Source organism: Eubalaena glacialis, chromosome 19 (genome assembly GCF_028564815.1).
Source record: "Eubalaena glacialis isolate mEubGla1 chromosome 19, mEubGla1.1.hap2.+ XY, whole genome shotgun sequence".
Lineage (NCBI taxonomy): Eukaryota > Metazoa > Chordata > Mammalia > Artiodactyla > Balaenidae > Eubalaena > Eubalaena glacialis.
The window spans coordinates 53,904,909-54,024,776 of record NC_083734.1 but is presented as its reverse complement, the minus strand read 5'-3'; the positions used below and the strand labels follow the sequence as shown (position 1 = coordinate 54,024,776).

General features: G+C 52.1%; 4 protein-coding genes across 6 annotated transcripts; 1 reads left to right on the top strand and 3 right to left on the bottom strand.

The window, feature by feature from the left end:
* Positions 1–1,315: 1,315 nt before the first annotated feature.
* USP36 (ubiquitin specific peptidase 36) lies at positions 1,316–36,842 on the bottom strand. 3 transcript variants are annotated; one of them, XM_061174780.1, is made up of 22 exons: positions 36,692–36,842; positions 34,266–34,428; positions 31,980–32,241; positions 31,267–31,488; positions 23,660–23,770; positions 22,898–23,000; positions 19,668–19,735; positions 19,133–19,203; positions 18,416–18,498; positions 17,136–17,247; positions 15,045–15,185; positions 14,350–14,450; positions 13,257–13,395; positions 10,708–11,094; positions 10,429–10,557; positions 9,702–9,832; positions 7,554–8,138; positions 6,951–7,144; positions 5,091–5,192; positions 4,257–4,372; positions 3,740–3,891; positions 1,316–3,505 (listed from the first exon to the last, which is right to left on the bottom strand). In XM_061174780.1, the coding sequence occupies exons 3-21, from the start codon at positions 32,230–32,232 to the stop codon at positions 3,760–3,762; spliced, it is 3,180 nt and encodes a 1,059-aa protein (XP_061030763.1). In that variant the 5' UTR covers positions 32,233–32,241; positions 34,266–34,428; positions 36,692–36,842; the 3' UTR covers positions 1,316–3,505; positions 3,740–3,759. The 3 variants fall into 3 exon arrangements, with proteins under 3 accessions (XP_061030763.1, XP_061030762.1, XP_061030764.1); XM_061174779.1 differs by having other exon boundaries at positions 10,429–11,094; XM_061174781.1 differs by lacking the exons at positions 22,898–23,000; positions 23,660–23,770; positions 31,267–31,488; ... (1 more) ...; positions 34,266–34,428; positions 36,692–36,842 and adding an exon at positions 21,414–21,472 and having other exon boundaries at positions 10,429–11,094.
* On the top strand, positions 36,262–36,970 carry LOC133080871 (uncharacterized). The gene is made up of 2 exons (XM_061176952.1): positions 36,262–36,830; positions 36,922–36,970. The coding sequence occupies exons 1-2, from the start codon at positions 36,262–36,264 to the stop codon at positions 36,968–36,970; spliced, it is 618 nt and encodes a 205-aa protein (XP_061032935.1).
* A 9,098-nt stretch (positions 36,971–46,068) lies between these two features.
* TIMP2 (TIMP metallopeptidase inhibitor 2) lies at positions 46,069–95,951 on the bottom strand. Its single transcript, XM_061174770.1, has 5 exons — positions 95,512–95,951; positions 60,138–60,238; positions 57,921–58,029; positions 50,358–50,482; positions 46,069–49,026 (listed from the first exon to the last, which is right to left on the bottom strand). The coding sequence occupies exons 1-5, from the start codon at positions 95,639–95,641 to the stop codon at positions 48,829–48,831; spliced, it is 663 nt and encodes a 220-aa protein (XP_061030753.1). The 5' UTR covers positions 95,642–95,951; the 3' UTR covers positions 46,069–48,828.
* Positions 73,386–75,117, bottom strand: CEP295NL (CEP295 N-terminal like; the record flags this gene model as incomplete). The annotated part of the gene is given in 4 exon segments (XM_061176276.1): positions 73,386–74,018; positions 74,020–74,520; positions 74,522–74,821; positions 74,824–75,117. Coding segments are annotated over 4 exon segments (1,728 nt in total), but the record flags the coding sequence as incomplete, so codon positions are not given.
* Positions 95,952–119,868: the final 23,917 nt, after the last annotated feature.

The window sequence follows — 119,868 nt, the reverse complement described above, 5'->3', positions numbered from 1 at the left end:
CTTCTACGCACCCAGAACCATGTTGCTACTGTTGGGAAACAGTAACAACACGGAAAAGCTATGGTCTTGCTTGTATGACCCTTGTGCCCAGATTTGTAGTGGATCAACTCCAGCTGCCTCCCAGCCTGTGATGCAGAACCTTTGGACACAAGTTCGGCTGGTGAGACAGACCCATGAACTGCATCAGTCACCCCAAACTCTCTCCCACCTGCCGAGCACCCCCTCTGGTTTGGGTCCAGCAGATGTCTCACCTCACCTGTTCTTACTCTGCTGTCCTCATTTTGAGCTGTCTGGCCAATCCCCCCCCCCCCCGCCCCCGCCGCAGTGACTGGAATAGAGAGTCCCCGTGTCTGAGAGGCATGTTTGGGTGGGGCACTGTGGGGTGTCACTGAAGGGAAGGAAGGGGTAAGGAGCCGCGGGGCTCGGGCACCAGAACCCACTCAACGGAAACCTGCCTTTGCCTGGGACTACACTAGCTCCTGTCACCCACTCACAGGCACTGCTCCTGCCACCTGTAACCTCCCGATCACGGAGCGCTCTGCAGGGACCTGTGCCCCCTCCTGGCCTTACCCTGCTTCCAGGACAGGTGGTATCAGCCAGACCCTGCCCCTCCTGCTCCTGTCAAGCCTGACAAGAGCAACAATGTCCACGTGAGTCCGAATTACATTCTGTATCAACACTGAATTCCAGTCCGCACAGGAAACGAGTTTTCCTCACCACGGCCTCCAGCATGTGGCTGAAGCAGCAGCTGGGCGTGCCCACTCGGGTCAGGGGAGACTGAACGGGCACTGACCACGTCGCCGTGCCCTACCCACCGCTGCGCACAAGCCAGGCTCAGGAGGGGGTCCCCAAACCGGAAGCCTGGGTCGTCCCTGCCAACCGTGAGGAAAACTCAGTTTAGCAAAACCTATGATTTCTCCCTCATCTTTCCCTGCAGAAATCCAACCATTTGGTTCAAAAAATTTTCAAACAAACCTCAGTGGAATGATACTGTTTCCAAGTTTCAATCTGGTGCTCATTGAAAATCACCCTCAAAGCTCAGGGAGTCACTTCAAAGGATTTCTCCCTTCTTAAATTCAAATAAATGTATGTATTAAGACATTCAAATAAACCTCTTTATTTCCCCTTTATTCTTAACAAAGACCTGTTCCAAGCTTTGCTGCACAGACTGCTAAAGGCACCTGACTCCCACTCACAGACAGGTGACCAGAAAGTGCCTGAGGCCAACCTCACATGCGAACTGGGACAGCAGACTGGGGTCAGGGTGAACCCTTTAAAAGTCAAAGGGAAAAAAAACCAAAGACACAGGCAGGACTCACAAAAACTCGTTTTATTGCACCAAGATCTTGGCAACATCTGGGGCCCCTCAGCCCCTGGAGTGGAGGTGCAGGTCACGTGCCGTGGGCTCGACGCGCACACGGGGCCGAGGTGTGAGCAGGGCCCCAGCCAAGGGTCAGGGAGTGAGAGGACCGAGGACCACTGGGAGGGGTGACCCCCCAAACACGAAGTTAAATTAGACCCATGTTCTAAGTCAACAAAGTCTAAGACCGCCACTATAGAAGCTTTAGTTCTTTATACACGTACACCTAGGATCTGGACTCGTTTTCTGGGCCTATCCTTTCCCTCCCAGTTTGGCCGATGATTCTCCGTGGGATGGGAGGACTTGTCTACTTAACAGCGATACTTAAATGCTGCAGGGTCAGGCCAGTGCTCATCCCTGCCCAGGAGAAAACGGGTACGTTTTCCTCAGGAAAAGGCTTTATAATTATATAGTGGAGAAAGGAAGAGACTTGTTTGGAGAAGAGGGAGAGAGAGAAGGGAGATCAATTCTCTGCTAGCAAACAACTGAATTTTTCTTTTTTCAGCTACAGAACATGATAAAAATATGGTCGGAGAAATAGTTCACGCAGGAATGGATGTCAACATCTCAAGAGAGAAAAAAACCCTGCCCACGGAGGCACCTGCCTTCCCTCCTGAGATGACAAATGACAGAGCCACAGGGCACTGGGGTGGGCCCCTCAGCTTTGAGCAAGGTGTGGCTGACATGCAGGAATCGGTCCTCTGAAAAAGACAAAAAGGGTCCCGGGCCAGTCCAGGCAGAGCCCGGTTCCCATCTGCTGGGACCAGAGCAGCCTCAGCGCAGGCCACTGGTATTATTCTCCCCAACTTTTTAAAGAGAAATACAAAAACAGGAAGAAAAAAACATAAAGAATGACCCACATGAAAAAATTAACATAGCTCCCCGTATAAAAAATGTAACGCTTTTTCGATACCACCAGGATCCCCCAGGCCCCAGAACAAACAGCAGAGCAAAGGGCAAGGCTCCGTGAGGAACAAAGTGGGGGCCAGACAAGTGCATCGGGCCTCAGGCCGAGGAGACCACTCGAAGGACAGGACCAGGCATTGGTCCACTCCCACACGAAGTGATACCAAGAGGAGAGGAAGCGTGGACATGCGCTGAGGGATAATCTTCAGATTTACTTCCATACCTACCACTGGGACATGCGTCCTTTTTCTGGACAGTATCACCTCACTGAGGATTTCCCACATTTATTAAATTATAAGTTCGCAGGCACAGCTTGAACAAGATAAAAAAGTGATTGTGATCTTCTCGAGTAATACAATCATCTAAATTCAAAAAGCACTCACAAAATTGAGCAAACGAAGCCAGTATTTGCATATTAGGGAGAGGAAACGTATTGCTGATGGAAGCCACAGGCCTGGTGAAAAATAAATGTTTTATATCAAGTAGTAAAATAAACGGAGAATCTACCCCAAGACCACCACCTCAGTAAGGACTCCCGGGTTACTGCAGCTGCAAGGGAGGGTCCAGCAAAGCCACCTCGGAACACGTAGCAGCCTGAGAAGCAGATGTGTCGGCACACCTTTTCGGCCCCCAACCTGCCCCACTACAGCCACCTGCTCTCCAGAGAGGGTCTAGAGTTTCTTGCAAGAGAGAGATGCACTGGCAGGGCTGCCCGCCCCGCAATTCCACAAAAGGGAGAGGCAGCGGCGTGGGGCCGGCCCGGGGCGCCGCCGACTCTCTGAGGCTGGACAGGTAAGGCATACAGAGCCCCCACCTGAGGAAGCGGGAGGCGCAGGATGAGTTGGCAGCGCCAGCCGCCAGGAGTGTGGGACGGAGGGCCCGTGGAGAAGGGCAACTGGCTGCACGCCGTCATCTCTGGAGCTCGAGGTCACGCTGGGAAGGCGCAGCCGCCGTCCTCCCCGCCGTCCCCCGCAGCCCCAGGCCAGACGCCGCCGGCCAGCAGCACAGGGCGCTCAGGCCCATCCTGGGCCCCAGCTGCTGTGCCGCCCCCTGCTCTAAGAGTCCCCGTGTCCGTCACAGTGCGTGTTGTGTCACCAGAGGTCCTGATCCACAGAAGCCCGGGGCCTCTGCGGGCCGTCCCCCGTGGCAGGCCTGGAGCCGACAGAGCCAGCAAGTCCTCGGCAAGTGGCTTTTCAGTCCAGATAGACGGTCCCCGGGAAGGGACCGCGTCTCTGGAGGCTGTGAGGCAAAGAACATCATTCTTGAGGGAGAGAAATGAGACCCTAGGAGTCCCACCACCAGCCCTGGAGAGCGCGTCCCACACAGGCAACGACACTGACACGAGATGGAGCCTGGAAACAGCCTGGTCCTCAATCTGCGAGTGACCGGTGTGTGCACACCACACTCCACGCCGTACACACCACAGCCCATGAACGACTGCACACACACACACACACACACGCACAAACTGACCCATCTTGACAGCTGCAAATTCAGCGGCGATAGCTGAGACTGGAAGCCTTAGCTGGATGAGTCACAGACCAAAAGTTCCGTCTACTCTGAAGTTTCTGGAAGGCGTTTAAGTTTCTTTTCTTCTCTCTCTTGAAATTTTTCAATTTCTTTTCCTATGTCAAGAATCACAGTGTCACAATTCCCAAACAGGGCTCCCCCGGGTCCCGGTGGCTCCTTTCCAAGTGCTTACTACGTGCCAGCACGAGTCTCAACGTGCGACCTAAACGAACAGATTTACTCTCCACGTGACCCACAGAAGGTGTCCCCATGACCCCCACTTCACTGATGGAGGAGCAGGGGCAACTGGAGCACAGAGGCTTCCTGAACCCGGGCAGCGTGGCTCCAGTCTCGCCCTTGGCCACTCTGCAAGGCTGCTGCCCCTTCAAACAGCCCTGAAAATCCAAGTCCTCCCCAGCGCCCCCCGAGCTGAGCTACTCCGCGGTGCTCCGCCCCCACCAGGCGCCACCACGTGTCATACCTTCCCTCGGTCGAACTCTTCGTCCCAGTCGTCAATGACTGTGGCCATGCGGGCCAGCCTGCTGTCCTGAATGGCGTCCTGACTGACAGCTGACACCTCGCCGTCCCACGTCAAAACTGCAAGACAGACACTGGCATTGCGACCTGCGTGGGTCCCCAGCTGCCCTGTGGATTTACTTCAAGGGTGAAGTTTACAAACTAGGCTGGTCTACTCCTAATTATTCAAAAAGTTTTGAGTGCCACCTTTTGGTGAAAATGGATACACAGAGAAGGAAAAGGGGAGGAACAGAGTGGTCTCCGGTGTGTAGGCCAGTCAGTGATCCCGTCACTTAAAAGCAAACACTGTTAACCCCGAATATTTAGTTCTTTTTAAGCCCATGCCCTCATCTGAGAAACAAAGATCTTGCGTTCTTTCTCAGAGTCCGAATTAGAAAAATAACGTTCTAAATAAAAACTTACAGCATGAGTGCTGGATGAGTTTTTCGGTCTGTTGCCTACCCCGACTCTGGGATTCTAACGCTCTCCCTGGCTGGCCTGCCCTGCCCTGCCGTGCCCTGACCAAACGCGCCCACTCTGCCCTCTCCCCGGCTCCCAGAGCCCAGGGGGAAGCTGCTCTGGATCCCCACCGCAGACAAAACCCGCCTGCAGGGTTCTTGATCTGCATGCAGTGGCAGCAGGGTCAGAGAGGGTACAACAGACATGTACATTCCTCTTCCCGTCTTCGGAGCCAAGCAATTCCTATGCACAAGGCTCAACACAGGAGGTCTGTTTCAGGCCTCTCTACCTCCTCATAAGCCAACTGCAGAAGACAGAAGTCAAGTCTCAAAACCAGTACCTCTTCTCCCGTAAGCTTTATCAGATGAATATTTGAGCAATTCCTGGACCACATCGGATTCTCTCTCTCTGTCCCAGGATACAAGAGGAGCCTGTCCCAGCCCTGCAATCAGAATAACATTTACATACATTAAAAATAAACCACCGAGGAAACGCTCGTACACCTTTTACTTACAACAGAATTGCAGAACTTACTAATGACAAATTCTTTAAAGAATGTGTAAAAGCAAGCTCTTCCTGCCTGCCTGCCTGTGACAAGGGAGTTAACGATTATTCTTTCTCAAGAGAAGAGGTTATTGGTCCAAATCAACTCTGCAAAAGATGAAAACCTGAACACCGAAAACAAAGCAAAAAACCTACAGGCAGCAGTGAGCCCTCGGTCTGAAGGAGCAAGGGAGAGGAGCTCCCAATGGAGGCTCCTCGCCTGCAGGGAAGGGGCAGAAACCCGGAGCAGCGCGAACTGGAGAGACAAGGTGCCACCGCCGCCACCACCACCACCGCAGCTTCGCAGGGCAGCTCCCACCTCCCTGCCCCCAGAGAGCCTGGCCAGCAAGGACATCTGCACAGACAGCACTGACCGCCCCTCATCAGGGCTCTAGAAATGACGTCTGAGCTGCTCCTGGCCTCTGCCCAGTCCCCCTAACCACCCACAACTGTCAGAACAGACTCACCTCCCTAAACACAAGCCTGACCTCATCTCTCTGGTCCGCCAATTTGGCAATGACCTGGTGCCCTTCAGGCTCAGTGCTCTGAGCAGGACAGCGTCCACTGTCTGCCCCCAGCCTGTGCCCCCCACGCCCTCTCCAGCCGCTCCTCAGCACAGCTCGGGCCCGGTGGTCACACGGAGCCACCTGCAACCCGGGCTCTGGCCTCTTCAGGGTCACAAATGCCTGCCCCCATTTTGGGATCATGAGCAAACACACGGGGCGCTGGGCGTCCCTGCAGCCCCAGCACCTGCCCACCGTGCACTTCCTGCTCTGCACTGGGCAGAGAGCCTTGGGGCCCGGCAGCACCTCCCGCTTGGCTGACGTGCTCACAAAGTGACCCCGTCTGACGACAGCCGGTCTCTGCAGCCTTTTCTCCAATGACACACGGGCTGCCTGAAGTGGCCATTCCTCACTGCCTAGCAGTTAGTGCTTTTGCCGTGTAATGAATGGAATTCCGTGTTTATTCATGAATTCGTTTCTCCGGAGTTTGATAAACTACAAACCCATCCCCGGGAACCAGTGTGCCCCCAAAGCACAAAGAGCAGACCCCAGATGATCCGCCACCTGGGGGCCCCTTCCTGAGGTGCTGAGGACCTTCTCTCCCCTCATTTAACAGACACATTCCACCAGGAGAGCCTGGTGAAACGAGCCGGCCCACTACGGAAAAAGAGAAAACGAAACATGAACGAGGCGCTTGGTGGAGGCCTCAGCCTGGGCACGGCCAAAGCACACAGAACCCCAACAGCAAAAGGCCACACGATCTTCAGGAAGGCCGGCTACAAAGAGAGGCAGAGGGAGGTGAGCTTCTGAACCCAATGCTGCAAGTTCAACTGGCAAAGAAAAACGCCAGGCTGGGCGGCCCAGGAGTAATTCCAGTGGGAAGGTTTAGACGGGAACAGCCCTGAACCAGAAGAAACCCTGCGCTCACAGAACGTGTAAAGTTTACATGTACCCCATCCTTTCCTACGGGGTAGTTCGGGCTGAACGATCTGCCAGGTGAGGAGGCCCAAGTGGGCAGACAGCTGGCACGAGGGCAGAGGTAAGAGGTCTTCCAGCGGGCCCCTCCCAATGTACCGCACCTGCCTCTAGACGCACAGGGCAGGCTGGCTCCCACCCCCTGCTCCCCTGGCGTCCCCTCCCGGCCCAGTGCACACCTGTGGGGCCTCCGGGAGCCTGGCCATTCACAGCTGTCCCTGGCCTGCTCCCAGGGACTACAGAGCCTCTCTGGCCCTCAGGCTCATTCTCTTCTACTTCCTGTTGTGACTCCTGCTTCCTTTTTTTCTTTTTCTTTTTCCTTGGTGATGCTGCAATGGTCTCTGGCTGGACGACATCTGAAGAAGAGCAGCTCCTAGGAAGTCAGAGTTGACAGTCAGCTCCTAGCAAACTGAGGCCCAGATACCCCGTGAACTTTGGTGCATGTGCCTCAGCCCCGCAGAAGAGCCCCAGGAGACTCCACCTGAACCTGACCAGGACCTGCCCACGGCCACAGTCCAGAAAAGCACACAAGTGCGTTTTTAATCCGAGGCAAGTCCTACAAAGTGGACGACAGGACCCCAGCGCAGCCCGGCCCGGGTCATGTGACCTCCCAGCAACTACGGGGCTGGCCAGGTCCAGAATGCTGTTTCCACTCACCACCCGCCTGGGACACCTGACGATACAGTCACATCCCAGAGGGCCGGGCAGCGCCTGTATTTCCAGACAGCACCCACTGGGAGTGGACTGTGTGTGAGCGGCGGTGCAGGGCTCCTTGCTCTCACCCATGCCGAGGTGGGTCCCGGCGGAGGCAGTCTTCTCCGCCAAGGCCCTCAGCTCCCTTCCTCCTCCTCTTCCTGCGTCTCACGCGGTGGCCGTCGCTCCCGCATCCCACGGGCCAGCCGTTCCCTGGCTGCTGTCCACCCTCTTCCTCCGGTCTGCCCGCCGGCGGCTCCGCCCGACCCTCCTTCCTGTGCGCAGGGCTCCAGGGCGGCCCCGGCGTGCGCCCCGCCTGCAGAGGGGAGGTGTCCGTGTCCCCCGTGTGCTTCCTCTTCCTCCTCCTCCTCTTCCTAGGAGGCCCTGGAGGGGCCGCCACAGCCGTGCAGGTCTCTGAGCCCTGGCCCTGGGTCTCTCCCACGCGGGTCTTCTTCCTCTTCTTACAGAGACCCTGGGGGGGCTCGCTGGCCTCTGGCAGCTGGTGTGAGGGGGCCCGGAAGCCCCCGTTGACCTGAGGCAGGGGCGCAGAGGCGGGCGAGTGGCTCTGTGGGTCTGATGTCCCGAGAGGTGGGGGGCTACTGGACAGTGACGGGGCGTGGGGGCCAAGGGGGGGCTTCAGATGGCTGGATGGTCTGGGAGCAGGTGACACAGCCCTGTAGGGACAGTCAGGTAGTGAGGACAGGCTGAGCTCTCCCTGCCTGCCCTCCCTCGGCCCCTTCCCTCTCAGGTCAGGAATTTATAAGACTTTCGCCTGTAAACCTCAGATATATGTACATTTCAGCGAACGTTAGAAAATACACGCTAACAAATTCAAATCTTAAGATCAAAGTTAATAAAAATCGTTACATATCTCTTAGTTTCTTGTCACCAAGCAGTTCAAAGTACTTTTGCAAACCCTAATGTTTCAGATTCTCAATACAAAGGTGTTGGGAGGAAACCTCCACTAAGCAATAAATGTCCAGCCTCCGCAAGTATCAGGTGTCTGAGCACAGGCGGTAAGTCTTATAAGAAAGGCGGCTATAAGCCTACGCGTCTTCCACTATTACCCTTCGAGGATTTTCCTCTGAAACTTGGGGTTCAGGAAAATCAGGGAAACGACTTTCCAGTCAGATGATACAGCACGACAAGTAAAGGACAGGATCTAGAGCAAATCAAGTGAGACTCTGGGATCTCCTCCTGCCAGCTACGTGACCTTGGAAAGGTCAACTTTCCACTCTGGGCCACAATTTTCTCATCTGTGAATGAGTGACAATAATACCCGTCTCCAAGGGTTGTTAATTAAACAGGACTGTCTCAACATCGTCTAAACTAGAACAAACTCTGGTGGCAACATACAAACTGCACTACTACTCTGCGTTTTCTGGAATTAAAAAAAAAGTTATATGTCAAAGAAACAAAGAAAAAATACCCAGTAAATGTCTTGGACATTTAAGGACCTAGCACGTGCAAAATCCCCGTGCCAGGACTGAGAGCGGGAGGGGGGCTGGACGAAGGGAACAGCGGGGGCCCCGAACGAGGAGGGCAGGGAGGGCACGTCGGCGCCGCGGCAACGCCAAGCCCGCCCAAAACACCCCATGGCCTCGCCCCATCTTCCTTCCTTCCTTCCTCCCTCCCCAGCTGCCAAAGGCCTTGATAGATAGCCCCTCAGCCCTCAAACAAGCCGTTTATCGGTAATTCTGGGCCTTTGGCCCTGGACTCACAAAGGAACACGAGCACCCCTGTACGGAGCGGGCCAGGAGGCGACAGCCCAAATCTCCGGAGGGGCATCTCCGCAGGAGCCTGAAAAGCTCCCAAAGAACCTCGCCTCCTGCAGCAGCCTCCGCAGCGCACGGGGGGCACCTGAGCCCACTCGGGAGGCCCTCAGGGCCAGGGTGACAGACCCCACCCCACCCGAGATAAGCCAGGGAGCGCGGCTGGGAGACACAACCAGCGCACAGGACCCTGAGCTCACGCAGGGTCTGTTCAAACGCCACCCCCCCTCTTCCACTTTAGGGTCCTGTCATGGGGCTGGGGGGCCATAGGCAGATCAGCTCACAGCACACCCATCACCAAGAGCACGTGGCAGACGACGGAAGATGAAGACAGAGTAAAAAAGCCAGGGCCTGAGAGACCAAGCCGCCTCTGCCCTGCCGAAGCCCCTTCGGCAGGAGGACAGAGGAGACACCGGGCAGACCTGTGTGCTGTCCCCACGGGGGAGGAGCGGCCGCCCCGCTTACCGGATTGTACTGACAGGCCAGGTGGAGGCGACGACGGGGTGAGTGGGTTTCCGGGGGGAGGTGAGGTCGGAGGATGGAGAGAGGGGAGGTGGACGGAGGTCATTGCCGGTTGCCCTCCGCAGGGTGCTGGCCTGCAGTTATTGACATAAATAAAAACTTGGTGCTCTAAAAAAGGTTGCCGTGAGTGAAGAGAAAGAGTAAAAATAAAATAAAAATAAAATAAAAAATAAAAGAGCCCAGAAAGAAGGATGAGAGGACAGAAGAACAAAAAAGGGGGCGTGAGGGGTGAGAGAATGGTAGAAGAAGAATCAGAAGTGTTTTTGGTTAGAAACAAAAAGGAAAAAACGAAGGAAGTTTAAACAAAAATCTCAGTACGACAATTACATCACGGAGCTTCGAGGTGCACACAGAGGTGCCAGCCAGCCCGTGTCCCGTGCGTCCCCGTGCTCAGAGCTCCCTGCCGGGGCCCATTCCCCAAGGCTCCCTTAGGACATCTGTCCACAGATGGAGACAGAGGATGGCTGTGTGGCCCTGACCCTCCATTGGCCACCGGCCTCATCCAATGACAGAGATGCCACAACCTGCCCAAGCCTGGACAGCCCTCCGCCACCTAGGGAAGCCCAACGTCTCGGCTCCTCGGGCGGCCAAATGCCCCCGTGCTGCCGTCCCACCCCCCAAACTAAAATCGAACCCGCTCCTCAAGCCCGACACCCTCCCACACACCCACCTTCCTGGCAGAAAGGGCCAACTTTTTGGCCGGCGGAGGAGACATGGCGTTGGCAGGCTCGGGGGTGGCGCTGCTCAGGTCGGGGCACTTGGCCTTCACCAGCTCAGCGTCCTCTCGGGCCAGCAGCACCTTGGCGGGGCCGGCAGAGTGGGTTCCCTGAGAATCGCTAAGAGGGGCGGCTCCACTCTGGGGGGCCTGGGGGGGCCTGGTGGGGCCACCGCCAGCAGGGTGCTCAGGGCTGGAGCCCCTCCTCTCGGCGGCGGGGCCCTCATCACCCACCTTGGGCCCGAGCCCGTTGGTGGTCCTGGCGGCCGGGGGCCGAGGTGAGGTAGAGAGGGTGGCCCTGCCGTCCCAGGAGCCGGGCCTGCGGCCCTCACACCTGCTGCCGCCTGGCTCGCCAGTGCCGGGGGTCCCCGGGGAGGTTTTGAGTGGTGGGGAGAAGTGCTGCAGGGGAGCTGGTTTCTTGACTTTCTTTCCAGGCTCATCCAGAACGGTTGGTGCGTGGGTAGGCGTTTTGCAGAGTTTGGGGGAAGGGGACCCCAGGGGTGGCTTGGGAGGAGCGTATCCATTCTGAGACTTCAGTCCCGACACAGAGCCATTCCTGGCAACGGGCACCCCGAGCTCTTCAGGGGTCTGAGGCTTCTTCATTGTCACAGGGTCTGGTCTCTAAAGGGGAGCAAAGCAGAGGAGGCGGTCAAAGCCGGAGGGAGCATAGCCAGCTGGCCGGGCCCCCACAGGGAGGCAGCAGGCAGGGGCTCTGAGGAGCAACTCTAGACAAATTATTTATACGGACACACGATACAGATACTGCTATTCTTTTCAGCATCTTTTGAGTTGTGCACATATGGGTGTGCCTCTTTATAATTAACTTTACTATGAAAGCAATACATTTTCATCAAGATTTGAGAAATACAAAAAAGTATAAAGGGAAAACATTTACCAAGTTCCATCACCTAAACATAACCCTCCATTAATAGGCTGGTGTCTTCTCCCTTTGGTCTTTTCTTCTGACACAGGTGCACAGGAGCATCTCAGTTTCACCACATGCCATTATCACCTTCATACTCTGGCCCATCAACAAAGGTCTTTAATGTTTGACTAGCGACCATCTCATTGCATGAAGAGTTTATCAACTAGACTGGCTCCAGGTCTCCTTGACATAACCACTAAGGTGCTAAGTGCCCCATCCTTCTCCATAGCACCATTACAACTGGGTCTACGCCACTCACTCACCGAAATGCTCCCCGAGGCCTGCGTCGGTGCTGTTTACCATGACACGCCACCTCCACCCCCAACCAGGTCAGGGTCTTAGAGACTATGTGCTGAAGGAATGGTCAAAAGACTGAATCTTCTTCTGTACTTAGTACTCCACGCTAATTTTTTAGAAATGGAATTACTAGGCTGTTAATATTTTCATAAATTAGGATGCATACTGCCACACTGCATTTACTGTACTCTTGCCGGCAACAATTTTTTCCCAAAATACTTGCTAATTTGATACTATTTTGAATCACTTAAACATCCATATCCTCTGCACAGGCAACAGAGTGATTTTAAGTCACTTAGGTCATTATTTCTTTATTAGCATTCTTCCTAAAAGGAATACATCTTCCCACTGCGCTGCAAAACCTGTTCACTTGTTGAGCATTTAAGTACATGGAACTTATACAATGTTACTTAAGAGTAAAATAACTTTTGTGCAGCTGCAGTGTATTTGCAAAGTTATTTTCATGATGAAAACACGCAGGGTCAGTGAAGAGGCCTTGCGGTGGCCTGACCAGGGGGTGGGGGTGGGGGGGCCGTGCTCGCCCTCAGGCACCCCCATGCCTGTCGCTGTTCCTCTGAGCAGCACCCGAGGCTTCCGGCTTTCCTGCTCTGGCCACAGTGACCATCACCTTTGCAACCAGGTCATGGCTTGTCATTGCTATGTCAACTCCAATGCTTCTATTTCAGCTTCTATTTTCTTGAATGTTGGAAAGGAAACAGATTTGCGTAAATGACTAAAACCCCTGTAGACATGTGAAGGCCCCGGCAGCCTGCGTTTGGATTTGATCTTCAGACTGAAGGGAAACGATCACAGAAGTAGTCAAAAGAGAGGGCCGTTCTATTTTTGAATTATGAATTATGTTATAAGGAAACTGCTATTATCTTGTTAATAAAACTGAGTTCTTTACTTTTTTTAGTACAAAATTTCAAATACATACAAAAATAACTTCAAGGGTATTCCTTAATTGTTAACACTTTACCACATTAGCTTTCTTGCTCTCTCTCCTTCTGTATATATATGTGTGTATGTACGTACATATATATTTTCCTAACTACAGGAGTTAAATTTTAGACACGACGTCCTTTTACCTCCATATACACCCACGAGTATTCCTAAAAACAAAGGACGTTCTCTTAGCATAACCAGAGTATAATTATCAAAATCAGAAAATTAACACTGGTACAAACTACTCACATTTTTTAGTATTAAAATGTGGGGATAAAATATTTTTTTCCCAGATGCTTAAGGCCAGAGGTTTGCTCGGGGAACCTGTCACTGCACTTCTACGTAGCAGCTGCTCTAAGGCGGGGACACACTGGGAGCTCTAAGTCTTGATTTGCTGAGTCAGGTTTTCTCATCACTTGTCCCCTCTTCCTCCTCACCATTGTTGGCTCCGTGACCCACTTCAGAAAGAACATGGAATACAGCAGGACTGCTGTCTGCACTCTCGTTCCATCAGGCTGAGCTCCCCAGCATGAAGAGGTCTGGGGGCTCCACGATCCCCTGAGAGGCACAGGCACGAAGAACGGCAATGATTACATCGATCCTCTTAAACAAGTACCTTTCCAGTCACTGATGGGGATGTGGTCCCATTGCTGATATTCTTCCTGGTGTGGTCTGGAACCACCCTGGGGTGGCCGGGAAGGGAGGACGTTGTCCTGCAGATGGAGCCCTCAGGACTCTTCTTAGAGCCTGGAATCCTGTCAAAGGAATAGAACAAAGTCAGGGAGTGTCTTACTAAAGCTGCAGAGGCTTTACTGAAACTGAGTGTGAGACGGAATCAGAATACAGAAGTCAAGGTTACAATTCCATTCCAAAAAAAAAAGGGCAGGCAGGGAGTTCCCTGGTGACCTAGTGGTTAGGATTCCAGGCTTTCACTGCAGTGGCCCGGGTTCAATCCCTGGTCTGGGGACTGATATCCCGCAAGCCACGCTGCACGGATCAATAAAAAAAGGCAGCAAAGGCAGAAAAACAGCCAGAGGGAACCATGACTGTCCCAACGTGCTTCTCTGAAGCTGACTTTGCCCTTAAACCATGAGAACTTACTACGCAGCCTCAGATTCTGCTCAATGTAAGCAGAGAGCAAATTACTCAGTTCTTCCGAGATGAGATTCTCAGTTTATCAGAAAGCCATCCTGGAGCAGCAAAACACCTCCCTTCTCCACAATCTCATCCTCCAGGTCGGTGACAATCAGTCCCAAGAAAAGGCACCTTCCAAAGGCCTACACCCTCTGGCAACTAAGCCTCTACCCTCTGACAACCTACCTCACTGCCCACCGTGATCACTTTCCCCACAGAGGAAGGTCTGTACGCCAGCCGATAGCCAGATGGAACGTATCTAATTTGGGGCAGTAATGTAACAGACAACCTTCCAATTTACATTCAAAGCCACCTCACTGTGGGGCAGATGGACTCCTGCTCTGACCTTCCCACAGGCTCTGGCTTTGACTCAACAGCCAAGTGGACGTGATCTAAGTGTCCTTCCCAGCGGCCGCTCTCCACTACACCTGACTGGCAGGAAGAGAGCTGCTCCAAGAGCTTCCCTCCTGCAGAATTCCAGTCACTTTCACGCAGAGAAAGGCCAGGGAGGCCGGTCGGGGCGAGAGCAGAGTGAAGGCGAGCGCTCTGGGGGGTGGGGGTGGGGAGCCGGTTACCGCAGGTAGAAGAGGACGTAGGCCTGCTGGTTCAGAACCACCTTGATGTTGCTGGAGTGGACAAAGGAGTCGTTCATCTGGTACCACTGTCCATTGCTTGCCTGAGCAGCGCAGGGTGTGGACGAAACAAAACACAACGATCAACACTTCCGCGATCCTTACTTTTAACAAGGGAAGGAAAAAACCTTTTAGCTGCCACATGTATCCCAGTGCTGATGAACTAACTAGCAATGATTTCATAAAATGTCAAGTATCTCTCTAACTCTGAATGTGCCCCCGAGTGTGCTGGAGTCTCCCTTCCTTCCTGACACCCCAAAAGATGCGAGCTTTCCTTGTGGAAGGCTATTTTGGCAGGTCTGCTCAGCACAGCCTCTCCCACCAATATCTGGCCTTCCGAGGCTTCTCCAGGGGTCTAAGGGCAGGGCACTGGCAGCAGCCCCCCTCCAGTGTCTCATCGCAAGGCCAAGAGTGGGACAGATCCTAGTGGGACAGGTTTAAAACACGTCTTTGCACTCCACGAAGAAACAACAACAGGACCTGGACACAACCACAAAACACGGCCACTTTCCACAGAATAAACATTCTGCAGAGGTCACATCTGGACTTGTGCAAACAGGCACCACAAACCTGCCCCCCGGAGGTAGCACGCGTACCACCACCTAAGACAGCCTGACGTGAACACGGGAGCCACTGACCTTCACGTAGCAGTAATAGTGCCCGGCGTGGCAGCTATAGCCCGAATGGACCAGGACAGCATACAGCCCGTACATGACAGGCTCACCATTACTCTGGGACATATACGGACGGATGTTCAGGAATTCCGGATATCCCACATCCTGTTTGAAACGCCAAGGAAAAGACAATTACAATTCATCATTGGGAGTAAGGGTCACCTTGCCCTCTCCATCAGCTGGTCTTTAACAATGTGGGGCAACGGGCACACAGCAAGGCTGAGGCGGGGGCCTCCCTTAGTCAGTGATTAAAAAAGCAGAAAAGTGCAGTCTTTCTATGGGAGTTTCTATGAGAAACTCTTTATTGTCCTGACAAGTGGTTTATGGTCCCCTGTCTTGGCTATGCATCCAAATTAGTTCTCTCACTACCTGGGTCCCACGTGTGAAAGGAGAAGAGTTGTTCATTCTCCTCCCTGCCACCATGCAGGAACACTGCAGGGGGAGTCAGGGATTCAGGAGAACAGGTGCTGACTCCACACGGCCAACTGAAACAGCAGGTTAAAATTTTAATGGAGTGGCTCAGGATGAAGGTCATGCCATAATTTATTTTAGAAATCAACAATTTTTCATAAGAAAATATTATCAAACATGCTCTTTGAATGATACAGAGATAACATACTTGCATTTCTGCCTGTGCACATACAGACTTTTAAAAAAATGAAGTACAGCGACTTCCCTGGCAGTCAAGTGGATAACACTCTGCACTTCCACTGCAGGGGGCATGGGTTCAATCCCTGGTCTGGGAACTAAGATCCCCCATGCCGCACAGTGTGGCCAAAAAAAAAAAAAAAAAAAAAAGAAGTACGGTTTATACAGAGTGAAAATAGGAGTACAGTTTGGTGAGTTCTGACCAGTGTACACTGATGGTAACCTACACTCCATTCAAGAGACAGACACAGACCCAGAAAACCCCCTTCTGTCCAGTAAGTGCCCCCATGTCAAGCACCCACTGTTCCGAGTCCCACGGCCAGTGGTTACTTCTGCCTGTTCTTCGGCTTCATACAGTTGCTACCTGTTTGTCTGGATCAACAGACTGTCATGATATTCACCGACATATCTTTTCCTGTCGATTGACAATTTCAAAATCTCAAAAGCCAACACACCCAATAGGCTCAGGAGCCCCAGTCCAATCATGCTAGACATGGGGCCGAAATCAAACAGACCAATGTTTCTCAAACTGTGTCCTAATGGAAAACTAGTTCCAGGAGATTTTATGGCAGAACGTGAGCTCCTCAGGGCAGAAGCAACACGACCTCATTCAGCACTGATTATCTCCCACTGATTTCCCAGTGCCTCGCATGGCATGGTGCAATGTAAGCCCAAGTGTTAGAACGGAGGAATGAGTGACTCCCTCAGTAACTGAGTTTAGAAAATTCCTCATAGTAAATTCCCCTTGGAGATTCAAAATACGACACAGCTTAATAAAGGCTCTGAGAAGGTCTGTAATTAAAAAGAACTATTTTAACTTCGGCTTGGCGTTTCCCAAACTTAGCTGAACACAGAACACGGAACACTTTTTTTCAGGATACCATACTACCGTTCTGCAGAACACCAGTTTGGGAAATGCTGACCTAACCACTGCCACTGCCAGGGAGGAGACTGAAAGCTCAGACAAGTGCCTTGCCCCAAACCACACAGCTAGGCTCTACCAACCGAGAACACATCTCCAGGCCCTTATGAGACAAGGCATCTTCTATTAAAACACCACTGTGCAAAAAAGTAAATTATTACACTCCACAAAAAGGCACAGCATGCAGCTGCACCTGCTTTAGAGACAAACAGGACATGGAAGATGAGAGCTGCAGGGCGCAGTGTTCACCACACTGATTCTTGGGCCACCCAGACCTTCTACAGCAGGAACACCCCAAGCACAGGAAGATGCTAGGAAAAAAAAATGTTCTTGAACTTGACTGCATAATGATCATTTAGGGATTGTGCAAAAATGTGGACTCCTGGGCCCTGTCTTCCAGGGATTTGATTCCACTCAACCCGGAGTAGAGCCTGGAATCTTTCCAAAAGCGCTGACCAAGCAGCCTGGGCACTGTGAGTGCTCACCTTGGTGATCTTCCCCCCACTGAAGTTGGCAAAGCGCTTGAGTGAGAGTGTCAGGACGTTGGACGTCCTGTGGATGGTGAACCGCTTGCTGGCTGGAACCTTCTTCTTGCATCTGCGAGGAAGGGGAGAGGAAGAGCTATCAGCTCGTGCTCTGAGGACTGCTGTCCTCACACTAGGTTAGTATCAGAATATCAGGAACTGCACTTTAAATAAGGGGTCTTCTTAAATGAGACTGTGCCCTCTGCACCCCTAAAAACCAATCAACACCACTTAAGGAAAGGAAAGCTACGGCAGGGCAACCAGGACTAGAGAAAAGGTGGAGATTCTAAAGCAAAAACGAAATACTTTCCCAACGAGGAGACTAAAGAAGATGCGTGGAAAAGCAACTTTGGGCTAACACAGGAAAAGCAAATTCGAGCAGATGTGGCCAGGAGATAAACAGGCAGGCAGGAAATCACCGAAAGCAAAGCCAGAAGACAAGGAAATGAAGGGGGAGAAGACAGAGGCAAAAGTGAACAGCTTCTAGAGCTAAAGGAGGTGAATTGAGAGAGATAAAAAGCAGGGTTTAGGCACAGAATCATCCACCTGAAAACCATAGTGAGAAAAACTTTCATTAGTGATTACAGCTTTTAAATGACCTGGATATAAAGTAACACACCCACACACTGAGACTGCGCAACCCTAAGGAGGACGAGGTCAGTCACAACTGCTGAAATGGAACAATGCCGAGGACAACTCAAGTCAAGAACGGAAGCCACAGAACACGGCTTTTCGAGGAGGCAGGACGGCCTCCGGAGCAGACGGCCATGTCCAGTCACTCCACTTCTGTGCCTCAGTTTTCTCCTCCTGTGAAATGGGGGTAATAACGGTCCCTGCCTCACGAGTGAGTGCACACGAGGCCCTCAGAACAGGGACCAGCACGGAACAAGTGCCACATAATAAACAGCAGCTATGACAACCACGGCTATCCCTCCACCTGTGTTGTTTAGAGGTTTTCAGTTTTAAGACACATCTGCGCCACTCAAGAATGTGGACAGCGGTTGGGAGTTCCCTGGTCCAGTGTTAGGACTTGGCACTTTCACTGCCGTGGCCTGGGTTCAATCCCTGGTCGAGTAACTAAGATCCCGCAAGCCGTGGGGCTCGGCCAAAAAAAAGAAATGTGGACAGTGGTCACCTCTGAGGGCGAGAGGGAGGGAGGAGACGGCAGCTGTGTCAGGTTAGGTGACATATTTTCTTTCTGGCCGGCTTGATCTTTTTGCCACGAGCAAAACGAAACTTACTTCGCACACATATAGGCGTTCTCTCCACTCAGGACATCTGGTTTCACAAAAAGTTCCAGGGCACGCACGATATTTGCAGCTTGCTGAGAAGGACAAAAACAGGGAATAGAACAAAGAGCGGAAGAAAAAAGCTGACTCTCCAGAAATGCCAAATGTAAGGTCTTTTTTCAGGCTGACACAGCAAATCACAACATCTCACTTGCATAAGAATTGGCCTGCTAGCTGCCACCTTCTGGGAGTCAGAACACGGCAAAGGAACAGGGAGCCAGGCTGTCACCCCTCCTCTGTTGACGAGGATCACAGCCCCAGGGGTTTATCAAGGCCTCAGAGGGTCCGGTCCAGACCTCAGGCTGAGGTGAGCTCACCTCCTGCAGAGTCAGAGCAGGGAGAAAGGAAGGCCGCGCCGAAATGCGCAGCCTCTGTGTGAAAGCTGCCCGCAGCACACCGGACAGACCTCCCTGCTCAAGCCCTGCACTCAGTGTGGCCGCTACTCATGCCTCGGGGCACAAAACTGCATTATTTTCCCCCTTCTTTTTGAAAAAAATAGAACACGCAGAGGGAAATGGCTAGGAAGAAATACACGAAAATGTAGGACTCCAAGTATTTCTTTCCTGATCTATCTGGATCACATGCTCTCATAGGTTTTTGTTCTTTGGGTTCTTTGCCCTCTGGCCTCCCTGTCCTAATGCAAACGAAACAGCATGACAGGGTCTATACCCGAATCTCCAGCGCCACATCCAAGTAGGGATCGTAGGTGTCTGAGACGCTCTTGCACACGGAGCACTTCACTGCGAGAGAACAAGGGGGGCAGTGGGGTGGGTGCAGGGCCTCCAGGGCACCACCCCCGTTTCCAAGTCTGAGAACTGGAGGCAGACCACCAGCTCACCAGCCCCCTGAAATCTTAGGATGGGAAGTGCTCAGGAGGAGAGGAGGGCAAACCCCGAGGTGCCTTCCCAGCCTGGCCAGCTGCCCCAGGGGTGCTCACTCCCACCCCAAGGGCAGCGGCCACATCTGAGCAGCTATGGAGTCTGAGGAAAAGGAACACCACCCGCATCCACAGGCTCCTGATGCTTTGCTCCAAACCCCCTCCCAGGAACGGGGCCCCCAGCAAAGCAGCCGGCAGGGCTGCGGTGCACAAACCAGGCTGTAGGCCTCCTGGGCCTGGAGGGTCAGCCTGGGTGCCAATACCAAGCATTTCTGGTTAATACTCTAATCCCCAACAAGAAGGGGCAGAGAACGTTTCTCCACTTACCTCGCGATCGGAGATAGCCTCCAAAAATCTGATGGACCAAAGTCGTAGCCTGCGTCTGACGATCCAACCTGCAGAAAGGCCATGACCTTCAGGGGGAGGACAGGGGCCAAGAAGCAGGCCGGCAGCCCCGCCAGCCCCTGTGCCGTTACCCACTCAGTGCGAGGATGGGAAAGGTCCCACCTGGTCAGTGGCAGCTCCGCCCGGAGGCCTCCCCACGCGCTGACCCGCGCGGCCTGCTCCCCACAGCAGCCGCCTCAGCTGCCCTCTCAGCAGGCAGCCTCACCTCCCACGGCACAGGGAGCAAGAGGCCGGATGGACCCGTACGTCACCCCACCCCCAGCCCACCCCTCCCCGCTCCAGCGCAGCCCCGCCGTCCCTCGTGGGCACCGCACACGCTCACCTCTGGGGAAGGGGAGCGCAGAGTGAGCGGGGACAAACTCCCCCTCTGAACCCTCTCAGCAAGACAGCAGTGGGCACGGGCGTGGGCTTTAGGGTCCGGCAGACCTACATTCAAACCCCCAGCCCCAGAGCCGCGAAGCAGAGCTCCAGAGAGCACCTAGCGCAGCGCCTGCACCCACAGCGACTCACGTAACGAAGATTCTGGAAACAATACCCTACATCTAGCCTCTGCTCCTGGTTTGGCTTGCAACCCACCGAATCTGACCCACTCCTCTGCAACTGTCCTGAGTCCCCGAGACCTCCGGGACACAAACGCAGCTGACCTTTTGGTCTTTTTGGCCACAAAAGCACTACGTGGCAAGGCCCACTCCCTGCCGGGAAGAGCTTCCCCGTGTCCACCCAGGCCCCACTCTCCTGCCCACCACCTCCTGCAGATGCTTCTGCCTCCTGGGCGGGGGCGGGGGGCGGCGTGAGTGCTGCTAACCCCGCACCTCCCTCCGCAGGCGGCCACCTCCCACCACCAGCAGAGCGAGCCAGGCGCCCTGGTCTCAGCCTCCTGCTCAGGCCACACGACTATTCATGGCCGCGCTGCCCAGACGCACTGAGGAGTACAGCTCCAAAACACGTGGGGGACAAACACAGGGTCAGCAGATTTTTATTCTGCAAGTTAGGAAAAGAAAATTCAGCTGCCACCATCTATACTGTCACCACCACTCATCAAAGAAGGGACATTTTAGGTCCCAAAACTAGCAAGGACATAACCTCAGAGCAGACTGAAAGCCTCTGGGTATGATGCAGCTGCTGAACTCCAGGTCACCCCCCAGGTCACCGGAAGCCCATCAGGACAGGAGCCCAGAGGACCACATAGGACCCACCCTCGGTTCAGCCGGAAGCAAGGACAGCGCAGACATTCAATCACCCAGAAGTAGGAAAATAAAGCCAGATCAAAAAGCTATCCCAGACGCTCCCACTGAGCGTCCCAGAGGAAGGGAGGGAAAGGAGAAGGGACGAGGGGACCTGAGGCCTGTGCAGCACCTCCTATAAGTTGAGGCTCCCAAGTGTCCTGGCAACAGGATGTGGCGGGAGGAGGCAGGCAGGCTCCTTGGGGAGCAGGGGGTGCAGGGCAGGAGAACAAAGGGGAAAACCAGGGTCCTGAACAAGAAACATAAAAATACTAAGGCCACACGCCCCTTCTGCCCCCAGAGGAAAAGCTGCCCACTCCAGCGTGTGCTTCGCTGTGTGGCCAGAAGGGGGTGCCCGAAGCAAGAGCCAAGCGAATCGCCAAATCCTCGTGATACAGAAGCAAAGGTGGTTCCAGTAGAAAATGGTGGAGACTTGACACCCTACCTGATGAGAATCAGCCCCCCGGAAGCAACATGAAGCAGGAGAAGACAGCGACACAAACTCCAGGCTGAAATGAAGACCCCAAACAAGCATGTGGGGAGACGGAAGACCACCGTGAACAAGCCTTAAAACTAAGATAAAACGACCAGAAGGAGGGAAAGTTCACTGAACTCAGGAAAGAAACAAAGACTGAACTTCGAGGGGCACGTGGAGGAGGGACTCAAAGGAGATGGAGTGAGGGGCACAGGAAGCGGGGGTCGGGGGGTGTGCGGGGCGGCCGCGGGGAGGGGGCGGCTGAGACATGAGAGCACCAACAACCCGGCACCCGAAAGGGCACCATACCATCAAATACATAAAGCAGAACACGAGAAACATTCCCAGGTGTTAAGGGGAAAAAAGGGCCTTTAACACAAGCAAAAGCAATGCCAGCGTGTGTTCCCGAGGGGAGAGTCACTTCCCAACCAGTGTGGGGTCACCAAAGACAGACCACTTTACCGGGCTACGGGTCAGGTTTAATTACATCAGAGTTTCACCCGCTGAAACAGAGGTTTCCCATCCTCGTGGCTACAACTCAACTAACTTTCCCAAAGGATGGTCCAGATATGACTCCTGAGTTGTATTTCCAGAGTCCAGGACTCAGTTCTATTCCAAGCCTAGGCAGCATTTCCTGCCTCCTTTCTTCTCTCTGAACCCAAAAACCCAGGAATGATACAAAAACACAGTTGACAGTAGCTGTTTTACAAAAGGGAAGACTAAGCAACCAACCATCAATCCGTCATGTGCATTTGTCTATGCTCTCAAATTTGGGCAGAGCAAAACCTCAAAAATCATAATCTCCTTACCCTCAAGTTTTCCTGCAGCCTTTCAAGTTCTTCCATAAAGACATTATAATTCCTACCATCCCCATCCTCAGTACCGAAATAATGAGGTGATTTTTAAAAGATGGCAAAAGTCCCTGTCAGTAGCGTAAGATCCTCGAAGAGATCTATTAAAGCATTTCCCAGGACTTCCCTGGTGGCGCAGTGGTTAAGAATCCGCCTGCCAATGCAGGGGACATGGGTTCGAGCCCTGGTCCGGGAAGATCCCACATGCCGCAGAGCAACTAAGCCCGTGAGCCACAACTACTGAGCCCGCGGGCCACAACTACTGAAGCCCGCGCGCCTAGAGCCCGTGCTCCACAACAAAGAGAAGCCACCACAATGAGAAGCCCGCGCACCACAAGGAAGAGTAGCCCCCACTTGACGCAACTAGAGAAAAGCCCGCGCTCAGCAACAAAGACCCAACACAGCCAAAAATAAATAAATAAACATTAAAAAAAAAAAGGCATTTCCCTCCATGAGTTGCTGGGACAGAGATGGCCACCACCTGCCCTGCAGCAGGAGAAGCCCTCTCCCGGGAAGCAGTGCGACCCCTTGCTGGAGCTTCAGCTCAGGGCCACAGGGCTAAGGTCCACAGAGGCAGCCTGGGGCGGGGGGAGGAGTGCGTACTTGGCACAGCCGCTCAAGCAGGCCTTCTGCATGGCGTCAATGGTGTACCGCAGAAACTCGTGTGCGTCCTCTTGGTTCCCGAAGCGGAAATGCCGGGCGATCTCTAAGGAGGAAAGGAAGAAGCATCAGGCCGGAAGGGAAGAGCTCCTGCCTGCTCTCCAAATGTCCCACTCCTGTCGGTCTCATCACCAACTCCTAGCGGACCCAGGACTAAACCCAAGCGAGGAAAAGGAGCCTGCCTGGCTTCCTACATCCCAGGTACCACCCTCATGGCAGTTATCTTCTCAGTGAGACCTAAGGGCTTAAACCCTCTACACTTAACAGAAAGCACGAATGAACACCAAGAATTAAGGATATGAGATCCACTGATGAACTAAAGCTGGTTTTCCAGGAGCCAATACAGACCATGGCAGATTATCACCATGTCATCGCAATACAACTTACACGGGCTTCAAAAACCAATGAGCCCATCTTTTCTGCTAAGGGAGATATCTGACTGTCACAGCACATGGACACTGGTTTCTCTGACGTTGAGAAAAGGCCCCGCAGCCCTTCCTTACCTGCTCCCCACCTCCAGGCCCATGACACACAGCTCCTGGCCTGGCCAAACCCGCCTGATCTTCAGCGTGGGGATCACCACCACCTGGCGTGGACTGCTCCACATCCAGCCCCAGGGCTCGCTTAGTCTGCTACACTCCGTGCGTGCAGCCTCCCAAGCCCTCCCTCCTGCCCCCCCCCACCCCAGAAGGAAGCCGCTCTTACTTCTGAGGTCTCGAATGAAGGACACGGGCTTGATGGCGTTGCCACTGTTGGCGAAGGCCTGGATGATGTGGTTCTGCATGACACACAGCATGCAGAAGCTTCCCTGGTGACCTGCGGGCATGGACAGGCGGTCGTGGTAAGGCGAGAGCTCCCAGGAGACCTGACGACATGGCCTCCCGCCCGGCAGAGACAGCAGGAGCCCGACAGCCCGGCCCAAGCCCCCACGCCGCCTGCAGCACCCGGGACCCAGTCTCTCCACAGTTGCGGGCTCGGCTGCAAACCAGCCCAAGGAGTCTGAGTTTTCAAGCACCGTTTAGAATAATGTTTTCTCTGACTTCCAAGCTGCATCACATGGTCAACAGGCTAGAATATTTTGGGCTTCCCGACACCCCCTTCATGTGCTCTTCAGCGTAGGAACCTCTGCTCTGGTTTCCAGGAGACATAGGGGCTCGGCCAGCTCTGGGGAGACCCCGGGCACGTGCTCCCCCAGCCTAATGGCCCGACTCTGCAGCTCTGGCGCCCCAAGCGGCCCCAGGCGACACCTACACGGTAGGGACGGGTCCATAAAGACCGGCAGTGGGCCACACAGAGCCCCCAGGCTGTGATGGGGCCCCCAGGCTGCGGCCAGTCCCCGTGCTCTGGATAAACTATTTGTCCCCCAGGAATTAGGCGAGATAGCGTTATGCTTCTACCTCTACTTACAATTATGATCTTAAATACAGAGAGAAGAGCAAAGACTACACCCCATTTTAGGTGATTTTTAAGTCAAGTACTGGTGTGATAGTTGAACTCCCTCTCAACCTCTCACAACCCTGTTCCCCACGTGCTTCATCCTTCTCCCCAACCAGGTCACCACTGTTCCCATTCATGCATTCACTGTATTCCACACGTGGCACTCACTTACCAGGGTACTGCAGCTTCATGTTTAAGCTCACTTTCTATCAACTGTAACAAACCGCTCTTTAATCCCTGCTCCAGACCACAGTTCATCCACACGGCCCCCCTGCTCCTGCATGTCAACCTCCCCCCCTTTTCCTGCTATCACAAATGCTGTGGTGAATGGTCCTTGTGCGCATGTCAGTTTCTCTAAGGCATATACCTACAAGATACATTTCTGGGTCCCAGGGCAAGCACATCTTTAGTTCTACAAGATATTGTAGTCGTGTATATAGTGCACGACCTTCCTAAACAGACCCAGCGCCTAACACAAAATTCACACCAATCCATTATTCTCCCCCTGAACACCTCCAATCACCCAGTTACTTAGACCTATCTCAAATTAAAAAAGGAAACAGCATGCAGCCTGTTTACCATATACACACAAAAAATCCTAGTATCTACAAACGAAAAGGGCACATGTTGGTAAAGATGTTGAGAAACTGGAACCCCTGTACACTGTTCGTGGGAATGTCAAATGGTGCAGCCACTGTGGAAAAGAGTATTGTAGTTCCTCAAAAAATTAAAAATAGAATTCCCATATAATCCAGTAATTCCTCTTCCAGGTATTTACCCAAAAGAAGGGAAAGCAGAGTCTCAAAGAGATACTCGTACACCCACATTTATAGTATTATTCACAAGAACCAAAATGTAGAAGCAATCTGAGCGACCACTGACAGACGAATGGATAAAGAATGTGGTCTATAAATAAAGTGGAATATTACTCAGCCTTAAAGAGAAAAGGAATTCTGACACCTGCTACAACAAAGAGAAACCTTGAGGACATTATGCTAAGTGAAGTAAGCCAGTCCTAAAAGGACAAACACTGTGTAATTCCACTTACATGAAGTACCTGGAGCAGTGAGGGTCACCGAGACAAAAAGTAGGATGGGGGCTTCCCTGGTGGCGCAGTGGTTGAGAATCTGCCTGCTAATGCAGGGGACACGGGTTCGAGCCCTGGTCTGGGAGGATCCCACATGCCGCGGAGCAACTAGGCCCGTGAGCCACAACTACTGAGCCTGCGCGTCTGGAGCCCATGCTCCGCAACAAGACTGGCCACGATAGTGAGAGGCCCGCGCACTGCGATGAAGAGTAGCCCCCGCTTGCCGCAACTAGAGGAAGCCCTCGCACAGAAACGAAGACCCAACACAGCCAAAAAATAAATAATTAATTAATTAATTAATTAAAGGTGCTAATAATTAAAAAAAAAAAAGTAGGATGGAGGGTACCAAGGATGGGGGCTTGGGGGGGGGGTTGTTTTTAATTGGGACGGACTTCCAGTTTGAAAAAGTTCTGGAGATGGATGGTGGTGATGGTTGCATGACAGTGTGAATGCACTTAATGCTACTGAACTGTACACTTAAAATGGTAAATTTTGTTATATGCACTTACCATAATGCAAAAAAGTTTTATTTTTTAAAAAATGCTAGTATTTATACAAAAAATTCTTCTTGGAGGGAAATCAAAAAACCATTCATGTGATTAATGCCTTTACATGAAGGAGAGGCTTTTATTTTTCATTTTAGAGTTTTCTCAACTCTAACTGTATCCATTCATTACTTTTATTTTTTAAATGGCAATAATTGTGGAGAAGGCTCAAATTTAGGCAAAAAACCTAATGTTATTTAAGATAACAAACATAACAAATGTTAAGCAAACAAAAAGAGCTCCCATTTACAAAATCTAATTCATGTTAAGATACTCCTATGAAAGTCGTGTGGAAATTAAGCCTCTAATCATTATCTAAAACGCTGAGACTTTTAGACTAATAAATCATCACTCTTAAATAGGGCAACTGGGAACTCCCTGGTGGTCCAGTGGTTAGGACTCGGCACTTTCACCACCAAGGGTTCAATCCCTGGTCTGGGAACTAAGATCCCGCAAGCCGTGTGACTCGGCACAAGGAAAAAAAAAAAAAAAAATAGGGCAAGTAACAATTTCACCCAGAAATACCTGAAACAGGATTTCCCAAATCCCTGGTAATACGCAAGTTTAATTTAAACAGCCCGTGGACACTTTCTTCAGGTAATTTAGGAAAATGTATCATAAAAGTTGTATCCATGATTTTGGGGACACTGCTACTTGAATTTGGGGAAGAATGTACGAAAGAATAGGATTTAATCCTCCTGGATATTTTACACAGTGTTTATTTTGTGGATAGGTTCTGAAGTGGTCGAGGCACGTTGCAGGACTGGGGCTCCGTGTAAGCAGCCCCTTGTCATGTTCAAGCCATACTTCCCTGGACCCTTGAGAATCTTCAAACAGTGAATTCGAGGAAGAGAGGACAGCCCAAGCCCACTTAGGGGTCACTTGGGGATCCAGTCAGGTGCCAGGAAAAAAATACTAAAACTTCTCTTAATACATTTTACTCTAAAAAAGCCAAGAAATTAAGGCTTACTGACATTTCACAGAGTGACATGGAGGGACACTGGCACCCTCCCCAGGGCTGCCTGCGTTGCTCACAGGAGGAGGGGCTGCTCCCAACTCAAGCCCTTGCCCCCATATACTACAGTTTACTTGTGCCAGGTTACACGGACTTACAGATGTTATCTACTTTTAACTGTATTAACCGTTGCAAAGTTGAAAACAGCTCAAAGATTCCTGCAGAGAAACCAACAGCGGAAGCACAGGGAACAAGAAAACGGCAGAGCGACCTACAGGCTCAGGAGAGAGGCTCTCACCGCCAACGTCATGAGATAAAAACAAAGACAACCCAGTCAAACCTTAGTAAAGTCCACCCAAAACAACCTCAGCCATCACCAAGGTAACTACTGGAAACAGAGATGTAGAATCAACTTCATCTTAAAAGTGTGCACTGTGCCTTGATATAGTAGTTAGTGCTGCTGTGAACCATTATAAGACGTTTAAAATACTACAGTCGTTCCCATAGCCTGGCCTTCTTTCATTCTCTTTTAATAATATAACTAATATCCCTGAACACGTCATGCAATCCCAAACTTTTATCATAACGATGTTCCTCCCACGCTCCCATGTCCCTGCCTCTGGTTCTGCCCTGATTTCTAATTATTTACCTACTTTTAAAAATCACTTTTATTTATTTAAGTTTTATCACATATACGTACACCTAAACAACAAATTGTCTGCTTTTCAATTTTATAAATAGGAATTCATGCTGCATGCAGTCTTCTGGGACTTTTTCTTCACTCGACACTATGCTATTCAGACTCATTCATGGAGCGAATCCATTCTTCTGCACTGCCGTATAATATTCTACCACGTGCCTATATAATTCAGGTACCCATTGTGTTGATGGGCACCTGGGTTGCTTACAGTTTTTTGCTGTAGGTTTCCTGGTGCACAGATACCAGAGCTTTTCTGTAGAATTGCTAAGTGTAGATTATATGACAGAGAACACCAGATTGTTTTCCAAAGCAGTTATGCCAACTCAGACCAGGAGTTTACAAAGAATCTCATTGACCTCCATCCCCTGTGACCTTCAGTGCCGTCAGACTTCCGAATCCTCATCGACCACAAAGGTGTAAAGCGTCTCCCAGATTACGAGGTTACTAGCAATCTCCTCCTCTTCTCCGTGACCATGAGTTTCCTCTCCTATAAAATACCTGCTCCTAATGTTTATCTATTTCTTAATATGTTATTCTCTTTTCCTTGTTGATTTGTGGTTCTGTATATATTCTTGGTACCAATCCTTCGTTGTTTATGCATCCCAGATGTCATCTCTTCGTTTGTAGCTCCCTGTTTGTCTTTTAATTTTGTTTTTTCATGAACAAAAGTTCTTAATTTTAATGCAGCCGAATTCATCAATTTTTTTAATGGTTAGTGCTTTCTCCCAACCCAAGGTCAGAAAGATACTTGCTCACGTCTGTTATAAGAGCATTGTTTCTACTTTTGAGAAGTTTTTTTTAAAATAAATTTATTTTATTTATTTTTGGCTGCATTGGGTCTTCGTTGCTGTGCGCGGGCTTTCTCTAGTTGCGCTAAGTGGGGGCTACTCTTCGTGGCAGTGCGCGGGCTTCTCATTGCGGTGGCTTCTCTAGTTGCAGAGTACGGGCTCTAGGCATGTGAGCTGCAGTAGTTGTGGCACGCGGACTCAGTAGTTCTGGCTCCCGGGCTCTAGAGCGCAGGCTCAGTAGTTGTGGCGCACGGGCCTAGTTGCTCCGCGGTATGTGGGATCTTCCCGGACCAGAGCTCGAACCCGTGTCCCCTGCATCGGCAGGAGGATTCTTAACCACTGTGCCACCAGGGAAGCCCTTTTGAGAAGTTTTAAATCCATTTTTTGGTGTGAGTATGCTGTGAAATGGGGATTCTATTTCATTTTTTCCGTATGTAAACCCTAATTATTTTTAAGTTCCATTTATTTAAAACAGGAGACACATGCATATGTGAAAAAATGGTGTGTAATGCCACATGTCCACGCATTCGTGGCTCTGTTTCTGGGCTGTCTCTCCATCGGTCAGTACTTCCCTCCCTGACTCAATTCTATGCCATTTTAACTTCTCTAACTTTACAAGAAGACTTTACAGCTGCTAGAGTATACCTCTTCTCATATTCTTCACAGGTGTCTTGCTGATTTTGGTCCTTTGCTTTTCTTTTCCACATAAATTTTAGAATCAGCTGGAGCTACAATAATCTCTACATTAATTTGGGAGAGAACCAACATTTTTATAATATTGAGGCTTCCCTCTGTGAAGGCAGCGATCTCCATGTGTGTAGGTTATCATATAATGCCCTTAAATTCCCAGGAAAGGTTTTCCACATATATCTTGGTAATTTGGGTCTCGACACTTATCATTTTTGTTGCTGTTATACAATTTTTTATAATAGCAAAGTTTTTTTAAATTAATTAATTTATTTATTTATTTTGGCTGTGTTGGGTCTTCGTTTCTGTGCGAGGGCTTTCTCTAGTTGCGGCGAGCGGGGGCCACTCTTCATCGCGGTGCGCGGGCCTCTCACTGTCGCGGCCTCTCTCGTTGCGGAGCACGGGCTCCAGACGCGCAGGCTCAGTAATTGTGGCTCACGGGCCTAGTTGCTCCGCGGCATGTGGGATCTTCCCAGACCAGGGCTCGAACCCGTGTCCCCTGCATTGGCAGGCAGATTCTCAACCACTGCGCCACCAGGGAAGCCCCAATTTTTTTTTTTTTTTTTGACAATTTCTTGTTTGGTGTAGAGAAATTCAAGTAACTTTTTGTATATTGATGTTGTATCTAGTCATAGTGCCAAATTTCTTTCTTATTCCCCCGAATTTCTAATTTGTCTATGGATTCCTTTGTTTTTTTACGCAGGAATATCATTTTCAACCAACAAGAGTGTCACTGCTCTGGCCAGGACCAGCATATCAAACACAAGTATAGAGAGTGGCCACCCTTGCTTCTCTCCGTATTTTGAAAGGTGTGCTTCTACTATTTTCCTAATTGGAATGCTTTTTTGTAGTTTTTGCTAGATACCTTTTATCAATATTAGTAAAAAAATCCCTTCTGTTGCTACATTGCTAAGAGTTTTCTTTATCATAATTTTTTGGGGCATCTATTTTCAGGTGACCTTTCTCTCTCAATCTGTTAATAACGTGACGGCAACTAAGGTAGCAAGGTTAGCAGTCACGGACGTAGAACTTACTGTGTGCCAAGTACTATTCTAAGCCCTCTACACAATTCATTTAAGCTTTACAAAAACGCTATGAAGGTAATATTATTATTACTTTGCAGATGAGGAACAGGTCAGGTAATTCTCAAGGACTCAGTTGCCGGGTGGCAGAACCACGATGTAAACCCAGCAGGCCAGCCTCCAGAGTGGTGCTTGTAACGGCTGTGCTATACTGGCTCCACAATTACATTTGGAGGTTTTCTGATATTAGAACATCCTTGTGTTACTAGGATGAACACAAGTTGCTCACAGTGTTTAAAAGACTATTGAATTTGCTAGTATTTTATCTAGAATTTTTACATGTATATTCATGAACAAGAGGGAACTGTAGTTTTTCTTTCTCATATTGTGCTTGTTTAATTTTGTTATCCAAGTTAAGAGAACCTCATTGAACGAGCTAGGGAGCTTTCTCTCTTTTTCTTGTCTCTGAAAGAGTTCAGGAAGCATTGAAATGATCTGTTTCTTAAAAGTTTCATAAAACTTACCCATAAATTGTCTCAGCCTGGTGTTTTCTTCATGGGAAAAATTTTAACCACTGATTTAATTTTGTTAATGGTTGAAAGGCTATTCAGACTTTCTGTTTTCTTCAGTTTGGGTAAGTTATATTTTCTTTCATCTTTATTTTACCCACATTCAATTTCCACTTTGGAGGATGTTTTATGATGTACATAAAACACTGCTACAAAAACAGGTGTATAAAACCGAATACACATATTTCGGAGTTATCTTTTGAAAACCCTTTTCTCTCTTTAGGTAATTACTTTCAGACCAGTTTAGAGACCATTACTCTACCTGATTCTCTTTCACGGCCCATCCTGCAGCTGGCACAATTCAAATGTAGGATTTACCAGTTACTATAAAGCGTTACTATTTATCAGTTACTACTTCACTCCTGAATTGGACCCGGGCTGAACTGGCAGCACCTTTGAGCACACGGGTTTGTCCACTTAGGAGACCATCCAGCCCCGAGGACCCAGGGCCACCCCACTGCACGTGCACACTCGCCACCATGCGTGTGCACAGCCCCCCCCCCCGCCCCGGCGCTCACTCACAGCCTCGCGTGTGCTCCTTGGAGAGCAGGTAGTTGGCCAGGGGCGGCGTGTAGGTCAAGCACTGCACGGTGGAGTTGAGGAAGCAGGTGTTGCCGAGGTTGTGCAGCCCCGCGCCCACACGGTAGACGCGCCCCCAGCGCAGCGACAGCCGCTCCACGGGGAAGAGCACCTTCTGGGGCGCGGGGACGCCGTCACCGCAGCTCTCGTACGCATGCTCGCTGCCTGGAGGGGGAGGGACAGGAGAGGGGAGGCCGTCTGACTCCGTGCCCAGGCAGACCACCGAGAGCAAGTGCCGTGGCACACTCGGTGGGCACGGGCTCAGAACGCGGCATCCGGGGGCGACGGGGTTCCCGCTGCAGAAGCCCAGGAGAACACCTGTCACCCCACGGCTCTCCATGACGGCGTGGGTCTAGCGCCCCAGGACCCCTCTGTGGATGAGAGGACGAGGTCCCGAGAACCAGCAGCTGGAAGAACCAGGCGCTGGCACTGAGCCCACCCCCCTTCTCCGTCTGGTGTCCAAGGCCTGCTCTTGAACCTCAAAGGACACAGAAGATCTCTTTCTGACCAACCCTGTACCGTTCCTTCCGTAACTAAAATCTACTGACCCCACGCACGACATTCACAAGTGACCACACTCTGTTTCTGGTCCTACTAATCAGTCAACGTTTCGTCCCTCCACTTGGTCAGCACAGAGCGAGGCCCTCTCACAGTACCCTGTGTCCTGGCCTGTGGCTCATCCCCGCTCCTGTGGCAGCCGGCTCCCTCTGTCCTGGGGTTCAGCAGCACGTATTTGCTCTTCAGTGACTCCAGCTGGTACGAGAAACTCTTGCTGGCCGGCTCAAACTCCAGCTTCTGCAGAAGGACCTTCCTGGCAGAGGAGGCCAGAAGCTTCCCCAGCTCCCCATCGTCAGCCGAGTCCCTGCGGCCAGGCTTGAGGGCTTCCTTCAACTTGTCGACTATGGGCATGGTGCATCACTGCGGGGATAAGGAAGAACACGGAGCGGCGGGTAAGCGGGTCCCAGGAACAGAGCACCCCTTCCCTGACAACTCCCTCCTGGGCCTTATGGATGTGACCCACCATGAAAGCGGCTCTGGATCGGCTGCCAACCTTACAAAGGAAGGGTGACACGAGACGTAGTACTGACCACTTGGACACAGCGATGCCCACGCTTCTCCTCTCAAAAAGACAAAGTGCCTCCGCAAACAGCACTAAACAGACTGACACGGCCCGGAGGAGGCGAGACTACCTTCTCGGCGTCTTCTCTTCAACCAGTACCATCAATTGACTCTGGACGTCATACTTGGTGCAATTTCCCTCAAGAGGCGACCATGTGGTCCTAACGTCTGCTCAAAACCAGGAAAACACTAATTCTCACAAGACACTCTGGTTGCACACACAAATCCATGTAATAAAGGAATTCGCACGGAGAGTGAGGTGGGCACACTCGTCTGCTCAGACCCGTACTCTTCAAAACAAAGGCCACGAGCCTCATGGGGCCACTGAACAGGAGAAGTGAGGCTGGTCCAAACTGGGATGTGCTGTAAGTGTAGAACACACACTGGATTTCGAAGACTCAGTTTGCAAATGTAAAACATCTCAGTAATTTTAAGACTAGTTATATGCTGAAATGATCATATATATATATATATATATATATATATATTTTGGCTGCGTTGGGTCTTTGTTGCTGCACGCGGGCTTTCTCTAGTTGCAGCAAGCACTCGCTTCTCTTGTTGCAGAGCACAGGCTCTAGGCGCACTGGCCTCAGTAGTTGCGGTGCATGGGCTCAGCAGTTGTGGCACACGGGCTCCAGAGCACAGGCTTAGTAGTTGTGGCTCTTGGCCTTAGCTGCTCCACAGCATGTGGGATCTTCCCAGACCAGGGCTCAAACCCGTGTCCTCTGCATTGGCAGGCGGATTCTTAACCACGGCGCCACCAGGGAAGTCCCCGAAATGATCATATTTTACATATACTGGGTTAAATAAGTTATATTGTGACAATTCATTTCATCTGCTTCTTTTTATTTTTTAATGTGGCCACTGTAAAACTCAGTTATACTTGTGGCTTGTGTTACTGGATAGTGCTTGTACAGATTACCTTTTTTTTTTTTTTTAAACATCTTTATTGGAGTATAATTGCTTTACAATGGTGTGTTAGTTTCTGCTTTATAACAAAGCGAATCAGTTCAGATTATCTTTTTAAAAGTGAGGGAGAAGAGAAAAGATAGTAATAGGACTAGAATGGTGTACACAAAACGCCTAAGCTTAAGCGGGGGCGGGGGGCGGGGGGCAGAGCAGGCAGGGGCCGTGGCGGCAACTCAGGCTCCGGAAGGCGGCAGGCCTGGGTTATTCCAGCATGGATTAGCTATAGACTCCAAGGACAATCACTGTGACTGCCGGAGACCGTTCTTTGTAAAATAGGAAAAAAAACAGTGTCAAAGGTGCCTGTGAGCTTAATGGGGAGACACACACTGGGTGAAAGCTGAGCGCTGGCTGCGGAACAGTCCCTAAAGCCGCAATGTAGAAACTGTAACAAACCGGAAATCCCCATCACCTCTAACTGCACACACTACCTGTCAACTCAACCACCCCGGCCAAAGCTCAAGGACTATTTGAGTCACAGTTAGAAAAATAGTTCCTTACACAGCTTACTCCCATCAGAAAAATGATGACTTCCCCCGGGTATGTGGTCGCTGGCCTGAGCCAGGAGACCCAACTAGTCAGGTGGATCCAAAACTCTGCTCGAGTGAAAGGACCCCGTCCAGCACCTCTTGGTAAACCATCCAGATTTATGGTTATAGGGCACCTAATTCTGTATGTGAATCCAATTTCTTTTTCTATAAAAATTTCTGTAAAGAACAGATATGTAAGACCATTATTTTAAAAAAAGCAAGCACAAGTTCTTTGACATGAAAAAAATAAAAGAAGCTTTCCTAAGGGGAATTATCTAAGAGTTCTCACCAACTGAACAATGGCTGCTGGACCACATGTGGGCTTACCTGGGGTGTCTGAACTTGGGCGTGCTATTCCTGCAGCATGGGGTCAGGTGCTCGACCGGACTGGGCAGGTGTGGTGCTGTGCCCTCAAAATCACGTGCTCCCAGGCTTTGGCCTGTTCAATCACCAGAGCCACAAGCGTGTCGTCCAGAATGGGTGTCAGAGTCTGTGGGATGAACACAGCATCACACGAGGCCAGCTCTCTTCCCGCTGTCTCATCAGCCCCACTCCCTGGACGCGGAGCAGCAAGGCCAACCATCTACCGGGAACAGTCAGCATTAAGGCGGAAGGAATATGGATAGTGCGGGACTTAGAAAGAGTGAAAAGCTGAGCTAACTAACTACAAACAATTTCGATGGACATGATATGAAAACACTGTCCTTTGTTCCATACCTTAACCTTCACGCCAGTGACAAGCCCAGTGAACAAAAATCTCCCCACACGCCGGTCAACTCCAGACTCCATCACATTTGCAAAGACTAAGAGATAACAGATAATCATCTCCAACTTTCAGATGACATGAGCCAGTAAGATTTCCCAAAAAATGGCGCAATGAGAGTTGCCAAATTTTCACTTTTTTTTTTTTCTTAATTACCAACCACAATCACTGTGATTACAGAAAATTAAGGTACTTAAAAACTTTTTACTGTGAAAACGTTCATTCACAATGTAGAGAACATCACAGGGAACCGCCATGCTCCCCTCATTCAGCGTCAATAATTATTGTGTAGGACCAGTCGATTCCTCTCCTGAGCCCACATTACTTTACAGCAAGTTTCAGATATACCATGTCTGATGTCCATAAGTAAAAGCACATTAACAGCAAAAAAAAAAAAGAAAGAAAGAAAAACAAAAGAGCATAATAAACATGATCTCAGAATGAAGTCAATCTGTAAAGACTTCTGTTTCATGAAAACTCCCTGCAATGTCCCTCTTCTTGTCAAGATCACACGTTGCTAAGGACTCTTGTCATGGGCGGATATGGGTTTGGGAACCCCTCGAAGCTAGAGGATAAACAGAACTTGGGAGATTCAACCCAGTTTAATTCGAGATAAATAACTTAAAGAACACCCACCCATCCCACATAGCCCACTCCTCAATGTGGAGTCAAGAGATTCTGAACAAATAGAATTTTTCAAGTTTCAACAGGAAGGTCAAACCTCTACATCACCCATTCCACCCGAAACATTAAGCAACAAGCTAAAAATGATTTATTTCTGAGGTGCAGCAACCCAGAGAAAAATGTCCCTGTAATCATCACAAGCCCTCTGATGTACACACTTGCTTCAAAACTCAGGAAGGATGCTCTCTCCAGTGCACGTTCCTCACGGGCCAGGAACAGCTCACGCTTATCTGTGCACGTTTCTACCTCTACTCAAATAAAGCTTCCTTAAATCAACCACCATTCAAGAACATTTTCTCTCCCTCCTCCCTTTAAATGCATTTTTCCAGCATAAAATGCACTGGAGACTCACAGGGTCAACCACGTGCTGGCGGGGAGGAGCCCCAGACAGCACAGGGCTGGGGCCTCCCTGGGGCGCTTTTAGAGGGGGCTCTTCTGCAGAGCAAGCATCGGTCCCCAGCCAGGAAACAGCAAACTGAGCGCCCCTCTCCTTGGAGGCCTGTTTCTCCGCATCCCTTACAGACAGTGGACTGTGTCAGAGCGAGGATGTTTTCCTCTCTCATCCGTCTCTGTTTTAGGACGCTGCTCTAGCTCCTAGAACCCCAGGGGAGACCCAATACTACCCGCCCAAAGAAATAGGTATTTAAAAAACTCACATCTTGTACCCATCCCCTCACCAGGACCATGACCACGACCAAGACCATAAGGAATGTTACCCTCTCCAGGGGTGAGCTTTCCCACATCTCTTACTAAAAGAGAACAAACAAGATATCAACTCTGCTGCCAAACTGAACGCCCTCCCCTTTATTTGGAATTAAGCCATTCCAAAGAAAGTCTGAATTCTGCATAAATGATGCTTCTGTGCGTAACACCGCCATGGGCTGCTGCCTCCTCCCCTGCCTGGGCTCCTGGACGGGGCAGCTCTCCCCTGCACCGCGGGTCGCTCCCGGTGTGTGGAGAAGAGCAGAGAGCAGACCCGAGGCAACCCGGACGGAGGACACATTTCCAGGGCCTCCCCGTGCACCTCCGAGCCCTCGGGGACGGCGCAGCCCTAGTACCTCCCCGTGGACCCCGGTGACCCCCGTGGACGCGCAGCCCGGGGCCTCCCCGTGGACCCCGGAGCCCCTTGCGGACGGTGCAGCCCTGGTGCCTCTCCGTGGACCCCCCAAGCCCCTCGCAAACAAACACCCGTGTCTCCCCGGAGCGTCCGCCGGTGCGCCCCGCGTCGGGAGTCACATTCCCACGCCCCGCCGGGCGGAAGCTCTCCACCCGGCCCTCGCGCCGCCCCAACCCGGCCCCAGCCTACCCGGCCCTCAGCTAGCTCGGCTGCTGGCCCGGCTACAGGCCCGCAGCGCTGGCGTCTGCTCGGCACGGGCCCCGCACACGCACCATCCGGGCCTCCGCCGCCTCACACACGTGTCACGGCGACGCTTAAAGGAGCCGCGGTCCGCAGCCCTCAAGGCGGCACACCGAAAGGCCCCGGCAACTTTAAGAGGCGGTGCTAGCTGCCGCCCTATTCCCTGGACCCGCCCACAGCCACTTTACGCGCCCGATACGTCACCTCCCCATCCCGCGGCCCCGCTAGCCTACGCGATGACGCAAGCACGCAGAGCCTGAGACGCCCCGCCCCCTTGGCCGGCGCCCCACGAGTTCCCGCAGAGCACGTGAGGTGCCTGCTTCCGGGTCTGGCGAGCCGGCGCACCTAGGGCGGCGTCCGGGCGCGCCTCTTTCTCACCTGCAGTAGGGGCGATGGCGCGGGAGGCTTGACCGCACCCTCTAGGGCATTTAGTGACCAAGACACAGGCCCGGCGAGAAGAGGGCAGCGGGCCCAGTGAAGCCCGGAGGGCGGAGCAAAGTGCTCTTGGGATTAAGGGGTCGGGAGCGATGGTATTTGACCTTTGCAGTGTCCCGGGCCCTGTGCAATTCCCCGACCCCACTCCCTTCGTCCAAAAGCGTCATCCCGTGATGACTACGTTAAAGTTTTGGTTGAATGTTTGCAAACGCGCTTTGCTTTTGCAGTATTTTTAAAAATGCCTTTCACTTAATCCGCTTGGTTGCGTCCGCCCCGTTCCGCAGGGCAGGTGGAGAGAGTGCAGTCCCAGGCCTGACCTCCAGATACTCTCACATAAGCAAAGGAATATTGTTACTCCACAGAAAACAACTTTTCCTAAAAGGGAACACTTGGAGTACACAACACAATCTGCTGTGTCCTTGGCAGACAAGTGTGAAGGGCAGGCTGGGCGATCCTGGGTGAAGCAACTAGAAACCTGGAGCTAGTCGTTATGTTCCTTCCCCGCACAGTCCTTCAAGCAGGGACTGGCAATGGAGAGAGGGAATGGGTGTAATTGGAACAAAATTCACCTGTAGTTATCACTTGGGGAGTGCTGGTTTTTGAAAAAGCAAACAAGTATGAACAGACCCGAAGGAGCCTGAGGTTGAGCTCTGCCCTGTCTGTGAGAATCCTCAACTACAGAGACTCAGATTGGGATTTGTCCCGGAGTCCAATCTGAGCCCTAAAGCAATGATTCAGACAAAGACCTTCTCACTCTTCCAGGTCTGATACAATGTATAAATGAGTGATTAAAAGTGTGGGAGCGGGTGGGAGGCGGAGGGCTGGCAACTAGCCCAGGATTGAGGAGACCTCAGTTTTATCCCAGCTCTGCCCTAGTTAGCAAGTTGCTTTGGACACTTCTTTTGCGCCTCCATGTGATCATCTGTGAAATAAAGATGATCTCCAGCAGATCTTTGATTCTAATAACAATACTGATGACATTTGTTCCTGTTGCTGAGTTCATATTATGTGGCAGATACCAAGCTGGCCACTTGCCCTCACTATCTGATTTAATCCTCATGGCAACCCTACAAAAAGATATTGTTTCCATTTTACAGATGATAAAACTGAGTGTGCAAGATCCCAGCAAGCAAGTGTGGTTTAAACCCAGGTTTCTCAGGCTCCAAGTTCACATCTTTAGCTCAGGCCCTCAGAGGTAACCCCGAAATTTTTCTTAGATGACAAAGCTATTGCCTGAAAAGGCCCGCATGCTGCTTGAGAATGTGATCTGAGACCTGGATGTCGAGAGGAGCCTTGGCCACCCACACTCCCACCCTACTCCCCTTTCAAATTCCCTTCTAGAAGGCTTCCAAGTGGAATCTCCTAGAGGTGTGTTCACATGGCCCATAGGAAAGTCTTTTCTAAAATGCTTCATCTTGGGCTTCCCTGGTGGCGCAGCGGTTAAGAATCCCCCGCCAATGCAGGGGACACAGGTTCGAGCCCTGGTCCGGGAAGATCCCGCATGCTGCAGAGCAACTAAGCCCGGGCGCTACAACTACTGAGCCTGCGCTCTAGGGCCTGCAAGCCACAGCTACTGAGCCCATGCACCACAACTACTGAAGCCTGCGTGCCTAGAGCCCGTGCTTCACAACAAGAGAAGCCACCGCAATGAGAAGCCCGTCGACACAACTAGAGAAAGCCCGCGTGCAGCAACGAAGACCCAACGCAGCCAAAAATAAATAAATAAAATAAATAAAATTTTAAAACATGCTCCATCTCAAACGTCACCAGAGAAATGTAAATTAATACCACAATGAGTTAACATTCCACACTCATGGAACTGCTAGAAGCTAAAAGACTACACATTGGAAAGAATGTGGAAGCAAATAGATTGTAAAACTGCAGGGAATGTAAAATGATGCAACCATTTGGGAAAATAATTTGAATGTTTCTTTTATGTAACATACTTACCCTATGAGCACATCCATTGCTGTCACCACTGCAACTAACTACTGCCTGTAGGCTGGTAAATTCCAAATGTGCCAACACAGACCTCTCTCCTCCTCATCTTTGGAAAGGTGGGTCCAGTGCCTCCTGGACACCCCCTCCCCAGAAGGGGGTGTCCTTTCGAGGTGTCCCACAAGCACCTCGAAATTCACCATGCCCAGAAACGCGCCCCCCCCCCCCCCCAAGCTGCCTCTCCTTTCTGCCCTGTTGCCTACTTGGGCTGCTGTGCTGGAGCTCAGACCAAATCCTTGCCCTTTTCAGCTGGTTTCCCAGTGGGTCCGGCCACTTGGGGGCACTGCTGAGACTGGTGGGCAGGGGAAAGGAGAAGCAGGCCTTTTCTTCCCCTCCCTCTCTGCTTTGAGTGGAGTTTCCAGCAGCGGCTTCAACTCCATCCAGAGAGACATACTGTGGTTGCAGCCTCCCACCTGGCCTCTCCCTGGGCTCTTGTAGGGCAGCCTACAAGAGCTGCCCCTCCCTCTGCCCCTCCACCCTCGATGTGCTGACAGCTTCCTGCTGTTCCCTTCTTGGCTTCCCAGGGAGTTTCTTCCATCAGGCTGTCACCAATCCCTACCTTAATCCCTGCTGTTTTAAAGGCTGTGCAGAGTGGTTTTGGTGTTCCTGGTTGGACCTGGACTGATGCAGACAGTAACCCCAACAATCACCTGCCTGGCCACATCCTGGACTCCTCCTCTCTCCCTCACCCCGCGTAAATTCTCAACAAATTTTGCTAATTTTACTTTCCAGATATTCCTCAAGCCATTCCCTCCCCTCAGTCCCATTGCCCAAGTAAAGCCGCTCTCCACGCTCTCCTGCATTACTGGCATAGAGCCAAGTCCGTTGCTCAAACTGCCAAACAGAATAATATATTTAAAAGGCCTACCTGAACCCATTTCACTCCTGTCTGAAACCCTTTCCTGTCCACCCCTCCCCCTGCCTCCTGCTGATGGGAAAGCCAAGCTCCTTCGCATGGTCTCTAATAGCCTCCCAGGGGCTGGCTTTTGCCTGCCTTTCCCCCTCCTCCCCAGCCATTCCCTGCCCTACATCCTTCAGCAGAGCTAAATCCAAGTGCCCCTCAGGCCCCAATCAGGCTGTCTCTACTCCAGGCTCAGGCTGGTCTTTGGCCTAAAATTCCCTTTCCCACTTGTCCTTCAACCACCTCCTCTGGTGCCACCTCCTCCAGGAGGTCTTCCTGGATTCCCTCCATCCCTGCCATTAGGTTGGTGTTGCCTTGGGCTGGCGGCACATTCCACTTATACATTCAACTGGAATGTTCTCTGGACTTCTCCTCCCTCCCCCACCATGTCTCATTTCATTGGTGTGTCCCTGGGCCGGTGTGCTGGAGGTACACTGTGGATAAATGTGAAATGCAACTAAATGGCAAATAAAATGCTAGAGATGAGACAATTGAATAATCTCTAAATCCTGAAAGAGGAAACTGGAGAAACACTGAAGATGAAAGAATAAAGTATTCTCAATTAAAAAAAAAATAAAGCTGTAACCAAAATGAATCAAATTAGAACTTACCTTAAAAAAGGTGCATTAACAAAGTAACAGTATTGTTGCCCAGAAGTCACCTGGGGGCTCCTTACTTTGGAGGTCGAGGTAAAAGGGACTGGACCTCTCCCCCGGTTTCACAGCCTGTAGATGAGCAAAGATTTAAGCTAATTTCTGGAAAGACCTATGTCACATTTCTAACTGTAAAGTAATCATTGTTCTTCTGACTTTTACGTCAGTCATTGTGAGTTTTGGTTCCTATGAGCGGCTCCTGCTGGGCCTACACAACCCTGACAATTTCCAGTTTCTAGAAGCTGCCAAATTAGATCCAAACCCGGGTCTGGTTGAACTCACCAAGGAAAAGCCACGTGGCAGAGCTCCCAGAGTTTTGTTTTAGGCCTTCTTTCCCCTGCATGCAGATGGGCTGCAATGGAATTGGGCCTGTGTTTGGTGGTTTGGCCAAAAAGTAGCCAATGGACCTTAAATCCCTGTGCTGGCCTTAAATCCCTGTGTCGGCTGTGGCCACTCGCCTGCCTCTTCCTTCCCCTCCCAGACAAAGCTTCCTCTCTAAGAAAACTCACCCAGCGTAAATGCCACAGGTGTGTATTTTCCCTGTGTATTTGAGGGCAGCTTTCCCCACCTGCTAATACTGAAATCCTGCTTGAATCCTTACGGAAGCCGTGAGATCCCCCATCCCCACGGCTCTCATGACACCTCTCTGCACACCCGCCTGCCTCCCCCAAACTCCCCCACAAGGCCTCTCACCTGATCTGTCTGGGTGCTGCTCCTGCTGCTGGGCTTGGTTTGATCTGCTCCTTTCCCCTCAGGTGGCTCTGCTTTTTCTTTGTAGCACATCTCTGTTACTGTCCTCAAAGCATTGCTTGCATCTTTTTGGCCTCAGGACTAGATTATACAAACTTTTCAAGAGTGTTCAAGACCCTGCCTTTTAAGTCCTGGCACCATCTTGCTTTTGAGCCCTCCGCCCCCAGCACTGCCCAGGGAACACATAGTAGGCCCACCTAGGCTTCTCCTTGCCATATGTGGGCCCGCCTGGGAAGCAGGTGGGTAGAGGCAGAGGGGCCATGGCCAGAAGCTGCCTGTTGAATGGTGTTGAATGGTTGAACGGCGACTCAGTCTGTCTAGTACCTGGGAGAGGAGGTGGTAGATGTCACCCCCCAAGCCAGAGAGGCTAAGAATCTATGGCGCCTCCTTCCCTCCTCTTTCTGGCTGAAAACCAAGGACTCTGAGGCTCCAGAAGGTGGTGAGGGACACTGAGGGACAGAAGCCAGGTCCTGAATCAGCCATGGAGGGTGCCCACCAAACATCCCCATTGGTCTTGGCAAGAAATAAACTCCTTTGTGTTAGTCCCTGGGATACTGGGCTCATTTGCTACGGTATCCAGAGCTGCCTTAGCTGGTACACCTTCGCTCTCAGATCACAGGAAGGTAGGATAAGGCTTTCGGGCCCCAGGGTTGTGGACGTGCTGCATCTGAGGATGAGCCCTAGCAACTGGGAATACGGCAGAGGGGGTTTGATATACCTTGTGTGGTTGGAAGGTGTCCCATGATGACAGGGTGACACTGCATAGCAGCTTGCCCAGGACAGTGCTGCTTTACACCTCTTGATCCTACGAATTGTTAATAGCACCCGCTTGCTCTCTCAGAAGTGTCCTGGTTTGGAAGAGAAAGCACATAGGGATGAATTTCCCAGATAATTGAATTTTATTCTTCTTTGAAGTTTAGAAATTACAACTTGGAACAAGGTATCTTGGTGTGATCAAGTGTCTTCACTGAGACTAGGATTTTGCTGTTATCATTGTTTCAAAATTCAGAAAAAGGGAGAGAAATTTGCCTTTGTCCTGGGGGGAAAAAACACATAAAAACAAACCACTACAAGGCTCTTCCTGCAAGTGGAAGGAAAGGGTCCCCACCTGCTGCTGGGTGGGTGTCGATCTGCAGAGGATAACCTGCTTCCACCTGAGCCACGTCCTTGTTGGAGGCTCCGTCCATGGTCCTTAGAGAGGCTGGGGAAGTAGGGCAGGTGCATGTCCTACTGAAGAGCCGGGCCCAGGATTCCGACTCTGCCTGGGTTCAAATCCCAGCTCTAGCGCTGAACGGCTGGGTGACCGGTAACTCAAGCTTCCCAGGCCACAACTACTGAAGCCCGGGCGCCTAGATAGGTTTCCCTATCTATCCAATGGGAAGGTGAGAGGACCACCCCTCAGAGTTGGCAGGTGTTAAATGAGGTCATGTATGTGAAACCTTTAGCACAAGTCCTGGCGTGGGATAAACGTTAGCTACGACTGGAATTATTAGGTTTATCAGAATGATTTCCTAAGCAGTTGCCCCTGGGAGTTTAGGAGTGGAGTCTCCTGAACGGGGGACAGGTCATGGAAGAAGATGGGAAGGACTCATATGCGAAAAAGAGTTATCACGGCAGGCCCGAGACCTCTCTCCCCCCGGAAGGCCTGCTTCCGAGGTCTGGGAGCGTGGATTTCTAATAAGAGTGGCTCCCGTGCCCCAACTGTTTGTGGATGTTGAAACCTGCTTCTGCTCTGGGAGTCTGGGGTTTTGCTACACGCTGGACAGAGGGCGCCAACCTGACCAGCACCCAATACAAACGCTGGGGGCTAAGTCTCTAGGGAGCCTCCCTGGTTGGAATCTTGTTCCTGCTGCCCACCCCCCCCCCAGCCCCACCACCCAACTTCACTTCAAAGGACAAAGCAAGGACATGTTGATTGGCCTAAAAATAAAAACGAAACTTTCAGCTTTCTTTCTAGGTCATGTATGCAGCATTACCCCTGCATCCCATCCTGGATCCTGTCCTCAGATCCTCCATAATACTCGCCCTTTCTCTGATTTTGACCCCCACGTGACACCCCACCATTCTGCAGACTCCGACTTGGATTTGGTCCATGCTACTGTTTCATTTAATTAGAAAGAAACATTCCTCCAAGTTGTTACAGAATGAAAACATGCAGAATTATCTCCTGTTTCTGAATGTCTTTTTTTTCTTTTCCCCACAATTTGTTTCTTGGAGGAAAAAAGCTGCTATTACAGCTAAATGATTCCCCAAATCAAAGCACTGCCTTTCACCACGAGATGATTCAAGGCAACTGCCTGTGACAGGGTGAGCTGTGGGTCGGCTTGAAGCTTGAACCCAAGGCCAGAGATAGACCGGTCCGTGAACTTGAAAGTCTTAATGTAAAACCATGGCAACAGCACGTCGCTGTTAGGCTAAAGCTGACCCTACTGAAATATTGCAGCTCCACCATCTTGGTTTGATTTTAAGTTAGATCAGATAAACAGATCCAGGAATAATTAGGAGGGAAAAGATAGTGCCCCTCAAACGTCTGAAGGATTTTCACCAGCTCTGGTGGTCCTTCCACTGCCGCCCTGACCCCCACCCCCCCGATCGTGGTCTCGCGAACTGGATCCTGCAGAGGCTGCTGCTGTGTTTCCACTTTGAACCCACGTGTCTGTTGGGGGTTCCGACCAGAGAGCAGGTTGTTCTCAGTTGCCCACATTGCTTTTCTTTCACAGAATGAGCAAGGCTGAGGGGGAAACAGTGGTGTCTGGTAGAATCCCTAACAATCTGGTTACCCCATATGTGGGTCTTCAGACTGATTTAAAACTGCCTGCAAAGATCAAGAAAACTGGGAAAATTGTTGAAACCGGATCATGAGTGCACGGAGTTCGTTTTGTCATTCTCTGTGTTTCTGTCTCTGTTTGAAAATTTCCACAAGAAGTGTTTTTAAAAAGTCACATTTGACCTAAATACATAAAATGAATGAAACGTTTGTGTTAAGACCCCAAATGTGGTCTGCAGGTTGGGACGGGCACCAATGCCAAGTAAGGTCATTTGTATGACACAGAAAGTGTTTGTATTATTCAATATTATTCTAATATGCCTCTGAACCATTTCCCCCATAGATCTCATCACATGGAAAAAACAATCCAGATATTTCTGCAGTGGATGGCATTTAATGCTTTGTCTCACTAACTCTTTACTGCCTCATGAGGCAGCCATGAGTTTGTTCTTGCTGATTAGGGATCTGCGAAAGAAAATGGCAAACATGAATCTTCCAGCTTGTCCCTGGAATAACAAATTCTACAAGTGGGCCAGAGGGTGGTCACGTGTTCAAACATACCATGAACGGACTTTCATATGGTGACTCGCAGTGATATGAGACTCGGTTAAAGTTTAAATGATGATGGGGGGACTTCCCCGGCGGTGCAGTGGTTAAGAATCCGCCTGCCAATGCAGGGGACACGGGTTCGATCCCTGGTCCGGGAAGATTCCACATGCTGCGGAGCAACTAAGCCCATGCGCCACAACTACTGAAGCCCGGGCGCCTAGAGCCCGTGCTCCACAACACGAGAAGCCACCGCAATGAGAAGCCCGCGCACAGCAACGAAGAGTAGCCCCCACTTGCAGCGACTAGAGAAAGCCCGTGTGCAGCAACGAAGACCCAACGCAGCCAAAAATAAATAAATAAATAAATTAGTTAAAAAAAAGAATGATGATGGGACCATTTTTCCCAGCTTGAGGGGCAGAGAAGGGAGGCAGGGCAGGGGGGCAGGGGAGGGGACTTGAGGGAGCGACTGCAATGTATGGACCTTATTTGGATCCTGATTCAAAACAACAAACTATAAAAAAGCATTTACGAGACCATCAGAGATGTCTGAACACTGACTAAATCTTCCATGACATTCATGGATTCTAATTATGTTTTCAAGGTGTGATAAAAGTATTTCGGAAATGTTTTTAAAATAGTTTTTGTTTTGGGACTTCCCTGGTGGTCTAGTGGCTAAGACTCCATGCTCCCAATGCAGGGGGCCTGGGTTCAATCCCTGGTCAGGGAACTAGATCCCACACGCCACAACTAAAGATCCCATGTGCCGCAACTAAGACCTGGCGCAGCCAAATCAAAAAATAAATATTAAAAAGATAGTTCTTGTTTTTTTAGAGATATGTACTGAAACATTTACAGATAAAACTGTTTGACATCTGGAATCTTCCCTTCCTGATAATCTCGGGCAGGGTGGTTGGGGGAGTGGGTGCAGGCAGAGAAGAAAGACGGTGGGTTCATTGTGGAAGATGCAAGATGGTTGCAGGGCTCTGCTTTCATGTGTGAGTGTGTGTGTGTGTGTGTGTGTGTGTGTGTGTGTGAAGTGCTCCATAACAGAAAGGGAGAAGTATGTGCTGAATGAAGGGGCCCCATCCTGCCTCTTGGCCAGTTTAAGAAACCATATTCACTGTCGTCTGCCCCACTCTCTGCCACATCCCACATAGGCCTCTAAGCACCCAGGCCTGCTTCTCAGGGGATAAACCAACCCGCACCCTCCCCTGTTCCTAATCTAGAAAGCGGCAGCTCGGAACGTCGGACAAGACCACACAGAGAGCCAGCGTTCTCGTTGATAATACTGTTTACTGTCCACGGACCGAGCGGTCACTCGAGAATGACACAAGGCATCGGAGACATGCGCTGTCTGCTTGTCGACTTTCAACAACTCTCACGTGTTCCCAGCACAGGAAGGTCTCAGACTTCATATTCCAGCAAAATCACATTGCCCCAAAAGTAAAAAAAAAAAAAAAAAAACAAACAAAAAAATCCAAACAAAAACGAACAAGATCAACAAAGCTTTAAATTACGGCGGCAAGTCCGATATTTCTTAATACTTATCAAGCAAAGATTTGGAAATAACTACAATGTAAACTTTATTTTAAATATTTTGAGTTGCTTGCAGAAGACAAGAATAGAGGGAGGAAAGAGCAGTGCTTAGAACATAACATATAAATTAAACAATGCTGAATGGAGAGCCTTCTTAAACTATATATATATGGCAATTATTTACTGTTGAGGGTATTTGAGTGGCTTCTCTCGGCCACCACCAGGTACTTCATCTTGACTTTTTTTTTTCTGCTCAGCATGGCTACAAGACTGATGTGCGTAGACTGAATATAAAGGCCATCTTTTAGAACCAACCTACTCAAAGATTCTTTGCTTTGTAATAATTGGAACTGGAGAACAAAAGATGGGAGACGGAAAATCAACGATACTCAAGGAACTGAAGAAAAGGTCTGAAGGAATCACCATCATAGGCTAGCTACCGCGCCATTTCCACTCTGGGTCCAATGCTCCCACGATGCAGAAACCTTTGAAAAAAAAAGGTGCGAGTCTAACCCCTACCAAGGGTAATAAAAAACACAGCACAGGAATGATTACAACTGATGTCAGAAACAAACCAACACATTAAAAAAAATCAGCAGAAACAGGAGTAAATGTTACATATGATAACACCGTACAGGAAGCAGACGGGGGTGGGGTGTTATACTGATTGGAGGGTCTGGTGTTCTCGTATATACTGAAATCACAAGGACTGGTCCATTATGACATCTTACAAACTTTCTATCACTGTACAGCATGAAGACGCCCTTGGAGCGGGCCGGATTCCTGGAGAGTCCCCTAGTCTGCCCTAGAAAGGGAGTCATCAAAATCTGTGCTGACCAGGTCCCGGGTAGGCATGGGGGCTGCATGCCACTGGTGGGGGGGGTCAGGAGTCTTACAGGTGCTTTGGGGTCACCGCAGAATAGAGCAGGCTTAGAGGATGACTTTGGAAGAATTCTGCAGAAGGACCACTCCCAGGCTGACAGACTTCAGTATCACTGTGTGTGTTTGCATAGTGTGCATGATAAACTCAGAACAGTTTATCTTTAGAACACAAGTGGGAAGAAAAAGGAGATTATCTTTACTGTTACTGAGAAATTTCTGCCTCTGCTAACTCCCATTTTACTGGCATCAGGAAACCACCTTTAGGGAACAGATAGGTTCCCTAGTTCCCTATGAACTTTCTTAACTGAGAGATCTTCGTAATACAAGAAATATAAGCAGAGGTGGGTACACCTGTAATTTGGGTTCACATATTCTCTAAAAATTCATCTTTAGAAGAATGTCTTTTAAAGCTGGCCACAGAGTCCTGGAGGCCCACAAAGCAATGAGAATTTTACTGACGCCACCTCCCTCCAAAATCCGTCCTTCCCTGGGGAGGACTTCATTCTACGCTTCGTTAACTTCACTCTCGGGAACCCCCGCATGGCACAGTGACGGTCAGTCTTTGAGGAAGGTCATACTCTAAACCTCTGGCACCTGCTTGGGGGCCTCTGAGGCATGTTGGGGGACAGAGCGGGACCCAGCTTTTGATGTCCTCAGGATGTGCAGACGGCACAGCCAGCTCATGCCACCAGCCACACACAACCCCTCACCAAGCAAATTCGTGCCCCTCCACCTGGTTGCCGGAGGCCAGAAAGAGAAGCAGGGAGCGAGGGGCCTCAGCAGCTCAAGAAGGAACTACAAGGGCAGCCAAGCCCCGCCCCCGCAAATGTCTGCCCCAGGGCAGAACGTGGCAGGTTCCGCCAAGGGCTGGGGTGTGTGCTGGGGGCCAGGGATGGGAATCAAAGGACTTGGCTGGAGCTGAAGCTCGCTGTCCCAGCATCGCTATGGGGCCTGGGAGGGAGGCTCCCGATGGAATTCTGCAGATTAATACGATTAACTGGGGCTCCGTCAAGAGCAAGCCACCGATCCAGGGCTGCTCCCAGACACACAGAAGTCACAGGTACTGGGAGTCCATGGTGGGCATGGGGGAGTCTGCGGGGGTACAGGGCACTTACAAGGGGCAGGGGCTGCCACCCTAGGGCCAGAGGTGGAAGCTGCAGGAACTGAGGGACATGCCCCTCTCAAGAGGAAAGGGACCTGGTAGGCCTGCTACACAGTCTGGCAACGACCCTCAAAAGTTTCTGCAAAATGCACACTTCCAGGCTCTGCCCTGACCAAGCTGGGGGACCCTTAAGTGCTGCCTGCTCAGCGTTTGTGACAGTGCCAAGGCTGGGCCTGGGAGGGAAGCCCGAGCGTCCTGCCCCTGCCCGCGCTCAAGGATGGGAGATCGAGTTGCGCAGTGTCCAGGCTGGCGGGTGGGGTATGGGACCCACCTCTGCCTCCAGACCCACAACGATGTTGAAAAGGAAAACGGGGGTGGGGAGGAGAATCACACTAATTTAGACCCACTTGGATGACTGTTTTATTCATGCTGTTTCCAGGAAGGGATGTCGGAGCTGGACCAGTCTGAACTCTTGGAGGCTTTCAATTGGCCACAGGGGTGCTGGTGGCCTGCTTACGGGTCCTCGATGTCCAGAAACTCCTGCTTGGGGGGTGCCGCTCCACGGTACCATGCACAGGAGCCGTCGCTTCTCTTGATGCAGGCGAAGAACTTGGCCTGGTGCCCGTTGATGTTCTTCTCTGTGACCCAGTCCATCCAGAGGCACTCGTCCGGAGAGGAGATGTAGCACGGGATCATGGGGCAGCGCGTGATCTAGGAAGGGGGACGCAGAGGTGGATTCAGTCAGGGACCAAGGCCACTCATGGGGGCATCTCCAGAACCTGGCAATGCACCTGGCGAAGGTGCTCAAGGGCAGTTTGCAGGATGAATGACCAAGCGAGTGCACCAGGAAGGGAGGGAGCTGGGACTGGAGTCCAACCTGCTCCATCAGTAGCCTTTCCTGAGCCCCATACTCTCCAAATGGTAGTAGGCAGCCTGCCCAAGGCGGGACAGTACACTGTCTCTGCACCCCCAGCTACTGCAAACGCGCCTCCACTTTGGGCCATCTGGTCTACCTTCTCTGAGCATGACAAACTGGCTTCAGCTCAGCCCTGCCCTCCTGGGAGTATAACAATAATAACAATAAAGGGTCTTGAATCTACTGGATAGGTTCAAATCAAATTAAAAGGATGTTGTCTTGCTCCCAAGCACACATGGGTTTAGAGGGGATCGGCAAGTAGCATTTTGGCAAAAGAACCTGAGTTCATAGGAAGGTGAAAACCTTCAGGCCAAGCAAAGAAAAAGGAGAAACTTGTTTCTTAACTTCATGTTAGGCACAGAGGAGTTTGCTGGACTTACGCGTAGCTGTAGGTTGGAATTCACGTTCTGAACGAGCGAAGGACAGGAGGGCCCATATACCAGGATGGGCAGGAGGGCTGCACAAGCAGCGCCAACCGGCATAGGCCAATCCCTGCAGCCTCGCACAGGGCCGTGCTGGGCCAGCATCTTCTGGACCCAGACTCGCATCCTGTGCTGGGGCTGGGGGAGGGGCAGTGCTGATGTGTTAGGAGACAACAGGATGGGAGCCTGCGGGCCGTGGAGGAGATCTCACCTTCTATGGCTGCTTCTAAGCATTAGCGCTGCTGTAACTGTGTTTGGTGCAACCTCTGGGCCGCTTTTAAGAAGAGGGCCTGGGGCTTCAGCACACAGACCCCACATTTACACGGACCCATGCGTGGAAATGGCTGGTATGTTGGCAAAAGCATAGCACCCGGGACACTCTTTCACAAGGCACACAAGTCTCTGCACTTGTACATTTGTAGAAAGATACTCCTAGGACCATGTTCTCCCCACAAAACTCCTCCTCCTAGAAGCCTTCCTTCCTAGAAGCTACAGGCCACGTGGCCAGATTCCCCTTACCTCCCAAATGTCCCTGGCCAGACATCCTCACTTGTGGGTAGGCCACACCTCCCCAGAGCCCTGTCCTAAGTTGGGACCCCATGGATTGAGAGGCCCAGGAAAGCCGGGGATCAAATCCCAGCAGTCCACCCACCTGGAGGAGGTGGTGATGAGGCGAAGCCTGGGAGGAGGTAGTGGTGGCTTACCTTGCACTCACAGCCCATCTGGTACCTGTGGTTCAGGCTCTTCTTCTGGGTGGTGCTCAGGGTGTCCCAGGGCACGATGAAGTCACAGAGGGTGATGTGCATCTTGCCATTCCCCTCGGCCTTTCCTGAGTAGACAGGGATCACCAAGCTCAGGACAAGTTATGGGTTCTCATCCTTCTCCTGCATTTGGATGCGGCTTGGGCATGGGGAGGGTCAGTTCTGACAGTACCGTGTGCTGTGGGCTCAGTTGTGTCCCCTCCAAAATTCAGATGTTGAAGCCCTTACCCCTAGCACGTCAGGATGTGACTGAATTAGGAAAGAAGGTCTTTAAAGAATTGATTAAAATGAGGTCATTAGGGTGAATCCTAATCCAATAGGACTGGTGCCCTTATAAGAGGAAGAGATTAGACACAGACAGACACAGAGGGACGACCATGTGGGGACACAGGGAGAAAGTGGCCGTCCACAAGCCACAGAGAGAGGCCTCAGAAGAAACCAACCCTGCCAACACCTTGATCTTGGACTTCCAGACTCCAGAATTGTGAGAAAATAAATTTCTGTTGTTTAACCAGTCTGTGGTTTTTGTTATAGCAACCCGAGCACACTCATACACCGTGGAATATTTATTCTGAGTATAAAAAGAATGCAAGCTCACTGTAGAAAACTTAGAAAAGGTAGGAAATAATTTTTAAAAACTTCTCTCTTTTCATTACCTAGAGCTAAATTTTGATGCATTTCCTTCCAATGTTCTTTTATGCACACGTATTCACACACAAAAGATAATGTTGTACGTAGATTGTATTGTTTCCTGGTTTTTTTCCACCAAATATTTATTCCTAAGCATTTCCTCCATTTGATGTTGAACTTGTAATTCTGGGTTGTTCCGTTATGAACAGTAAAAACAGAATTTTATAAAATCAGAAATCTGCCCTGAATTCCTTTTATTGGGGATGATGAGACGCTGTTGGTACCTTAGGCTCCTGACTCAGCCCCCTTCCTCCTTTTGTGAAGAGTTCTCATTGGTGACAGCTCGGGCATTAGCTGAGCAGGAGAAAAAGACAAGCCAGTGTATTCTGGTGACTGACAGATCCTAACAAGGGCCAGGGAGGTCGTCTAAAATCTTGTCCCTTCTGCTACAATGGCACCTTGTCAAGAGGCACAGATGCCCAGTGATGACACCAGAGCCTGGCAGAGAGCGACACGCGATTCCCTCAGAGGCAGACAGGAGCCCCGGGCTGCACCCTGAGCACCTCGGCTTGACATAGCTGCAGTGCATCCGACTTAATGATCTCAGGCATAGCCCTGGCCACGAACAATCTGCTAATAGAAACATAACTCAGCGAAGCGCTGATGCAGCTTGTCGTCAACTGTGCCCCGTCGGGAGGAAGTGAAACAGAAATCTATTGCCAGGGGAAAGATGAGATGGGCTGCCTGAGGCTGCGAGCGGCACCAGTGACATCCTTTGCCACCTGCCCATCCTTTGCTGGGCAGGTGGCAGGAAGCAGTCCCCAGGTATGAATTCTCATGCTCTTACTTCTTCTTTAAACACTCCTCTTACCTTCAGGAGCTCTATTTTTCCTTGTTATCTGTTTAGAGTTGTATGACATTCCAGGTAAAGAAAAGGATCAAGGAGCAGAATGACTACTGTAGCATTCATTCTGATCCTAATAACTAAAAAAATATACGTCTGGGTGGCCTTAAACTTCAAAAATAGCTATTTTTTTTTTCTAGGCCTGTAGCTATTTTCTATGAGTTCAGAATAGATGAGGAGCAAAATGGACAGATGGCAAGTAACTCCTTCCCACAGCCTGGTTTCTTCTGGCATTTACTACCTTGCCCAGCCTGGTCATTCATCAGAGGCAGGCTGAGTACTCATTCTAGCCCCTCCCTCCAGACTTCTGTAGCAACTTCCACTGCGTCACGTGACTGGCACCAATATCCCACTTCACATTGTTCTTTGCCTTTCTTATGTATCTTGTTCCTTAACCAGCTCATAAACATGAAGGGTAAGGGTTGTATCTTAATCCTTTTTTATGCATAGTTCCTTGCACATAGTAACGGCTCAATAAATGTTTGCTGACAATGCCGTGGGTATCTGTTCTAACAATGTGCTTCATTATCTTTTTCTTGCTGTCTTCCTCTTTAATCTTTTCACCACCAATTCAAACTTCCACAGAGAACGGACAAAGGCAGGGCGTGGAGATGAAATGGAAATTGTATAGTTTCAGTGGTCCCAGTTACTGGGCTCACATGAGCTTTAACTGTCACGTGTAAATGGTGTAGCATCTCAGAATGTTAAAAGGCGACCCCTTTCAGCAGAGGTAATTAAGACTTGGTTGGGCACGTGAGCATCTGTCTGCCTTGGAAAAAAAGCGAAGTCTTTCTTGGCTACAGAAAAACAGGAATTAATTAAAATTTGTAACTGAGGGTTGTATGTTTATTTTTCCTTCCGGAGGAGAGGACTGTAGAAGAAAATTACAGGGCCGATTCCATAACAGTTCCTGAACACAAGCGTCTCACGGAGCCAACTCAACATGTGAATTTGAGTCATCAGCCCAGGAGGAGGTGGGCTGCCCCAGGCTATGTGGTCGCTCGTGGGGCTGCAGCCAGCGCTGGCTGAGTGGTTTACTGTGCCCCGTGATTCTTGGTTAGCCCATTCCGACTCCAGGAAAACAAGATCTAGAGTCTGTTCTTTAGAAATTAAACACCAGATTTGTTCCCGAGCTGTCTCGCTGAGCCAGGGAAGGAAGTCAGATTAGAGAGGTCCCTCTGTAATGGGGTGAGTCAGCCGTCAGTGGAAGTGCCTTTTATTAATCTTATGTTCCACGGCCAGTTAGGGAACTAAAATGTGTCCCATGTCACTTGCTTGCTTCCAATACTAAATGTGAGGTAGTCAAGATGATAGGCACACAGTTACCACGTGAATTCCTCTTCAAGTGTTTTTAATTTTTATTATAAGTGGAGCTACAATTTGGATGGTTTCATGTGTAGCAAGCTTCTGAAATGTGTGTGGCAATTACTTGTGTAACTGTCTTCTCATTCAGCCTGGGGACAATTGAAAGGGCCTGTGGTAGGAGCAGCACAGGTCACATACATGTTACATGTTAAATAGCACATATGAATGGTTGAGCTTCCACATGGGAAAAATATCAATGTTATCACGAGTGACTTGAAATTATGAGGCTTTCTGCATTTGACTCACAATGCTCCCTTTGGACATGAAGTCTTTCCCTCTCCGAAAAGGGTCTGAGCACAGCTGATTTTCCCTCCACATCCCCCAAAAGAAATAAAAGCAACCACCAGCAAAACAATCACCACGCGGCCACCACGTGGACCTCCACTCTTGTCCTGGACCCACCTGCTAAGCAGCCCTGCGGTTTCCTTGCACTCTTGGGGTAAGCGGAACGGGACAGGACCCAAGCCCCACGCTCCGCGGAGACACTGCTGGGGCTCCTGACTGCTGGACATAAGCCATCTCCCCGTCCTGCCCCAGGATCCGGCCAAAGAGCCCCATGGTCTGGACCACCCATCTCGTGGAATAAAGGGCGGTGCCCCGCTCCTCAGAATCTCAGGGCAAGAGGCAGGTCTGACTGACTGAGAAGGGCCCCAGGAGATGAAATAATGTCCAGAGGCTACTGACCTCGAGGGAGGTGACCAACCATGGCTGCTGGGGCTCAGCTCTCCTGAGTGTGTGCAGACTGGCTATTTGGCACCTCTGGAACAAAAGGTCTGCCTTGACCCAGAGGAGGGCAGGTTCTCAGTCCTGGCTGCACACTGGACTCTCCTAGGGAGCTTTACAAATGCTGATGCCGGGGCCCCACCCCTGGAGATTCTGCTTGAATTGGTCTGGGGTGCCGCCTGGGCATCAGGATTTTTGCAAAATCCCTGTGGAATTCCAATGAGCAGTGCATGTGGAGGACTGCTGGGTTAGGCATTGGGGCAGTGAGACTTCTAAACCTGGACCAATGATGGAAGAAGCAGAGTGTAACAAACCCAGGGGTCAGGCGGACCAGGGTGTAAATTCTGGCTGCACCACTGCACCACTCCCCAGCAGTGTGACGCTGTCAGGGGTGTGCTGAGAAACGCCTGACCAGCAGCTCTCCTGGGAGGAAAAGCTCTGGTGTGTAGCATTTGCCCTAATTCTGTGGTGTAAATACTCCCCCTCTGGCCAATTTCAAGCTACCACCATGACATCAACCAAAGTTTAACGATCGGCTTGAAAGTGAAAGTGGGTTCAGGCACACACCACGGGACCTGGTAACATGGCTCCATCCTCTACTCCTCAGTTTTCCTCATCTGTAAAATGGGGATCATAATAGGGGGTAGTGAGGATTAAATGGAACCCACATGGAAAGCATTTGGAGAACGTCAGCTCCAGGAAAAGGGCACTCCTATTTCTATTAACAGGGAGCTGGTGAAGCCTGATGTAGAGGCCTTTAAGACAGAGCCTCAGCATGGGTAAGGATTCAGCTGGGCATGTCTGGAAGCAGGTCCTAGCCCACACTGAGGTCGCTTTTCCACCAGGAGCCGCCCGCGACAGGATGCAGGCTCTCCCTCCTTGAATAAGGGCTTCGGCAGCTCTGCAGTTTGGCCAGACAGCCCTTAGAGGGCAGTGTGGAGACCCAGCAGGACGGCTGAGGCTCTCATTTTAAAGGGTGTTAGAGACAAGGACAAAAAAAGGACACAGAAAATTAGAAGCCTTTGATTTGCTAGGGCAATAAGGTCCCTGAACCAGGTGTGTCTCCGCCAGTGCCATTTCCTGTGCTACTGTGATGTCACAGTCAGGTTGTCAGCTCTCTGCATTGCGATTTTGTCCTCATCTGCTTCTCTCCATTTGATATCATCTTTCCTATTGTGAAACCAGTAGATACTGCAAATGTGAAATGGTGCAGCTGTTTTGTAAAACAGTCTGTCAGTTCCTCAAATGGTGAAACACAGAGTCACCATAGGTCCGGCAGTTCCACTCCTAAGTATCTACCCAAGAGAAATGAAAACACACGTCCAGGCAAAAACTTGCACACACATGTTCAGAGCAGCATTGCTCATAATAGACAAAAGGCAGAAACAACCCCAATGAAATGCTGAATGGATAGGCGAAATGCTGAATGGATAGGCAAAATGCAGTACATCCATCCAGTGGAATATTATTCGGCCATAAAAAGGAGTGAAGTTCTGATACATGTTACAACATGAACAAAACATTAAAAACATTAAAAACTTTAAAAAACATTATGCTGAAAGAAGCTAGACACAAAGGACCATATGTTACATGATTCCATTCATAAGAAAGTCCAGAGTAAAGAAATCTACAGAGACAGAAAGATTTAGTGGTTGCTACGAGCTGGGGTCAGGGGAGAATGGGGGTTAGGAAGGTAATAGCTAAAAGGTATAGGGTTTCTTTTTGACTGTGCTGATGGTTGCACACCTCTGTAAATACACCCAGACCCTTGAATTATACACTTTAAATGGGTGAATTGTATGCTATGTGAATAATATCTCAAGAAAGATGTTAAAAAATAATAGGTGCTCAAAATAAAACATTTAGGAAGTTCAGAAGGGCCTATAAAGGAAGGAAAAAAATCTCCCATTATCCCCAAGGAGAGGGAAAAAAGTCTTGAGGTATTGACAAAGAAACTCACGGAAGCAGGTGCTGGATGTGAGTATTTTGTAGAAGGGAGGGAGGTACTTGTCCAAGGAGAGATTCCAGAAGCCTCCTTGGCCCCGCTGCACCTCCCTCCCTGCAGCACCGCCCTTGTACGGCCAAGGTCAGCACCTTCTCCCGACGCTACATCTTCTGGGTCCTGGCATCTGCTAGGGTCTCTGCCTCTTTGTACCTTTTAAGCATTCACTCACTATTCACATTTCCCCACATGTGAAACTTATCTTACTTTCTTTTTCTCCTGTCCCCCCCCGGGTGGGAACATGGGCTTCCTGACAGCAGGGTCCCAGGATCTCTCCTCCTGAACCTCCTGCCATGCCGAGCACAGAGCTAGGCACCTAGTGGGCACCTGCTAAACATGTGTTGAAATATGTGAAATAACCTGGATGGAAGAAAATCCCCCAAATCATGGAGATTTGGATTTGGAATTAATTTTATGATTAAATTGGGATTTGGGGAACAAAATAGGATGTCGGTCTCGGGGAGGTGTCCTGTCTCTTCTTTTTTCTTAAGTTTGTGATCTGACTCCTACTTTCCCTAGAAGCGGACAGTGAGTTTCCTTAGCTGACCCAGACAGCACCGGCCAGAATAGGGGCCACCAGCTGCAGATGGCTGTTCACATTTACATTTAAATCAATTGCAATGAAGTAAAATGAAAGCCGCAGCCCCTCAGTTGCACCAGCCACAGCTCAAGTGCTCAGCAACCACGTGTGGTTCATGGCGGCCATACCGGACAGCACGGGCATACAGCATTTACGGCATCACTGGAGGTTCTGTTAGACCGGGGGGGGGGTCTCAACTCGGGGTGATTCTGCCCCCGCCCCGGGAACATTTGGTGATGTCGGAGACCCCACGACGGGGGCGGGGGAGGATGTTACAGCAATTAGTGGGTAGAAGCCAGGGATGTAGCTAAATATCCTACATGCACAGGAAAAGCCCCCCAACAAAGAATGATCTGGTCTCAAATGTCAATAGTGCTGATTGTGAGGACACCTGCTCTGGACTCTGGGGGTGAAGCCTAGGTGGATGGGCAGAGGAGGCAGTAGAAAGAAGTAAAGGGAAATCATTTTATGTAAGAATGAAAGAATATAATTTTTAAAAGAGATGCAATGATAAACAAAATGTGGTCTATCCATACAACGGAGTATTATTCAGCCTTAAAAAAGGAGGAAATTCTGACATTTGCTGCAACATGGCTGACCCTTGAGAACATGATGCTCAGTGAAATCAGCCCATCACAAAAGGGCAAACGCGGTAGGATTCCACTTTTATGAGGTCCCTAGAGGAGTCAGATTCACCGAGACAGAAAGCAGAATGGAGATTGCCAGGGCTGGGGCGAGGGGGAGTTTAACAGGCATGGAGCTTCAGTTTGGGAAGATGAACGTTCTGGAGACGGACGGCGATGGTTGTACAACAATGTGAACATGCTTCATGCCCCTGAACTGTACACCTAAAAATGGCTAAAATGGTAAATTTTATGTTATATATATTTTATCACAATAAAAAAAGAGGGATACGATGAACAAAGCAGCTGGTGAGTAGACAGCATAATAATATCAAGAGATTTAAAATGAGGTTTCAACTCTCCTTCCCCGCCTCCTGTCCAGGCTTGAGCACTTCCAGCATCTCACCTCTTTGCGTCCACCTGACCTCAAATTTCCTATGAATACAGGTTTACTTTGTTCCTTCCCATCAAGTCACATTGGTTCCACTATTCTAACAAGGGGAATGCCGAGGACAGGACAAAATTCACTAATTCTCTGATGGGAATTAGGCAGGGAATCCCCGAGACTTCTGAATAGCACTGTGCGTAACGTCAGGGCTCTATTCCACTTCGAGCCACCCCGCCTCCCCGCCCCTGGACGGTCTCTAAGAATGTTCCATGCCCATATCCACATACACACCTGCAATGAGATACTCCTTCTTTCCTCCAATGTCCAGCGAGACCCCGCACACTGCGGAGGAGGGGGCCGTGTAGATAAACTCTATGTCCTTGTCAGGTCCCTTGAACATCTGGAAAGAGGAGGATGAGGAATGTAAACGAATTGGGTGGCACAGCCACGTTCCCATCCCGAACACGGCGGGGCGCCCCAACCTGCACCCGTGGTACTGCCAACATGGAAAAGGGGATGGAGATGTACCAGTGAGACAGATTAGAAGACGACCATTCCTAATGCACAGGATTCCCTGGAGTCACTCTGATTTACTGCTTAGTGTGGCAGTTGTCACCAGGCTGGGCATGAGACTGTCATCCAGAGGGACCCGCCTCAGATAATACACCTCCTCTCCCTACCACCTGTGAGGCCATCTCAGAACCCCTGGGGAGGGGCTTATGTATCTCCAGGTGATTCTAACCCATCACGGAGGATCACCACTTTTGTGTATTTCCAGGAATTTTAAGCACTGGCTACTTGACGGGGACCAGAGCGGAGAGGCACCTCTCAATTAGGATGTAACTCCCTGGGCAAGTGGAGTTTGACTTTTCAACTTGTGATTTTCTTACAGCCTCTTGGGAACAGACCTGCTGCCCAGGTGAAGGGGTGCGTTGTTCCAGTGCCCGGGCAGGAAGTGAGAAAGCCACAGCCAGGGAGCTCCTGCGGCCCCATCGGGGACAGTGGCAGGCGGGGGCCTGAGTGTGGACTGAGAACTGCCCTCCACCCCAGTTTTGGGGGTGCAGGCTGCTGGAAGCCGGGTGAGCGGGGGTGGGGGTAATGGAAAGGGGAGCACACGCATGCGCCAGGACCACACAACAGAGGAGGCTAAACACAGCTGTAGATCACAGACACGCGGGCTCCACGATTCCACACGAACCGCATCAGAACTCTTGCTGTGGCTAAACCGAGATTAATAGCGTTGTTTGGTTTTGGGGGGAAGAGTTTCAACGAGCAAACTCAAATGGAACCTGGTCATTCCAATGTCACGATGAACCGGCTTTGCAAGAGCTACACCCCAACCCATGCCAAGAAAGGTTATAAATGACGTCTGTCACCAAAGGGCTGAAAGTGCTTCCTTGCTGTCAACACCTGCCTTTTCACGACCCCTCAATGAGTGGTGAGAGCAGAGATAACCGTCCTTCCTGCTTCATAAATAGAGATGTAGGCACTGAGACACTGGGTCGCCTCTTTAAATGACATAGACACAATGATTAAGCATTTCTTTGACCTTCTGGTAACATTTATGTTCTATTTTTTATTTTTGTAACAAAATTAAATATGGATGGCCACAACTACTAACCAGGTCGAAAAGCTGTCCCTCCAGCTGGAGCCTAGAATCTTCTTCCCTCTTATAGACCAAGTTAGTTATTGTCAACAACAATAACCTTCCATCAGCACTGGTCCTGTCTTCCCAACCTCCCCCCCAAGTCCTCCCCTCTCTCCCTCCCTCCCAAATACGGGCTCCTTGCCATATGACCTTGAACACAACCACCATTCTGAAAACCTAACAAATGCCACCGCCCCCTCGGTCTGCAGCCCCCAATGCCTCCCGTCCCTCCCCTCCCCCGGCGAAGCATCTTCTCCGTCACTGGCCAGGCTGCCATGTCCTTTCTTCCTCAACTCCCCTCTCTCAGGAAGCTGTCCCAGCACACCTGTCCACAGGAGTCCTCCTCTCTCCAAATCCCCCCTCCTCTTAGAACATAAAGCTAACCAAGCAAGACTAGAGTCCACCCGCAGTTTGGGGGAATTAGGTCATCTGCTCTCACGTTGGTCGTGGGCTCCCAGAGGCAACAGCCAAGTTCCCGCTGCCTCTGAACCCGCCATGGAGAGGTGAAGAGGCACTCACAGACCGTTCCACAGATGCTGTGAACTTGGTAACTTAAGGCTGAGGCTCTGCCACTGATTTATATTCATCAAAATGAAGACAACACATTTCTGAAATAACCTAGCTGATGGGAACATACCATGCCCACAAGACTTCTCAGCATTTACAGATTAAGGAAAATCAGATCCCCTTGTGGCTTGATGCCCTTGCTCCTAGCTGTCTGCCTCACAGGTGGCTGGACCGAGTTCTAGGGACCCAGTGGTGCACTGAGATGGTGGGACAGCCCCGCCTGGTCCCCGGCCCTGCTCCCAAATCTCCCGCAGCTCTACGCGATGGAGCAACCCAGGGACAGTCACCATTACCTTTATTTGCTTGATCTCATACTGAATCCGCTTGATGGGGTTGCCGTAGATGTCATTCCCAGAGTCCACCTCCTTCTCACTGACGGCTTTGGCCCTGATCACTGCAAAACAAAGACAGAGAGGTGAGCAGAGTCCCCGAAAGACTGTCCTGGCTCTAAGGAGGGGGCAAGGGGCAGCAGGGAGGTGGGAGGTGAGGGGCAAGATGATCCCAGCCCTGGGTACAGCATCGGACTCCATCCCGAGGGGGAAGACCAGGAGTGAAGCTAGAGCCCTCGGTCGACAGGGCCCCAGAGCAGAAGCTCTCGTCCCTCACGACAGGGGGCTGTTGGGGCCGTCACTGATTTGAACAACAGCTTGCTGTTGATGTCATGCTTGAGTGCTCTGGGGCTTTTCTTCCTTCTCCCCCATGTGTATGTGTCTGTGGCTGGGGAAGCAGAAAAGCACACTGACTGGTCTGCAATCCTCATCACGCAGTTAAGGATGGTAGAGTCCCCACCCCCCCATAGCCTACTGGCAATCAGGCTCTCTTGGGCTGAAGGCAGAGGGGGAGTTACCTACCTACGAGGGGCCCCATCATATTTAGGTTGGGGGTCTTCCATCTAAAAGGTCTATCTTGTCAGCCTCCTAATCTGTCCTCAACGTGTCCCTGAGAGATGTCGCAGGGATGATTCTCTGTAATAACACATATTCTATCAGAGGCACGGCAGAGGAAGGTTGAACATTTTAACCGTTGAATGGGGGGAGGAGACATTCAGGAGCATCTCTAGCAGACATGAGGGACAGATGCCGAGGACAAAGGCCGAACAGAAAGAAGGATGATCCTGGAACGTGACACGAGATGAAGGAGAGGGGAAGAGGTCAGGCTGGGAAGGTTCCAGAATGTTCCCTGGGGCCTGAGGCTGCTCGAGGGCCATGCACCCCAGGGTTTCCTACTAGCAATTAAGCCAGGACTCTGCTCCAACCCATAACCTGACGGGGCGCGGGGTCAGCAGTTCACCCTGTCACGTGGGCAGAGCCCTCCCTTTTTTCATTTCGAGGCTTATCCGCTGGTGGCACGGCCTGTTTTAATGGCTTTTAAAGCTTTGCCCTCCAAGATTCGGCTGTTCAGGGTCACGCTGGATGAGGGTCACGTGAGTGTGGCTGTGAGCAAAATAAAGAAACAAGGAGCAGACAGGCTCAGAGGAGCCTCCCACCTCCACTCCCCAGTGGGCGGCTGGAATCTCAGAGCCCCCAGGCAGGGCTGTCTTCTCCCATAGAGCAGGGAGGCCCAGGCACGCGGATCCCCATCTGTGCCCCATCTCCCTGGACCCCTGAAATGCTCTCTGGATCCCAGCCTGGCACCAGAGCCCCACGCCACAGCCCCAGCACCCCACCCAGGCCCAAACCCATCCTTATTTTTTCTTCTGTCGGCGCTGAGTCATGACTGGCCGAGGCCACAGGTTCCTGTTTTCCAGGCTGAGCCAGGCCCCAACCTACAAAGCCACATCTAGGAAATGCCACCCTAGAACAGAGGGCCTTGCCCTTGGTAGCTGGTCAACCTGATCCCAGTGTCTCCTCCCAACCCCCACCCATCCTCCCTCCCCAGCACGTGTTATCTTTTCTCAGTCACATCCCGTTCAGTTCAAACATCTTTTTCGGCCGCCCACTGCCCTCATCTAAAACAGAAGACCCTTTGCAACCTGGTGCCAGCCAGGGACTATTTCGGCTGCCGTGGTGGCCTCCCACTCTTACTGTTCCACCAGTCCATAATACTCCCTGAATCTGAACCTGCCCAGGGGTGTCCATACCTCTAGACAGGCAAGTTTCTTCTGCCTTGAATGCCATCTCCCTCTCTCTCTGCCTGGAGAACTTCCATTCAAGACCCAGCTGAAATAGCCCTTCCCCATCTTCCCTCTGGGAAATCCTGTCCTCCTGTAGCACTTGGTATATTCCACATCTCTCATCCACTCTGCTGTAAACATCTGTACCCGTCTGCTCAGGGCCCTGGGAGCTTCTAACAGACAGAAGCTACGTTCTAACCACAGAACAGTTAGGGCTCACTATTTGCTGAGCTGACCCTGAGATACCTGGATGGCAGCACAGGTTAGGTTTGTCTTGGTCCCTCTTACGACCTGCCTCATCTATACCTTATTGCAATGCTGCACAAAAAAGTGTTTGTGCGAATCAGTAAACATCAGATTAGTCCTGTCATAAGTGTGCTATTCCGCAGCATCATCCTCAGCTCATGATATCAAATGAACCAGGAACATCCAAAGGAGATAACAGTTCTAAAAGGAGCAATGCTGCCAGATTTTACTATGGTACACCTAATTCTGCATGCTTTCTGGAACTTTTTGGCACTGCTTTTCAGAGGTCCAGCACCCTGCACAATGCTTACTGCATTATAGGTGTTCAATAAACACACTGCTGGCCATTAGAAAATAAGCAAAAAGTCAAAACTACAATGAGGTACCACTGCACATCAGTCAGAACGGCCATCATTAAAAAGTCTACAAATAACAAATGCTGGAGAGGGTGTGGAGAAAAGGGAACCCCCTTACACTGTTGGTGGGAATGTAAATTGGTGCAGCCACTATGGAAAACAGTATGGAGGTTCCTCAAAAAACTAAAAATAGAGTTGCCATATGATTGAGCAATCCCACTCCTGGGCATATATCCGGAGAAAACCATAATTCAAAAAGATACAAGCACCCCTGGGCTTCCCTGGTGGCACAGTGGTTAAGAATCCGCCTGTCAATGCAGGGGACACGGGTTCGAGCCCTGGTCCGGGAAGATCCCACATGCCATGGAGCAACTAAACCCATGTGCCGCAACTACTGAGCCTGTGCGCTAGAGCCCGTGAGCCACAACTACTGAGCCTGAGTGCCACAACTACTGAAGCCTGCGTGCCTAGAGCCCGTGCTCTGCAACAAGAGAAGCCACCCAATGAGAAGCCCATGCACCACAACGAAGAGAAGCCCCCACTAGCTGAAACTAGAGAAAAGCCCACGTGCAGCAACAAAGACCCAATGCAGCCAAAAAAAAAAAAAAACGATAAAAGCACCCTTATCTTCATGGTAGCACTATTCACAATAGCCAAGACATGGAAACAATCTCAATGTCCATCGACAGATGAATGGATAAAGAAGATGTGGTACATATATACAATGGAGTACTACTCAGCCATAAAAAAGAATGAAGTAATGCCATTGGCAGCAACATGGATAGACCTAGAGATGATCATACTAAGCGAAGTAAGTCAGAAAGAGAAAGACAAATACCATATGATATCACTTATATGTGGAATCTAAAATACGACACAAATGAACTTATCTATGAAACAGAAACAGACTCACAGACATTGAGAACAGACTTGTGGTTGCCAAGGGGGAGGTGGGGAGGGATTGGGAGGTTGGGATTAGCAGATGCAAACTATTACATACAGGATGGATAAACAACAAGGTCCTACTGTAGAGCACAGGGAAGTATATTCCACATCCTGTGATAAATCATAATGGAAAAGAATATGAAAAAGAATATATATATATATATATGTATAACTGAATCACTTTGCTGTACAGCAGAAATTAACAACATTGTAAATCAACTATACTTCAATAAAATAAAAAAATTAAAAAAAAAGAAAATAAGCAAAAACTACTCCCAAACAGCCAAGAGACTCCATTCCATTCCACACATCAAGGTCCATGCATTTTCCTCTTATAAAAGCTCCTAAGGCTCCCAGGCAGTCTGAGTTCTTAATTGAAAGGGGGCAGCAGAGGGGCTCCATCCTGCTGTAGCCCCTCCCTGCTGTGTAGCCTCAGGGAAGTTCCCTGACCTCCCTGGGACTCAGCTGCTCACATCGGAAACGGAGACACCGCCGCCAGTATCTGCACACCATCAAGGTGTGGGAAGACTACAAGATGGGGGGCACGTGACGCGGTGCCTGACACACGATGCACGTGTAGCTCAGGACAGAACAAAAACAGCACCTCGGAGAAGAATGGTGCGAATTCTTGCATTCGGGGGGTGAGGGGTAAGGAGAGCTGCACCACGTTCAGGCCTGGGGAGCCCACTCTGGGCGGTGAGGATCCTGGGTCTGGGTCTGATGCAGCTTCCTGATGCACCTGCTTTGGGGTTACAGACCACACACTTGCCTTTTAAAATTTGTCAGAAAAGAAGAGATTGGTTGAATCCAGGGTCCAGAGTTAAGACTAGAATGTTCACTGGCCCCTGGGCTGCCTGCAGGGAGGTGGTGGGTGGGGTGGGGAGGATCTCCAACTGGGCTCGTCCACGCAGCACAGGAATTCAGATTCTTCAGGGTCTTTGAATTCTGGGTGGGAATCTCAACGTTTTACAAAATGAAAGAGAATGGGGGGACTTCCCTGGTGGCGCAGTGGTTAAGAATCCACCTGCCAATGCAGGAGACACAGGTTTGATCCCTTGTCTGGGAAGATCCCACATGCTGTGGAGCAACTAAGCCCATGCGCCACAACTACCGAGCCCATGTGCCACAACTGCTGAAGCCCGCGCGCCTAGAGCCCGTGCTCCGCAACAAGAGAAGCCACTGCAGTGGGAAGCCCGTGCACTGCATCGAAGAGCAGGCCCTGCTCACCACAAATAGAGGAAGCCCGCGCGCAGCAACGAAGACCCAATGCAGCTAAAAATAAATGAATAAACAAATAAAAATTAAAAAAAAAAAAAAGAGAAATGGAAGGAAAGAAAGTGAAGCAAGAGAGAAAAGAAAGCCCAGTTCTATGGAAACCTTCCCCGAAGTGTCAACACCCTCCGACCATGAAAGAGAGATGCTGGGCACACACCTGTCCACGTAGGTGCGAGGGAGCCACAGCGCTGAGCTGCTCAGGGCAGCAGGTACCATCTGGGCTCAGCACCACTCTGCATGGGGTGGGGTGGGGGGACACAGGCAAAGCATTGGCAGCTGAATTGATCACAGCCAAAGGCTCCCACAGGCAAGTTACAGATAGGAGACCTGAGGGGCCCCACAAGGGAGGGAGGGCAGGCGGGGCAGCAGCACAGTGGACCCCAGTCAACTCGGCTGCGGACATCCCGACCCTCAGCTTTCTGCCCCCGGCATGAGCCAGAGTGGGGACTGTTTTCCATGCCAAGCTCAGAGTTCCGAGTTGGACTGCCTTTTAAGTATAAATCCGAAAAGCATGGGCCCCCTCCTGTTGCCCGAAGGGCAAAAGGGGTAAGGTGTGGGAAGGTCTTCAGTAACAGTCCCTGCCTTCGAGGAGATCCAACCCGGGCAGGAAGATAGATGATGGATAGGAAAACCAAGAAGCACACTCTTTCCAACTGCCAGTGGCGGACAGAGAAGGAGGCAAGAAGAGCTTTCCAGAAATATGTTTCCTGCACCTAGCGCAATGGACATAACCGTGAGCTCCAGACTGGAGGCCACTCCAAGTGAGGGATGGGCCTCTCTGAGTCCCAGGCCATTTAAAGGACAGGGCTGGGGAGAAGCAAAGAGACCCAAAGAATCTGGGAAGAAGTTAAAATGGAGGCATGGACTCATGTTTACCAAACACCTACTGCATGCTGGGCCTGGTGTTTGGCGCTGGCGTGGGGGATCAGCCTAGGTCCTGTCCCCCCCTCCCGTGAGTGAGCAGCTCTGCTCCCCCATCCTGCCCCTGGGGAACGAGAGGCAGCAGTAGGAGGGAGAGTCTTCATGAAGATTCCTGTTCTAACCGCTTTGGATGCAAAAATGATGGCCTCTCCCTGGGCTGCTCAGATTTTTTCTTCTTTCTCTTCTGCCATTAACACAACATCTGGGTTTGAGATCAAGGGTGATACACTGGCTGATGAATTCACTGCCAGATGTTGGCTACTGGAATGCACAGTCGTGGACTTAATTCAAAGCACAAGCAACCGCAGAGCCCCCGCCCCCACCCCTCGGGCTGTGGACACCACATGACGTCACTTCCCCCCGCTAGGAGCCTGCAAAAACAATCCCTAGTCCGCCCAGCCAGATCTGGGATGGAAAAGAACGGGGTGGGTGGAAAGTCAAGGTTGCGGACGACGATCCAAAGAACACAGGCTATGTTCAGACTCCGAGAGATGACGACAGCCCAGGCAAAACCAACGGAGGCCAGACTGTGCCACTGCCCTGGGGGGAGGGGACGGGGAGGAGGCTGGCAGGAAACCTTGGGTGTCCCCAGCACACCCTGTGGCCAGGGCTGGTCCAGAGGAGCAGCACACTCGACCAGCCCAGGCCGATTCAAGTCTCGCCCACACCCCGCCAACATCTCAGTCCTCATGTGTCTGCAGACCTTATCGGGGAAGCAATGGAGATTAAGAACAAGCCAAGGACATAGTCTACGGGGAGCCGGGCCCTGAAAGAGAACTGCCTGTCAGAAGTTCATTTATTTCACACTGAAATAAACTGAATTATCTTGACTGTCTTACCACAGGCCCAACTTCTCTCCAGAGGAATGCCATATGCTACACGTACGAATGTATCCTGTAGGACCTTTCCCAATGGGGCTACGCTGCTCGGCATGGGCTCCCGACCCCAGAGCACGGTAAAACTGGGGATGTCAGGACTCTGACTTTTAGACATTCACGGCCTTGCACCAACACACTCAACACCCCAGAATCCCCAGATCCCAGAGCCTGCCCAGGCAGAGCTTCTGGCTCAGGGAAAAATCACGGGTCTGCCTGCAACAGGTGCGGGAATCTCCAGGATTCGGAAAAACATCCGTCTAAATACAAGGTCAAAACCCTGAACCATCTGAGCCTTACGTGTATGCGCTGACTCAGGGTGGCGAGGGAGGCTCAGCATCAGCAGAGGCCACCGTCACCTCCCCGCCCGCCTACTGCAGCCTCCAGCTCCGATCTGGAAGGGGCGCCCAGTGAGACAGGCATTAACACGGACCTCACCGCCCTGCTCACGGCCTCATGGAAAATGCCCAGTGGTCCCTCCGGTGAGGGGCACACGGTCTCAAAGCCACCCACTGTGCGGGAGAGGTCAGGGGCTGTCGACTGGCCGGCGCATTTGCCAAAGACCCTACTGGCCCCAATCAAGAGTGGGTGGGGGCCCCTCTGCTGCTGTGCCTGGAATGCGAGCCCTGGTTTGAGAGTAGAGGATCACTTGGTCCATTTCCTTGTCTCTGGGAAAAACTACACGCCAACCATTTCAGAGGAATTCAGAAAGCAACGATTTTGTCCCAGACGAGATCCAGCCCCCACTTACTCCAGGCCAGGCTTCGGACCCCCAGCTCTCCAGGTGTGCTCTGCACTGCTGGGGTACTTGGGGAGGGCTGGAGGGTTCCACACTCTTGTCTACACTCTCCAGAGAAGGGGCGCCGTGAGGGTAGACATCTACACCCTCAAATCACAGAGCTACCAAAGTCCTCGCTTAATGCCTGCAGCTACATCCCGAGGCTGCCTCTTGGGAAGAGGGTCTCTTGTCCCTTTAGGGTGGACACAGTGACACTGTATGGCTGGTTGACCTGGCGGAGGCCCCTTAACCTTTGAATTTTGATGAACTTGCCCCAAGTCCCAGTGGAGGGTGGACTGGACTGAGATGCCTCCATCCCAGCCACCACTAACCCTGAAGGGTAGAGTCAGAAAATGAGGGGTGCCCCGCTTCCTGCATCTACACCCCAGACACACAGTCTGCTGCTCTGCCCCATGAAAGCTGTAATGAAGTGATCATATTTTTCAGAGCCCTGCTCTGGATTACTGAGGGATCCCTAACTGCTTACAAGTAACTAAACCATCTCAGTGGGCTGTGGGGAGCATGGTAAAGACACTGTGAGCCTTTGCAATGGGCTGCATCTGCTTCTTTGGGGTGGGGGGCAGACCGCACCAGCTACAGGGGCAGGGGGCGGGTGGATGATGATTTAGAAAGAGGGTCGTGTTCACATGGACTGCAGACCGCTTGGACTCCCCAGGTTTCGGGGCCACGCCCCTCCCTACAGAACAGGCACGTGGAAACGGGATGTGGCCGAGCAGCCTGGGAGATGTCACAAGGAATGCATGGCGTCAGCGCTGGCCTGGTGCCCAGAAGGCCGTGGGAGCATCCAGCCCCACCTGCCCCTCTGGCCTCAGTGTGCACCCAGTCCTCACCTTTCCAGGTGCCCCATGGCGGACATGGCCCTGGGGGCTCTCCCCAAGCACTCAGCTCTGCCTTCCCTGGCCTCAATGCCAGGCCCTGTTCAGCCAGGGGTGGAGCAGACCTCCTCCAAATTCCCTGCTTTCAGGGAAATGAAGTAATTAAAAACAGCCCTGTGATGCTGCAGGGAACCGAGGGCTTCTTCTATCCCTGTAGCAGCTGTGAGAGACCAGACCCACCCCCAGGTCCCCCAAACCTCCCCAACCCCAGGAGCCAACAGATGTCCATGGCAGGGCTGTGGTGTCCAGTGTGAGGGCAAGACTTGGCCAGCGTGACTCAGGCCAGGGTCAAAAACGCCTGGAATGACAACTGCTCAGAGCAGATGTGTTTTTTCAGGAGTTGAGGGTGGGGCAGGGAGAGTGACGGGTGCAGGACAGACAACAGGAAATAGCAGTACAGCCCCAGCCCTGGTCCACGCTGCCCATGAGCCCGGTACCTGGGGATCTGCCAGGCCTGCCCAGTGCTGTTCAAGATTCTAGCACATACACGTGAGCCGTTGTCCACTGGATGCCCCGTCTCCATGGAGACCAGCTCTCCCATCTCCATTTCCTGTCCCTTTGCTTTGGCTCCCCTTGGGAGCAGGAGGGAAACATCTCTAAAAGCGCCTTGGTGATGCAGAGAGAAGCTGCAGCACTCACTGCCCAGCTTCCAAGCTGGCCTCCCGACCCCCCAGGACCCAGATAGGACCCCTGACTCAAGCTCTGCCACCTTTCCTCCCTTTTCCCTGCGGGCCCAGCAGGATCTCATGCCAGAGGCCTTGGTCACGGTCTCCGAAGCCTTGGGCTCGGGCCCTTCCCATTCACGTGCTGCTGAATCATTTGAAAAAAATGCATCCCGCTCCTGGGAGGATTTGCTGAGAACAGTGCGGCTTTGTGGAGGGAACTGCTGCTCTGCACTTTCTCCGCCAAGACCCCGAGAAGAAGCCAAGCTCAGTCCTGCAAGCCCAAGCCTGGAGCCCGGAGCGGGGGCAGGAGCAGGACCAGGGGGGGCGGGGGGCGGTGGGGGGCAGGGAGAGATGCTGAGAGGATCCCTCCCCACCCACAGGCTGAGGAAGGGGCTGGACGGACAGCTAGGAAGTGAGGGGCAGCAGACAAGGGTCCTGTCCTCACGTTGCTGCTGGTGGGCCGTGACCTCGGGCAGGTCTCCCCTTCCAGGCTGCCTCATTTTGGGGACTGAACACTCGAGTGCTGGGCCTGTGGCTCAGGCCCCCGTCCGCATGGACAGAGCAGCAGCAGTGGCCCTGGCGTGGGACGTTGAGGCATGTGGTCTGTGGGCCGACTCCAATCCACGGCATTTCCCAGGAGCCAGGAGCAGCGATGGAAAGGCTGGAATCCCAGAGCCACCCTCCCAGCTGCCAGTGTGGAGGGAAGCTGGGTGCGCAGGCTGGGTGGTTCATGCCCCCTCTCCTCGGCTAGTCCTCGTTAGCTTAGCAAGTAAGAGCCCAGGTGGCAGCCCAGCTGCCCCTTGGAGCGGGTGGTGTGGGGTGTGCAGTCCACCTAGCCTCCCGTCTCCAGCCAGGACGAGGGTGGGCTGCGCTCCGCCATCAGCTCTCCATCATGTCTCCATCACGTGGAGGCAAGAAGCTGCCCGCATCTCATGGCCTGAAAGAGGGTCCCCTGCCCTCCACCCCAACTTGAAAAACCTATTTTCCCATTATTTTACATTTCTGAGATTCTGGATGTTCTCATACACACTACAACCTCGCACCTGGCTGGGCAGGGGAGGGGACAGGCATAAGGACCCTCAGAGCAGCACACATGGAACGCAGGGTCACATCCAAGCCGAGGGTGCCCACCGGCCCCTCCAGGGCTGGAGCAGTCACATTGTCGAGGGAGAACTTCTGTCCCTGCTTCCGAAGTGTCCTGGTCCTTGTCGGTCACTGCTGGCCCGCACCTGCCTGTGGACAGCGGACCTCGCAGCAGGCACCACCGGCGCCGTCTTCCGCCTGTGGATCCCTTGGGCAAACGGAGGGCCTGTCCACCAGCAGGCCGGCCACGGAGGCCTTCCCTAGTGGCTGCCGTCTGGGGAGGACTCACTGGCTGGGCTGCAAGGAAGTGACCTGACAACACAGAGTGAAACAGGAACACGGTAGCTGCCCCCGAAAGTGGGGGGATGAATCACAAAACCAGGGGAAAGTTCTAGAAGATACAGTTTCAGAGAGGAAGAGCCCATGAGGGAGGGAGGGAGGACGCGTGGGGAAGGCCGCTGGGGGAGGACCCTTTAGGAGGAGCCACCGTGTCGGGGTCCCCAATGGCCCCTGGCAGTACTGGGCGGAACCCTTCCAGGTGGCGCTGTCCCAGGGCCCTGGGCACCAGAGTCCAGTCATGTCAAAGTGACCGACAGGGAGTGAAGGCAGTGTCTTCTGGGATCCCAGCCCATCCCCTGGATACCACTGAGAGATGGAAGTTACTGGTGACATCTCCATCGGGAATCACTGGAGGGTCAGCTCTTTTTGCGGGCGGGCAGGCGGGGGTAGTCCTGGAGGGCTGTTTCATTACCCACGTCACTGACCTGGGGAAGGGGGTACCCTGGCCCGCCCCCCTTCAGCCTTCTGCAGGACAGGTGGGAAAGGGCAGGGTGTCTCATCCAGCTGCCAGGGGACAGTGTGGGAGTGACCGTCCAGGCAGAATTGAGTCACCCTCTGCCAGGTCTCACTGCCCAACCCCCACACCTACTTTTAGCTCAAGTGTGGCCAAGAAGGGACAATTCCTCACCTAGAACACACGGGCCACAAACACGACCTTTGAAAGTAGAAACAAAAATAAGGCACTTAAAGGCAGGCTTGCCCCTTCATTAGACTGCGGCTTCCAGCCCGAGTCACGAGGATCTCATTACTCAGTGTCTGGGTCCCATCGTGGCCACGGCTTTAAACCCAGTGATCCCACGGCAACCCCTCCACCCTCAGACCGAGGTGATCCAATAGCGACAGATGGGAGGTCCAGCTGAGCACCCACTAAAGGCCAGCGCCCCTCCCCGCAGGGAATCCTCATTTGGTCTGGGAGTGACAAAGCTCTCTTGGCCCCAGGACTTTTTTCTTATTCACGTTGGGCTCAGACCAAATTGTTGAGCAGCTCTGCAGCCCTGACCCATGGTATTCCGGAAGCAGGTGAGAGAAACGGGGCTGGGATCAAACATTTTCTCCACCTAAAATGGAAAAGCCACAGACAACGGAGACTCACATGATGGAGATGTGAGATTGTGGAAGGTTCCTCACTCAAGCTATTGATTTTAAAACAAAACTGAAAAACAAACAAACAAACAAAAAACACCTTGTGGGATGCCATTACTGCTCCATACAAATGGTCGCATTCAGGAAAAACAGTATAATATCAGGTCAACATTTTCTAGGGACAAAAAAAAAAAAAGGTGAAAATGGGAGGAAAAGGAGGGATGGGACCTTTCCCACACCTACATCCCAGCTGTGGTGTTCAAACATTCCCAAAGCACTTTTTGATGCCAGGCCTTTTGATCCAAATGCATTAGGGATGCAGTTCACTTTTTGGGAACTGGCACAAAACAGAAGCAGCTATGGAAAGAAGGCTCAGAGGGTCACATGCTATGACGCTGTGGCAAAAATGACACCTGCGTGTGACACGAATGAACTAACTATGCTGGGTCCAAAAACTCTTCCAAAAGACCACACATGATATAATATCCTTTTTATAGGGTTCAAGCAGAAGTAAAACTAAACAATACAGGTTGTGTTCGGGTTGTAGTGAAGTGCAGGGACAACTCCCAAGTTCAGCGCGCGTGTACGATACAGCTAAGGAGGAACAGCGTAGAGAAGAGGGAAGTAGCACAGAGATAAAGCTGGTTTTCAGCAAATATTCCAGATCTTGGGTTTGGGTGGTGGGCTCACAGTTGTTCATTATATTGTCTATATATGGACGGGCTGGGGTCGCGGCAGACCCTGCCTTCACTCTGTTGGTCACTTTGACATGGCTGGGCTATGATGCCAAACATACATAAGATAAAAAGGCCATTGATGGCCCAATGATGCCAACATATCATGAATGAAGAGGATTTATCCCACCCAGTGCATCTGAGGTCCTTGGGAGGGAGGGAGGGAGGGAGGGAACCTCTCCTTCATATGCTAAGTCCAGGGGTCAGTTAGCTCTGGCCCAAGGGCCAAAGCCTGCCTACCACCTATTTTTGTAAATAAAGTCTTACTGGAACTCGGTCACACCCATTCATTTATGTGTTGTCTGTGGCTGCCTTCCAGCTGCAAAAGCAGGCGTAGAGTAGTTGCCAGAGACCGTATAGCCAGTAAAGCCTAAAATGTTTACTATCGGCTCTTTGCAGAAAAGGTTTGTCCACCCCCATTCCAACCCCTAAGTATGCAACAGGCAGATAAAACCCCACCCAGTGTAGGGTCTCCACGACTGCCAAGGCTTTTGGGTCAGAGGTAAAGCTGGAGGGTAGGGAACCTACCAGACACCCTGGTTCCCCCACCACTGCCAGCCCCAGAAGGAGTCTATAGGGCTGAGTTGCTGGGAACCACTTCCCCTTTCTTTCTCTCTTTCCTCTTTCTTCCTCTTGCTTCCACCCCCTTCTTTCCCTCCCTCTCCCCCTCCTTTCTCCCTCCCTCCTAATATTAAAGTTATAAGAATGTTACTGATGTCCTATTAAATGATGTTGGTTTGAAAGACTAAAAGATTTTTGTTAAATCTCTCCATTAACGTCTCAGCCACTGGCTAAGCAACAAATGATGTATCTTTTGAAACTGTGCCCGTCTGACCTTGGATGCCCCTCAAAGTCCACTGTTTATTTCGCCAAAACATCTGAAGCACTTAAATGTACCTGGTGTTTCCACCTGTGCTGTGGCACGTGAAAACAGCCTCAGCTCCGGGACACACCTTCGTGCTACAATGGCCAGACCCCCCTAGCGCGCCCCACACGTTCGTGTTAAGGAGTCTTCCTGAACTGGACTTCGTTTTAAAGGCAAGATTGGCAATAAGTACGATTCCTGCAGAGGAATTCGCCCCAAAGGATGGAAGGATGACTGATGGCCCATTTTAAAGAGGCTACAGGTTTCTGAGCAGATGACGCAAATACAATCGCACAGACTTGGGTGCCAGTTCTGGCAGAACGCTCAGTTATCAGTGATGTATTTACCAGGGGCGGGACTCTCGTTTTTAACATATTTTCTGAAACTCTCACAAGCGTTTCCTGGTTTCTTCAAGAAACTGCTTGTGTAACTTGTTTTGCTCTAGAATTTGCTGTTGAAGGTCACGGATCATCTGACTGTGCCTGTCATCGCCGACGATGCTGGCCGAGGGGGAAGTGGGGCTGTGGTCATACCCTCCTTTCTTCTCCTGGTCTGGAGGGGAGTCAGGCTTCCGACGAGCCAGAGAAGCTGGCCTCTGTGCCCTCCTCCCATCTTCCAGCTCCGTCTGGAGGTCAGCCTCCAAGCTCATCTTGGGGTGTCTGATTTGCTTGAGTGAGTCCAGCTGCTTTGGTCTTCTCTGCTCTACCTGCATTTCCTGCTTCTGCCTTGATGCCGTCAAGCCACCTCTGTCTGCCTGTTCTTGCGGGTGAAGCTGAAGGGAGCCCTGCGCCAGCGCGTCCGGCTGGGGCGGCTCCTGTCTGGATTCAGGGCTGCACGAGAGCAGGTTCTCTTCATCGACAGACGTCCCTGCCTCGGGAGACCACGGTTTACTGTCATTCTTAACCACGCACTTGGCCATCCTATGGGATTTTTGGTTCTTGAGCTTGCTTGGTAACTTTTTCAAGCTGGTTCTGGACGGCGTCAGGTGGGCGTCCACCCCCCGCTGGACTCGCGGGCTCCCCGGTGGGCACCATGTCCATCTCTGCATCTCTTCCATTCCTCTTTCTCTGGCTCTCCCTTCTCCATGCCTGCGTCTCCTCAAAGCCCTGTTCTTCACTGGGGCTCTGATCCATCCCGGGCTTGAGATCCAGGTGCAAGTTCAGGTGTTTTTTCAGCTTCCGGTTGGTATCGAACAACCCTTCAGAGGCAAACTCCAGCTCTCCCTGCCACCTGCTCTTGTCACAGAGCTTTGCCAGCGGTCAGGCCCCCCTTCTGCAGGTCGAGCCGACTGGCCACAGCTGTTCCAGGTCGTCGGCTTTGCCCTCGGGGCTCTGATCCAAACAGTGGTTTTTCGGGCCTTGAAGACAAGCCGTTCGCTTCCCCAGCTGCCTCCTGCTGTCCTGGGCTGTTTCTGTCTCCCATTCCTCCAGGCATTTGATCTCCCCTACAGCAGCCAAGAGCTTTCCCAAGTTCTGTCCCTCTTCTCAGCCCAGGGTCAACGGGACGGTGGCCCCCGCCAGTCTTCGCTGAAGGCGCGTGTTTTCCTTTACTCCTCTCTGCTGGGCTCAGGGGGCGAGGACTCAGGCCCGTGGTTCTGGAGGCTCCCTGCCTCTCCTGGGTCACCGCTATTCTCCGGGACGTGGTGCACCAGGGCTGCCGTCGGACCAGCTCTTCCCTGTGTCCCTTCTCTTGCCGCACGGCCATTGTGTGCTTCCCCTCGGCCCTGGGCGACCCGGCGGCTCCTCGCTGGGTCGAGCCCTCTGAGTCAGGTTCATGGTCCTCGGCCAGTCTGCCCGCCACCGCCTCCCCCCCAACAGATGTGCTAAGTACAGCCTCTCCAGGCCTCGGACTCGCTGGTCTGGGGCCTTCTGCTGCTCTGCCTTCAGCTCCTCGGCCAAGCGCCGGGGCAGCCAGCTCTTCCACTGCCGGAGGTCCTGTCTTCTCCGCAGGGGCAGGTCTCCTCTCTCTCGGACGTGTAGCAATTTGTGCTTCTGCCTCAAAAGCAAGGCTTCGTCGTCGGGACTGGGGCTCCGCCGAGGGGCTCTCTCCACGTTTCCTTTCGTGTCGGGGCCCTTTGCAGACACGGCTTCGGAGAGAAGGCGGTGTGAACCAAGAGTGGAGGTTCAAGGGCACCAGGGCCGAGGAGCCACAGGTGCTACGGCCGTTTCACGGCCAGCCCACAGGGCAGGAAGATGCACAGCGCTGCCCGGAGCGTTCCGAGGACAGTGAGGCCCTGGAGCCAAGGCACATGGGGCTCTGAGTGCAGGACAGGCTGGGGGACGTGTCCCTCCAGATCACTCTCCTGACACCCGCCCACGAGGGCCTGTTCTCCGGCTCCCGATCTCTGTCTCACACGCCTTTAATGAGACTCGGCAGGGCAGCTGTTCTCAGTGGGGTGTGGTTTTGCTTCCCAGGGGGACATGTGGCCATGTCTGGAGACAGTTTTGGTTGTCACAACTGGAAGGAGGAGGGGTGCTGCAAAACGTCCTGAGATGCACAGGACGGCCCCACGACAAACAGGGACCAGGCTCCAAAGGTCAACAGTGCCGGGGTTAAGACCCCACCTTAGGAGACAAGTTGGGGTTCAGGTGGGGGTGATGCAAATGTCTGGCCCTCTGGAGGGAGCTACTTACAAATGAAAGGAGGAAGCGGTGAAGGAGGAGGAGCCTGCCAGGAAAGGGGTGTGTGTGTGTGTGGGGGGGAGGTGTGTGTGGGTGAGTGTGCTGACGTGCAGGTTTGTACTAGAATTCAGTGCAAACCAGAGAGGAGGTTAAGCTAGTGGTATTTCTTTTTTCACATCTCTTTGCCATCAGTCAGGGACACGTGCTCCACCAGGCCTTCCTAAAGAAGGTGCATTCACCCCAAAAAAGAGTATCACTTGCAGCTGATGTCAAAAACGGCCAGATTTGTGGGCTATGGGAGCTGCTTCCTAGGCACTGCAGTCTGTACGGAGCGCCCTCAACTGTGTGGGTATCCCTTCCCTTCTTTTATTTTAGGATGTGCGGAGCCAGGGTGAGCAATTTTAGCCCAAAGTAATGCTGGTCATCAGAAACACCACTGCATCAACGGAACAACTAATGTTAACTGCGTGGGCTGCCCTCCGCTTATCTTTTTTACAGTAACCGTTGAGGTAAGGAGTTATTAGCACCCCTGGTTCACGGGTGGGGAAACTGAGGCAGGGAGCAATTAAGAAACTTGACCCAAATCACACAGCTGGCAGGTGGCAGCTGCCCCTCGGGTAGACCATCTTGTCTTTGACCAATGGTCACATAGCCGCTGGCTCTTGGTAACTATGATGGTGCAGTTATACATGTGGAAATGTGGTTAACATCATATTCTACCAGTCTGCCAACCACCACGATGAGCAAGAGGAGAGAGAAAGAGAAAGCTGGGGCATTAAACACAATGGTTGAGATTTTCAACAAAAGTGCCACAGCAATTCAATGGGGGAAAAGTCATTTTTTTGTTCCTTTTCAACAAATGTTCCTGGGACAGTTGGATATCCACATGCAAAAAAGATGAATTTACACCCTTATCTCATCATATACAAAATTATATACCATATACAGAAATTAAAGTGATCATAGACCTTAAGGTAAGGTCTAAAACTATAGACGCTTGGAAGGAAACAGAACTGTATCTTCATGACTTCAGGTTAGGCAAAGATTCTTAGATACAACACCAAAAGCACAAGCAATACAAGAAATTGATAAGTGTGGCATCATCAGTATTAAAAACCTCTGCACTTCAAAAGACATCGTTAATAAGTGAAAACATAAGGACGGGAAGGAAATACCTGCAAACCACATATCCAACAAAAGACTTGAATCAGTTTGTATAAACAGCTCTTACAATAAGAAGAAGACAAACAATCCAATTTAAAAATGGGCAGGGACTTCCGTGGAGGTGCAGTGGTTAAGAATCCGCCTGCCAATGCAGGGGACACCGGTTCGAGCCCTGGTCCGGGAAGATCTCACATGCCGCGGAGCAACAAAGCCCGTGTGCCACAACTACTGAGCCCTCATGCTGCATTTACTGAAGCCCACGCGCCTAGAGCCCGTGCTCCACAGCAAGAGAAGCCACTGCAATGAGAAGCCCGCGCACCACAATGAAGAGTAGCCCCCGCTCAACAGAATCTAGAAAAAGCCCACGCACAGCAACGAAGACCCAATGCAGCCAAAAATAAATAAATAAATTTATAAAAATAGGCAAAAGGTTGAAATAAACACATCACCAAAGAAGATTTATGTATGGCTAATAAAGCCCATAAAAAGATGTTCAACACCAACACTCATCAGGGAAATGCAAAATGAAGATACCACTTCATACCCACTAGGATGGCTACAATGAAAAAGACAGGCAATGACAAGACTTGGTGAGGATGTGGGGACATCGGAACCCTCACATGCTGCTGGTGGGGATGCGAAAAGGCGCAGATGCTCTGGAAAACTGTTTGGAAGTTTTATAAGATGGTAAATGTAGATCTACCATATGACCCAGCAACTGTACTCCTAAGTATACGCCCAAGAGAAATGAAAGCATCTCCCCACAGCAAGAAATAGAAGTGCAGAAACTGAGTAACTGTCCCAGCTCACAGGGAGGAGCTGGGTTTGAATCTGGGTCCCAAATGTCAGAGATTGAGCTTTTCCCACCCCTGGGAATGGCCACAGGGGTGTCCAAACAGGTGAGGAGAGGGAGAGAGCTGTGAATGTCTCTTCATCTGTAGAGAATGGGGCAAACTGCACCCTGAGATCCAAGGTCTATTTTTGGGCCTGGAGCCACTGGCTCACACCCCATGTTAACTGGTGACAATGAGCAAACCCTGCACGAGGCTCTCCCACTCTGGAGGGCCCCCACCCACTCGGTCACCCGTTATATCCTGAGCCAGGCCCGCTGGGGTGGGTGCCCCAATGCTGCCCAGGTGGTTTTCCTGGAGACACGCAAATGGATGAAAACCTAAAACATTTGGATGGCGATCTTAGGAATAAAGCCCAGAAATTAGAGTCAGCTCCCTCGTTCAGGAACTGAAAACCCTGTACCAACCGGCAGATGCACCCTTGCCCTCTGCCCATGTCCCCAGCTGCCCCATGCCCTCACCTCCAAGCCCTTCCTTGCTCACTGACTTGGGACCAGAGTGTTCTGAGTGTCCGGGTTCTCTTGGGCCGTCTGATCTTGCTCTCCCGAAGCGGGACGGGCTGGCCTGTGCTGGCTGCCTTCAACCCCTCGGGAAGCCGCAGCCCTGTCCTTACAGAAGCTCCACTCAGAGCGGCAGATGGGAAGGACACTGGGCCCATTCTCCTCTCACCCTCTGCGTCCCCGTGCGTGGAGCCAGCCCGCGGCGGTCACCTGGGTAGTGGCTCAGATGACTGTTCAGCCGAGGCAGACCCTCTCCCAGGCCACCAGGAAGGGCCAGGCCCACAGCAGCCCTCCTGCCTTCTGATCCCTCAGTGGAGACTCCAGGGTACCCCAGGCCGATGAGGAAGAAAGGTGACCACGAAGGCGGCTGTGTGGCGCCCAAACCAGGGGCTCCAATGCCAGGTGGACCAGACTCCAGTCGAAGGGTCTCACTTGAGCCTGCTAACCAGGCTCCCTGTCACCACCCCCGTTCCACCCCACCCGACTCCTCCTCCCCAGCACTATGGCTACAGCCACTGTTCTAACTCGGCCACCTGTGTCACTTGAGCATCTGCAACGGGCCCTGTGCTGTGGGCACTAGCAAGTCCCCAAGCACAGCCAGAGGCCACCTGCCTCACGGGTTGCCTGAGCTGCTAGTTAAGACGCAGATTTTGGGGCCCCGCCCCAGACCGATCCCACCTCTGCCTCAGTGGCGAGGGGCCCAGAAATGTGCTCAGTTAACCATCTCACCAAAGTCGGTCGGGCGGTCCCTGGCCTACAGGCTTGGGAACATTCCAGCACTCAGGATCTGGCCCCCCTTCCCCAGCCGGGCATCCCAAATGCCCCTGACCCAGGTCCCACACCTTCACTGTGCTCATGTCTGTCCTTCTTCCTCAAACAGAACCCCCTCGTGCCACCCACCCACCTCTCCCCAGCCCTGTTCCGGTTCCTCCTCCCTGACAAGGCAGCCCCTGCTTTCCGCAGCAACAGGAAAATGCTCCTGTTTTTCTCCGGGGTCCACAGATTCAACGCCCCGGGGACACGGTTTAGCACATTTTCTTTGAAACATTTTAAAAAATAGATATAAAAGGGCTCCCAATTAGCTGGCATGGCCAGAGAGAACATTTCCGTATAAGTAAAGCTTACTCTTTCGTGTGTAAAGTGAAACATTTCTCCGTCTCCTGAGAGTACACAGAATAGATATAATTTGACCTTCTTAGAACTCTGGATTATCTTTAGGACTATAATACAGAGAATCCCTCAAGGGCTTTTAAGATATATAGGACCCCCACCAAAAAAACCATGTATATATATATACATATATATATATGACAGAGTTCCTCTAAACTAAATGACCCCAGAATATAATTTGGAGTTTTTAAGTGGACTTCTTATAGCTTCCTCCATAGTTTTAACTTTCTGTCTGTGTGTCTGACAGCACCCTATCCCCCTTTTCTCATACGGCCTCTAAACTGCTATGGACTGGGACCCACACAAAGCAGTGTCTTAAAAGTGTGTCTAGGGCTTCGCTGGTGGCGCAGTGGTTGAGAATCTGCCTGCCAATGCAGGGGACACGGGTTCGAGCCCTGGTCTGGGAAGATCCCACATACCGCAGAGCAACTAGGCCTGTGAGCCACAACTACTGAGCCTGCGCGTCTGGAGCCTGTGCTCCGCAACAAGAGAGGCCGCGACAGTGAGAGGCCCGCACACCGCGATGAAGAGTGGCCCCCGCTCGCCGCAACTAGAGAAAGCCCTCGCACAGAAACGAAGACCCAACACACCCATAAATAAAGAAAGAAAGAAATAAATTTATTTAAAAAAAAAAAAAAGTGTGTCTAAAGCAAGAAGAGTAGAGGCTGGGGCCCTGGTGGGCTTTCCATGAGTCAAGTACATGAGCGTCTGAATCCATGGCCATCAGCTCTGGATGCGATGTCCCCGGCACTCAATCACCCATAGGGAGATGGAAAACCAGCCGTGCTGCTGGAATGCAAGCCTTCAGCTCAGATTTTTCACAGGCTTGAACACCTGGTCAAATCTTACAAGGCCAAGCATACTGGGAAAACATCTACAACCCACACGTGGGTCCCCACATCCGACCCTGCAAGTGCCAAGTGGGAGAATGTAGCTCCGAAGGAGCAAAGCTGGAGACGAGAGGGTCTGAGCCGGCTGTGAGCTCAGAGTTGGCAGAGACCGTGGTCACCAAAAGAGCCAATGTGATCGTTACCTGTGTTGCTAGAAACGCCTAAAACAAGCAGGGTAATGGTCCAGCCCAGCCCATGCGCAGGTCAGACCTCACCCACCCTGTTCCCCCCACCACGGGACGCGTGAAGATCAAACGGGATGGCCTGCAAGTTTTAAAATCAAAATATAACTATCGAAATTTTTAGGGGGACTTCCCTGATGGTCCAGTGGTTAAGACTCCACGCTTCCAATCCCTGGTCGGGGAACTAAGATCCCGCATGCCACACGGTGCAGCAAAAAAAAAAGAAAGAAAAGAAATTATTAGGAAGTCACCTAATGAGAAATATACACTAAATGAGAACTACACTTTTACTAAATAAGGAGAAAATCTGAGTAAGGGAGAGGTATGTCTTCCCAGATATGGTTCAGAAAGGCAGGGAGTGGTTAAGGATGGGAAGAAGGGCCTCAGAGTTCAGGAGGAGAATGAAAAAACAAACAAGAACAGGTCATAGGAAGGAAAGTCCTAAGGAACCAAGAATGTTTGGTGGGAGGCCTGCAGGTGGTAGAAAAGTCTAGAACAGTGTACTCTGGTGGTTCAGAGTATTGACTGTGTGACCTAGCACAGGTTTCTTAACTCTGGGTGCCTCAGTCTCTGTTCATCTGTAAAACGGGGATAATAACGGCAACACCCATCATCTACACAGATGCTAGCGCTCATCACCATCAGAAACACCCACATGCTTGGCAAGCTGCTTGGGGAAGAGGGTGGTATTTACTGTGTGTGTCTCCAGATGCCTGGACCAGACCACCAAGAACACATTACAGGGAGGCAGAAATTGGCCCAGGTGGAAAGAAGCACTTTCTACAGGGCTGTCTTGAAATCACTGGGCTGACTTGGTAGGTAGTGAGACACCCATCACTGGAGGCATCCAAGCAAAGCCCAGACAAAACAAACATCAGAAACATTTTAAACTCCATTTCTCTGAGTTCTAGCCACTAGAAATACACTTTGTGACACCCAGTGTGCTGCCCAGAGCTTCCACTTTTGCTCACTTCCTGACTCTCCCTCAGTTAAGTTCCAGAGTAGTGGTTCATAAAGCCGGCTGGGTGTTAGACCAGCTGCATCAGAATCACCTGGTGGGGAGGTGACCATGGTAGACTATGAGTCCTGGCCAGGCCTTACCGCAGGTTTTTCCACCCGAATCCTGGGGTGGGGTTTGCGAATCTGTATGTTTAACCATCTCCCTGATGCACACTCAGGATAAGGACAAGGCTGAGATGGCTGGGCAGCCAGCCTCTAGGAGAACAAGCCCTTGTCATCTTGTCTCCGTCACCTCCCCGACCAGCTTCATTAAGACAGACATGAAGCACAGGCTCTTCCAAACTCACAGGAGACACCAGGCTAGCTGGGGGGCTGCTTACGGCTGATCCAACTGGCGCCTTACTAAATGTCTCTTGACGATGTCAACTGCTTTCCCTCCAACATTACTACTGCAGCTACCCCGCCTAGGTCAGGGGTCCCCAGTGCCAACAACTGTTGTTGTATGATGATCTCCCCCCTCAAAAAAACCACCACATTCACCCCCAACCCCATCCCACCAGCTTCCACTGCCCATCCTCCCTGATCCAACTGTATATGCAGAGCCCCGTGGTGCAAGGACTTTCAAATTAGCCTTTTGGACATGTGGCCTGGACACCCTTATTGGCCCACTTCCCAAGGCGCCCTCACCAAACCACTGGGCACAGAAAGAACTCCACCCTCACAATGGATAAGGGGGCGGGGACACAACAAGAACCTCGGCCCTGGGTGCTCTGCATGGGGTCTCTGGGGCCCACTGACCAAAGTTGGCTGGAATTGCAGCTCCCCACCTCCGCCAGCAGCCCAGCATCCGCCCCAGCTGGTGAACTCTGGCAGCCACTGCCACGGGAACAACAGAGCTGTTGTGCTCTGACATCAGAGCGGGGGTGAAGTCAGGGACGGTGACGAGCCAGCCAGAGGGCGAGCACCTGTCAGCACACCTGTTGTAGGTCCACCGATCACAAAGATTTGGCTCAAACAGCTGGGGTGATAAGCAGAGGGATGGCCACCTCGGGGGCACCGTGAAGATGCCTGACGTGCGCATGCTTTCAGTGTCTAAAGACAGTCTGGCAGGGAGAAAATCCCTCCTGTCCCAGCCTGGCAGCACGGTGACATTCCTCATCGGGGTGTCACTCTTCTGAGCTGTTGCACCTCAAGGTCAGGGCTTCCCGACAACGCTGGCCACCCCTCCTCCCACAGGGAGGGTGTCTGGTCCCACTCAGGTTGGGGACATTTGCCCCTCCAGGATCCACTGTTGAGCTGAGCCGACTGGAGGTGGGGGAAGGAATGCTGGCCTGGGGCCCCCATGTCACCCACCCGCCCACCCATCCACCCAAAATAAGAAATAGGACATGCCTGACCTCGTTTCTAGGGCTAAGGGCACCCTCCACAAATTTGACAATTGAGAAATTTAGTTTGGGGAACGTGATATTGGCCCCAAGATGTCAAAGCAACTGATCTCAGGGTTTGGTTTCTTGCGAAAGTCAACAGCAGGGACTTGGAACCTTGGAGGCAGAGCTGATCCAGGGATGAAAGCCTTTGTGTGGGGCTGGAAGGGCCCTGGGGAGGTCATGTGGTCCCCGACCTGGCGTGGGGCAGGAAGTCTGCTCCTGAACTTCTCAACCACAGCTTCCCACCCACTTTTTTGGCCCCATAGACCAAAGTCTTATGTCCATTTCTCCTTCCCCAGAGCATACCCAGCCCCCAATCCCTTAGCCTCTTCTCAGCAAGGTCATGTACACCCACCTTCAGCATGGGACAAGTTTGGGGCGGGGCTTGGGGAGAGTGCAGATAACATGGTGGCCAAAAACTTCAGCTTGTGGGACCTTTGACGCATTCCGGAATGGCCACCACTGCCGTGCTCTCCAGGTTGTTCCTGCACTGAAGATATTTCTCCCAAGCCCGGGCTCTCCTGACACCATCTTAGTGATTCCTAGGATGCAGGTCCCATCCTCTGGATGAACCTGCTCTGCTCGGCGGTCTCTGCTCCATGGGGCCCATCAATGAACTAGGACCAACCCAGCTTTAATAGTGCGGGCCCAACCTACTGCTGAGCACAGTCAGACCCATACTTCAGCAAACTCTGACTCTAAGAACGACACATATCATTCAAGTTCAACAGAGAAAAATTAGAAAACACACACTTGCAAAAGAAAGTCTAATTTCCCCTCCTTTATCTGAACATTTTACATTTCAGTAAAAAATTCTACCACCTTTGGTCTCACAGAGCATCCGAGGCTGTGATTTATTTGACCACTGCCCTGCTGCTGTATCTAAGTGTTTCCAACACTGAGATAAACAAGATGGAGGTGAGCATCCGCGTCACGAGATGCCAGCACATGTACTTCATTATTTCCCGCAAAAAAATTCCTAGCTTTAGAGTTGCTTGACCAAAGGGGAGACTTTTTCTTTTTTTTTTTTTTTTAAATTAACGTATAGTTGATTTACAATGTTGTGTTCGTTTCTGGCGTACAGCAAAGAGATCCAATTATACATACGTTTATTCTTTTTTGTATGCGTTGCCATTATGGCTTATTACAGGATACTGAATATAGTTCCCTGTGCTCTACAGTAAGACCTTGTTGTTTATATGTTTTATATATAGTGGTTTGTATCTGCTAATCCCAAACTCCTAATTTATCCCTCCCCCCTGCCCCCACCAGCTTTCCCCTTTGGTAACCATGTTTGTTTTCTATGTCTGTGAGTCTCTTCTGTTTTGTAAATAAGTTCATGATATTATTTTCTTAGATTCCACATATAAGTGATATCACATGACATTTGTCTTTCTCTATATGACTTACTTCACTTAGTACGATAATCTCTAGGTCCATCCATGTTGCTGCAAATGGCATTATTTTACTCTTTTTTTATGGCTGAGTAATATCCCATTGTATAAATATACCACATCTTCTTTATCCATTCATCCGTCAATGGACATTTGGGTTGTTTCCATGTCTAGGTTATTGTAAACAGTGCTGCTATGAACATTGGGGTGCATGCATCTCTACGAATTGGAGTTTTCTCCAGATACGTGCCCAGGAGTGGGATGGCTGGATCATATGGTAAGTCTTACTTTTAGTTTAAGGAACCTCCATATTGTTGTCCATAGTGGCTGCACCAATTTACATTCAAGGGGAGACTTAAAGTCCTTGATCAGCATTGTCAAAACGCCCTTCCAACCTTCTAAATTGCTCAGGTTAGGACCAAACACACCTACTTAGAGTCAGCCCTTCCAAGGACAACAAGTCTCTTGGCCACACAGAACAGAGCAACGGAAAGGCCAAAGCTGTGACGTCTGATCTATTTCCAGAGACTTGAGCCAGGATCCGGCTCCTTAGATTCTTGGTGCCGCCCTTGGCTGCGCGACCTTGGGTAAATCATGGACCGCTCCCCATCCAGACAGGGGAGGACACCTGCCTGACCTACCACCTACCTCATGAGTTCTTGTGAAATGGAAGAGATGAAGTCCTTCTGCACTGAAAATCCCTAGACAGTCGATGTTTTTTTATCGAAGAGACTTATGATTGGTGACTATTTGCTGGTGGTTTTCCACCCCCGCAGAACCGGCGCACAAGAAACAAACACCACCTTCGATTTATTCCTTTGTTCCCTGCCCTGGATCCAACGGGGCCAAGGGGCCAGGATGTCACAACCAAGAATTGGGGACTGACAGCGCTCATCACGGCTCTGCTCCAACGCCATTCCTCCTGAGATACCTGGTTCCTGCCTGGGTATAGCTGGGCTGGGCCATTTCTCCCCGGGGCTTCTGAGGATTGAAGATTAAATGCTGGAGGGCTGCAGAGAAAAGCCCCCAGGAGAGAACTGTGTCTGCCCCCAAAACCGCCCTGTCACAGGGTCAACAGTCCTTCTGAAAAGGGATGTCCCCCTCAGAGCAGAACAATCCACATGAACCTGAAGCCCACAAGTGACCTCTGGCCTTTTCTCCCGGCTACACGGAGTGCTGTCTGTTGACAGCACCCTGGACTCCAAAGGCTGGGGCACCCAGGGTCACCGTGAGCTCAGACTTCATCGCATGCCTGCAAACGTTCTAGACATGCGGCCCAATAAGATCATTCCTGCGCATCTCCACATCTAACGCGTTCCTGGCATCCCTCCCACCCCGTCCTTGTTCTCCACACCCTCACATGTCATGGGACCCAGGTGAGGACAAGGCGGCCTGGGGCGGGTCAACCAACTCTGCACAGTGAATTTTCAACTACCTGGAGTGACCAGGGAGTGGTGGCACGGAGAAGGCAGAGCAGAGGACCATCAGAGGTACAGTTTCCATATAGTGCTGGGAGCTGGCATGAGCACGTCTCCCTCACATCATGTGGCCTGTGCTGAAAACCCATCCACCGGCCCTGAACTCTTGATCTGGACCAAAGGAAGGGCAGCAGAAGTGAGCTGGGCCACAGAGAGAGAGGCCAGGCTGAGTTTTACATGCTGTAGGAAGAACAGAGAAAGCAGAGGGGGCCAGGAATGTCAGAGGAGGTTTATTTCCCTGTTGCACACACATGACTTTCTTCTTGAGGAGCTCTGGGGACAGAGGCCACAAGGTTTCACAGAAGCATCATCCAAGGTCTCAGAATTCTAGATGGAGTGGGTGGGGCTGACATCTATTGAGTCCCTCCCATGCTTTTGCACACTTTACTCATTCATCAGAAATTCACTCAGCATCTGCTATGGCCCGGCCCTGAGGAGTTTAATTCTGCTTTTACAGAAGAAGAAACCGAGGCTCACAGAGGCACAGAGTCAGGACTCAGAACCAGCTCTAACAGGCTCCAAAGGCCCAGGCTTCTTCTCCCAATACGTTCCACTTCGTCTTTTTTCCTCTAAAATGTCGGTCCATTTCCTCATTCTGTCCTTGGTTAAGAATCAGCTGTTGAAGTGCCTCCTAACTAGGGCCTTTGACTGTCATCAGAGGGGCCTCGGCCACGCCTGGTGCAGAGCCGGGGTGCTGAGCCAACTCGGTGAGGATGCCCTGACCCTATGGGGTCTCCCGGAAAGCCCAACCAAGATCTCCAGACCACAGATCAGAAAGGGCCACATGAAGACTCATCCCAAGCCAGGCTCTGTCCCCAGGAACTCTCCACCCCGGAACGTTCCACTACAGAGGGGTTATGGCCTTTAAACTCATCCCTCCCTCTCTTAGGCCCACAGGTTCAAGATTTGCTGCATCTTCGGGGTCAGTTCAGAGAATGATATCCACAAGCATCATTTCTTCTGGAAAGCAGGGAGCGGGCCACCAGGTGAGAGGTGAGCCAGCCCCAGGAAGCTCACACTCAGGGGTGGGGGAAAGTTTTCATAAAGGGCCAGATGGTACAATAACTAACGTAGCTCTGTCGCTACTACTCAACGCTGCCTTGTAGCTCAAAAGCAGCCGCAGACTTTGTATTAGGAATGAGCGTGGCCGCATCCCAGTAAAACTGTATTTACCACGATAGGCAGTCGGGGGCAGGGGTGTAGTTTGCCAAGCCCTGAAAGGCCAGCAGAGTTTTAGGAGGCCGACTGCATCCTGTGCGTCCTGTTGTAGGGCACAGCCTTGCTGGGGCAGCACCGGGTGGAAACACACCGCCTGAGTCTCACCTCGGAAACCTCAGATGTACTCAGCTCAGGGGTCCTCGGGATGCCGCAAAATCAGATAGTAGTGATGGCTGCACAGCTCTGTGACTGCACTAAAAACCACTGAATTGTACACTTTAAATGGGTGAACAGTATGTGAATTACACCTCAATAAAGCATAAGTCTCTGAGGCAGAAAAACAATAACAGTCTTCTTAAGAAGCAATAAACCCTTCCCTAATCTGCTTCTTGGAGGACGAAGGCAAAGGTGGGCACCCCTGGATGCGCGCCCCCTCCCTCCGGGCTCAGGGCTCTCACCCTCTTGCCCGCAGCCTTCTCCTCTGCCTCCCCCATCCTGAAGAAACCTCCACCCCTGTCTCCCCATTGCCTTTTAACTTTAAAATAATTATACAACTCACACACGTTAATCACAGAAAATTTAGAACATACAGATAAGCAAAACGAAATAAAAATCACCCTTGATCTCACCCACTGCCTAGAATTTTGACAGTCACCCTTCCAGACTTTTCTGTACATGCACAATCAAAAAAAAAAAAAAAGGATAGAGATACATACAGAAGCAATAAAACTTCTGTATGCCAGGGAATTTTCACCATAAAAACCAGGACAGTGGTTATCTAAGGGAAAGGAGGGCGTTGGGACCAGGAGGGATTAACTGAGGTTTCAGGGTGGCAATGACTCGTCTCTTAATTTGAGTATTTGCTTGATAACTTTTTGTTACAATGTACAGTTACGCATGGTGCACTTAAAAATTATATTAGACAGTGTTTGAAATGTGAAAGCATACTGACTGTATCTGGGCTTTTAAATTTAATGCACTCTGAACATTTTTCTAGGTCAAAAACGTGAATCTATAATACTGTTTAAAATGACTGCTTAATATTCCGCTGTCAGGATAGAGCTTAATTTAATTTAGCTCATCTCCACTTGATGAGCAAATCTCATGAACAAGGTCAGCTTCCAGGAGTTTCCCTCCTTCATGCTCCCCAGAGACCACCCCCTCCAAGCCAAGGTGGACCAGAATCGCCGCGTTCAGCCTCCTCACTGTTAAGCCTCCTTTCATTTTAAAACCCTCTGTCTTCTTACTCTGTTATTTGATAGTCATGTGACCCAAGCAAGTTAATCAGCCCGTGCCTCAGTCTGATCATCTGTAAAATGGGGATAATTGTGAAATAGACGCGTTAACACGAGGAACGTGTGGAACACAGTTCCAAGCACTTAGCATGGATGATGACAGCTGCTGTTACTGTTATTTGTCACAGTCACTTTTCCTTCACAGAACTACCACGGTTTCCCTCCTAGTTCCCTGGCCACCCTCCTGGAAGCACCAGAGCCCAGCTTGCGTGTCTCTGCGCCCCCCTACCTGTGTGATAACCATGGCCAGACCTCAGGGCTGGGTGAGGATTACACGTCCAGCATGGCATCTGGCACAGAAAGAGACAGTCCCTCCGCCCCAACCCCGAGAGCCTCCATGGGCACCGTCCTAGGCACTGCACCTTAAAAGGCATGTAAATTATTATCTCTTCTTTGGTGATGGAGAAACCGAGGGCACTTGCCCAAGATCTCTCCCCTGGACTGAGTCGTGGGGCTGCAGAGCAGCTGCCCTAACCACGCCGCTCCAAACCTATGTCCCCACTTCCCACTGCCTCTGCTCCCACCCCCTCTTCCCTCCGAGGCCCCTCACATACTTCCATAATCTGCTGTAGCTACTACAGCTGGAGACCCCACTGTTTCTGTCTCTCAGCAGAACTTAGCAGGGAACCCCACTGACCACCTGACCACGTTAGGGGATGCCTGGCCCTGGCCCTGAGGTCAAACCCCAGAGGCAGCCCCCGTCCCAGCCCGTCATCCCCCTGCCTGCCTTCCGTTTCCTGAGTCCCTCCGTTGTGCAGGTGCCTGCTCCGCTCACCTGGGTGACTGACTACAAGCCCTTAACATTGCTCTCCTGCCTGCAGCTTCCTTCCCCTCCCCACCATGTCTAACAGCTCTCGGGGAGGTGGGGCAACAACAAAGACCCCCCCCTGGTTCCCAATGCTGGGGCTTCAGGCTCTGCTGCTGCACCCGGCCCAAGGCTGCCCACCTTTGTTTTCAAAGCCCCTTCCCCCCATGTCTCTCACCCCTCCCAACAGGCCATAAATAAGTCTTTTACAGGCAGTGATTAACCTTTTAGGGGTCACATACCCCTTTGAGAACCTGGTGGAAGCCACAGGCCCCTGTCCACAGAAAAACATGGACACACACACACACAGCTTTGCTTACAGTTTCAGGGCTCAAGACCGCCCCCCACCAGGCCCATCTCTGAACAGACGTCCATGCCCCCCAGGTTAGGACCCTTCTTTATAGAGATTACATCTCAATTTGATTTTTACAGCAAACACTCACCCAGTCCGCCTTGCTGGGGTCTCCAGAAGCTTAACCTAGGATGCTAATTGGACGAGGCTGACCCCAATTTTGTCAGCTACGAAATGGGATTCCCCTGGGTCTCTATCACTTTCCCACTGGGGCTCCACATGCACGCAGTGATGGAGGCGCCAAAGGCTCCAGGATTCCAGCCAGCCCTCAGGGGTCCTGGAGGTGGGCCCTGGGAGAGCCTGGGCCTGGGCTGGGGGAGCCAGCTTCATTCCTGCCCTTTCTGAGACGCTGGTACCCAGACTGCCCCTCAGTCTGGAAGCCCTCCTCCCTCCCCACTTCCCTTGGCTGCCTTTCCTCCCAGCATTCTGGGGCATCTCACATACCCCTCCCCCCACCCCGACATCCTATGGTCCTCGCAGTCTATGGACCCTGTAGCAATGAAACAGAAGCCTAGCCAAGCACTCAAAATCTACCTGTTCGTTTAAAACTATGCACAAGTGCATCTGTCAATCCGTATAGTAAGGTATCTATAATGTTCTCTTCTCACACCCAAATTGTCTTGGGTACCCGCTTTGGAAACGACTGCTCTGTGCAAACTTTGGTGGGTGTCAGAATCACCTGGAGAGTCTGAGAAATACCCATGCCCACGCCCTGAGCCCCAAGGGTCCAATATGGGACGCTAATTCAGACACCTGCCTTTCAGCAAACTCCCTGGGGGATGCCCGCTATCACCCACAGGTACACACTCTCGATGCCTCTCCTCAGGCCCTTGGGATGGAATGCAAACTCTATGTGATAAACCAGATGTCCAGTCCCACTCTGCCTCTCGGGCCCTCCTGCCCCCGAGCCTGCTCTGCACCCAGACTCTCTCGCACCTTTCCCAGGCAGCCTGTCCCTGTTCTTGGCACTGCGAAATGATGCACTTAGCCATGCCTGGTACATGTTCCCCCAGCTCCATCCTCCAATTTAGGGTTCTTTACGCTTTCAACCTTAATTTCCTAAGTCTGCCTTTCTCTTTCCAGAAAGACCATCCTGGCCACAAGACCACTTGCCCTCAGCCCCTTGTTTGTGTGTGTGTGTGGTGTGTGTGTACTCTCACACACACTGCAGGGTGGAGGGGTGTCCAGGGCAGGCACCTGAGTCGAGCTCCAGGGCAGGGGAGAAGAATCGGTGGCACTTACACCCCTGCCCCTAGTCTGCCTTCTTTATCTCCTTTCACACTTTTTTCCCCCTGTTTTATTGATATAATTGACATACAGCACTGTATAAGTTTAAGGTGTACAGCATAATGATTTGACTTAGATGTATTATGAAATGATTATCACAACATGTTCAATTAACATCCATCATCTCATAGATATAAAAGAAAAACAAAAAAAACATTTTCCTTGTGATGAGAACTCAGGATTTGCTCTCTTAACTTTCTTATGCATCATACAGCAGTGTTAGCTATAGTCATCACTTTGCACATTACATCCTTAGTACTTATTTATTTTATTGTTTTTTAATTTTTATTTTTTTTAACTTTTTATTTTATATTGGAGTCACCGTTGATTAACAATGTTGTGACAGTTTCAGGTGTACAGCAAAGTGATTCAGTTACACACATGCTTTTGCTTTTTCCTGCTGTTTTTTCCCATCCTTCAGACCTCCTGGGGTCCTCCAAGCATACCTCTTAGCCGTTTTGGAACCCAAGGGGTTCACCTGCTCCCACAGCCCCTTGGGCACTGGCTCAGCAGCTCTGCATCAGGCAAGGGTGGCTGCGTCCACCCCCCGACCCCCAAGCCTGGGAGTCGTCTAAACCCGCACCAATGGGATGCTCTGGGCAACCCCGCTGAGATGACAAAGAAGAGCGGCAGGACCCGAGCCCATCTGCAGCTCAAGGACTAGCGGCCAGGACCACCGATTCCAGGGGACCCAGCAGGCCCCAGGCTGCAGGCTGGCCCCATGTCCTCAGATCAGAGAGGGAGGAACACGTGGGGTGGGGAGAGCTCCCTCCCAGCCACGTGCCATGCCCGCAGCACAGCCTCCAAGCGCTGCACACACCTCTTCCCATCTGCCAACCCAGGTTCCAGTCACTCCCCTGGAGAATACATCCTTCCAGGAACACTGTCCAAAACCAAGCCCAGGAACTCGAGGGCCCCCCATGGCCCCCTCCCCATCCTCTCATCGGAACCCGTTATCTCTCTTCAGATGCCCAAATGCTTTTCACCTTGTGACAGTTACTTGGTTCATTGTTTGCCCAAAGCACATGGAGGCTGACTTACTTTAAGCCACGCCCCTGGCGGTCGGTCGGGGTCGGGAGAGTCTACATGCCTTCTGCCCACCCTGACCCACGCAGTCTTAAACCTGCTTCCACACTGCCTGGCACCAGTGTCCTAGCGCTCCTTCCTGAGGGCAGGGATCATGCCTTGCTTCTCCCTTATGTCCCCTGGGGCAGAGCTAGGCACTCTGTAACTGCTTGTTGCAACACAGGTGAGCCCGATAGGAAAATCGGGATTACGAAACACAGACTGATTATACACTTTGCGAAAGGAGTATCTTTACACAACACCACCCCCATCCCAGCCCCCGTGCACTCAAGGCCTCCACTCAACTCACAGGAAGCTCATCTGCCTTGCTTTTCCCGAGCACATGTTTGGTGAGGATGCTGCCGTTTCTGAGTGCCTACTGCGTTTCTCCCCGAGTGGCTGCTATCCGGCCCCCATCAGCGTGTGCCCAAGGCCAGCCTGTTTGCCCTGGCAACAAGCACGTGCCCTTGGCTGTGGGCCCTGCTCCACCTGGTGCTAGAGACCAGCCCTCCTGGGAGACAGTGGCCCTGGGCCTCGCCACCCAGGCCGCGGGGGAGACTTTATCGTCTGGGCCCAGAGAGCTCCTGGATTCACCCTCGACTCCAGAAACCGGCCCAAGCGGCCCAGGTCTGCCAAGCCACTCAGCTGGCTAAGGGACTCCAGGCTCCCGCACTGTGGCACTACCTGAAGAGCAAGCCCAAAGCTGGTTTCCAGCCAGGTTACTGGAGCCATGCAGGCCTGTAGGAGATAGCGAAGGACCCCATTAGATGAGAGGGAATGAGGCCGGCGGCACATCCGAGCAGGGCTCTGAGACGCGAAAAGACTTCCTGGAAAGGAAGCTCATCCTCACTTTTCTGGAAAGGACAGGGAGCGGGGCCTTCCAGGAGGAGCCCCGGTCACCTCTTCCCACCCCTTCATCTTCAATCTCATAACCTCATAACAAACTCTTTTGCCGACCCCAGTTCCAATCCTACCGGCTGCAAGAGCTAAGGATATGCCTCCCAGAAATCCTTACACAGGCAGACAGAAAAATGACTGTTTCCTAAGCCAACTGCCTCTTGTAGACACCAAGCCATTTCACAAGCCTGCATCCAGCCAACAATTAAAGGAGCCAGCACACTGCATTAAAGGTCAGTCTTTAGGGACCCCAAGTACAGCAGACCATCACCCTTCCTGGACCCCTGGGCCACTGCCCTGGTGGCACAGTCACCTGTAGGGCTTTAAAACTACAAAAGCCAAGGTCTGAGCCAGACTTTTGATGTCTGCAAAGAGATCCAGACCCAAGGCAATTATGCTCTCAGCCAGAGTGGGGAATCATCACCAAGGAAGCCATGCACCACCTACAGGAGAAGCAGATGTGGAAAGACTATAGCTTTCACTGTGGGGTTTACTCCATGGCCATCTGGGGCCTACACCCTGGGATGTCTCTGGGACATATCCCGAGTTGACTAAGCACAGAAGGGCTGCCCATGGAACAATACTGGGCAGCATCCACCCCAAATTCACGTCCACCCAGAACCTGTGAATGTGACCTTATTTGGAAATAGGGTCTTTGCAGATATGATCAAGTTAAGATGAGGTCATAGCGGACTAGGGAGGGCCCTGAATCCAATGACTGGTATTCTAATAAGAGGAGAGGGCACAGAGACACATGCACAGAGAAGGCCACCAGAAGACAGAGCAGAGACTGGAGTGATGTGTCTACAAGCCAAGGGACACTGAAGATTGCTGGAGCCACCAGGGGTGGAACAGATTTTCCCTCAGAGCCTCCAGAAGGAACCTACACTGCTAACACCTTCATTTTAGATGTTAGGCCCCCTAAACTGTGAGAGAATCAATTCTTGCTGTTTGACATCCCTCAGTTTGTGGTCACTTGTTACAGCAGCCATGGGAACCTAATGTAATGGGCTTTGTGGCGCGACCCTGGCATCAGTAGGCCCTGTGGAACCTCTGAGCTGGGCTGGGGTTAAAAGATTTGGCTCTACGATGATTTTGATGTGATGACTTGGACACAAATGCCAGGAGATGCAGGTGGACGAGAGGGTAACGCGCAAAGCAAGAAGGGGCCTTGAGGCATTCGGACACTGCTGCACCCTGACCTTTGCTGCCCTTGATCCAAACCTAAAGCAGAAACGGCCCCAGCGCTGCCTCAGCTGACACTGGGCAAGGATGGGAGTGGCTGGCTGGGCATTCTCTCCGTGCAGCTGAGGGGTGTGAGGTGGTCCCAAGGCCCGACCCCTTCGTGCTCAGCCCCTGTGAACCAAGCCCTAGAGTCTCCTGAGCCACGGATTCCTTCTGAGCCTGGGCCTGATCCTGCCCTAGAAGCACAGCCTCTCTCTCTGCAAGGGGCCTGGGCAGGCCTGGACTCCCAGGGGACACCGCATGCAAGGCCAATCCTGGCTCCGCCACTGGGAGGAGCCTCTCCTCCCCCACACCGGTCTTGCTGAGCAGCGAAGCCAAATTGGAGAACTTCTCCCAATTCGGGTTTTGTGGAAACCACTCTGCAAGCACACACCGTGCCCCAAGTGCAGGTGGCCTGAGCTACGTGATGCACACAGGTAGAATGACCTGAAGACCTCCCGCGCCAGGCAACAGCGGCAGCTCCAAGGGCCAACTGAGGTGTGGCCAGGAGCCGTGGGGAGTGTGGGGAGATCAGCGGGGCATGGCTGACAAGAGGAGAAACCCAGACACCCTGCCCTTGAGTCTGCACAGGTGAGGGCAGCCCAGCCTCACCACCACTGGCAAGAGGATGCGTGGCTGGCGGCTGAGACTTAGAAGCAGAAAACAAACCTGTCAGGAAGTGAGAGTGAGCTGCAGAGGCCCACCTGCTGTGCATCCGTCCTTTTGGTTCAACTGAATCTGCCCCAGGAAAACCTGGCTGACTGTCACCAGGGCAGTAGAGGCCTGCAAGTGTCAGAACTGGATGGAAACCTCCAGGGCCCAGCTGGTTCCTCCCATTTCTGCTGCATTCTCCCCACTTCTGTCTCCTGCCCCTCTGTGGATGAGAACAAATAACTGGGCTCTCCTCCTTTCCTCGCTCGCTCCCACGTGTGGGGAGCAAGGGGTCCTGAGGGGAACAGATACTTGCTGGGACTCTAAGCAGCCATACAACCCTACCTGCAACCCCAAGTCACCAAAGTCCCCAGCTTGTGTGGATGTCCTGAAAAAGCAGTCACCACTCAAGGATCCTCCTGCCTGTCCCTGTGTGCAGTGCCTCCTGGGCAGGACGTGGGAGAAGCCGGCCCTGGGGCTCTGCCCGTCTTTCCAGCTGCTCCACTGAGCCCGTGGGGAATCTGACCAGGGGAGGGAAGCTTCCATCCAGCCCCAGCCTAATCTGGTGAGCCCCACAGGCGGCCTGGTGGGAGAGGCCCAGGCAGAGCAGCTCTTCCCCACCCAGCTCCAAGCCCAGAGGAGCCCAACTCCCATCTCACCTGTGAAAGTTTCTTCCTGGGGGCCCCGGTCCTTCAACCCACCGAGGTCGAGAGTCCCCCCACCCCCCAGGCTGTGTTCCGCACTCTCCCCGCTCCGCCCCCCCTCCCCACCCCCCCCAACCCCCCCACCCCCCCCCCCGCGCTGGCATCCCGGGGCCCTCCGCCTGCCAAAATCCAATCCGTTCCCTGGCTCCCTTTTCTGGGGCTGGAGCTGCAGCGGAATTTCGGTGGAATTTTGAGGTTGAGAAGCATCTCGGCAGAGAGGAAAAGAAAGGAAGAGAAGAAAGGGGGGAAAGAAAGTACGATTTTGGCATCAACTTGCAGAATTCTAGAAGGCACCGAGGCCCCGGAGGCGGGCGCTGGGTCCCTCTGCAAGATGCGGGCGGGCGGGCGCCGGCGAAACCTCCGGGTCCAGCGCGCCCCGTAGGGGCGGTGGGCGCCGGGGCGGGGTCGCCGTCCTTACCTACGTCTGCATTGCAAAACGCCTGTTGCGGGTGCACCGGGGAGCAGCTGCAGGCGTCGGCCGGGCGGAGCAACGTCCCCAGCAGCAGGAGGCCGAGCACAAGCCGCAGGCTGCGGGCCGCGGCGCCCATGGCGGGCGGGGGGCGGGGGCGCGGGCTCGGGCTCGCCGCCGCCGCCTGGGCTCGGGGCGCTCCCCTCTCGCCGGCCGGGGCCGCGCGGGTCTGGGCGGCGCTCCGCGGCCGCGCCCTCCGCTCCGGCCCGCACTCGCCACACAAACTTTCTCGGCTCTTGGTCGCGGGGGCGATGAGGGGGCGCGGGGCGCGGCCGGCAGCGCGGAGACGAGAGCGGGCGGGGGGCAGCGAGCGAACGAGCGAGCGAGCGAGCGAGCGAACGAGCGCGCCGCGGGCCGGATCGCCGATGCTCCACGGCCTTCTATGGATGTGTGCGCCGCAGGCGCGGACCGAGCCGGCCTTTTATTGCTCTCCGAGGATCGTTGGGCTCCGCCCCCCGGTGGCGGGCGGCCAATGCCGGCTCCGGGAGCTCCCAGCCGCCCCCTCCCCGCTCGCCTCCCGCGCCTCCCGGCCCTCCCCCAAGCCCGGCTTTTGTTGTGTCCAGCCTGGCACGGCCGGGGCCCGTCGCTGCGCACCTGGCTTCCCACCGCCCGGGACCGTACCCCGCAGCCTCCCAAATCTCCAGAGCTTGGGGGGGGGTGGCGCTGCGGGAGGACAGCGCCCAGTGGACCCTGACTCAGCACTTGGGACTCGCAGCCCACCCCTCCAGGGCACAGGCGGCCCACCCACCACCCCTTCCCCTCCAGCTTGGTACGGGAGATGTACACTGCCTGATTCCCTTCCACCCCTGGGGTCCCTGAGATTCTAGCCAGGGATTGAGGAAAAGGATGTGCGCTTTGGAGCAGGGGTCGTTCCCTGCCGCCCCTCTCCCAGCCCCCTTTGGCTGGGTGGCCTCCTGAAATTTACCGAGGATTCCTTTTTCAAATGGAGGCCTTAGAATTTTAAGTGCGCTTGGCCAGTAGAGTTGGAGGGGGAGGGGAGAGAGGTTACTATGAACAAAACAGAATTTTATATAAACTGGCCATATTTTTGACCAGCCAGCGGGGCGGGGGGTGGGGGCAGGAGCCCAGGAGACAGTAGGATTGGATGAAGGCATTTTCCGGGCTCTGCTCCCTTAGCCCACAAATGTGGGAGCTGAAGGACTTTTCCCAAAACAGTTCTGTGTTCCAAGGAAGGGCAGAGGGTCTTAGAGGTGTGGATGGCACAGAAAGTGTGGCCCCTGGAGTCCCTGTCTACCTGTCTCTGAGCCCTCTCTGTGGTGGGCACTGTTACACATTAAGCCTCTTCTTGCCAGCAGGATGTTTGTAATCTAGCCGGGGAGTTGTAAACTGAGAAAAATGACACAATTAAAGAATAATTGCCCGCTAAACTGTGTTGCTGACTTGAGATGTGAAACTGGGAAATACTGAAACAATGGAAAAACAGCTTCTTTCTGTTTATGCCTGCTTTGAAACAGACAACTTGAAGAAAAGTTAAATAGGCAGGGCAGTTATTTTTAGTACTCTAACAATTCCAAAGTCACTTTTTCGGCTTTCGTTTCTGTAAAATAAAGTCGTGTCATTTGTGAAATGATGTTTGATGCTAATTTTTCAAGTACAGTTAATTTGGAAAATTATCGCAAGTTGGCTGCCTGTAGCCTTTTCATTTCTTTCTTTCTTTGTTATTGCAAGTGGAACGAAATGCTCTTGAACTTTACAGAAGCTGAAATCAATTTGTCAGTTTATGAAAGAAACAAATATCTATCTTAGGGGCTCTCAGCCTTTCAGGCAAGATAGACACATAAATGATCAAGTATACCTGAGGGTGAGAAATACATTACAGGTAGGTTGATGGTGGTGCAGAAGGAGATCAGGGTCCATGCCAGGCACAGGGCAGGAAATGAGGGGCCTGGGCTGGCCTTCCTTCCTTCCTTCCATCCACAACGCTTACCTGAGCATCTGCAGTAGGCACTGTCCTGAGAGCTGGGCATTCAGGCCTCCACAGAACAGACAATGGTCCCTGGGCCAGTGGGTAGAAAGACTCCTGAGCTGGTGAAGGAGAAGAGAAGTGAGGGGAGAGGAGCCATGGAGGAGATTTTAGAGGATCTGGGAGGGGACCACGTTTTATTCTGAGGTCAGAGCTTCTGGAGGGTTTGGAGCAGAGGGGCAAAGCAGACCCCTCTGAAAGGATGGAGATCTGTGTTAGGATCGGCAGGAGTGGGGGCAGAGGGTTTACCTGTGACTCAGAGATGCAGCAGCCCAGCCTCCTCACTGACCTTGCCAAGCCTCTGTCTCCCCATCCACAAAATGATGATAAAGTCCCCTTCCTAGTGGATTTCTGAGCATGGCTGAGCAGAGGCGCTAAAATCTGGTGCATGCGGTGGCTGCCATCAGGAGGCATTGAATGTTAAATGACTTTCACGAGGGCACAGCAGGTGAAGGGACAGAGCAGCTCCCGAAAGCTCACCCCACCCTGACCGGCCCAGCCATTTTACAGTGCCTGTGGCGGCCTTGGCTCCTAGGCGCCCCGCTTCATTGCCCTGGCCTCTCCATTCCTCCTCGTCATCCTCTGCCTGTGCTCCTAGTTAGAATCTTCCCATCTCAAAACCACGGGGAGGCTTCCCTAGTGGCGCAGTGGTTGAGAATCTGCCTGCCAATGCAGGGGACACGGGTTCGAGCCCTGGTCTGGGAGGATCCCACATGCCGTGGAGCAACTAGGCCCGTGAGCCACAATTACTGAGCCTGCGCGTCTGGAGCCTGTGCTCCGCAACAAGAGAGGCTGCGATAGTGAGAGGCCCGCGCACCGCGATGAAGAGTGGCCCCCACTTGCCGCAACTAGAGAAAGCCCTCGCACAGAAACGAAGACCCAACACAGCCATAAATAAATAAATAAATTAAAAAAAAAAAAAAAACCACGGGAACTGAGGCCTCAGGTGAGGAATCTACTGAAGACAAGAAGTAGATTAGGATCTGGCTACGGTGTCAACAGATGCCCTTTCACACGCCCTCTGCTCCACCGCCAAGAGGGCTCAGCAACTGGGGATGAATGTAGGGAAGGGGCCACAGCTCTGACCTCTGCCCAAGGAGGGAGGTCAGGGTCAGGGCGCCCCACGCCCAGGAGGAAGGAGGACCCGAAGGCTGATAGCTCTCTCCATGGGCTTCTCTCCTAACTAGCTTCCCCGACCTTGATCTTAGGGGGCAGGCTAACAGGGGAGCCATACGGGAGACCCCCTCCCAGCCCCCATGTGCATTCTGACCACAGCCTGCTGGACCTCGGTTTGTATCTGTGACTCCCGGCAGGACTCAGGACAGACAGGAGGGGGCAGCACCTGCCAGGCCGGCCGGGGAGGGGGGCTTCTAGGACCCTCAGATCACCATCCGCACCCCCTGGGGCCACTACTTCCCACCAGGAACGCCCACTTTGCCCCTGCCTCCTTCCCAAAGAGACTTTCTCAAGGCAGAGCCCAGCAGAGCTGTCAGCCGGTCCCACCCCTGTGGGAGCACACCTAGCAAACACATCCTGGGCTGGGCTTGGCAGCGTAAACGCTGTCCAGGGTCAGAAGGAAAATGCCAGCTCCGCCTCCTTCCTGCTCCTCTCAGGTAAACCGAGTCAGAGTGACCTCACCAGCCTCAGAGAGGAGGCCCTGTCCAGGCAGCACAAGAATGGGCATCAGAGGCGCCTCTTCTCACTCGATTCGCTCTCCCAGTTTACCGACGATCCATTTCCTCCTGAGCTTGGAGTGTTTTCTCCCTCAAGACAGCTGGAGCGGAGCTGAAGGCCTCACACCCCTTCCGGCAGGTTCCAGAGAGCCAGACGCTCTACAGTATATAGTGTGAAAATAGGCCCCACAGGCTCGGGAATCTGGCCCCAAAAGAGTGGGCGTGTCTCGGGCAGGTCCGGGGGCGTGGGAGCTGGTGGCTGGTGAGGGTGAGGGATGCATCCCTGTGCCTGGCAGTTTGTGATGTGTGGCCCCCAGAGAGGAACGGGCAGCTGGCATTGGGGTCATGATGCCCACCCCCCCCGGGTCGACCAACCGGGCATCAGATTCGTGGCCACAGTAGGTGGCGGTGCCACACGCAGCCCAGACATCTGTCCCCAAAGTTCCTTGGCGGGGCTGTTTACCATAGGACATCCCAAAGGTGACAAGAAGGTGAGTAAGAATGACCGGGCCGTGTGTGGCGTGAAGATGGGCCACGGGTCACTGCACAGTCAACATGAGCATCTTCGTGATCAGCCGTGGACACTCTAAAGGACATTTTGATTTTTGTTTCACTTCATTAATTTCATTATGAACCCTCTTCCGCTGGGCCGGCTTCTCAGCCTCGGCACCGCTGACCTTGGGGCCAGACCTTTCTCTGGTGGGGCCGTCCTCTGCACAGCGGGGCTGTCCTGTGCATGGCGGGGGTATTGAGCAATAACCCTGGTATCTACCCTCTAGATGCTGATAGCACCTTCCCCCCAAGTTGTCACAACCGAAGTCCTCAGACTTTGCCTAATTTCCCCCAGGTGGCAACACCTCCCTAGTTGATAACCCCTAACTAGGGAAACTGATAAAAATCGCTGGTCTTGAGACCAAATGCAGAGACATAAACAACAAGGTTCTGTTTCTGTAGGGCAAATAGTAATGCGTAGGGAGGGTCCCTGTACCCACGTATCACCCAGAGAACAGGCTGGGAGATGGTGCTCTGTCCACACTGGTTCTCAGGGGAGAGAGGGAAGGCAAGAAATAGTATAAAGGTTGTTGTTTAAAAAGTGCCCATGGAAATTCCCTGGCAAGTCCAGTGGTTAGGACTCCACGTTCTTACTGCCAAGGGCCTGGGTTCCATCCCTGGTCGGGGAACTAAGATCCCACAAGCCACACGGCCAAAATAATAATAATAATAATAATAATAATAATAATAATAATAATAATAATAATAATAATAAAAGTGTCCATGAGCATACAGCATGCGTGATGGTCCATTTATGGGAAATTACACATATGCAGGGATGCAGACGGATGTATGAACAGGCGTTCACCAAAAAGTTCATTGCATGTCTCTGGGTGACGGGGACTTAGGTGATGAGATAGATGTCATATCCTGCTCCTCGTGTGGGGAAAGCAATTTTCAGATGATGGTCCAACCCTAAAATGGACAGCACTTGGGGCAGAAATATGGCTATTTTTCTACATTTTCAGCACATCACTACTAAAGCCTGCCCTGGCTGCAGCTCCTCTAGGCATTTACTTTCCAATGCTCCTGCTCCGTCCTCTACACTGCTTTTGGCTCACGCCTCCCATTGGGGTTTCTTTGGCTGCACCTGTGGCTATACTTTATGCCATCCCATAGAGCATCTTTAAGAAGGCGGGACCTGGGGCTTCCCTGGTGGCGCAGTGGTTGAGGGTCTGCCTGCCAATGCAGGGGACACGGGTTCGCGCCCTGGTCTGGGAAGATCCCACGTGCCGCGGAGCAACTGGGCCCGTGAGCCACAATTGCTGAGCCTGCGCGTCTGGAGCCTGTGCTCCGCAACAAGAGAGGCCGCGATAGCGAGAGGCCCGCGCACCGCGATGAAGAGTGGCCCCCGCTTGCCGCAACTAGAGAAAGCCCTCGCACAGAAACGAAGACCCAACGCAGCCAAAAATAAATAAATAAATAAATTAAAAAAAAAAAAAGAAGAAGGCGGGACCTGGCCTCTCTCCTTCACTCCCTGCCTCTGCACCTGTCAATCCCCCTTCCTCCCCTCCCAGGCAGGTCCCCCTCTGGGCAAAGGCAGCCTTGTGCCAGGGCACACACCTTGCAAACCTGCCTGTGTCTTAATTCCCCGCTCCCCACTATGCAGAGCACAGCCTTCACAAACCCGGCAGCAGTACCCACACCACCACTGCTGCTCTGATCCATTCTAGAGTGACTCCAGAAAGAAAGGAGGGAGGGAGGGAGGGAGGCTGTCCTGGGGGTGAACAGAAAGCCCATGAAGTAACTTGTTGGCTTGAAGACACTGCCGCATCTGAAGTATCCAGAGCAGACAGCCTAGACCGGCAGCACGTAAACACTTCCTCCAGGGAGGCGGCTCTGGCACAGCCGTGGTTTCACCCCTGGGCCGGGAAGCCTTTTCAGACCTTGCTTCCCATGGACTCTCAGATGGCACTGCCTCTCCTCCCTGTGGCCATGTGTTGCCTCCCTGTGACTCAGAAGGGACTCCAGTCCTGCAAGGGAGGGCACATCCCTCCTTCCGGTAGCGAGGGAGGGCCAGGGAGCCGCTCCTGCACAGTCTGTGCCCCAGAAGTCCACACCCCGGAGCTGTGCTTTTCTCCTCCGGCTCCCCACCTGTCTGCCTCTCAGCTCTCCCAGAACTGGGCTCTTCCCAGAGCCTCCTGTAGGCTTCATTTACATGGAAAACAAAAGACTATGAGAGACACCAGGCAGTGGCTCTCTTTGGGGCACTGCTCTGCATTTTCTCGCGCCCAGGCCATTTCCTTCTGGCCCTGGGCATGCGGTCATGTGCTTCCTCTCATGGGCGGGTTAGGGAGCAGGGTCAGCGAGCAGAGATGGGACCAGTGCTTCTCCATCCCTGGCTTTCTCCCGGAAGCAGCCACAGCTGGCATTCTGGGGACCAGGGGCTGGCCAGGAGCGAGGGGCGGGACAGCTGGGGGACTGGCTGCCCAGCTCAGCAGGGGATGGTTGGGGTTGAGTTTTCGTGGTTTCAGGTTCGCCTCCCTGGAAGCCAGAGGCAGGGGGCTCAGGTTTCCCGCCCGCCATCCTGCTCTTCCTTTGGTGTTGGGAGTGACGGCCCATGGCCATGATGTCATCGCCTAATCCAAACAGAAGGGGGGCTGGTTTGGCGGCGCTGGCTGGCTTCCCATGCTGAGTGCAGCAGTAAATTTCATTTCAAGGCTATGATTAGGACTATGCCCAAGAATTTCCTCTCTCTCTCCTTCCTCTCCCCAATCCTATTTTTCTTTCTGTGCTCCTGCCTTGCCTTCTCTCCCCCTTGCCCCACCCCACCCCCCCGCCCCACCCCGGTCTCTCTTCTCTGGGGATGCCTCAGGTTCTCGGCGAGGTCAGCCTGTGGTCAGCATCACCAGCCTCCTTCCATCCCCAGTCCAGTTTCTTGTCACCTTCAGATTCCAACCTGTCTCACTCCTTCCCTCTGTGACGAGCTTCGGAGCAAACGGATGAGGTCCCAGCCCCTAGAGGTCATCCACTGGAGTCCAGGGTGAGGGCAAGGGGACAGAATGCCTAAAGGCCCTCATTCAATCTTGAGCTGAACTGCCAGACGAGACGGAGAGCAGGGCGTGGGTGGCTCTGGTCCCCAACAAAGAGATCAGAAGGCAACGAACAGAGCCAGGAAGAAGGCGAGGAGAGGCCCGGCTCCCTGAAAAGTGATTCATCAGGTCCTCACCGCCATTTCCAGCTGCTCTCTGGAGTTGTGGGCCTGGCTCGTTGACTCTCTGTTTTTGGCACTCCCACTCTCTCCTCAGCTACGAGACAGCAGCCCAGCTCCACAGGCAAGAGGGGCCAAAAGGCAGTGGCTCACCCTCTGGGACCCCATGTCCCTGGGCCTGCCCAGCCCCTGGTAGAAGTGGGATCACGTGTGCAGTCCTGCCCCAAATCCCACTGCCTCTCTCCTCCTCCTGCACAGCCCCAGTTCTGCCCAGGCGTTCCCTGGCCCGGGAACAAGGCCAACACCTAGTCACTGCTGGAGGTGACTTGCGTCCTCCAGCACAGCCTCCCCTGACAGGTGTCATCTGACCACAGAGCCGGGTCGCCTAGATGCCCACAGGGAAGGCAACAGGGGCTGGGTGGGCTGCGTCTCTCAGCACCCAGGCAGGCTGGGCTTCCTGAAGACACAGAGGGTGCCCTGGGTCCCCCTCAGCGCTCCCCATCGAGTTGGACTGCGGTCTGACTCCTCAGGGCAGGTAGAGGGATGTCCCAGGTGTGGCCTCCTGGCTGGCAAGTAGCCCCCTGTCCCCCCCACCCCAGTTCCCCCCTCCCCCCCGGCACATCGCGCTCCAGCGCTCCTTCCCCGCCGAGCCTGGACGTGGCCTCAGAGCCTTCCTCGCCATGACCCAGGAGCCAGCCCAGCCAGCCAAAGGGGGCTCGTGATTGATTTCCATCCCAGGGAGGTGCCCGGCTGGGGTCGTGTGGAGAGCGGGCCGCCCTAGGGAGAGGTAGAGATGGAAACTGCCTTTCTGTGGCCCGTTTACCTGGAATTCTCAGACCCCTTGCGTTTTCTCACACGGGTTACTTGCCTTCATGTCTGCCTTCCCCAAGACGCCCGACTTCTTAAGGTGATAGCTCATTTGTTTATTCATTCATTCATTCATTCATTCATTCAACAAGTTTTTGGGCCCCAGCTGTGTGTCAGGCATGTGCAGGTGCCAGGGATGTGGATGGAACAAAAACAGTCCCTTTCCTGCTACAGCATGATCCACCTTTTAGTAGAAATACAGATAGAGATGATGGCAAAGTGTGTTGGGGGCCAGACGGAGGAGCAAAGGCACCAGCGAGGTCTGGATGGCCTGGGGTAGAGACCTGGAGGCGGGTCAGAATGATTCAGATAAGGTGGGAGCACTGTTCTAGGCAGAAGGACCCAGAGGTGGGAGGACGCAGGAGCTGCAGGAGGGTCCTGTCAGCTGAGCGCAGAGTTGGGTGGGGGCAGGGCGGATCTGGACGTGAGGGGTGGGAGTCGGAGACAGGCAGCAGCTGTCCGAGGTGACTCACTGCTGCGCAGAATGATTGGAAACACATGTCCCGCCGAGAGACGCATTCATTACTCACAGCCGAGGGTTCTTGGACAACATGGGAGTCAAGAGGGAGACTGGTGGGGAGGGAGAGCGGTCAGCAGGGCCAGGGAGGGGCTCCGGGCTCCCTCATGATCGGTGCCCACCGTCTGCACCTTGACATCCTTTGCCGAACGCTCCTCAACTCTGGCTGAGTTCCTACTCGATGCGTTAAAAAAAACCTTTTTATTATGAGAACTTCCAGACATATTCACAAGGAGAGAGAGCAGTGTAATGTTCACCCATGTCCCAATGCCCAGCCTCGAAAATGATCAACTCATCCAGTTTTCTTCCATCAACACGTGCCCCAATGGACGATTTGGAAGCAAATCCCAGACGTTCTATGTAGTTCCTCTGTAAACATTGGAAGAACATTTTTGTTGAAGGTCTACTTTCTCTTTTTCCGGGTAGAGAAACACACTAACTTCATTTTATGAGGGTTTCTCACAAGATTTTTTCTTCTCTTTGGGCTAAACCTGCTCCCCAGAATCAGATAAACCAGGGTTTATCCTCCATCACCAGCTGTGTGACTCGTGCCCCATGGCTTAACCTCTCCTGTCTCTGCTTCCTCATTTGGAAAATGGGATCCCACTGGTAGTATCCTCTACAGGAGCTCGCAGGAAGGCATCCAGCACATGGCAGGTTCCGGATGATATTGGTGATGAAGGTGCTAAGAAACAAAGCAGATCCCACAGCCAGGAGGCTGCTGGGGCCAGGGTTCAAACCCTAATCTGCCAGACTCCAAAACCTGTTACTTTTTCATACCTTAGGCATGGTCGGCATGCCCAATCAGCATGCTTTTTAGGGTCCACTGAACCAAGGTTGCCAGTGACTTTTGGTCATGATCTGGAAGATCCCTCTGCCCTGAAACTCCTTGCCCTTGGAACAGGGTTGGGGGAGATGTCCAGTAGCAGAGAAGCAGTTTCTTCAAGAACTCAAGGCCCTTGGGAATGAGCAGCAAATGGGGCCTCCCAGCCAATGGGAGGGGAGAGGGATGAGAAGAGGGCGTCTCCCTCCACCTGGAGGTAGGCTCAGATCTCCCCACCTGGGAACAGGTACTCTCAGTGTAACCCTGAATCTATGGGTTGTAAGGAATAAATACCCAGATGAGACAGGTTGGCTAAAGTGGGCTTTCTTCAAAGGATGTAGCCTCTGAATGTCTGGAATCTGGAGAACACTCAGGCCTACTTTATCCCTCTTGTTCTTTTCACTCCTCCGAATGGCTCATCTCAACTACTTGCCTGTCTCTCTGTCTCCTTTCTCTCCCCGAATTTCTCTGCGTTTTCACAGCCCAGCCTGGCTGCCTTTTTATCCAGAGCATTCTTTTTTTTTTTTTTTAAATGTTGGTTTTGTTGAATGAATGAATGAATGAATAAAGCGCTGTATGTTTGTTTTTTTGGTTAAACTTTGGGTTTATTTATCTATTTACTTATTTATTTATGGCTGTGTTGGGTCTTCGTTTCTGTGCGAGGGCTTTCTCTAGTTGCGGCAAGCGGGGGCCACTCTTCATCGCGGTGCGCGGGCCTCTCGCTATCGCGGCCTCTCTTGTTGCGGAGCACAGGCTCCAGACGCGCAGGCTCAGCAGTTGTGGCTCACGGGTCCAGTTGCTCCGCGGCATGTGGGATCTTCTCAGACCAGGGTTCGAACCCGTGTCCTCTGCACTGGCAGGCAGATTCTCAACCACTGCGCCACCAGGGAAGCCCTATCCAGAGCATTCTTATGAGCGCAGATCCAATGGGCCAGCCGGGGTCAGGGGACTACCCACTCCTGGCTCAATGGCTATGGCCGCTGGTACCAACTGGGTAGTCAGAGCCTGGGGTCTGAAGGACAGGCTGGGCCAGGAGGGGAACAGGAAGGGACACCTCTCTGGAGTGAGCTCAGGGCCCCCACAGAGAGACACTCGGGTGGGCAGACAGTTGGGCCCTTGACTGCCCACCCATGAGACTCTCATACCCTTTGAACCCTTCAGCATTTGGAGAAGGCAGTCAGGGTCTGGGCCCAGGATGATGGCTCTGTGCCATCGGCTTGGGAGAGGTTGGGTCCAGCAGACGAATCCTGTGGGGCTGCACCTCCCAGGCCTTGTTATTGCTCACACCTTGATAGGGCAAAGAGCCCTATTCAAGGCTATGAGGTCAGAACCCTGGCCTTGTCTTTGACCGTGTCTCCTGGCAGCGGTGGAGGACAGCAGCCACTCCAGGCTCGGACGTCGCCTGGAAGGCATGTCTGGGGCTGCTACTCTCTAAATGACTGCCAGAGAAAATATTTTTTGCAGGTTCCTCGTGAGCTGAGAATGGAAACGCAACACCCAGCAGGATGAGTGGGGGAGGGAGGCCTGCCTTTCTCCGAGAATCAGGAAGACACCTGGGGATGGCATTATTCAGGCACAGCTGGGATGGCAGGTCCTTGGTGGCCAGGAGGGGCCCAGGTGAGCAGAGTGGCCAAGGGTGGGGAAGGCCCAGGACCAGGGCAGATGATGGGGTTGTTAGAAAAGTGTGTGCTCTAAAAGGGCAAATGAGATGAACTGAAGGGCTCTAGCCTAAAATAAACAAACAGGAAAACAAACAAACAAACCTTCTAAAAAGTACAGAATTCAGCCTGAGTTTTGAAAGTTCAAATAAACAAAGAAAAAATACATAATCAATACTCATACAGAGAGAACCAATGTTAGTATTTTGGCATCTATTACCCATTTTTTATTTGCAGGTATATATGAACACTTACGTAGCAAGTAATATTGTATGTTCTATTTTGTGGCTGCCTTATTTTAAACCCAGGAAGGTATCATGAACATCCTTCTATGTGATTATATATTTTCCTGCAATACTATTTTAAACATCTGCATGGCATTATGATGTAGGCTCTGCCCAGAAGGCAGGATGAAGTTGCCAATGGCAATGCCAGGCTTGATGGTCCCTATAGCTCCCAGTCCCAAAGAGTAAGCAGGTGTCCTCAGCCGTTACTATGGCAAAGTACTTGAGGAAGGCTCTGATTGGCCAGGCTTGGATCCTAGGGCCATCCTTGAGCCAATCACTGTGGCCAGCAGGATTGAGGGCTTTGATTGGTTAGGCCTGAGGCACATGCCCATCCTGTAGCCAGGAGGAGGCTGAGGGGAGGGATGCTGAACAGACAAAAAGCATAGATCCCCCACAGACTGCAAGCCAACAGGAGCTCCACAAATATGCGTGGAAGGACTGTCCAACAAGGTACTGGGTCTAAGACTAAAGAACTGTGAGACATGGTCCTTACCCTGAAGAGGCTTACAATTTGAGGGAGACCCCCAAATACGCAAAACCAATTAAAGAAAGGTTAAATGCCAACAATGAGATAAACACAGCAGGAGGATTTTGTGGCAGGACAGACTTGGGTTCAAGTTCCATTTCCACCATGACGTTGGCCAATCTCTTTACTCCTCTGGGCTCGAGCTTTCTCATCCATAGAGTGGAAATAATACCACATTCTTCGGGGTATGGTGTGAATTCAGTCTGTTGACGTAAGAAGAGCCTAATTTGGAGTCTGGCATATAGTAGGTGCTTGGTAGAGGGTAATTAATATTAGTAGTGGCAGGATTTGTGCAGAGGAGGGGGAGATTACAATGCACAGACCAGGTGCTTGGAAAAAGTTTAAAAGTGAATGGTGGATTCATCAGAGCAAAAGGTGGAAACCACTCAAATGTCCATCGAGTGATGACTGAATAAACAAAATATGCTGCCTCTGGGCAATGGATTAGGATTTTGGCATCAGAAAGAATGAAGCGCTAACACATGCTAATCAGGACTTCAAAAACATGCTCAGTGAAAGAAGCCAGACACAAAAGGCCACATATTATATGATTCCATTTATATAAAATGTTCAGAATAGGCTTAGGGCTGAGGGAGGGGCAAAAGGGAGATAGTTTCTTTTTGAAGTGATAAAAATATTTTAAAATTAACTGTGGGGATGGCTGCATAACTGCGAATGTGCCAAAAACTATAGAATTGTACACTTTAAATGGATGAATTGTATGATATGTGAATTATATCTCAATGTAACTTTTTTTTTTTTTCAAAGACACATGAATGGTGGAAGTTGGGTCTTAAAGGTTGGGTCAAGTTTGGATAGTCAGGGCAGAGAAGCTTTCCCCGGGGAAGAGGTGGGTGGGCATAGAGGGGAGCCAGTCTGGGCTTGTGGGCACAGACCTGGCGAGGATAGGCTGGTGGGGGAAGGGAGCACCTTAGGAGAAGCTGGCAGGGAGGGCTGAGGACATGATTCAATGAGAACCACTGAAACAAAGTCCCCCTGAAACCGAGTTTCTCTGCCAAGTTTGTGATTAGCCTCTCTATTCAAAACGTGGTTCCCAGGGACTTCCCTGGCGGTGCAGTGGTTAGGACTCCGCGCTTCCACTGCAGGGGGCATGGGTTCGATCCCTGGTCAGGGAACTAAGATCCCACGTGCTGCACGGTGCGGCCAAAAAAACCAAAACAAAAAAACCGTGATTCCCTTTCTTGTCCAACACCTGTTCCCCTCAAGACTGAGAGGTATCAGAGAAAAGGGGGACTGAAACCACATGCAAGCCCCTGTGTCCCTGTCCTTTGAAGTAAAAGGCTTTTGCTTTAGTCTCCCACGCCTCCCCTGAGTCTCAGAAGGGCTGGCTTCAGAGTTAATGATTTGGAAATGTGAAGATGTAGAAACAAAGAATATTTGTTGGTCGGGAAAACTGGTAACAATTTAGACTATAAACCAGACACATAGCGGGGTCACCGAACTCCCAGTTCCCTGAAATATATAGATAAATAAATGTTTGACACTCAGTCCTAAGTGGTTTTTATGGGATGCAGACCCACTCCAATGAAAACTGCTGACGCAAGCATGTAGACCCCAGACCGGTTGAAACCAGAAGGTTGGTGATACTCAAAACTTCACCTTGATGCCAACCAATCGAGAATTGCACGCAAGCTGATCAGGCACCCTGCGGCCCCCTCCCTCACAGGACCTGTAAAACCTTTGTCTCCCAACCGGCAACTTGGAGATGGTCTTAGGACATCAGTCTACCGTCTTTCCAGGTTGCTGGCCTCCTGAATAAAGCAATTTTTCCTTTTCCACCGACACTTGTCTCTCGGGTATTGGCCTTTTGAGCGGCGAGCAGCCGAACTTGTGTTTGGAACCGGCCTTGTCTGGTTACACCAGCACTGAGGCCCCTCCCAAGAGGAGCCTAGGCACGGGGCTTCTGCTTCTCCTTCAGGCCTGAGAGGCCTGAGACAAACAGGAAACGCTCCCGGAGCTCATCCGGGGGACATGGGGAACAGGATGGGAAGATGAGGCAAAGGCTCAAACCTTGTGCTCCCAGGAAAAGAGCTTTAGTGGCACAGCCATCTCTGCTTGCTTAGACTCTGTCCTCTGCCGAAGAATGGCCTCTCCCCTCCTCAGTGCCCTGCACGTTTTCCATCCAGCTGTCACCCTGCTCGTCTCTAAGCCAGGCGCCATGAGAACCAAGCTCATCCATCGTGATCTAACCAGTAAGGCATGGGACTCCCCACGGCATCACCATCAGCTTCTCTGTTGCCCTCCTCTCTCTTGGGCAGGACAACCTCCAACCTATGAGTATTTATTGCCACCCGGCACCCACCGTAGCCCCTGGAACCATGGGGTCTGCTGGCTTGGCTCCTGGTCCGGGGACACAGGTGGTCCGAGTGGGGGTCGTGGGTGAGGGAGAGAAAAGAGGGAGGTGAGAACAGCTTCTCTTTCTTGGGCTGGCGAAAGCAGAGCTTTGCTGGCAAAAGGACAAGAGGAATCAAAGCCATCGGAAGATGGGGTGGGAGAAAAGACAGGCGTCAGACACAAGGACTGGGATGGAGTGACAATTTGAGGGCCGCTAGTGGGAGGGGAGGGGGAGGTGCCCCGGGGCTCGTTTCCTCTCACGGGGCATCTTGGCAGGTGCCATTCCTGTGACCCCTACCTCCGGCTTCAGCAGCTTGGAGGATGAGTGCCTGCCTTTGACCCGCTCTGAGAGAGAACATCATGGGTTCCCTGGCTGGAGAGGTACCGAAAGACGTTTTTTGTTCTGGGACAACATACGTACAGAGAAGTGCACAGATCTTAAGTGTTGAGCTTGATACATCCCTGCAAAGTGAAGACAGTGAGTGACCACCGTCCAAAACAGTGGAGAAATGGACCATCGCCAGCACTGGAACACCACCTCCCGGTCACTCCCCCATGTAGACCTTGTTCCTGCCTGCTAGCACTGGGCACCCACCGTGCCAGGCTTCTCTTTTAGGTCTGATCACCCCAAACCCATATCCCCATTTTTCAAAAACCTGTCCAGTCATTTTTGCAAAGATGATTTTATTCATATAGAAAATGTGGGGACTTCCCTGGCAGTCCAGTGATTAAGACTCCATGCTTGCACTGCAGGGGGCATGGGTTCAATCCCCGGTCAGGGAACTAAGATCCCGGGTGCCATGTGGTGCGGCCAAAAAAAAAAAAAGAAAAGAAAAGAAAGAAAACGTAGTCACTGCTTAGTTGGGTTAAGCTTTTAATTTCTTGCCAACAGTTTGTACTTAACTGTACGCGGGTGACCATCTCAGAGGAAAAGGTACCAGGTGACAGGAATCGTGTCTGTAGAAATTGCTTGACACCTGGAGGAATATCCAGAATTTGGTCTAACAATCCTCTTCCCTTCTTGGGGGAAGCAGCCCAGAACAGAACTAAAGGATGGTTCTGCCATGGTTAGGATGTGAGAATCACAGTCAAACACCGTGAGAAAGAAAACCGCATCCGGCGATGATAGCTGCATGCGGTCGGCCTGAGCGTGTTGGTGAGGACCCCTGGGATGCTGATTCAGGGCTCCGTGTTAAGTGAGATTTTTAAACCATTCTTCTTGTTTACACCTGTTGAGTTGGAGTTTTCTTTTATTTGCAGGGGAAAGCAAACCAAATAGAGACCCAGTGTCAGAACAAGAGCCAGCTCCATCAGCTGAAGAGATCCCATTTTCTGAAAAGACTGATACATCTTCCTTATTTTGCTAGTTTCCCACAGATGGGGAAGACGGGTGACCACCATTCTGGGATCAACCTTAGGACTGGGCGCCAACCAGCTGCTCTGAAGGAAGTGCTGTGGCCCCAGGGGTGGGCGTGGGGAAAGACCCTGCTGCCCACACACTGTGACAAGGGTGAGGGTGGGTCCAAGTCTGGGAGCTGAGTGGGGGGAAAGGAAGGCTTCAGAACAAGCTGGCTGGGCATGCTTTTCCCAGAAACGCTCTCGGAACACTCATATGTTATTTTTTTTGAGGCTTTCTTTTATCGCGCTCAGCAAAGCTTTATATGCCAAGGCTCCTTGATGAGGCTGGATGAGTAGGAGGAAATTTAACTTGCGAAAAGTTAACCTTCAACAAAGAAAACAAGAAAGATTGCGTGTCTTGGGCTGAAGGCTTTTACAGCAACGAGGCCAAGTTTTTTGCCATGAAATATGCTGATAGTGTAAAAGCATCCAGGCTCGCCTCGTCCCGGCCACACCCCTGTTTCCCACGAAGGTTCTCCTCGGTCTCTCTACTGCCACTCTGCCAAGGGCCACCTCCACAGCCCAGCTGCTCTGGTGACCAGGCACCTACTTGTTTTTCTCCTCGCCTCTTTTGCCAAAGTCATGTCGTGGGGGACTCAATTGCAATGTGGGTTCTGTGTTTGGGCTTTGAAAACAAGAGGCAGTGAAAGAACAGCACCAGATATGGAAGCAGAGAAGAGAAGGGGGTTATGATATAAACACCTGAAAATTCTGGAAGAATAGCTACACTTGTTCTCATTTATTTTCTCTCCAAGTATGGTTCAAAAAATGGAGTGTCACCAGCAGTGCTAGGCACTGGGCATAGAGAAATGCTTGAGGCCTGGTCCCTTCTTCTAAGCCACTTGTTGTCTAATCACATAGACAGACATACAGACAATTCCTATAATGAAATAGGAAAAATATTACAATAGCCTCCTTCGTTGGTTAAGATACTCTCAGTTATAAGTAACTATGCATCAAACCCATACAGTCTTAAACAGTAAAGTAGATTTACTGACTCACATAACTGAAGAGTCCCTACGGAGGGCAGGTGTTGCCATAATTGATCAAGGTTCACCCCTTCTCGGTGCCCCTGCTTCTTTCTCAAATTGGATTGCCTCATGGTCACAAAATGGCTGCCAGTGAAACCAGGCTATATGCTTCCACATTCAAGTTGCTTTCTTCAGCCATGGACCAGAAGTCTTGAACTTTGCTATGGAGTGGTTAGCAGCGTAGTCTTAGAGCCATACACACCTGACCTTTAACTCTGTCTCTGTCGTCTTCTGGCCTTGTGGCCTTGGGCAAGTGACAAACCCCAGTTTCTGTAAAGTGCAGAGAACAACAGCACCAGTCTCACTGGGTTGTGGTGAGAAGTAATGGAGTAAATGAGACCAAGCACTTAGCACAGCCCCTGGCACGTAGTGAGTGTTCCATGAATGTGGCTATAGGGGGCACTGGTTGCATCCTGAGCTTCTTCCTTTCTCTGGGGGACCCACACCTCCCCCATGCAGCCCAGACACTCTGGGGAGAGCCAAGTCTTCCCTGGCTCCAGGGGTGACATACAGCCCATCCTCTGGCCTCGGGTATCAATTTAGTGCTGGGCATGTGCCCCAGACTGGCTCAGTGAGAGTGGAGAAGACGTTTGCAGAGGGTTGGGGCCGATCATATTTCCAAGATAGTGACAACAGTAGCTCCCATCCCACAAATTCCTCATGGATGCAGCCTTGACGCTCCTCCCATGAGTGGTAAGGACTATGGCTCATCCCCTTGAATCCAGGCAGGGCTTTGTGACCACTGCAACCAACAGAGTACAAAGGAAGAGATGCTGTGTGACTCCTGAGTCCAGGTCATAAGAATGCCATGCACTCCTGCCTTGTTCTCTTGGAGCCCAGGCACCATGCTGTTAGGAAGCCCAAGCAGCTCTGTATGAGGAGGAACCAAGTTCCCAGCCAGCATCAGTACCAGTTTGTCAGCCACGTGAGTGAGCCATCTAGAAATGGATTCTCCAAGCCCCAGTTTAGCTTCCCCAGCTGATGCCATGTGGAGCAAGGATGAACTGTTCTTGCTGAGCCCTGCCCAAATTGCAGATTTATGAGAAAAATAAAAGATTTAGTCACTAAGTTTTGGGCTGAGTTGTTGTACAGAAATACGTAACCAGAACAGGAGTTCGGAAAAAGAGATTCACTCTGCCATTTAAAGGTTTGGTATAGAGCTGGATGCACTGCAGCCATTTTGGCAACATGAGGGAAGCCAGTGTGAGGATTGCTACTGGCTGTAGCAGTGTGCTGCTACAGAGGATAGAAAGGAGAGGTGGACCTGAACCTGGTCCTCTGGACATGGCTGAACTGCTAGCTCAACCACCCATGAAACCCACACAGCTTCTGGACTTTCCAGTTAATATGAACAACCATATCCTCTCCAAAGTTTAAGCCTTTCTGAATTGGATTTGTTACTCATAACCCAAAGCATCCGAACTAGGATATCGACTGTCACTAACAGGGGATCACCACCTGGGTTTAAGCCTAGAGAAATGTCCCGATCAGGTATCTTAGAGCAGTAACGATGGTGGCTCTATGGGGCTGGCCTGGACAGAGCTGGGAGGCAGCGAGACCACCCAGGAGGCTGCAGCACAACTCCTGGGCAAGAGAAGGTGGGGCTCCAGGGGATGGGTCTGGAGAAGGGCGTTGCTGAGGGACAGTTCACAGGTGCTGTGCTTGGTACTCCGAGTGATAGAAAGAGATACTAATCACCACTCAGACAGGCAATTGAACTATCGGCAGTGACTTGGAAAAGGCTGCACCGACCCTTCCCTCCCCCCACCCCCCCACTACCACGGGACTGAAACCTTCCTCTCCTGGCTGCAAGGAGGGGCTAGAGATCTCTGGAAGGATTCAGAAAAGGCCCCGAGGGAAGTGGAAACTTCCAGGCCCAACGGCTTGGAGGCTCGTCCACTGCCCACCGCGCTCGGACAAACTTCTGTCCCTGCTCAGCCCGCTGCTCGCCCCCCATGTGTTCTTGGCTGGTCCCCACCCAGCCTGACCTCAGCCCATCCCACCCTCCAGCCAGCTCCGTGGGCCTCCCCGCCCCCGCCCCGCCCCCCGGCCCCCCTCACACAGCTGGGAGTTGTTACTGCAGCCCTCAGATGTTTACTAAAGGCCTTGCTCTGCATTTTCTCCCCTCTGGTAACACAGATTCTTAAAGAGGCCCGGCTAGTTTCCATACTCCCGGGCCTTGGCACCCCCTCCCTCTGGGTTCTTCCCAGGGGCGCCCTCTTGACCTTGTGTGGGGAGCAGGTGCCAGGGTTGGGACAGCTAGGGCCAGCAGGCCGGATGACTCCCTCAGTGGTCAGCCCTGGGGCTGCAGTGGCCAGGCCACCCTGACTGTCTGGGTTGGGGGGGCCACCTACCCAGCCTCCTTTTCCTCCTTGGCTACAGGGCATTCACCCCCACCCCGAGGAAGCTCAGGACAAGTCCCTGAACCCCACTCCTCAGGGGACGCCATGCCAAGGTGCCCTCGGCCGGGCCTCACCCCCAGACCGAGGGAACAAAGGCGCTCCAGGGCTTGGGCAGCTCGCAGCCCAGAAACACCCCACTGGGCCAAAATGAAGAAAATCCTTCTTAAAAGAGCTGAAGCTTTTAAGCATTTTCAGAAATCCTCTGACCTTGCATGAGACCAGGCAGGCTGCCCGTGCACGTGTCCAGCAGGCCCCGCCAAGGTCAAAGGGAGCTGCCTGGCCCAGCGGGGTGGGAGGAGTTGGCCTGGCCTGCCGTGTGGTCAGTGGTGAGGCCTCCTTGCCATTCCCGAGGCCCGGGCCGCCAAGGGGGGCCGCTGCTGGGGCTTGCCCAGCTGCAGCGTGGGCTCCGTGCCAGCAGGGGCCAGCTCCCCTCTCCTCCTCCCCGAACCCCAGTCAGTGCAAAGCCTTCAAATTACTGGGAAGCCTGAACCCCAAACCTGCAACACTGCCTGTGGTCTGGAGGGAGTGGAGGAAAGCTTATGGCTGGGCTGGCCGCAGTCAAGGGTGGGTACTGGGGTCTCTAACTGGGGTCTTTAGTTTTTTATTTATTTTTTTTTTAAAGGCCTCATTTCACTCTTTTTTTTTTTTAAATTTTTTTTTGTGGAAGAAACGTACTTTATTTATTTATTTATTTATTTATGGCTGTGTTGGGTCTTCGTTTCTGTGCGAGGGCTTTCTCCAGTTGCGGCAAGTGGTGGCCACTCTTCATCGCGGTGCACGGGCCTCTCACTATCGCGGCCTCTCTTGTTGCCGAGCACAGGCTCCAGACGCGCAGGCTCAGTAGTTGTGGCTCACGGGCCTAGACGCTCCGCGGCATGCGGGATCTTCCCAGACCAGGGCTCGAAGCCGTGTCCCCTGCATTGGCAGGCAGATTCTCAACCACTGCGCCACCAGGGAAGCCCTAACTGGGGTCTTTAAAAGAGTCAAGGTTCCTGGAGGACCTGGCACAGTGCTGGACCTCCACGAACATCTGGTAATGGCGATAGAAGATGCATGAACGTCCCGCATGGACTGAAGTTTTGTGTCCACACCCCCAAATCCTCATGTTGAAAACTAACCCCCACTATGACGGCGTTAGGAGGTGATCAGGTCAGGAGGGTGGAGCCTCAGGAATGGGGTTAGTGTCCTTATAGAAGAGAACCCAGAGCGCCCCTTCATCCCTTCTGCCCTGTGAGGACACAGCAAAAAAGATGGCCATCTATGAACCAGGAAGAGGACTTCCACCCGACACCAAATCGGACTCCAGCCTCCAGGACGGTGAGGACTAAATTTGTTTTATAAGCCACTAGGTTATGGTGCTCTGTTATAGCAGCCCAAGCAGACTAACACACACCCTCACCCTCACGACACGAGGGACTGTGGCCCATGGGAGCCTTCAGATCCCCTGACGACAGCCCCTGGAGAGAGGAAGTGTATCAGCACCCACTTTACTGACATCAAGCTGAGGCTCAGAGAGGTGAAGCCTTCTGCCTAAGGTCACACAGCTGAGAGGAGTCAAGCCTGGAGAAGTGATGCTAAGGCTGTATTTCACCATCTTCTGCATTGGATCCACCTGGAACTCAGAGGTCACCTTGCTTGTCTGGTTATAGATGCGCATTGAGCAGTAGGTGTGGCCCGGGGTGGTGGCTACAGGGCAAATCCAGGGCAAACAGGGGCTTAGCTTTGGTTTAAGTGCTTTCAAATGGGCACCTCCTGGTGAATTGTATTTCACGGTGATGTCCTCTAAGATAAGAGGGTGGATGGGAGGGGGCGGCCAAAGGCCTCCCCTGAGGTTGACTTCCCATCGCAGGCTTGGGCATGGCCCCAGCGTCAGAGCAGGAGATGATAAAGCCACCAGCCCGAGAGATGGCGAAGGTCAAAAGCAGCCCTGGTTACCAGCACCACCCTCCTAAGTCTTTGTGTTGCCAAGGCAACGCTCCTCCCGAGCTACCCATCCCCACGTGGGGTCTGCTGTGACTAAAGCGAAAGCCTCCTTAGAAAAGGCTTGAGGCTGGTCTGATGGGCTGAGCTGCTCAGCACGCCACACACAGAGTCACAAGGAGCTGGCATGGGTACCGTCCCCTCCCAGCCTCCCTGCTCGCAGGCAAGGTTCTAGGGAAAGAGGCCAGTGCCCCCTCATCTCCCACCCGTGACAGCCTCCCTCCCCCTTGCTTTGTTGAGCTATCCTGGCCACACACCTGGTTGGCCCCTGCCTGCTCCTGTCCAGACCCTCCCTCACCCCCATTGCAGCAAAAAGGAGATGGAGCTTGGGGAGCCTGAACAGAGCCCACCCACCCAGAATGGGATGGCGAGGCTGCGATATTGTAAAATATCACATACTGAGAAATACACACTGGGTCTTTGTCCCTGGTTCCTGGTACAAGAGCTTCTAAAACCCTTGGAATTTCCTGAGTGACTGGGTGAGAGGAGCATCGTTTCGCATTCATAAGGAACCCCTTTGGACCATACCTGAGTTTATGAGAATGAGGTGACTCTCAGTGTGCCCCTCGGCAGCCTCAGGATGGGGATGGTTGCCCCAGGGACCAACCCGCTTCATTAAAGCTTGGAACTTTTAGCCCCAACCTCTGACCTCCTGGGAGGGGAGAGGGGCTGGAATTAATCTGGGATGGTGGCGGCTGGTGAGAACAGAAGCTCTGCGCCCTCCCCGACACCTGTGCATCTCTTCCAGTTGCCTCTTTCTGCGTTGCATCCTTTATAATAAACTGGTATTAGTAAGGACAGTGTTTCCCTGAGTTTGAATCATTCTAGCAAATCCTACACCTGAGGAGGGGGTCGTAGGAACCCCTCGCCCCACCCCAACTTGCGACTGGCATCTGAAGTGGGAGGCAGTCTTACGGGACTGAGGCCTTAACCTGTGGGGTCTGCACTAACTCCAGGTAGTGTCAGAGAGCTGGAGACGTGGTGTTGGAAACAACAATACAGATTCGGTGTCAGGAGGGAAAATCCGCTCATTTGGAGTCAAGTGTTGAAACAGCAGTACAGAGGGGCAAAGGCATCAGAGCTTTCAAAGCTCCCAGGTGGTTCCAATACACAGCCAGTAGCTGTCACTGGTCTAGACCTGGGGGGGGGGGGCTTTGCAATTGAGTGACCCAGAATCCCTGGAGGGCTCGGAAATACAGATCGCAGCCCTCTCCGTAGGGTTTCTGACTCAGTGAGACTGGGGCAGCCCTGAGCATTTGCACAGCTAGCAAGTTTCCCAGCCATGCTCGACTGCCATTTCACAGCTTTTTCACTTCATCTTCATATGACTCCAAACAAGATTTAAGTTCTAAGTGTTTGGGTGTTTTCCCCCAAGGTGTAGACGTGGGAGCGGAGAAAGCTGGCATAGGTCTGTGTTGACCTTTTGTTTGAATGCATGAATTGATCCATTCATTCAACCAAGATTCAAGGGCTACCATGCTCCTGCTCTGTGCTGGGCATTCCTGGGATCTGATGGTGGAAAAGATGAAATCAGTCTAGTGGCAGCACAGACACACGTGGGGATCGGCCATGCCCTGTGGAAGGATTATTGAGGGGGGACGGAGAGTGTGTCATGGACACAGGGCAGGGCAGCTGCCTCCAGGCTGAAGACAGAGGCATTCCCAAGAGGTTGGGTATGTGAGCCGCTGGTCCCCGGAGCGTGGTCCGAGGACCAGCGGCGCCAGCATTACTGGGAGCTGGTTAGAAATGCAGAAGCTCAGGCCCCTTTTAGCAAGAGCCCAAGATCTGAGGCTCCTCTGAGATTGAGAGGCCCCCAGACCTGAAGGATGCATAGGAATTAACCTGATGAGGAAGAGGGGAGTATTTCAGAAAAAGAAATCATCTGTGTGTATTCTAAGGAAGAAAAGAAGTTCTGTTGATCAGAGCTAGGATTTGGGGGTGGGTGGAAGAGAAGCCTCTTTCCTTGTGAAGGGCTACCACTAGGGACACCCCTGGCTGCTCTCCGCCACTTAACTGGGCAACCAAACCTCTGGTTTTCCAGGTTGGGGGGCTTTCAGTGTGTCACCCTACCCTTGACTGCCCCAGGAGGTGGGGGGACTCCTCATTCATTGGTAAACCTGGGGCATTGTTTTGCTGAAATTCCAAGAGCAGATTTGCTCTTTGGAAAGTCAGCTCTGGCTTCCCTGTGGCGCCTGGACCGGAAGTGGTGCCCAGGTGGGCTCTTTAAACAGACGGGGGCCGAGCAGCGTCACCGCAGTGCTCCAGAAAAGAGAGGCAGGAAAAGGACCATTTGTCTCAGTCTCCTTGGGAGAGGCTGGTCCGTCTGGGCGGGGACTCCAGAGATGAAAGGGGGCCTAGAAGCCAGCAGGGTCCCACCTTATGGAAGAGGAGCCTGGGGCTGGGTGGTGTGTAGGGGAGCAGGGAGGGCCCCTATCTGCTCAGCTCCGCAGCTAAACACTGGAACTCAGGACCCTGGTCCCCAGTCCCAGTCTCAGCCAGCTGCCTCCATGATCATCCCCCAACAAATGCCAGCCGTTCCATCCTGTCTCCCTCTGACCATTAGAATGGGCCTCCTTACGTTACGCCAAAACCTGTTTCAATGGCTTTCCTGCCTCGGCCTCCTGGAGCTCTGAAAGATGTCGTGGTCCATGATCCATTCAAACCGTCCTTGCCAATCCCACCGGGAACACCGCAGATGGATCAGATTCACCGTTGGTGTCTAAGCGTCACCGAAGGAGTCCCGTGGTGGGATTGAGGGGGCGTCCCCTTGGGACAGGACTCCACCCCACGGCACCAGCAGGATTTGGATTGCAGAATGCACGTGAGCACTGAGCAACTCCTGTGCCCGGAACTCCGAACAGCCCTGTAGTGGGATGAATGGTGTCCCTCCAAAAGATATGTCCAAGTCTTGATCCCCATAGCTTGTGAATGTGACTTTGGAGAAAGGGAATTTGCAGATGTAATTAAGTTAAGGATCCTGAGAGGAGACCATCGTGGATTTAGGGTGGGCCCTCCATCCAGTGAGAGAAAGGAGAAGGGGGTTCGAGGCACACAGAGGCAAGGGGAGAAGGCCAGGAGCTGACACAGGCAGAGACTGGAGTG

Bases quoted from the DNA above. Each gene is read 5' to 3' on its own strand.
- USP36 (XM_061174779.1), bottom strand. From the start codon at position 32,232: ATGCCCATAGTCGACAAGTTGAAGGAAGCCCTCAAGCCTGGCCGCAGG. The intron at 23,001-23,659 runs GTAAGAGCGGCT...TTTCCTCCTTAG, and splicing joins CTTCATTCGAGACCTCAGAA to AGATCGCCCGGCATTTCCGC. The intron at 9,833-10,428 runs GTGGGTGTGTGG...CAATAACTGCAG, and splicing joins TGGCCCTTTCTGCCAGGAAG to GCCAGCACCCTGCGGAGGGC.
- LOC133080871 (XM_061176952.1), top strand. From the start codon at position 36,262: ATGGGCTGCTGCCTCCTCCCCTGCCTGGGCTCCTGGACGGGGCAGCTC. The intron at 36,831-36,921 runs GTCCGCAGCCCT...ACCCGCCCACAG, and splicing joins CGACGCTTAAAGGAGCCGCG to CCACTTTACGCGCCCGATAC.
- TIMP2 (XM_061174770.1), bottom strand. From the start codon at position 95,641: ATGGGCGCCGCGGCCCGCAGCCTGCGGCTTGTGCTCGGCCTCCTGCTG. The intron at 60,239-95,511 runs GTAAGGACGGCG...TTTGTTTTGCAG, and splicing joins GTTTTGCAATGCAGACGTAG to TGATCAGGGCCAAAGCCGTC. The intron at 58,030-60,137 runs GTAATGGTGACT...TCCTCTTTCCAG, and splicing joins ATGAGATCAAGCAAATAAAG to ATGTTCAAGGGACCTGACAA.